Source organism: Antechinus flavipes, chromosome 2 (assembly GCF_016432865.1).
Source record: "Antechinus flavipes isolate AdamAnt ecotype Samford, QLD, Australia chromosome 2, AdamAnt_v2, whole genome shotgun sequence".
In the NCBI taxonomy this organism is placed as follows: domain Eukaryota; kingdom Metazoa; phylum Chordata; class Mammalia; order Dasyuromorphia; family Dasyuridae; genus Antechinus; species Antechinus flavipes.
Genome location: NC_067399.1, coordinates 674,683,451 through 674,827,629, shown reverse-complemented (window position 1 = coordinate 674,827,629; position 144,179 = coordinate 674,683,451). Strand labels below are relative to the sequence as shown.

The 144,179-nt window shown below is 37.8% G+C and overlaps 2 protein-coding genes and 1 long non-coding RNA gene across 7 annotated transcripts; 1 reads left to right on the top strand and 2 right to left on the bottom strand.

The window, feature by feature from the left end:
- Positions 1-32,780: 32,780 nt before the first annotated feature.
- LOC127552165 (lipase member K-like) lies at positions 32,781-53,443 on the bottom strand. 4 transcript variants are annotated; one of them, XM_051982658.1, is made up of 10 exons: positions 53,231-53,443; positions 50,509-50,624; positions 47,662-47,782; positions 46,568-46,766; positions 45,310-45,419; positions 44,012-44,148; positions 38,535-38,681; positions 35,317-35,388; positions 34,569-34,640; positions 32,781-33,200 (listed from the first exon to the last, which is right to left on the bottom strand). In XM_051982658.1, exons 1-10 carry the CDS (start codon positions 53,247-53,249, stop codon positions 32,796-32,798), a joined length of 1,398 nt encoding a protein of 465 aa, XP_051838618.1. In that variant the 5' UTR covers positions 53,250-53,443; the 3' UTR covers positions 32,781-32,795. The 4 variants fall into 4 exon arrangements, with proteins under 4 accessions (XP_051838618.1, XP_051838617.1, XP_051838615.1 ...); XM_051982657.1 differs by having other exon boundaries at positions 46,568-46,670; positions 47,668-47,782; XM_051982655.1 differs by having other exon boundaries at positions 47,666-47,782; positions 53,231-53,440.
- A 26,914-nt stretch (positions 53,444-80,357) lies between these two features.
- LOC127552163 (lipase member K-like) lies at positions 80,358-110,670 on the top strand. Its single transcript, XM_051982654.1, has 10 exons — positions 80,358-80,445; positions 90,960-91,078; positions 91,975-92,089; positions 93,457-93,658; positions 95,384-95,493; positions 98,642-98,778; positions 103,268-103,414; positions 105,273-105,344; positions 108,685-108,756; positions 110,430-110,670. The coding sequence occupies exons 2-10, from the start codon at positions 90,971-90,973 to the stop codon at positions 110,667-110,669; spliced, it is 1,203 nt and encodes a 400-aa protein (XP_051838614.1). The 5' UTR covers positions 80,358-80,445; positions 90,960-90,970; the 3' UTR covers position 110,670.
- Positions 95,501-143,275, bottom strand: LOC127552164 (uncharacterized). 2 transcript variants are annotated; one of them, XR_007951276.1, is made up of 3 exons: positions 143,226-143,275; positions 104,174-104,292; positions 95,501-96,017 (listed from the first exon to the last, which is right to left on the bottom strand). It is a non-coding gene; the product is annotated as an uncharacterized LOC127552164 (long non-coding RNA). The 2 variants fall into 2 exon arrangements; XR_007951278.1 differs by lacking the exon at positions 143,226-143,275 and adding an exon at positions 104,543-104,761.
- Positions 143,276-144,179: the final 904 nt, after the last annotated feature.

Genomic DNA, 144,179 nt, shown 5'->3' with positions numbered 1-144,179 from the left:
CTTTAGGATAAGATACAAATTATTCAGCTTTAAATTTAAAGCCCTTCTCAATCTGACTTGAATTTTAAAAAATTATTATATATCATTTTTGATCTCCATGAATTCTGTGTTTCAGTCTAACCATCTATTCACTAGGCTTCAAAAGATCATGGGTTCGATGTCATCAAATCTAGTCATTCTCTTTACAGAAGAAGGAACTGAGGCCCCAAGAAAGTGAGATGACTTGTCCAATAGCTCACTGCTTGCAAGTGTGTTACCTGGGAGCCAGACTTCGGGTACAGAACTCTCTTCACCAGATCATGCTTCCTCTATCCCTCAAGCTTGGAAAATCCTCCTTCCTCACTTGCATTTCTTCATTCACGTTTCAAACCATGTGCCACCTGGTACAGGCTGCCTTCCCTGATGCCCTTAATCATTAGTATTCTCTCTACCTTCTCAGACCATCACACATGTACTTACCTGTTTGTATACGCTCCAGCCTCCACATTCACCAGCATAAAATAAGCTTCTTGAGTGCTGGGACTGTTTGCTGGAGGTAGGGATGTTCTTATCCCCATCACTTAGCACAGCACTATGCATATAATAGCTATTTAATAAACACTTCTTATGTGGAAGTCAAATTCCAGAAAATTTTGTGGATGAAAAAGCATGAAACTTATCTTCTAGTCCCACATCTTTTCAAATAGAACTTAAAATGTTATATTGTACAAGGAAGAACAAAGAAACACTTGCAAGAGAGCTTTCATGTTCCGTATTCAACAACAGAAGAGGTTTAACATAATATTTTTTTCTTTTTTTTTAATAACTTTTTATTGACAGAACCCATGCCAGGGTAATTTTTTACAGCATTATCCCTTGCATTCACTTCTGTTCTGATTTTTTCCCCTCCCTCCCTCCACCCTCTCCCCCAGATGGCAAGCAGTCCTTTACATGTTAAATAGGTTACAGTATATCCTAGATACAATATATTAACATAATAATTTAAAAAAATTTCTTCCCCCCCCACATATCCCCACATAAATATAAGTCATGCTTTTAATTCTTTGGAAACCAAGGAAGATAATTTCATAATCTCAGTAAGACTCAACATATATCAGATCATGAGGGGAAATGGTTGTTTATAATATTTATGCTCAGAAGAGAAGAATTTTCATTAATGTTTAAAAACTAATTTCTTTGTCCATTATGCAATTCAACAAAAGCATTGACTCTCTGAAGCATCATGTCATTATTACAAACCATTATCATTCATGGGGTCACCCACTGTAATGGAGAATATTACCCTCTAATCCCTGTTTCTTTCTCTTTGATTCCTGCCAAGCCACTCATCGAGATGGGGAAGTTTAATAAAAAAGTGGGAACTGGAGAACTTTATCTTGCATTCTGAATTCTAAGAGGGCCCCCTCCACCCAGCAAAGGTTCTGGCAACGAGGCTGTCAAAGCTCTTTAGAAGGACTCCCCTTTTTGACTAACTAACTCAGAGGCAAGTCTCCTAGAAGCCAAGGAATCATAATTACCAGTTTCCCAAAGCTGGAGGTACCGACAGCTTCACACGATGAGATCTAGTCTTAGCGATGGCAGGACCAGGGATAGTGACAGAGCTTTTTGCTTTCTGAATAAAAGGAAGGGAAGCAGGAAAATGACCTCTTTATTTCAGCCAATGATCATCAGCGATATACATACATGTCTCACCGCTTGCTCAATGGGCCCACTTTAAGTGGGGTTAGTCCACTTCCGAAATCTTCCTGTCTTTGAATGCTTGCAAGGGGCAGATTCATATGGTGACTTTTTTTTTTCTCCTAGGCATGTGAAACTAGTAGCCAGAAATTCAAGTTGGAGCTTGTTCTCCATTACCGCCTCACCCACTGGCCCTGGCCAACTGAGTGTGCCCTTTGCTCATGGGATGATGTCACCTCTTTTTACATATGTTTTACAATGTAATTCTTCAATCCATTTCAATAAAATTACTATCCAACCCATAGGAGTTGCTCCAACATCCCATAATGTTTCCTTTGGTTCTTTCTGATGGATTTCTCCCATTTTAATAAAATAACCATCCAACCCTATAGGAGTTGCTCCAACATCCCATAAAGTTTCCTTTGGTTCTTTCTGGGTGGATTTCTCCCATTTTAATAAAATAACTATCCAACCCTATAGGAGTTGCTCCAACGTCCCATAATGTTTCCTTTGGTTCCTCCTGTGTGGCTTTCTCCCATTTTAATAAAATAGCTATCCAACCCTATAGGAGTTGCTCCAACATTCCATAATGTTTCCTTTGTTTCCTTCTGTGTGGCTTTCTCCCATTTCAATAAAAATAACTATCCAACCCTATAAGAGTTGCTCCAACATCCCATAATGTTTCATTTAGAGTTTGAATTATGATAGGGTTTGCTCAGAAGTAGAGAAGGGATGTAGGAAAAGCATTTGGCCAGGAGTCCATACTTTATAACTGTATGACCATCAATGATTCCTTATACTTCTGAGGCTCAAATTGGAGAGCACTATTAGCATTTGGGAAGAAGGCTTTTTGTATATATTGAATCACTCTAGAATGGACAAAAGACTTTTTGTAAATCTACTCTTTGTAAATATGTATACTCTATATGAAGAGTATAATCACTCTTGCTATGGAAATTTATCTTATGTGAAACCAGGAAGGGATGATTCTATCTATAATCACCAGGCAAGGGCAGCTAGATACTAGAGAGAATGGGGTCTGAAGTCAGAAAGACCTGAGTTCACATTCAGCCTCAGATACTTACTAGCTGAGTGACCCTGGGCAAGTCTCTTAACCCTATTGCCTCAGTTTTCTTTTCTGTAAAATGATCTGGAGAAAGAAATGGCAAATTCCTCCAGTATCTTTGTTAAGGAAATCTCAAATGAGGTCACAAGAGAGTTGGATGTAACTAAAACAACTGAGAAACACGATCGCGATGCAGATTGTCCTAAATTGTAGCTTCTTGATGTTTATTTTTACAAAGGTCATGATTGGCGTTCTTGGATGTGTCAAGACTATGGAGAGCACAAGATCCATCAGCTCTTAGTTTCCCAACAGTTTTTTAAACCATCAATATTAAAGTACATTTCCGTGAAAAACAGAAAAACTGAGGGGAATATCTGGGCACATGGGCAAAGGGAGGGATCATTTTTAAATGGTCATTTGTCTGTGTGGGAGTTATTAGGTCTGACACTTATAACTCAGGTGGAGCTGGCATTCCAAAACCGATGGCACATCAGCTATGCATTTGGGACATAGAAATGCTGCAAAGGAAAAGATAGTTTACTTCATACGACTTAGCTCTAGAAGCTGATTCATTTACTTTAACCCCCTCATTTCATTAAATTAATTTTCTTTATAATTTTAAAAAAATTTTCCCAATTACATGTTAAAACAAATTCTCAATATTTTTTTTGAAGTTTTGAATTCCAATTTCTGCTCCTCCTTCTTGTCTTTCCCCCTTGAGATGGCAAGCAACCTTACATTTATCTTTTCCTAATAGTCATTATTATATGACAGTTATTCCCATAAAAGAACAATAATATGTAGTACAGTAAGGTTTGCAAAGTGATTTATGTACATTATCTCGGTTTATCTCCATCACAGCTCTGTGAGGTAAGTGCTATCATTATCCCCATTTTATAGATGAAGCAATAAGCTCAGAAATGTTAAGTAACCCAGTGAGTAACTGACTGGCAGGTCCTCCTGCCTCCAGGTCAGCAACATTGATTGAGATCCCTGCCTCCCTGACTCTCATCTAACCCTTTCTCATTTAACCCTAAAATAGAACAAAATATTTAAGGAAATTCAAAGACAGTAAATATGTCTGACTAAATATGTCTGGAAAGCAGTGGTATCAGACTCCAATAGGAATGCAGTCACTGAACCATACATGTACAGCACTGCAGCTATATATTGACTTAGAAAACCACATGTTAACATTATCTATGCCTTATTATACTGTTGTTAATTTTCTTAAGTTATTCCCAAATTACATTTAAATGTGGCACCAGATGTACACATGAACTGGCCACCTCTGATGTAAGCCATATTTTATAGCTGTAGTTCCCCCACCTCCTTACTGAGAAAGGGGGATGAGATATCATCAATTTGCTAGGATAGAGATCGCTCATTATAATCAATCTGAATTCAACTGCCTTTAAGTGTTATTTATATTAGTCAAGTGTGTTATTTTCCTGGTTTAATTTAATTTCATTCAACATCCTTTTATACAAATCTTACTGTTTCTCACAACTATCCTTTCTTATTACAAAATAATAATTTATAAAGTTCCTATCCCACAGTTTGCTCATCAATTTCCCAATTGATGGGTACCATCATTGTGGCCAGGCTTTTTTTTTGCCACGACAATAATTGCTTCAGTGATCCTAATGGTATTTTGGCTTATAGAAGGCCTTAATTACTATATATTTTATGTCCTCGAGGTACATGATTTATGGTGGAATCTAAAGGAATACGAAAGGAATTGGACCTATGATTATTTCATTGATATGAGGAACTCCTAGATGAGGGGATTCTTTCTATCAAAGTAGACAATTTACAATCTTATGGGTGACTTCCCAACTTCTATCTTAGCTCCATTACCTTCCTTTGAGACTGAGATCAAATCCCATCTTTTCCAGGAGACTTTTATGGACCCCTGCCTTCTATTTGAGATTACTTTTCATTTATTCTATATCTAAGTTGAAGATAGATAATTATTGACATGTTGGCATCTCTTCTATTAGGAGATGACTCCCTGGGTGAGGTCTGGTGTTGTTGTGTTTCTTTGTATTTCCAGAACTTCAATGTGTGGAGGGAATATAATAAGCAGTCAAGAAATATTTGTTGATTGACTGCAGTCCTTGATTGCTTCTGCCTCTTGCTTATCTAATATTTCACTAATCTACTTTTCCATTTTTACAAAACCTACATCAAAGAAGTTTAATTATTAGTGCTTTATAATGCAGTTTAAATTTGCTAACAATTTACTCTCTTTATCTCATTCCTACTTTTTCTAACTGTTTTCCTTGAGATTGAAGACCTTTATTAACCTTGATGGTTGGATTATTTGGGGAGTGGAGTAATTCTATAAAGTAACTCTATAGAAGTTTAATTAATATATATTAATATGTAAATAAAGTAATATGATCATTTTTGCTATGTTTAAATATCCCAGTAATAAATAATGAATCTTTCTCCAATTATTTGTTGTCTTTTATTTCTGCCAAGAGTGTATTATGGTTGTATTTATGCAAGAACTAATCATTAGAAGATAGGCAAACTCCTTGATCCTTTACACATTTTGTAGCCATTTCTAATATGTTTTTCTATTTCTTTTTTAAATTATTGGTACTATATAGAAATGCTATTTTTAAATTTTATTTTTCATTCTCTTATTTTACTGATGCTATTAATCATTTCAGTGTCTTTGTTGTTATGAGAAGCTTTCTAAATAAATTGATTTGTTTTCTATGATATGGACAATTTTGTAACCTCTCTAAAAAAATGATGCTTTTAATTTTTCTCATGCTATAGGTAGAATTTATGACTCTGATAATGAATCAGGAGGGGGGATTCCCTTGCTTTTTCCCGTACTTTACAAGAAAGCCTCTTGGGTTTTACCATGATAGACGATACTAGCTCTTGGTTTTAGATATGCACTTTTGACCAAAAAATGTCTCTCCTGTGTCTTTTTTAGGATTTCTAAAAATACAAATGGATATATGTAAATCCTTTATAAAGCTGTGCTCCTTTTTTTCCTCTTGGAATCCTTTTTTTTTCTGTCAAAATTTAACTCGTCACCTTCTGAAAAAGACTTTTCCCTCTACCACAGATAAAGAACTCAAAATATCCCTTAATAAATCACACTGGAGCCAAACAGTCATAGACCCAAGTGCACACGATACTGAGCCCTAAAAACTTAAGAACAACAAGATGATCACAGGACAGACTGTCCTAAATGGAAGCATCTAGAAACGAAAGTAAATTAAACCAGGAGGATAACATACAGCAATGGGAGAAGGGAGGAGAATTTAAGACAACACTTTTCTCATAGATGTTGCCAAATGAAATACTAAAAAATGTGAAATAAGGGTTTTTTGGATGCAGAACCCTAAGAGAGGGGTCAAAAGGGGTGTGTGTGTGTGTGTGTGTGTGTGTGTGTGTGTGTGTGTGTGTTTCTTTAGAAGTAGATAAAATACATGTTATGATCCTATGGGCTACTGGAAATTTATGGAGGATACTTTCAGTAAACCTAAATAGGAATGACTTATACTTCAAGGCTTTTGTTCAGTAACTATTTCCTTCCTTCCCAGCAATTCTATCTATCTATCCGAGAGTCTACAGAAAATTAAATATAAAAGTACAATAGTAGGGTAATAACTTATTCTGGGACTATTTCTATCTGATTTCTGTTTGAAAAAAAAAGAATAGAGGAACTTGGTCATTGGTAATAATGCTAAAAGGATTTTGATGATAGTCTAATATTCTTGTGAAATCCTTTTCTCTCACTAAATCCAGCCCAATTTGTCCTGTCACTTTATAATCTCCCATAATATGTCTGTCCCTGCCCCTCACTGTGGTTTGGATTCTCCAAGAGAAGGCAAGCACAGTTGGACAGTGTAGATGGGCAATCTCCATCTTTCCCACAGTCCTACACAATCACCCGAAGACTTGTAGTGACACCATGTGGTTTGTACCATGATCAGATGATAAGCACAATTTGTAGCTGTTGAGCTGGCAAGCTCTTTCTCACAGGAGCCACACTAACTGAATAGCTCACAATAGTGAGGGGAAGTTATCTAGACCTTGATCTCCTGGTTTTCCTTACCATGGCTTCAAACCCCATTTTGCTGTCCCTCAAGCTCTAAGAGACTGTTTCCAAGAGGCACAATGCTTAGAAACATCCCCACCCCCTTTTAGAATTCAATTTTTTTTCAATTAAAAATGTAATGTTTGTTTTTCCCACTTACTAGTATTTTATTTTTTCTAGTCATATGTGAAGATAATTTTCAATATTAATTTTTACAAAATTTAGAATTGAAAATTTTTCTCCCTCTCCCCTTCCCTCCCTAAGACATTAAGCAATCTGATATAGATTATCCATGTACAATCATGTTAAACATGATTTAAACATGATGTTTAACATGCTTGTATAAACACATTTCCATGTTAGTCATGTTTTTCTGCTTGGTCTCACTTGTTCCACTAGAATGGCACTTTTGCCAGAGCAGGGCCTGGCTCTTTTTTGCTGTATCCTTGGCACTTAGCAGATTATTGAACATCCAAGGATACTTAATAAATCTTGTTGAATGGATGAGGGAGTGAGTGAATTAATGGATTTATGAATGAATGAGCTATCTTCAGCCACACCAGTGAGCCAAGGCAATGCCTATGAACTTCTACCCTTCCTGACTGCTTCCCAAACAAGACCCTCTCTCTTTTAGCTCTGGACTTTTTCTTTCTGGATATCCCCCCAGCTCACTGTTTTGGGCTATAGACACTCCCCGTAGTTACTGCCTCTCCTTCCAGGTCCTAGCACTCACCACATCTGGGCTGCCTGCTCCTCACCCCTAGCCAAAAGCAGAAGCTGCCGCTTCCTTTCTCAGAGGCCCTAAATAACCAGAGGAATTATACTCAATGGACACCTTTTCTAGACTCTATACTAGAACTAGAGATGGGGTAGAATTGCCCCCTCCCAGCCCTCCAGGGTTTCCTTTTTCTTAGAAAAGGGAAAGGAAAAAGTTTTGACACTTACATATTTCACTCTATCCATTAAAGATTTCATAGTTAATTTACTGAGGAAAAATCCACGAGCACAGTATGAAATACTCTTGTGGAAAATGAGCTTTTGGAGGGCAAAATACCCACATCTTTGGGGCTGGCCATGTGCTCAAGTCCTTTGTTCCACACAGTGGCTACCATGATGGCTTCCACATGGTAAAAGGGAGAGATGGGTTGGATACAATTAAGGGAGGAAATGTTTCCAACAAGAAGCACATTATAGAAGAAGTATTTCTATAGAAGCAAATCAAGTCTCCAAATACTCAAAAGGATGCTTTCTCTGGGAGAACTAAGACATAAGAATGGATAATTTGTAGCAGAAATTAATGACTTCTAAAAGAGGTCTGCAAATGACATGAGCTGAGGGGATGACATTGGCCAGTGGGCTTTACTCAAAGGATACCAAGAAACTCATTTATTTTATGTTAACACTGAAAATTCTGGTTTTAAAATGACATCATTCTGAGGACCATTTGGATCATTTGGATTCTACCTAGGATGCTAAGAAGTAACAGGGCCCCTCTCCTGGTTCCAGATGGTACAGCAGCTTAAATATAAAAGATTGCATCGGAATTTCCAATAGGGACTCTTAAGTGATGGAGGACCTGAAGGTTTTCAGTGTCTTGAGTTTTTGTGCCAGCATTCTAACAGGACAGGGAGATCATTTTTTTCCCTAGCTGGGCTGGCCCCAGATTTGCTTTCCTAGGTGGAGTTCACCAAATCACAGATCTGGAAAGAATGGAGAGTCTATCCAGTCCAACCTGCACTTGGATAAGAATGCCATCCTACAATTTATTCATAATATGTCATCCAGCATACTTGAAGACCCTCAGGAAGAGAGTCAAATACTAACTGAGGTAGATTGCTCTCAAGATAAGAAAAGTTTCCTTTGAATCAAACCAAAAACTTTTTTTTTACCATAATTTTTACCTTAATTTTTGTTTCTACCTTTGAGGTCAAGCAAAACACTTCTGATCTTTCTTCTTTGAGATACCCTTTCAAATAATTTTGAAGCGATTGTCATGTTCCTCCCTGAATCTTCTCAGTCTTCAATAAAGGCCACTGATCTTCATATACCATAAACTGAGGGCTCTCCATCGTTCTTGTTGCCAATTTTGGGGATATGCCAGCTTGTCAATAGTCAGCCTAAAATGAGATATATGTGAGTGAAGGCGATTCTCCAGAGGAGTAATAATACTTACAATTGATATTTACATAGTTTTTTTTTAAGTTTTACAAAGTCTTTTCTTCCCCAAAACTCTGAGGACTTAGCATAATACACTTAAAAATATTTGTTAATTGTTACCTTCTGAAGTTGGTAGCATAAGTAGGATTATCCCCATTTCCCAGATGAAGAAACTGAGGGTGAAAGGTGAAGCAATATCCCCAGGAGCAGTAAATATTAAGATCTGTGACTTAAACTCAGATCTTCTGAATGCAGTCTTGCATTTCCATTTTGTGCAGATGTGTTTACCCATATTTTGACTATAACATCTATGGATTTGTCTTTGAAAATAACTGAAGATTAAAGGAAATTTGATGAGGCAAAGAAGACAGGATTAAGTCTATCCAGATGATGTGAACTGATTGCTATCCTGTGTATGTCAAAAATGATGAAGTAGAAAAATAAATATGGAAATTTAGAGCTTGGGATTGAACATCCACTCAAGTACTTAATGTCTATGAGATCATGGGGAAATTGTTTTCCTTTTCTGGGTCTCATCTGTAGAACAAGTTTCTTGACAACCTTAAAGGAATGATCCTTCTTTCTATCTAAATGATTGAACTTGCAAGTCACTTTCCCTCTCGGGATCTGTTTCCACATCTATAAAATGAAATCAAGAGACTAGATGATCATTAAGGTCCCATTCCAGCTGAACACAGATGAAAAGTCCTAAAAATTTTTCCCCATTGTTTGATCTTTAGTCATTTAGATGCCTCTAACTTGAGTGAGAATTAGGGGACTAGACCTTAGGGATACGGAAAGTTTGGTCACTTCATTGGACAGTTCACAAATTTTCATCATATTGGCATTGCTATGCCTATTTAAAATGCTCTAAATTCTGAGCTGGGATTCCCCAATCATAAGCTTAGAACTTCTCAGAAAAAAGAATCGAGAATGAAAAAGAAAAAAACAAATTTATTTGAACATAGGGAATTTTTTTTCTCTAAATAAAGAGTACAGAGGACATTTATTAGTGTCAACCTAATGAAGCAGAACTTTGGGGCAGCAGAGTGCTCCAGGCTTCCTTCTGCTTTCTTTTCTACCTCTTTTCTTGCACTTCTCGACTTCATCAAGTTTTCTGATTTTAATAAGCACGTCTATGTGGACCATTCACAGATCTACACATGTAGGCCCAGTTTCTATCCTGAACTTCAATCTCACATCATCATTTTTCTACGGATGCTTGGGATTGAACATCCACTCAAGTACTTAATGTCTATGAGATCATGGGGAAATCGTTTTCCTTTTCTGGGTCTCATCTGTAGAACAAGTTTCTTGACAACCTTAAAGGAATGATCCTTCTTTCTATCTAAATGATTGAACTTGCAAGTCACTTTCCCTCTCGGGATCTGTTTCCACATCTATAAAATGAAATCAAGAGACTAGATGATCATTAAGGTCCCATTCCAGCTGAACACAGATGAAAAGTCCTAAAAATTTTTCCCCATTGTTTGATCTTTAGTCATTTAGATGCCTCTAACTTGAGTGAGAATTAGGGGACTAGACCTTAGGGATACGGAAAGTTTGGTCACTTCATTGGACAGTTCACAAATTTTCATCATATTGGCATTGCTATGCCTATTTAAAATGCTCTAAATTCTGAGCTGGGATTCCCCAATCATAAGCTTAGAACTTCTCAGAAAAAAGAATCGAGAATGAAAAAGAAAAAACAAATTTATTTGAACATAGGGAATTTTTTTTCTCTAAATAAAGAGTACAGAGGACATTTATTAGTGTCAACCTAATGAAGCAGAACTTTGGGGCAGCAGAGTGCTCCAGGCTTCCTTCTGCTTTCTTTTCTACCTCTTTTCTTGCACTTCTCGACTTCATCAAGTTTTCTGATTTTAATAAGCACGTCTATGTGGACCATTCACAGATCTACACATGTAGGCCCAGTTTCTATCCTGAACTTCAATCTCACATCATCATTTTTCTACGGATGCTTCAAATTGAATGTATCCAACCAACTTAGCATGTCCAAAACAGAACCCAGGTTTTTTGCCCAAATTCACACCTCCTTTAAACTTTGCTATTTCTGCTTCAAGAAACAACATTCTGTCATGTGGTTATACAACCTTGATCTTATTCCCATTCCTTCCTTTTATCTAATTAGTGGACAAATCCTAATCTTTTTACCTATTGCTCAATATCTTTGTATCTCTCTCTTCTGTGTAGTCATACAACTGCTATGTTAATTCAGATTCCATTTTCTCCTACCTAGACTATTGCAAGAACTTCCTTATTGGTCTTCTTACATTAAGTGTCTCCCTCCCAATCCATCCTGCATATAGCTTACAACCTGGTAGAGTGCTGGTCAGGAAGACTTGTCTTCATAAGTTCAAATCTAGCCTCAGACACTTATAAGATGTGTAACTCTGGGCAAGTCACCCTATTTGACTCAGTTTCCTCATCTGTAAAGTGAGCTGGAGAAAGAAATGGCAAATTACTTTGATATCTCTGCCAAGAACCACTTCTTTTTCTTCTTCTCCCCCGCCATCCCAGAAGCATGGAGAACTGGATATGATTGAACAATATTGAAGCCAGTACAACCTCAGGTTGTCTTCCATTTTAGAATGTAATCTCCTTGAAAGCAGAGATCATTTTATTTTTATCTTTGTGTCCCCAGTGTCTTCAACAGTACCTGACACATAGTAAGAACTTAACTAATCAATTATTTTTAATTATTTGATCAATGATTATTTACATGAAGGAATAAGAAAGCTGCCTATTTCTGGCATTTTAAAAATATGTTGTCAAATATCTAGAAAGAGAGAGAATGTTTTAATTCATCTGGCCAAATGAATTAAATATCTTGCCTTCTATTACCATGGCCTAAAAATTCTCTCCTTTTTCTCAAAAAGTTTTGTTCCTATGCTGAAGGAAACAAGAAATCCACTTCTCAATGACCACACAAGAGCAGGACTCATACTTCACTGGAACTCTTCTCAAAGTACATCCTCATCCCTTCCTCCTCCTCTCCTCCCAAAGATTGTCCCAAACATTTACTCCTTCTTTTCCTCATGCAGAAGGTGAGTAGGCAGGATGGTTTGATCTCTAATATTCCTTTCAGCTTTGAAAGATGTGATTCCTTTCTGTGCTTCCTTTCTCTGCCCATCTTCTCCCTAGAGTAGCCTTAGCCTTGATGTTTTGCCTTCCTTAAATCTTGCTGATGATATCTCACCATATTGTGACCTGATTTCTTTTTTATAAAATTGATTTATCGAACTAAATAAAAAAAAAAGAAAAGAAAAAACAGAATAGGAAAAAAGTCAGAAAAGGGAAATCAACCAAACAAAACATTGTCATGTTCTCAGAAGAACATCAGGGAAGATTTAAAGATAGAAAAATAAGTTTCCATTTCAAGAAAGCATATATAATGATAGAAGAAATTAGATTCATGAGTGTTCTGTTCTCTTCTGTAAACTTTTTACTTTATTCCTTTTTCCCCTTTCATTTTCCCCCCACCTCTCCCAAATAGGCTACAGTTAAGCACAGCTTATATACACACACACACACATTTATATATTCACATCATATATCTATATACACATATACATAGACCTACATGCATACCCGCATATACTCCAACACACATTTTTATAATATACACTTACCCATATGTAAATATGCATGTAAAACAATATTAATATGGCTGACATATAATGTAGATTTCTCTCTTGTATGTGTGTGTGTATATATATATATATATATATATATATATATATATATGAGAGAAAGAGAGAGAGAGAGAGAGAGAGAGAGAGAGAGAGAGAGAGAGAGAGTTCCCTACTTAACCAATTCCCGAGTAGATTTTCAGAACTATGAACCGCCCCTCCTCCTCCTCTAAAGCCTCTGAATAAGTTCTTTCTCTGCACTTCATTTGTATAACATAATTACTATTTTTACTTTTTCCTAGACAATATTGCTTTTTAGGAGCAGATGTTATTCTACTCTGCCCCAGTTTTTCTTTTGAGCTACCCAATTACTGATGTCAATCGTAAATATATGGTACACATTTCCATACAAACAATTTGTCCATATTAAGTTTTTTGACATTAATCTTTGATATTGGCTCTTATATGTTAAATTTTCAATTAAGTTCGGGTTTGGTTGAGACCATGTCCTGAAAATCTGCAAGTTAGTTCAATGTTCATTTTTTCTATTTAATATTATGGATAATTTTGCTAGATATGATGCTTTTGGCCATAGGCTTAGTTCTTTTGATTGCCAATATATATTATTCAAGGACCTGTGGGCTTTTATTATGGCTCTGCCAAGGTCTATCCAATTCTAATTGTAGCACCAGCACATTTGAATTGTTGTTTGTTTCTTGCAAATTTTTCTCTTTGTTGAGGGGGTTTCAAAATTTGATAATACTATTCTTATGTGTTTTCTACACAGGATCGTGAGGTGGCAATTGGTACATATTTTCTATTTCTACTTTCCCCTCCTGTTCTATTATTCCAGGACAATTTTCCTGATTATTTCTTCCATTATTGTATCAAGATTCTTTTTTTAGTCTCAGCTTTCAGGTAGAACAAGTATTCTCTTTTTGATCTGTTCTCCAAATCTGTTCTTTTTCTTATAAGATGTTTCATATCCTGTTCTAATTTTTCATTCTCTGTATTTTATTTTGTTGTTTCTTGGTCGCATAGGTTTACTAGCTTCCATTGCCCAAATATAATTTTGAAAAAGTTGTGGCTTTTAAGATTCTGCATGTCCTTTTCTAGTCGGTTAACTTTTCTCCCACAATCTTATTTTTCTTGGATAGTTTTTATTTTTAGTTTTCCCTTTATCTCTCTCACTTTATTTTTAAAGTCTTTTCTGGTTCTTCTATAAATTCTCTTTGGGCAAGGAGCCATTTAACATTACTCTTTGGGGTAGAAGAAGCTCTTTTTACGTCAGTGTCCTCTTCTGAAGATGAACCCTAGACCTCCCTATTCCCACAGTAAGTTTCTATGGTAGGGTTCTTTCTTCTTTGTTAATTCTTTTTTTAAATGAGAATTTATTAGTATAAACACATGGGTGCTCTGGTTTCTTCTCTCTCAGGGCCTTGTCTCTGCAACACAGCTGGGTCTAACATTCCTAGTCAGCTGAGGTTCCCTCAATCTTTCCAGACTCAGACCCCCAAATTTCCACACTGTCTGGGAAGTGAAAGTTCCTGTGGTTCTTGCTGATGCTCCAGTCAAACTCCACTGGCCCTATGGGGTGTTTCTGAGGAGCTAGCCAGGGGTGCTTGCATTTCACATGGGTCTTTCAGCCCAGGGTCTTTCTTCAGATCTTCTTGGATTGTAACAGGAGGACTCCCTGTTCTATCCCAAATATTCTTGATTTTTCATGAGTCTATTCACCCTGAGGTACAAATTTGTCCTGCTTTTTTGGGGAATCTGGAAGGCTTACAATTTATTGACCTCCTCTGCCATAATCCTCCCTTATGACCTGATTTCCATCACATTTATCCCTGCACAGAATGTTTCCTTGTAGGTTCTTAAGGACATATATGGTTCCTGATCCTCTCATATTTCCTCCATCCTGGTCCTCTAACTGTTCTTCAGCATCGAATACTAGGGACCAACTTCTCCTTTTGTTTTCTGTGTAATTCTGTGAGTTATCTTCAATCTCTCATCTCTATTACCTTCCCTCCTCTGCTTCCTTCATTAACTTCTCTTCAGCTCCCTAAATGAGAGAAAAGGGGAAGATTCCCAAAGTTCCTTCCTGGGACTACTTCTTATCTCCCTTTATATTCTCTCCCTTGGTGATTACTTCCACTAAAAGGATTGTACCTCTCATTACTCATGTGGATAATTCTTCCATATCTCTCTCCAGCCCCAGTCCCTTTAGTCAGAGTCTCAGAATCATGAGGGAGATATTTCATAGGATTACAAATTTAGGACTGGAAAAGAACTTAGAAGCTACCACATCCAACTTTCTCATCTTACAATGGAATAAATGGGCACAGAGGTGAAGTGACTGGACCACTGGGGTCATATGGCTGCTAGTAAGTATTTGAGGCAAGATTTGAACTCAGTCCAAGTCCAGCATTGTCCACTGTGCCACCAAACTGTCTAAAATTTTGGTTTCTTTTATCTCTCATCTTCCCCACCTGTCAGTTGATTTAGTGCATTATTTTACTTATACCATTCTTTTCAACTGTAGAATTATCTTGGCCTCCTCCAGGGGATCCTAAGTTCATCCTAATCAGTTACTTTTCCAGAATCATCGGCTTTCTCTTTATTTTCCATCCAGATTCTTCTATGCCATCTTTTACATTTTAGTGTGAGATGTGTGGGACCATTTGGTAAATGGAGGATCCCTGGATAATTACCTCCCCCCAAACCCTCAGTCTTTGACATTTTAAAACCCATTCCCTTTCCTATTAGATTCTTCCATGCATTAGGCTTCTGGAACAATAGCAGACATTCAAAGCCTGCCCCACAAAAACGAAGTTCTCATAGAGCTGATCCAGGTTCTATGTTTTATCTGTGACAAGAGAAACATGTTCTGAATAGATGTTTCTGCAGAGTTTTGAGATGCATAAATGTCCAGGTGACTCTGGGGATGGAAATAAATATAATATAATATACAAAATATGAAATTAATATAATCCCAGATCATATAACAAAAGAGGAGATTTGGGAAAGAAATAAACTTTGAGAGAGGAAAATACAATTGGCAGAAAAAATCCCCACCAGGATAAAATCAGCCTCAACCAGAGAACTGAGTGAGAAACGATTTTCAATCTTCTCTAACTTGATAAGTTGAGACCCAACACTCAGGCCCAGATGTGGGCCAGTTTTGCCTGACTCAATCCAGACCTCTGCCATGCTGCCTTTCTCTGGGCAATAAAGCATGTTTTACACAGAACCCTCTAGAAGATGGATTGTGGGTAGTTTTTACAACACTGGGCAGAAAAGAAGAACGTGTCCCATGCATGATCCATTTTTCACTTGCAGGTCTCGCTTTGTCATCCCAGCACTTGTCAAAGGCATTGCCACCTAGTAAGCTCTTTTTAAAGTGATGGAAAAGGAGAGGTGATGACAGCAGGAAGTCAGCAGGGGGTGCAAGTGACAACCTCAAAGGAGAGAGAAAAGGAGGGAAAAATCCACGAGAGGGCATGATATTCATGGAGCCCACAGCTCTGAGTCAACAGATCCCTTCTCTCATTTTCCAGGACTACTCTCCACCTCCACTTTCATCCTTGGGTTTTCTTCTTTTCCTTCCAGAAAATCTCAGCCAGACTTTGGAGTCCAGGAAAAGGACCGATCAGCTAATTCACTCTGAGATCTGGTGACAGGGACTGACAGCAGCTTTCGGAGCTGATGTCCTTCATCCAAAGGACTCTGATGGAACCGCTTTCTGAGGCATCTGAGTCCCTGGAGATACAATCTCCACTAACGCCATAGTTCAGTACCTCATTATGGCATCAGAGAAAGCCTGGTCTCTTTCTCAATAAACATTCATTGAGTGCCTACTGTGTGCACGGCACTGTGCTAAGTGATGGGGAGAAAGAGAAAGGCAAAATACGGTCCCTGCCCCCACAAAGGTCATAATCTAATGGGAGATTCAGCAAGCAAACAAATAAAAAAGTCCAGATGTATACAGAAGAAAGAGGAAATTACAGAGGGAAGGCACTGGAATTAAGGGGAGTTGAAAGAGTTTTCCTGTAGAAGGTAGGATTTTACTTGAGTTTTAAAGAAAATCAGGAGGAAAAGATAAAATGGGAGAGTATCTCAGACATGGAGACAAAGAGAGAAAATGCCCAGAGCTGAGATGGAACGTCTTGATCAAGGAGCAGCCAGGAGTCCAGTGTGACTGGATTGAAAAGTATACGTGAGATGGGAATGATAAGATATAACAAGACTAGACAGGCAGGACATTGGTTATGAACGGCCTTGAACACCAAACAAAAGATTTTGCATTTGCAAGATGATTCAAACCAGTTCCAATTGTTCAGCGATGAAGAGAGCCATCTATCCCCAGAGAGAGGACTATGGGAACTGAGTATGGTTCACAACAGAGCATTCTCACTCTTTCTGTTGTTGTTTGCTTGCATTTTATTTTGCTTCTCTTTTGTGTGTGTGTGGCACAAGAACTGTATAAGTATGTCTGCATATATTGGATTTAATATAGATTTCTACCATGTTTAACATGTATTGGACTACTTGCCATTTAGTGGGGGGTGTGAGGAAGGGAGGGAATATTGGAACACAAGGTTTTGCAAGGGCTACTGTTGAAGAATTGTCCATACATATGTTTTGAAAAATAAAAAGCTTTAATAAAAAAAAAGATTTTGCATTTGCTTGTGGAGGTATAGGGAGCTGCTGCAGTTTGTTGAACAGAGAGGTGAGATAATTAAAGGTGCACTTTAGAAGAATCCCTTTGGTAACTAAGTGTGAATGGAATGAACTGGGGGGAAAAGATACTTGTGGCCTCTGCATGCAGCCTGTAGGTGGTTAGAAGAGCTAAAGTGTGAGGAGATTAGAATTGGCATGAGGATGGCAGCAGGTATTGGAGAGGCAAGGAATAAGTAATATTTCATGCTACAAAGGTGAAGACAAAAGATTGAATCTGGAAGGTGAGAGATAAAGGAGCCTGAGGGATTGGGAAGGTGGTCACACTCTTTATTGTATTACGGAAGCTAGAGACAGGGGAAGTGCAAGAAGGAAAGAGAGAGCTTGGTTTTGGAGAAATTGAGTTTAAGATGTCTATGGGACTGTCAATAAAAAGTTATTAATAAATAAATAAATAGAAGATGTCTATGGGACATTAAATTCAAGATGTCTAATAGGGCAGTTGGAGAATCAAGACAGTAGATCAGTAGAGAGTTTAGAGACAAATGGGGAGATTTGGAATCATCAGCAGAGATGATCATTGAATCCACTGGGGTTGATGAGATCATCAAGTGAAATAGGATAGAGGGAAAGGAGAAGGGGACTCAGGATAAAATCCTGTGATAAGACACCCAGATGATCGAGCAAAGGAGATGGAGAAAATTGGTCAGAGAAGGAGGAAGAGAACCAGGAGAGAATAGTGTCCCAAAAACCTGGGAAGAAGAGGAAATCGAGGAGAAAGGTGTGAACAACAGTGAGGGTAAAGAAATCAAGAAGTTTGAATATTTAGAAAGGAGGATTTTATCACTGGTAATTTTGGAGATAATAATATGTTGAATTGAAGATGGATCATAGAGAGTTACAAAGAAATGAGAGGAGAGGCACTGGAGGCATTTATTGCATATGACCTTCTCAGGAAGTTTAGCTACAAAAAGCAGGAGAGCCAAGAATCAGAATGGACATAGAAAGATCAAGTGAGAATTTTTTTTAAGTTTGAGAGACATGAACTTGTTAGTAGCCAGTGAATGGGGAGCAAGTGGAAGGGGAGATTTTATAGATAAGCTTGAGGTTACATGGCAGAGGGGACAATCTGCAGGAGAATCAGGACAGAATGTGGTCACTTGTGTATGTAAAAGTGTTGGTAAGGAGCAAGACCACTTTATGTGATACTAGGGTAAAGGAGGATAGTGGTAAGAGGTACTTGAGTGATAGGAGATGAGGAAGAGGGGAGTTGAGAGAACTCACACTAAATGGCCTCAAATTTTTCTCTAAAATCATAAAACAACATTCTCAGCTGAAGAGGTGAGAAGAGGGGGGTTATGGGATGTTCCATTAGGCAGGTGAAGATTTGGAAGATCCGCTGTAGAGGGAAAGTGATCTGAAAAGGAAGCACAAGAGGATTGCTGTGTAGCAGTGAGACCTCAGTTAAGGTTGTGTAACACAAATTTGTAATGGACCCAGTCAGAAGTTGTGTAATTTTCTCCATTTTCTTTTAACAGCATTGTGAAAGTAATGGTGGGGGTGATCCAAGAGTGGCAAGGCAAGATTGAAGAAAGGAAAAAGGGGCTGGAGATCTAAGGAAGGTGGCAGTATAGAGTTGAATTGGCTCACCATGCAAACAAGATGGTGTGTGGGAAGTGGAAGACCCCTACCCAAAATAACTTCTCAGAGATCACTCAAAGTAGAAAGCAGAAAGACTGTTTATTGAATTCTCATGAGAATGAGTAGTCCCACCATGAGATAAGGGAAAGTGAAAGCTCGCAGTAGAAGGGCTGAAGAATTAGTAAAGATACACAGCTTGTATAGATTTTGTTATTAGAGATTACATCACAAGTAAGAGAGCTTTGAGGGAGGAAGGCATCCATTTGGTTGTTGCTATCCAGAAAGATTGGAATGGAAGGTTTCTGTTTCCCCAAAATAACCTGATTTCTAGGAAAATCAGGCCTTCAGGCTTTAAATAATCAAGCAGATAGTGTTTAAACTTAATAGTCTAAATATCGACAAATGTCAAATACTAATAAATGCCATCAGCTCAGGTTACGTAAATATAGTCTAGTAAATATGGGCCTGCACATATTGTACTTATGCAAGTCTCGGACACACAGAAATAATGAAAATAAAATACAGAAAAAGAATTCACACATTCCTGTAAGTTCTTCACTTATCTCTCTATTCCATACAATGGGGAGAAGATTGGCCAGTGCAGGGAATATATATTTGGAAAGAGCTAAAGAGTGGAAGTGTAATGTCTGAGCTAGCTCTCTGGAGGGCCTCAGGCTCAATCAGACTCAGGATCAGACAAGTCCTTGGTCTTTAGGAGGAGAAGTGAAGGAGGCAGGGGAGCTGCCATGTGGCTGGTCAAAGATGGATCCTGGACTCTAGAGTCTGGAGCCTGAAGTCTTCCCTGCTGAGCGAGCTGTGGCAGAGAGACTCTGACCCTCTCCCTCAGCCCTTCAATCCTTTGTTAAACTTTGCAGATAGAGAAATATAAGGAAGAAGTTCCTAGCAAGCAGAGTTATAGAAAATGGTCTGGGTCACCTAAGGAATTATGAAATCTCATCTCTGAGGTCATTAGCCAGGGCTGGATGCCATCTCTCAGGGGTGCTGCAGAAAAGACTTCTGCTTAGCAGAAATGGTATCAGAAAAACTTGAAATGTCCTTCCATCTCTAATAATCTGTTATTGATTGATATTGGACTGGAAGAATTCAGTCTGGATGGCCATCTCTTAGAGGTGCTGCAGAAAAGACTTCTGCTTAGCAGAAATGGTATCAGAAGAACTTGAAATGTCCTTCCATCTCTAATAATCTGTTATTGATTGATATCAGGCTGGAAAGGTTCAGAATTTGAAGCTGGTAACAGATTACTGACTAGCCTAACATTGACCCTGCTTTGGGACAGATTAGATCGAACTTCCAAAAAAGACTATTCTAAGCTGTACCTCCCAGATTGGTGTTAATTTTCTATTTTGCAGATCAGGGAATAATTGCCAACTGAGATTCCACATAATTATTCTTTTTTAATTTTTAAATTTTTATTAAAGTTTTTTATTTACAAAACATATCTATGGGTAATTTTTCAACAATGACCTTTGCAAAACTTTCTGTTTCAAATTTTTCCCTCCTTCCCTCCACTCCCTCCCCTAGAAGGTAGTCCAATACATTAAATATGTTAAAATATATATTAAATCCAATATATGTATACATACTTATACAGTTATCTTGCTGCATAAGAAAAATAGGATCTAGAAAGAAAAAAAAACATGAGAAGGAAAACAAAATGCAAGCAAACATCAACAGAAAGTGCCACACAATTATTGTTTTTTTTTTAATAACTTTTTATTGATAGAACTCATGCCAGGGTAATTTTTTTACAGCATTATTCCTTGCATTCACTTCTGTTCAGATTTTTCCCCTCCCTCCCTTCACCCCCTCCCCCAGATGGCAAGCAGTCCTTTACATGTTGAATAGGTTACAGTATATCCTGGATACAATATATGTGTGCAGAACCGAACAGTTTTCTTGTTGCACAGGGAGAATTGGAATCAGAAGGTATAAATAATCCGGGAAGAAAAACAAAAATGCAAGCGGTTTATATTCATTTCCCAGTGTTCTTTCTTTGGGTGTAGCTGCTTCTGCCCATCTTGCCACACAATTATTCTTAAGGATGGAGTTCAGGACTAAGGATCCCTTGTTCTCAGCCCAAAGCCACATGGAGACTGACCAAAGGGAAAAGAGATATTTGCTGGATAAGGCTCTCTTGATCTTCACATACCAATGGAAGTACCCTAGGAGTGGCCCTCATAAAACACTTGCAGCTATTTAGTTTTCTTGGCAATGAAGTCATATGATGAAATCAATTATGGCAGCAAGATTGCCTTTGGCCATTTCATCAATATGGCCAAAGAAAAAGAAAAATGAAGATGGATATGCACAGCAACTGTAATACCTGCTTTAAAATAAATGGATTTTTGCTGATAGTCACACTTCAATTCAGTATTTCAAGGAAACTTGATGTTAGTGGTGTCTACATTCTCTCCATTGATAAAAATCCCCTCACCCCTTATTCTTCCCATCATGATGATAGACCAACAAGGCTTTATGGAACACCGATCATTCATTACAGAGTGGCAGCAAGGGCTATTTTATTAGGATCATCATTGGTAATTTTCAGAAAGCACTTACCTTGACCAGTGGCTAACAGGTGAATATCAGTGTTCTCGGGGGGGGGGGCTTGCATTAGAGATCACCCCAATATATTCATCCTTTGGGATGATTTTGACAGCTAAAGAATTCCTATGACCAACATATAGTGGCCAAATGCCAAGTGATCAAACTTGAGCTTAGGTGAATTGGTTTGAAGAATGAATGCTTCTGAGAAGTAGGAATTTAGACCATATTTTTTGCAAAATCATGTCATTTTCAGAATTGGGATTTCCTCATATTTATCCTTGAAGCTTGCTGACAAAATGGGTCTGATGGCTGGATGCTCTCAAGACTGTGAACAATTGAGTTCTTTGCTTTTGAAAATCACATCTAGGGATCCCCCAACATCCTAGTGAGGGGAGCTCCGAACAGGTCTGTGGTTTCCTGCTTCCTGGGGAGGTGAGTGTCTATCAGGCACAATTCTTTGCCACAATTTCCAGACCATACATACTGACTCCCCTATGTATGCTATAGGCATTTACCCCATAGGAACTGCCCAGTGTTGTTGCTGGTATTGTTTCTACCATCATTGCCCTTCCCTTTTTCCTATTGAATTTTTCTCCACCTTTAAGACCCTTTACTCCATGGATGCTTAACACTTTTCTCCCAATTCATGTGAAAAATCCTTCCCCTTGAGGTCAGAGACCATCCACATGTCAGTGAAATCTATCATAAATGGATTGTAAATCCAACGTAAAGTATTTCTTCTGGTCCTGAAAGCCCAACATTCAACTGAATCTGTAGACAAGAATGCATGTGTTTAAGATAATGTGTTCCCTAGACTTGCCTATCCACACATCACAACTTGTACCTAACAGAAGACCAGACTGCTCTTGGGCATATTTAAAATCCACTTAAAGGCAGACAGGAATATTCCATGTTGCAAATATTACCACAGGCTGCCGAGCTACAAAACATATTGCATCCTAGCTAGTCTGCTCCTCTCATCTCTCTGGTCATGAGGAAAAAGAGCATTCCCTGCTCCTCCTTGTCATTTTTAGACTTTCACTCTATCCCGTCACTAAATGACCTTTTCTCCTTTGTGCTTGATACATCCAATTAAAATTCTGGCAACTTTTATCTGCCCACCCAGAACATTTGCTTCCTTCCCTAGCGGTTTCAATGCCTGGGTCACAGTTTTTCTCTCTGTCTCAAATCCTGTCCCCTAGTAAGGGGAAGTATATGATACATATAGATATAGACACTCCCTTACATAGTGTAACCTTAGTTCTTCCATCCCTTTGAGTCTCATGACCTACACCTCCATTCTACTTCAGTTTCATGTGGAGATGGCCAATCCTTGCTCTTGCTACCACCCACAAATCATGTCATCCTCACTCAATATCACACACCACATTTCCACGAATTTAGAAATTCTTCTATCTGATTCCAGTCTCTTATCATTCCATCTTTTTCTCTACCTTATTACCCCAATCCAGTTCTTCATCCTTGCTGTGACTCCCAATCCATCCACCCCTTATTTCTTTCCTACGCTATCACTTCAGCCCTGGCAAGCTTCTCTTGACCTTTGGGCAAGATTGACTAAACTCTAAATTATTATCTTAACCTGAATTCCTCACCCCATTTGCTCTATGGCCCATCAGTCTTTGCCAAAAGCCCGACTTTTGAGTTACTTGCACCACCTATTTTACTCCTATTTTACCCCAAAACAAAACTGCCAAAAATAACAAAAACAGGGTGACTCCAAATAAAGTTACCTGATCTATGAGACTTCCTCCCTACCCTAAAGTTCTCATTTCAAAGGAAGCATAAGGATGTCAATATTGAAATACTTTTCTTATGTCGTAAGTTAAAAATTCAAGGGGATGGCAGCCAAAACATTCTTTTTATAAAGAAGGAAATTTAGTCAATTGTCTCAGAGCCACAGAGACACTAAGTAGCAAGAGCAGAATACAAACCCAGGTCCTCTGATTGTTTATTTTTGATCGGCCCTGGGAAATTAACCTCTTTTCCTTATCTTTAAAATGGTCACAAAAGCAATTTTGTTCTCATGGGGTTGTTTTGAGGAACAAAAGAATAAAGCATGTTGGGGCAGCTAGTTGGTAGTGGATAGAGCACCAGCCCTGAAGTCAGGAGGACCTGAGTTCAAATATGGCCTCAGACACTTAACACTTTCTGTCTGTGTGACCTTGGGCAAGTCACTTAATCCAACTGCCCCAGGAAAAAAAAGCATGTAAAGTTCTTTACCGACCTTAAACCATCATAGAAATAGGAACCCTGATTATGTAAAGGTTTTCATCTTATCTAAAAATTCTAAGTTCCCAAATGATGAGTCACCAGTGTGATACTGCTGCTGAAAATGCCTCTGAGGAAATTCCCAGATTCATTAAAAGAGGTGTGACTTCTAGTGTTAGGAGATGAGGGTGCATTGTTCTCTAACCTGGTCGGATGACTGATCTAGAACATTGTGTCCCATGCTAGGATTCAAGATTTAGGAAGGACAAGGATGAATTGCAAGGTGGGGAAACACATCAGAAAAAAGCAACCAGAAAGGTGAAGAGCTTCAGGGTTTATCATTTGAATCAACAAATATTTATTAAGCCAAGAGTTGTATCTTTGGATACAAAGACAAAAAGGATCCATTCTGTAAGAATGGCTTGAAGGGAAAGGAGATGTTCAGCTTAGGGAAGAGAAAACTTAGAGGAAAAATGGCAGCCATCTAGAGGTATCTGAAGAGATACCACGAACAAGAAGGATTAGCTTCATTCTGCCTGGTCTGGAGACCTGAACTGGAGTGGTGAGTGGAAGGTGCAAGAGAGGAATTTCTAGAGCTGCTTTTCCAGTGGAAGGCTGCTTCTGCATGCAGTGAGCTCCTGAAGCAGAGGTGAAAAGGGCATTTTCCTTTACTTGACCTGGAGAAGTAATTTAGACCTATCTGATGAAGGTTAGATAGGTCTTCTCCCACTTAGAAACTCTAAACAAAAGATAGTGAACTAACTCTGATGACTCCAAAACTTCCAAAACCAAATCTGAGAAGGTTCAAAACAACCAGAATCTTGATTTGGTTAACAAAAAAGGATTAGAGACAGAGTTGTGAATGGATTCAATGCACCACCCATGAGGAAAACAGCATGATAAAAACTTATATGAAGGAATCATTGATCAGATACTGCTGCCTATCCCTGAAGCAATGATGCAGAGATAAATAACTGCAGATTTTATTTACATGCAAAATTCATTTCATCAGCATGAAAAGTGAGAAAATTCACAGCATCAGTTTCAGAACTCAGAGCCAAAATTTGTTTCCTGTCACATCTTTTCCTTATCATAGTGTCAGCAAGGAGCTTGAGCCAGGAATTCTCTTGCCACAGTCTCCACTTTGGTCAAAGATCACATATGTGCACCTTAACCACATTCTGATATATTTTATTCTCATGATGTCTTTATATAAATTTTTTGGTGGACATTTCCACAAAAATAAACAAGAATTGGGAAACATTAAAAACCACAATAAAACAAAGTTAATAAATCTCAATTATTTGTATTATTAGACAGAGTTTTCAAAACCTCATTAATGCAGCCTAACTCTGGATATCAATTTCACATGATCCAGTCAGACATACCTTCATGTTTAATCTTCTCTAGGTTTCCCAATACAATTTTTTGATTTTTGATTGTTCATTATTATTCTATTTATTTAAAAGGCACAATAGAAAAAAAGAAAAGGAAGACAAAAAACAAAACAGAACAGGGCATTGCCATGTTTCCAGAAAGGATTCAAAATATATAACAATAAATTACCCATACAATTCTAATTGTAGCTCCAGTATATTTGAATTGTTTTTTTTTTTCTTTTTTTTTTTTTCAAATTTTTTTTTTCTTTGATCTGGGAATTTTGAAATTTGGTAAAAATATTCCTATGTGTTTTTCACACATAGTGATTTGTGGATTTTTTTCTATTTCTACTTTTCCCTCATGTTCTATCATTTCAGGACAATTTTCTTGGATAATTTCTTGTATTATTGTATCAAGATTCTTTTTTTGATATGGCTTTCAGATAGTCCAAATTATTCTTAAGTTACTTTCTCTTTTTGATCTGCTCTCCAGATCTGTTGGTTTTCTTATAAGATGTTTCACATTTTGTTCTATTTTTTCAAAGAGGATGAAGTGTCTTGTTTAGAGTCACACAGCTAGTAAGAGGTCTTATTTAAATTCAGGAAGATAAGTCTTATTAATTGCAGGCCTGGTTTCTATCCATAGGCTAGAAGAAGAATCTAAACAAGGATTCATGAGAACCTCACTTTGTGAAATGAATCCTTTTATTTCTTGATATTTTTTCTCTATTTTCAGAAAGAGAGAAAAAACGAGGAAAGAAAGAAGGGAGAAAGGAGAGAGAGAGAGAGACTTGTGGCCCCTATTATTCTTGATATTTGTACCCCATTACAGTGTGCAGAGGTACTTGATGAGGGTAACAATAAAATACATTGTAAAACATTTGCAATTCTTTGGCCATAGTCATAGAAATTTGCTATGAAGGGACATAGTTGAACAAAATCAGCACTGTTCCTTCAGGCGTAAGACAAAAATTACAGAGTAACTTATAATAAGCATATAAAGGGAAAATTCCTACTTAGTGAAATTTGATTTCAGGTTAAAAGTCATGGATACCTTTGGGAACAGCCAATCATGCAACAGAGTTCCAGATTATTCATAGGGTATAATATCCAGACTCAGAATCATCCAGGTGGAAAATATTCCTGTTCAGAAAGGAAAAACATAGTAGGGAAATTGAGACAAAAGACTCCTGACACTTCCTGTCAACTTCCTTTGGAAGGCTTTTTCTCAACTTTCCCACTCATGTAATCCAGAGGCATTTCTCAGATTGCACTCCTTTCGAGCAGTTGTTTTTTCGTATAGTTGCAATAACAGTTAACAATAAATAGCAATAAATGAAAACATTGATTTTCAGTATGTTTCAAGCACAGACAAAACCTTTTCAAAAGTATTCAGTTCATCATTTGACTTTTCTAGTTTAAACACATCATAGTGTAAAAATCAATTAATAAAAATTAAGAAAGTAGTCATTTGAATTTTCACTTGTACAATGAATACATAATAATTCACTCAAATCCCACAACAACCTTGGCCACTGTAAGCCTTCAGCTTCACAGAAATCCATATTTTAAACTATTTCATATTGGTCATTACGGCAAGAAAAATCTTTAAAATTTTAAAATTAAAAATTAAAATTGTTAATACTAAGTTGGCTCAAAGATGTACCTCTAATACATGTGATTCTGGGTATAACTTAATAATTTTCACAATCAGTAGTCAAAACAAATTGTGTGTGTGTGCACACTCATGTGTGTATGTGTGCAGCTTAAGCAAATTTATAAGGTCCCAACATTGCCTTGACTGCCTCAGTGGAGGAAAGGATCTCATTTTTTCAACAAAGAAAGTTACTATTTTAGAATTTCACAGAATACTTTCAGCAACTTCTTGATAAGATTCTTCAACCTTGCCAAGGCTGTGACAATGCACAAAGAACTTTACAGATAATGAGAATTTACAAGGCTTTTTGTACTTTCTCCAAACATTAAGTAATGATTATTATTCATTTTAAGGCAAAATTTATCTCATTAAATACTTGATAGGTTTTTAACCATTATGATATGTCTTTAATAATTTAGTTTAAATTCATAATTTCACAGCATTCAAATCAAGAAAGTTCATTTTCTAATAAAATACTTGCATCACCATCTAAATGCATCACCATTACTTTTCAAATAAACTTCATTTCTTCTTCCAAAAATTGCAGTGCAAAGAAATTAAAAGCATAATAATCACATTAAATAGAATTATGGATGTACTACATGAAATGTGAACCAAAATATTGCTAATTAGATGACATTCTAAATTACTTTACATTAAAAATCATTATTTTCACATGTATTTTGGCAATAAAAAAAATCATCAGTTCTGTATCTCCACTCTTGGAGAAATCCACACATAATTCACATTGCACTCTTATTAAATTTCTCATCCACACAATCTCCATATTTCCTCCCATTTTCCTCTTATCTTACCTTCCTTAAACTTGTTTTTTGTCTTTTAACACCTCTTTTGATTAAAGTCCTCCAAACCCCAAAGCTGTACCTTTCTTTTAACATTCTGATCCAGCCCTTGACTTACTGTCACTACTTTCTCAATCCCCCTATTTCCCAATTATATTCCAATCTATCTATAAAACTAGCTTTCTTCACTCCACAGAATATATCTGTTGCAAATTCAAACACATTTTCTTACATAATACAAATTAATTGCAAAACTTTTCCTTCTGGGTTATTAAAAGCTTATAAATGCATAATCCATTTCAGTTCTTTCAGGTGGTTTTGCTTCTAATATTTCTAAACAATTACATTTGGTTAAATCATTCACAGAAGAAAATAGAGTAGTTAGAGAAAAATATTCCCACAAATTAAATTTTGCTTATTCTCAATTAGCTTCCTGACTTAAATAAGCCTCTGTTTTTCCAAGGTGGAGAGAAGAATTAAAAGTAGGTGGTTCTAAGGCACTTGCCTATTTAATAATTTCCTTCCTAATGAAAGTTCCATTAAAGCATTAGTGGAAGTCCTTGTTCATTGAGGAGGTAAGTTTAGCACCAGAATTATAATAACTATGACATCAGAGAGAGCTGGTTTAAGTATCAGGTTTCAGCAATTAATTTACTATATTTCAATTTCAAAAGATCTTCCCTAGAGTCAAGGATAATTCTATGTTGAACATTATGACATATTTCTTTTTAGAGTTTAACCAGATCAGAGTTCACATCTCAGGCGTTAGATACGACTAGGAATGATTGAGTTTCTGAATTTACTGGCAATTGCCACAAACTAGATGGCTAGAATTTACCCACTCACTCAGACCTAAGGGGTCCCATACTGATCACTGACTGACAATCAAGATTCATGTCAGATTAATATCATTAGTAGCAGAGATCCTTTCTGATCACTCAACAATTACATGGAGCAAAGAGGAAAGCCGCAACAGTACAAATTACAAATTGTACAATTTTTACAAATGAGACAACCAGCCAAATACATGAAACTCTACTTACTGTACATTTTATAGATTTGGCTGTAACTTTGCTGGTTAGTTATTTTATTTAATTGAATCATTCCCAAAAGTCTTTCTGGCCTCATATAGTGTGAAGGGGACCCTGGCTTTTAAAAGACCATTCCAGGAGAACAGCTCTTGCAGATCCACCCAAGCTGGAAAGGCTTCTCTAGGGTGAGCTTAATGTCCAACCTGAGGCTAAAACGGAGCTAAAGTCAAAGGAAGTTATCAGGGAAAGTTGGGAATTGGCTACTAGATCATCAATGTCTTGGTCATAGCAGCTCATGGAACTGTCCTCAATGATGAGAAGAGAGGCAGACCTCTGCAGTCTAATGTTAAAAAGACAGTTGCATCGATTATATTATTTCTTTTATTGTGTTTATGAATCATGTTTATCTCTTTGTGATTCCCTTTAAAGTTTTCTTGACAATGATTCACTATTTCCTTTTCCAGCTCATTTTGCAGATGAGGAAAATGAGGCAAACAGGATTAAGTGGCTTGCCCAGGGTCACACAGCAAGTAAACATCTGAGGCCATATTTGAACTTGGGAGTCAGGAAGACCTTGTAGTTTCTAGTGAGGCAACAGTCTAACATTCACACTAAATCCTTTCTTCTTCCCAGGAACATATAAAAACTTTCCGACTTATGGTGCTATGCTATTTAACCTTTCCTCAGAAGGGAAATACATTTGAGATGAATAGAAAGACAATCTTCCTTTGGAAAGCTCTGATGATCATAGTGATTTTTAATAGATTTATCATTTTTTCCTCATATTTTTCTCTTTGTAACTTCTATGTATTTCTCTTACTTTCCCCTCTGGGGACAAGCAGAGCAGAGTATAATTCTTCCTTGAGACTCTAGGGTTTATCTCTCATGTCCTATCCAGGACTTTTCTTCTCCAGGTTAAATTGTCATTTCTTTCAACTAAGGATTGATGTGTAGCATAGTTGTGGGTCCTTCAATCCAACTGCCCAAACTCTGCCAACTCCAGCTTATTGATTTCCTCTGGAAAGGTGGAGGCCCAAATGGAATACAACATTCTAGATGTTTTCTAGACTGCCCATAGTGTAGTTTTAAAGAACCTAACCTCCAAGCTCTCTGTATTAAGAAAGCAATGTGTAAAGCTTTAATTACCATGATCATTATCCTCATTATCCCCATTATCATCAATCAACAAGTAGTTATTAAATGTTTGTTATGTGCTCAGACATGCCAGATGTCAGACATACAAAGACAAAAATGAAAATTGGACACAGGAAAAAGCTTAGGAAATATGTAGAAGATAAATATAAAGTGATGTGATTGGGGGAACATGAGCATCTGAGAAAAAAAAGAAAACTGTCATGTAGAAGGTAGCCTTTGAGCTGAGTTTTGAAAGAAATGAGGAATACTTTCACTGGAAACGGTTTTGTTTTCTTTTAATTAATTTTCTATGTATTTTTAAACATTAGGCTCTAATGAAAGATATTTAATGCAAAGATCTGTTATACTGGAATTGATTTTTTTTCATTTAAAAAACCTTTTCAAATTCATAGGATAGAAATAATCCATTATCTCTCATACTGTCATCTCCTATCCTAGCATGTACTGCGGAGTGCCTGGAACCACAAAGGCTCCTTTACTGAGTTCAAATCTGGCCTCAGACACTTATTAGCTATGTGACCCTGGGCAAGTCACTTAACACTGCTTCAGTTCCTTATCTATAAAATAAAGACATACTGGAGAAGGTATTGGCAAACCACTCCAGTTATTTTTGCTAAGAAAAGCACATAGACTGGCTCCATGGGGTCATGTACAGTTGGGCCCCAGCACTATAACCCTATCCTTTTTTGGTTAGGATTGTTCCCCCAGGCATAGGTGGGAAAGACTTGTTTGATTCTGTGTTTTTAATATGAATCTGGAATATTTTTAAGAAGTGTTTTGAAGAAAAAAATTATATGAATAAGATCGATAGGGTAACAAAAAAAAAAAAAAAGGAATCACTGATGGCTCCAGATTTCTAGTGAGGCAACAGTCTAACATTCACACTAAATCCTTTCTTCTTCCCAGGAACATATAAAAACTTTCCGACTTATGGTGCTATGCTATTTAACCTTTCCTCAGAAGGGAAATACATTTGAGATGAATAGAAAGACAATCTTCCTTTGGAAAGCTCTGATGATCATAGTGATTTTTAATAGATTTATCATTTTTTCCTCATATTTTTCTCTTTGTAACTTCTATGTATTTCTCTTACTTTCCCCTCTGGGGACAAGCAGAGCAGAGTATAATTCTTCCTTGAGACTCTAGGGTTTATCTCTCATGTCCTATCCAGGACTTTTCTTCTCCAGGTTAAATTGTCATTTCTTTCAACTAAGGATTGATGTGTAGCATAGTTGTGGGTCCTTCAATCCAACTGTCCAAACTCTGCCAACTCCAGCTTATTGATTTCCTCTGGAAAGGTGGAGGCCCAAATGGAATACAACATTCTAGATGTTTTCTAGACTGCCCATAGTGTAGTTTTAAAGAACCTAACCTCCAAGCTCTCTGTATTAAGAAAGCAATGTGTAAAGCTTTAATTACCATGATCATTATCCTCATTATCCCCATTATCATCAATCAACAAGTAGTTATTAAATGTTTGTTATGTGCTCAGACATGCCAGATGTCAGACATACAAAGACAAAAATGAAAATTGGACACAGGAAAAAGCTTAGGAAATATGTAGAAGATAAATATAAAGTGATGTGATTGGGGGAACATAAGCATGAGCATCTGAGAAAAAAAAGAAAACTGTCATGTAGAAGGTAGCCTTTGAGCTGAGTTTTGAAAGAAATGAGGAATACTTTCACTGGAAACAGTCTTGTTTTCTTTTAATTAATTTTCTATGTATTTTTAAACATTAGGCTCTAATGAAAGATATTTAATGCAAAGATCTGTTATACTGGAATTGATTTTTTTCATTTAAAAAACTTTTTCAAATTCATAGGATAGAAATAATCCATTATCTCTCATACTGTCATCTATCCTAGCATGTACTGCAGAGTGCCTGGAACCACAAAGGCTCCTTTACCTGAGTTCAAATCTGGCCTCAGACACTTATTAGCTGTGTGACCCTGGGCAAGTCACTTAACACTGTTTGCTTCAGTTCCTTATCTATAAAATAAAGATATACTGGAGAAGGTATTGGCAAACCACTCCAGTTATTTTTGCTAAGAAAAGCACATAGACTGGCTCCATGGGGTCATGTACAGTTGGGCCCCAGCACTATAACCCTATCCTTTTTTGGTTAGGATTGTTCCCCCAGGCATAGGTGGGAAAGACTTGTTTGATTCTGTGTTTTTAATATGAATCTGGAATATTTTTAAGAAGTGTTTTGAAGAAAAAAATTATATGAATAAGATCGATAGGGTAACAAAAAAAAAAAAAAAGGAATCACTGATGGCTCCAGATTTTTAGTGTGAAAGACAAATTTATAGTTCCTCACCCCAAGTGGTGGGTTGTCGAGGGGCTACTTGGGCATACTTTGTGGAAGGTCTTGGAGTTAGAACTTCTGTCCTAGGCAGAAGCCAATTTATAACTCATTGTATTGCTAATACTAGTTCATATTCTCTCTGTATTGTCTTGTTTTCTTTCTTTCTTCACCCTTCTTCCCTTCTTTTTCTCCTCCTTCTTTTGTTTTTCTCCCCCTCTCTCTCCTCTTTCCTTCCTTCTTCTCTCTTCCTCCCTCTCTTCCCTCCTTACCTCTCTCTCTCTCTCTCTCTCTCTCTCTCTCTCTCTCTCTCTCTCTCTCTCTCTCTCTCTGTTTCTCTGTCTCTGTCTGTCTGTCTGTCTGTCTGTCTGTAATGCTATCCATATTACATGCCATAATGACCCCAGAGAGACAAACTCTACCCAGAGTTCCCTGTCTTTGAACACATGTGCTCTCAGACTTCTCTTGAAGTGCCTAAGATCCAAGCCCCCCATTAGGTCCCTTCTCTTTATGTTCCACCAATAAAGATACCTTAACTCCCATTAACCCTAGCCACTGCCTCTCCTTCTGGGCTTTAGCCCCTGCTGCAGCCAGGCTATCTTCTAGCTGCTCTTGGCTATAGACATCAGCTGCTGCCTCCTTCTTCAAGGCCCCAAGTAACTCCACAGAACTTAGAGCAATACATCCCTCTTCCCACTCAAATGAGACAATATTTGGGAAGATGTTCAGCCCAGCACCTGCTGTCCAGTGGTTGTTAACAAATGCTTTTTCCCCTTCCCGCCTCCCCAACAAGGATGGAATGGGAATGTACCAACCCAGGAGGAACATCCTTGTGTTTCCTCTCTCCCCACCCTGAAACCCCGGCCAGAAGCAAGGAAACCACAAGGTCTGTAATAGTTCATCTTTGTGTTTATCAAGTAAATAATTTCATAGAAGAATTCCTGAGGTGCGTCCAGGCCCAGCAGAAAATCTATGTGGTTGTAGTATGGGATCTTCCTGCGATATATGAGGTTGGGGAGTTGGGGGAGCAGATTTTCCACTTCTCTGGAGGAAACAAACCGGTCTTGTTCCCCATTCCATATGGCTATTGGTGTCTGGATGGCTCCCAAGTCATACAAGGGAGGGGTCTCCTGAGTACAATTAAAAGGGAAAAAAAAAAACCAATTACCTCCTTCAAGAACCATTGAGTGAGGCATCATGTGGCACTTTCAAGTAGACAAAGGATATTTGTGAGAACAACTTTGAAAGATAAATGGTGAAAATATTGTTGTCCCCATGTTCTGGATGAGATGCTAGAGGTACTTTGGTGACATGTAGATGGATCAGAAAGGAATGATTTCAAATCTACCCTCAGACACTCACAAGCTTTGGGACTCTGGGAAAGTCATTTAATTTCTGCCTGTCTCATTTTCCCAACTGCAAAATCAGTCGGAAAAGGTTATTGGGAGGTTCAATTGAAATAATCACAGATAGTATGTTCTTAATAAACGGTGGCTCTTTCCCCCCTACCTGAGGCCCAAAGACAGAAATCAATTACCCATTCATCTGTGTTCTCTTTTAAATGAGAGCACCACTCCCCCCAGTTAGAGAAATGGAAAAATGAATGGGTGGATAGATGGATGGAGAGCATGAACTTAGATCAAATGACTTGACATCTAGTTCTCTTTCCATCCTCTGGAAGTCCTGCCTTGCCTTATAATTTGACTATAAGCTCTCTTGATTGGTTGATTGAACAACAGAGGAAATCTGATGTGACTGGTAAGACTATTAGTCCAGGTGATGTGTCCTCCTTGGCTCACCAGGTGGCACAATGAGACAAGAGGACCTATGTTCAAATCCTGCCTCACACACTTAGCCTGCCTCAGATTTCTCATCATCTCATCTTGTCTTTAAATGGGGAATGACTATAGCACCTACCTGGCAAGGGTGCTGTGCAAAGCGTTTAGCAAATCCTGAAGCACTTTATAGGGTATAACTTTGTCATTATTATCAAAAGGTGCCATGCCATAGGGAAAATCAGGGAATCTCAAGACTTGGGTTTAAATAACAGGTCATCACTTACTACCCAGGCCTTGGTGGACAAGCCTCTTTCTCTCTCTAGGTCTCAGTTTCCTTATCTGTTAAAGCGTGCTGGGATTTTCTGAGTCCCTAGGTCTCTTCCAACTCTAAATCTATGTTTTTATGATCAAATTAACTGCCTTGTGATCGTCGGTAACTTATTGTTCTTTTCTGAACCTCAGTTTTCTTGTACATAAAAATGAAAATTTAGAATTAGATAATTTCTAAGGTCCCTTTCAGCTTTAATTGCTAAGATACAGTAAACAGCTGAAGAATATTGGGAATTACTTAATTCTACTTCCTGACATCAAGGCATTGAGATTTGTCTGAAATGGATCAGAGAACAGGCATTAGCTTTCCGGACACATGCAGTTTGGTCTTAAAGGCCTTTCCAGGGATTGGGTCTTTCATAATTCATCACCATATCTAAAGGAATATACCTGGTTAAAATGGGCCATATTTGCAGCTGGGCTCCCCCAATCATAAGCTTGGAACTTTGCAGAATAGAGAAGCTAGAATTGAAAGAGAAGGCAACATCTTATTGATAGACATGGAAATTCTTTCTGTCAATGACATTAAAAAATATAGAGCATCTCGGGGCAGCTGGGTGGTGCAGTGGAGAGAGCACCAGCCCTGAAGTCGGGAGGACATGAGTTCAAATGTAGTCTCAGACACTGACACTTCCTGGCTGTATGACCCTGGGTAAATCATTAATCCCAATTGCCTCAGGGGGAAAAAAAAAGGAATATAGAGCATCTCTTAAGACCTTAATCTGGACCTGCAAAGGCCATCTAGCCCAACCCTTTCACATGAGTAAACTGAGGCCCAGGAGAGTCAAGTGTTTGGTACCAATTGCTCCTATAGGAAGTACCAGAAAAAAATATAACCTTAGTTATACAGAATTCATATCAGAGCTCTCTGCTTCTATTCTACCTCCACAACCTGAAGAATCCAGTAATAAAGAAAAAATGCCAGAATGAAGCATTGAGCCATTCTATATCCATAGAGAGGTAGGCAGATGCTCCAGGCTGCTGAGACCCATTGCAGCCCGTGATGCAGGTGTGAGGGTCTATAGGCTGCCAAACAAGCACGTGAGGAGCTTCTTCTCAGTAATGGGCCCTCTTCTCACAGAGTCCTCAGGGACCAAGTACCTGACCTTGGTGCTAACAAAGATTTGGGGATTTTCACCTGTTTCCAGTGGATTATGTTCTGGACAGAAGTTCCAGCTGGATTCTGGGACAGATAGACATCCAGGCGGCTCTGGGAAAGAAAGAAGGTTGTGTCTCAATCTTTTAATTACAAAAAGGGACATTTTGGGAAAAGCGAACTTTAGGGGATGACGATTTTGGGGGGCAAATATTCCTTCTCTGGATGGATGCTATTTTCATTCATTTCTCTTAGTTCCAATCACAGCACTTAGAGTTTGGAGGGACTTTTGTCACTCATCTCACCCACTCCCTCACTTGACAGAGGAATACTGAGGCACAAAAGGGAAAACACCTTACTCAAAAACACCCAAGTTTTTACATCTTCCCCTTGCTTTCTCTGAGGCTGGACAGAGTCAGGAATAGGATGTGGCAGCATAGTGAAGGAGAAATGAAACTTTTGTAATATCCTTGTGGGGAAATGACTTGTGAACCATTCACATAGGAAACAGCTGCCAGGAGGCTTGGCCAAGCTTCTCTGAGATACCCATGAGTCCTCTGGGATTTACACAGTTTTTCCAGCTTGTCTCTCTAGGCTTTTGCACACACAGCCTATCCCCAAGGCTTGGAACGTATTCCCGCTCCACCTTTGCCTCATATAGGAACCCTGTCAGGTGTGGAGAGGAGTGCCCTAGATTCAGGAACAGTCTTGGTCCTGAGAGGAAGTAAGGAGGGCATCTGGAATCTGTTTCTTTCACAAGGATGATCTTACAATTTAGAACTAGAAGGGGCCTTGGAACAGACATGGTCTCTTCATTTTAGATGAAGAACAAGGGGAAGTGACTTAATTAACTGCCTTCTCTGGGATTCCACCTTGGGTGCATTTTCTAATTCCAACTACAGCTTTCTTTCCACCCATATCATGATCCAATGCCTTATTTATTTGTTTGTTTTTTGCTGAGGCAATTGGGGTTAATTGACTTGCCCAGAGTCACACAACTAGAAAGTGTTAAATGTCTGAGGCCAGATTTGAACTTGAGTCCTCCTGATTTCAGGGCTGGTGCTCTATCCACTACACCAACTAGCTGCCCCCAATGCCTCATTTTACAGATGGGGAAACTGAGTTCCCAAAATTTAAAGGACCAAACCTGAGAGATTCAGAGGGTTAGGGTTCAAACCTTATCTTCATATCAGCTACATCCCTTCTCCCCTCCCTATCTGCGGAGATCCCTGATTAATATTGACTCCTTCACCAAGAAAAAAAGAAATGAAGCATTTTGTTTTGAGCTCTCTATTCTCCCTAATACTAGATCTCCTCAGCATCAGCCCCCAATTCTCTTTTCCTCCTTTCCACTTTTGGGAAGAAGGGTATTTCCACTTGTGGCCCTGACACCATCCCCTTTTACTTTCTCTGCTTGTTGCTTTATCCTTTCACAGAATTTGAGATGCACAAGGGGATCATCTAGTCTGACCATTGGTTATTTTTAGGAATCTCTTATCTCTTTATCCTCTGGCTTCTCTGATGCTTAAAATCACACCCAAGACTTCCCCATTATTTAAAAAACAACAAACACTTTAACTTGACCTATGATGCCCTTACTTCCTCCTCATTTTCAGATGGGGTTCTAGGAGAAGCTCTCTACTTTCATTGAGTCCCCTTGCTCCCCTCCATCTCACTTCTCAGGCCCTCATGATCCAGTTTCTGAATCCACATTCAACTGAAACTACTCTCTCCAAGTTGATCATAGATCTCTCACTGACAAATCCAATACGGTTTCGTGATCCTCATCCTCCTTGATCTCTCTCCTATAGACTTAATACTTTGTCACATTTTGTTCCTAGTTCTCAGTCTTATTTCCAGGTCATCCTTGTTTTTGCTTCTTGGGCGTGGGAGTCCCTAGAACTCTATCCTGGGCCTCTTAACTCTCTAAGCTCCAGTGCTGAATTGACAGCTCCTAGTTAATCATCATGGGGGGAAGCGGGAAAGACTTATAATACATCAGGTTTGCAGAGTGCCTTAGAATTTAAGTATCCTTCCTCTCTAAGAGCTGCATCATTCAGCTCTCTTGATCCTAAAAACAACAATAATAACAACAAAAAACCCCTGTGAAGAAGCTAGTGAGGCTCTTATTATTCCCCCTTCACTGATGAACCTGCTGAGAGCCAGAAGGTTTAAGGGCCCATTCTCACACTTCCAACTCTCCAGATTTTCTGTGATAGACCCCAGAAACCACTTCACTTGGGACTTTAATTTCACCCCAGGCCTTCTCACTCTAGGAATACTTTTGCTCCTGTGGACTCTCCCTTTTTTTAGCTAGTTCATCCCAGAACCTCCATTTTGAGGAAGATACCCAAGCTAGCTATGCCTTTGTTCCTTTCCAGCTTGCTTTCCTTATTTTCTGCTAACCCCGCTTTTTTTTTTCCTTTCCCTTCTTTTAGCTTCCTCTCTTCTGTTGCCTTTCTCCATTAGAATGTGAACTTTTTGAGGCCAGGGACTATCCTTTTTTCTACTTGTATTTCTATTTCCAAAGCTCAGCAAAGTGCTAACAGTGATACAGTCAGCTAGTATTTATTAAGCACCTACTATGTGGCTCTGTGCTAAGTTCTGATGATACAAAGAAAGGAGCACACACACAAAGAGAGCATCCCTGCTCTCAAGGAAATCCCATTCTAATGAGGGAGACAAACATAATCTCTGCTTTACAAATCCTTATGGACTTGACTCATCCAAATTTATGCAACCGTTGAATGATGGAGCTGAGATTTGTATCCAACTCTTTAAGCTCTTAAATTATTCTCTTTTTTCATTCTACTTGCTACTTAAACTCTCTGTGGCTCTGTTACTTGGTCTGTGGAATAAATGAATTAGATTAGCTAAATTCCAAGGTTCCTGCTAGGTTTAAAATCCCATGACCTTGTTTCACAATTTTGAATTTTAAAGTTTTATAAATTTTCTTCTCTGCATTACTTTGATTCCTTGCATATTTCTCGTAACTCTTTTTTTTTATTTTGTTTTGTTTTTTATTTTATTTATTTTATTTATTATAGCTTTTTATTTCCCAGTAACTCTCGACAACAATTCTGGAAATGATCTCTCAAGGCACTCAGCCCCGGATGACACTGCTAATACTCTGTCCATTATAGCATACTGTGTCTTATAAGATGCTAGAAATAAAATAAAATGACAATAATATTAAGAAAGGTAGGAAGGAGATCAGGACAGCCCTTCTTCATTTTAAGAGAGAAAAAGTGAATACCTACCATGTTAATGTTTTCCCGATCATATCCATATACACGGAAGAGGAGGTCTGTGCAGAGAAAATTGAACCCTTTCTGATTGCACACTTGGCTGCTAAGGAATTGAGCAAAGGCAGACTTTGGAAACAGCTCCTTTCTACCAAAGATAACCTAGGAAAGGGAGATGAAACAAGATAAAAACACAACATTGGGACTATAGCATCCTTCAAGTGGGGGTGTCCTGAGCTGTCCCCGATTAGACAGGAAAGGTGCAAAATGGTTAAGTAAAACATGTTTAGACCATTTCTTTCTTCACCTTTTCATTCTTTTTCTTCCTTCTTGTCACCTATTTTCCAAGGCCCTCTCTCTTATTAGTCACTTTGGAAAATAATCAGAACAGCTAAGAACCACTGATATTGAGCTGGAAGGGATTTTGAGACAAAATTCCTCTTTTTATATATAAGGAAACTGAGGGGATCCTCAAAGAGGATAAGGGGTTTATCCAACATCTTATAGATAGTAATAGACCTGGGAGAAATTTATAGAATCATATGCTCATAGTTAGTTCTAAAGCTGAGACAGACCTTAATTAACCATTAGTCCAGTCTCTTTGTTTGACTGAAAAGGAAATTGAAGGCCAAAAAGAACAGTTCTCTGTCTAAGTCATACCTAGGACACAGCAATGTCATCTGAAGCTGGATACATTGAAATAGAGATTAGTTCTAGGACTTCTGTACCTAGAGAACTAAGCCGCAAGTGATGCTGAAGGAAATATCTCAGGAATAAAAGTCAAGATCCAGAAGGAGGTTAAAAGAACAAGCTACATGAGGATGAAGAAAGTGAATCCCAGAAAAGTAAAAAGCCTTTTCTGATCTGGAATTGACCTCAGGGACCCTCCAGTCCAACCCTTCTATTTTAAATGCATGGAAGCTGAGGCTGTCCAAATTATTATGCTAGTCATAGCTAGTGCTTTATTCACTGAAGGTAATCAGTGACTGATGATCAGGGACCATGATTGTACTGCGTGGAGGAAGAAAGAATTGGATCAGAGTCTTTCAGGTAGCCTATCATACCCAATAGATTGTGAATGAGGGGGTTATCTCATTCCATCCCATTCCATTCCCATTGTAGAATAACTATCTAGGATCAATTCTATATTTTGACCCAGGGATCAATTATGACTTCTTCATTTTACCTTAAAATAAGTGTTGTCCAATCAGTTAGAATACATATATATGGTAGCCATGGATCTTTAACAATGGTCAGGGGAGGAGAGACTATTACGTAACTCATTTATTCCAGATAAAGCATCAAACTGTTCTGCCTTCCCAGATTGTTCAGGAATACTAGGTGGATATCAGGAGGTTATGGGGAATAGGTCAGGTTGAGTTAAGCAAGTATAAGTCATGTCATATACTGGGTTCCAGAGTAAATAAATGAGCAGTCATTAGAGATGACTGAGAACCACAGACAGAAGATTCAAGAATTTCAAGTTGGAAAAAATGTCAAGGACTCTCAAAGTCCAACATGTATCTGAGCAAGACTCACGCTTAACATATCTAGTCTTGCATTGGAGATTCTCGGTGTTCTTCAACACAAGGATCTGCCCATTTAACCCTATTTATGATTTGGACAGCTCATATGCTCTAGTCAGAAAACATCTAGAATGTCCTATCAGTTGGAAATTCCAGCTTTCCAGAAGAAATTAATAATCTGGGGCTGCCAGAGACGGGGCAGTTAGTTTGAAGGACATCGAAATCATGTCCAATAGCCATTCATGATTGAAAGAAATGGCGATGTTTAACTTGGAGACAAAAAGTCCTGGATGGGACATGAAAAGCATCCTGTAATGTCTGAAGGAAGAAAATACATTTGCTCTGCTTCTCTTTAGAGGGGAAAGTAGGAGTAATAAGTAGAAGTTACAAATATAAGGAAAAAATAATAAATATTAAAAAATCACGATGATCATCAGAGCTTTCCAAAGGAAGGTTGTCTTTCTAATTCTCCCAAATGTGTTTCCCTGTTGAGGGTAACCCAAATAACATAGCACCGTGAAGAAAGGATTTAACTAGGATGTTGGAACATTGTCTCACTAGAAATTATAACTTTATTTCTTTCTAGGAGAGACTCCATTCCTAAGGATAGTGCTAGCGACCCTTTACATGGGCTTGGGGGATGAATGTGCAACTGGCCATACTATCTTAGGTTGTCTCCAGCATCATGAAATTCATTTCCATTGCACGGGAAGTACAAAAGTACAAAGGGAACCAAAAGTCTGGGTGACTACACTGGTCAGAAGTGGTATTCACTCCAGTGGAAGTGGCTCCATATTGACTTTTTACTGCCTATTGTCACTTGTCATCTTGTTTTGCCCCATTCTATTTGAAGGTGAGGGGAATAAGAAATAAAGGTAATGCTGTACTCAGTGACCATGGATATCTTGGGTATTTGCATTAGGAACTAGGATACTATTGAATCATATCAATGCAAGTCAAGACACGGTCTATATTCTGAGGTTCACTGAGAAAATTCCGAGTCCAAGTAAGGTAAGTCAAAGGGAGATAATTCAGGAATGCTACCTCTTAATTGAGCCAAGTTAATGTAAGCCCAGAACTTGGGGCACTGAGTCACAGATCACTAAGATGCCATCTCTTATTACGGTAGCTGAAAACAATGAGACCCACAGATGAAGAGGGAGTTACAACAACCCACATTTCTGAAGCCCAAGGGTATTGTAAAAAGGTCAATAGCTTTGCTGTCAGAGAAGAGCACCTGTGTTGGAATCAGGTCAGTGACTCACTTATCAGTTGGCTCAAGTGGCTTTGCCGTCTCACCCCTCACTTCTTGATTTCTAAGATGAGAATAAGTACACCTGTGCAGCTGCCTTGGGGTGTGGTGAGGAGGAGGAAAAGGCTTTGCAAATTATATGTATGTTATAGAAACAGAAGTTGAGATTGGGGCACTGAGCTAAAAAGACCCGCTGCTTGTCTCAGCAACCATTTGAATCTCTCTCCTGAGACTATGTAGAGAATGAAGTAAGGGGGGAAGTCTTGCTACTTCCACCAAGTATCTGGGTACATGCCCTCAACTGCCTCATCAAGCCCCACTGGACTTCAGTTGGGAAACTTCCAGACCCAAAAGCCCCATAACACATGTTAAATATAAGTAGTTTGTTTGAGTGGATGCCCATCAGTGGAGGAATGGCTGACTAAGTTGTGGTATATGAAAGCTATGGCATATTATTGTTCTCTAAAAATGATCAGCAGGATGATTTTAGAAAGGTCTGGAGAGACCTACATTATGCAAAGTGAAGTGAATAGAACCAAGAGAACATTGTGAGTAGCAACAACAAGATGATATAATGATCGATTCTGATGGACGAAGCTCTTTTCAACAATGAGCTGATTCGGGTCAATTTTAATAAGATTTGTGATGGAGAGGGCGATCTACACTCAGAGAGAGGACTGTGGGAACTGAATATGGATGATAACATAGTACTTTCATTTTTTGTTTGCTTTTTTTTGTTGTTTTTTTTTCATTTTTTTTCTTGTTGACCTGATTTTTCTTGTGCAGCATGATAAATGTGGAAATTTATATAGAAGAATTGCACATGTTTAATATGTATTGGATTGCTTCTGTCTAAGGGAGAGAGTGGGGGGAAGGGAGAAAGAAAAACTTGGAATACAAGGTTTTGCAAAGGTGAATGTTTAAAACTATCTTTGTATATATTTTGAAAATAGAAAGCAAAAAAGATGTAAAAAATAAAGATAGAAAAAAATTTAAAGAGAAAGCTATTATTTAAAAATAAATATAAATAGTTTTCCTTTTTTCTCATTGGCTATGTATGTGGGAAGTTAAGACACAAATGCTTAATTGAAAAAAAAATTAATTTAAAAACACAAAAAAGGAGCAGAGCATCTAAATGAAAATATTTCTTGGATTCTAACCTTGAATAAATTACATCTCAGTTCTGTCCTCTTTTGGAAAGGGGGAAAAGTTCTGGCTTTGCTCATAAGATATAAGTCTGGTGTTTTGGAAAGAACTGGAATGAAACTGGAGAATCTGGGCTCCAGTTCTAGTAGTACTCCTTACTAGCTCAGTGATCTTAAGCCAGTCCCCTCATCTCTTTAGGCCTTATTTGAAAAATGAGGTTTGACCAAAATGCTTATTACAACTAAACAAATTGGCATATAAGACTATAACAGAATATGACTATAGAATATTCATCATAAGAAATGATGTGGAGAGCAAGGGAACTATGCCCAAAGTGATATGAAACTGTACATACCCTTTGACCAAGCAATACCATGATTGGGTCTTGACCCCAAGAGAATCATTAAGGAGGGAAAAGAATCCACATGTGCAAAAATGTTTGTGGCAGCTCTTTTTGTCATAGCAAAGAATAGGAAAAGGAATAGATGTCCTTTAATTGGGGAATGGCTGAACAAGCGGTGGTGCATGAAGGTAATGGAATATTATTGTTATAAAAAATGATGAACAAGCTGATTATAGAAAAGCTTGGGAAGATTTACACAAACTGATGCTGAGCAAAATGAGAATAACCGGGAATACATTGTACATAATAACAAGAAGAATGTGCAATGATCAACTCTGAAAGGCTTGGTTTTTCCCGATGGTTCTGTGATCCACAGCAATCCCAATAGACTTTGGACAGAAAATGCCATCTTCATTCAGAAAAAGATCTAAGGTGATCAGCACATGCTATGTTCACTTCTTTTTCTCTGTTTTTTTTTTTTCTCTCCCATGGTTTTTCCCCTTTGATCTGATTTTCCCCTCCCAACATGATTCATAAAGCAATGTGCATTAAAAATAAACTTACAAAAGAAAAGAAATAATGAATGTGGAGAATTTGGAAAAGCATGGAAAGATCAATATGGACTGATACAGAGAAAAGCAAACAGCACCAGGAAAACAATATACATAGCAGCTGCAATCACTGGTAAGGATAGAAAAACTGTCAGAAAACTTAACATTGTGCCATTATAAGCTTATTATATATTATAATATAATAACACATAATTATCATTTAATATCATTATTATTATATAATAATTATTATAATCCGAGCTTAAACTTGGAAAAGAGATTTTCTTAAAAACTGCTTCCTTTCCTTTTTTTGTGGAAGTAGGGACCCAGGAAGGAAACTGGGAAAGTATAAAAGTTCTGTCTGGGACATAAAATAGATTCAGAAATTAAGCTGATAGAAAGACATATCCACATATAGACATACATCTCATTATGAGAGAGAGACAGAAACAGAGACAGAGACAGAGAGATTGGTAAGATTCTAAATCCATGTTCCTGTGATATTGGCGAGGAAAATTGGGACAAAGAACCTTTGCAAGAAACCGCTTGTGCTATGGAATCTGAAATCTATTGCTGACGGATTCTGAGACCCTGAGATTCTTCCCCTCTGCCCTGCATGATGTCAGTTAAGGTATTTATGTAGTTTATTTTTAATAACTCCAGGATTCACTTACCTTGAATAAGTATGTGGGGATAGACATCAGGGTTTTTAGGGGGCCCTTACTGTGTTGTACTGAGACCACTGGAGCCAAGGCAAAAAACATCTTAATTCTCTGAGCCAGTTTTGGATTGGTGGAGAGAGCTGCAAAAGCTGGATGAGAGCAAGCAATTCATTAATGGTAGTTCTCTTCCAATCATTTTACACTCACAGAGAACGAAAGTAAGAATGGTAGAGATGAGAATCCTAGAGTAGACGTTGGTGTTGCTGTTCAGTTCTGTCTGGCTCTTTCTTATCCCATTTGGGATTTTCTTGACAAGTTTACCATTTTCTTCTCCCACTCATTCTATAGATGAGGAAACTGAGACAAGCAGGTGAAGTGATTGGCCCAGAGTCACACAGCTAGTAAGCATCTGGGGAGAGATCTGATCTCACTAAGGTGATTCTTCCTGATTCCAGGTCTGGTGCTCTATCTACTGTGGTACCCCCTAACTGTCCATGAGCCAAATAGAACAAGTGTGGTCTCACCTTTCACATGATGGTCCTTCGACTATATGAGAGCAACTGTCAGGACTCCTCCTCCCTCGCTTGAGTTCTCTTTCCTCCTCAATTTTTTCCACTCCCCATGCACCCTGGGTATGGAAGCCCTTGCCCAACCTGACTTCCTTCTTTAAGCCGTTCCCAGCTTATTCATGTCCTTACAATGAGCCTGGCTCCCAGACCTGAATTCCAGGCTTATCTCCTTTCAATCCTTTCTTTGCATGGTTTTATCTGATTTAATTATCATCTCTGGAGAGATGAATCCTAAGTCTCTGTAATTTGTAACAAAGCCCCAACGATTCCACCCTGAACTTCCGTCCTTTGTCCTCAGCTGCGTACGAACCTTTTTTGTTTTGTTTTGTTTTGTTTTGCTGAGGCAATCAGAGCTGACTCGATCAAAGTTACACAGCTGGGAAGTATTAAGTATCAGACTTGAACTCAGATCTTCCTGACTTCAGGTCTGGTACTCTATCCACTACACCAGCTGGCTGCCCCCTACCATACCTTCTTAATTAGCTGCCCTTTAGCATGTCTAACTCAAAGTGTCCAAAATAGATCTCAGTGTCTTCCCATCCAAGTTCTTTCCCAAACTTGTCCATTCCCAATGAAGGTGCCCACCATCTTTCCAGTCAGTCCCTTCAATTTATAACTGTAGCATCATCCTCCCTCTCTTTTCCCCACATCTTTGGAATCTCCTTTCCCAGCATCCAGCACAGTCCCTGGCACATGTAAGGGCTTAATCCATACTTGTGATGCCCATTGATCTACACATACCGATGGTGGTGCCCTGGTCATGGCCCACATAATACAGTTTCTCCTGACCGGTTTTGTTCACAATGAAATTCAAAGTGGCCACCAGGTCATATTTAGCCATTTCATCAAAGCTGCAAAAGAAAGAAAAAGAGAGAAAAGAAACCGGACACTGACTATAGCTTCTATTTTATTTTTAAATGATAAGCATTTATGGACACGAGTCCAATGGGTGGATTTTCACTTCTTTCCTTTCACTCCCATTACCCCGGGTCTTAACTGACTGATTCCAAAAAAACTAAAAATCACTGCCTCATGGCCACTTTCTGAGGAGGAACATCGGTGAATGTGGCTGTGCTGGTTCTCAGACCACAATCAGACTTCTCCTGCAGTTCTTGCTGGCTTCAGGGATATTCTTCCAGAGCTTCTAAGAGTCAAGGTGACCTCCACACTATGATGAGACATTACAGATATCATCAGTGGAGGAGACACTGTCATTTTCTGAATGTCCACGTATGTGGACTACTTCATAGACCTCGAGCACTCAAGGAGCCTTTCTGAGCCCCTTCTGGATTGCACCTTCATGAGAGCAGGATCCACTTATTCATCTTGATTATCTGTCTAGTTCTTTTCAGTGTCTACCCAAGCAGGAACTTAATGAATGGTGGGTGGGATTAATGAAGCAAATAAGAACTTGTGCTTTTGAGAAATGGGAATGCAGGCCATAATTCAGACTCATTCGTGGAGCTTTCAAAGTAAGGATTTCCCCATTTATCACTGACACATCAAAAAAAAATTGGCCTTTACTTGGGCCATTCCTCCTCTAGGGATTACTAGCCAGTGCAGAGCCCATAGACCAATAACAATGGTTCTACCACCTGGGGAAGGGAGCCCTAAACAGGACAGAACCTCTTAGTTCATGGGGAAGGAAAAGAAAAGGGGCATCTATCAGGTATGTCTGTCTCTGTACTCATTTGCAGATCACATGTTTCAGGCTCTCTACGTGGGGTACTTGGGACTGCCTGTGGGATGAAACAGGCCAGGGTCCCTAAGTAGGAGATGCCCAGTGCTGTTGCTGATGCTAAGTTTCTGCCATTCTCCCTCTCCCCCTCTGTTCCTGTTGAATTGCGATCCATTTTTAAAACTCTACTCCAAAAAGTCTCTCTTAATGATCCGTAGCATTCATTATAATAATATTTTCCCCCTTAGGAAAGGAAAAAAAAATTCCACCTATTTAGGAAACCCAATGAAATCTCATTTTCAAACATCATCCCTTTTCTACCTGAAAGCCCAGAATTCTGGGGATTCCGGAGAGTAGCGCACATGTTTCCGGGACCAAGTATTCCCACGGCTGTTCCCCATCCACACGTCATAACCCGAGTCTGCCAAAAAAAAGGCGAGGCTGGAGTCCGGTGGATTTGTGACCCAGGTTTTGGCAGACACAAACATCCCATGCTGCAAATAGAAAATTGGCCTTGGAGCTGCAAAACGAAAGAGAGATCTATCTCGTAACCAAGTTCCAAAAGCACGTCCAAATCCCCTCTGACATCTGCTGCCTAAGGAAGTTTAAATAGCTAGATATTGTTACTCATCTCACAGATTTAATACGGGAAGGGACTTGGATGATCATATGGTCCCAGCCCATGTTTTCTAGATGAGGAATCACATAGCCAGTGAGGTCTAAGGTAGGATCTGAGCTTAGATCTTTATGGCTTCCAATCCCACTCCTTATCTGATGTGCCATATTGTCTCTAGATCCAATGATTTGCCCTGGTCACTGCAGTGGTCCCAGGAACCTCTCTTACCTTAACTCGGTGAAGAAGCTCTTCCTTGAATTACTCTGTCAGCATAAGACCAGCAGTAAGAACCAAAAGTCCCTTTCCTGCCTAAGCTCAGCTGGAATTATTAGTCATAATTTTCCAAGAATATCCCCCTCCCGCCCCAACTATTATGAATCTGCAACAGTCCCCAGTCTAGACTCCTTATTCTTTCTCCTCAATGCCTGGGATTTCTTGATCCAGATAAGGACCTCATACGAATCTGTGGACTTCACTGGCATTGTGCATCCAATTTCACCCAGGGTCAAGGGAACCTGCCCTATTTCTACCATTCTCCCTGATTTGCCCTTCATATTAAAAATGTCTCCTTAATATACTTGGCTCGCTCTACTGTCCTGTGTGTCTTATTTCTTTGTGTGAATTATTGATATTCTGAACCTTCCTAAAACTATATTGAGATGATTACATAATTAGTAAATGACATTTGACCATCTGCTCCTGCTCAAGTCCAGAGCTCTTCCTTCCCATCACATCCAAGCCACCTCCTCCCCCAGAATTCTAAGCCTTTGCTATCCTGAGTTTCCTGACATGGGGCCGCTTACCTTTTCTCTCAGAGTGTTCTTTCCCATAGGGATCCTATAAAGCCCAAGAATGAAGCCATCTTCTGTTACAACATCATATGCTTCACCAGGGTAGCCCCAGTAGGAAATAATCTGGCTCTGTGTGGAAGGAAGAAAAAGTCTTCACCTTGGCGCTACTGGCTGAACCTTCTTAAAGCAAGGGATCCTAAGCGTTCCGGGGCATACAGAGAAAGAAGCAGAAGCAAAAGAGAAAGATCCTGGGCCGGCCTTTGGAAAGAAGGAAGGGGCATTGTTGGATAAAGGACATGCAGAGAGAGTCTTTAAAGACAGAATGAGGAATAGGGGGTATGAAAGACAGCTTTCCAGAGGCCTTTTAATGGCTTCCAAAGTATTTTCTTCATAGCAGCATGAACAGAGCCATGAACAAGAAGGGGAAATATTATCCTCTCTTTACCCATTAGAGCGTTGAAACTCAGAAATGAGGCAATTGGCCCCAGGTCACAGAGGTAGTAATGAGCAGAGTTGGAATGAACTTATGTGCCTAGGAATAACTCACATTTCTCCCTCTCCAGAGGTCCTGGTTGTCCACAGCCATGTTGACATTGGATACCCAAACTAAAAATAACAAGCTTCAGAGCATTTATATGATCTCTATCTAAACTTCTAAACTTGGAAGAAGTTTATATCACTCTAAGCTTGGAATAAACCTTAGACAGGCCCTAATTTTTACAGAGAAGGAAACTGAGGTCTCAGTGGTGTTAAATGTCTTGCTCAGTATCCCCAAGGAATAAGCAGCAGAGCCTAATCAAGTTAAATAAAATCAATAAGCATTTATTAAGTGTCTACTTTGTGCCAAGCATTGCACTAGGTACAAGGTGGGGATACAGAAAAGACAAAAAGCAGTCCCAAATCTCAAAGAGCTCATATTTTAATAAGACAAACTGCAAACAATCACATGCAGACAAGATAAATATGGTATAAAGGGGAGGTAACATCAGAGGGAAGGTCCTAGTAATGCAAGATGGAGGGAGAATTGGGTAAAGCTTCTTACAGAAGGTGAAATGTGAGATAGAACTTGAAGGAAACTGGGAAAACCAGGAAGCAGAGAGAAGGGGGGAGGTCATCGTTACAGACATGAGAGACAAACGTGAAATCCCAGAGACAAGAAGTCCAGGGTCCTGTGGGAGGTGAAACACAGGCCAGTGTCACTGGCCAAAGAGTGCTTAGATGGGGAGGAGGGACTGAGGGAGCAGGCCTAAAGGGACCAAACTATGGAGGATTTTAGAAGTAAAAGAAATAATTTTATATTGGACCCTGAAGCTGAGAGGGATTTAGAGGAGTTCACAGAGTTCCCAAAAATCTTTAGAAAGATCAATTTGAAAGCTGAGTGAAGGATGGGAGAAGGCAAAGATTTGAAGAAGATAGACTTCCTGCTAGCTCTTGCAAGACCCCTGTACCAGAATGGGGGCCATATCAGAGAAGAAAGAGAGGTTTATCTGAGAAATGGTGGCCAAGATGAAATCAAGATTAAATATGGTGGAAGGGGAAGAATAAGAAGTGGAGGGTGATGTCTTGGAAGATAAAGATGCAGCAAAGAAGACAGAGAAGAATTAGTCATATAGGGAGGAGCAGACTTTAAAAAAAAAAAGGTTTCCCCAAAACAGAGATAGAAATTAAGAAAACTGTGACCAGCAGTGTTGTGAGCAGCAAATAAGTGGGGAATCAGGTTAGATTTGGCAATTAAGAAATCATTGAATGATGAGGTCAGAAAGTCAATCTACAGATAGCTAAGAAGAGTGAGAAGAAAGGAAGTGAAAGCAATCACTGTAGAGAGCTTCTCAAAAAGTTTAGCCACAAAAGAAGGAAAAGATATAGGAGCTCTGGAGATAGAAATCTCAGTTAGAGGATGGGATTGGAAGCCAGAATACAGATGGTTTTACAACAGAGTGGTGGCAAGCCAAGAAAGGCAACAATTGCAAATATCTTTTCTCAAGAAAGTCAGAATTGAACAAGAGGAGATCATGATGAAGAATGGAAGAATCACGTGAGGATTTTTTTTGAAATTGAGAAGACATAGGTGTGTGTGTAGGTAGCAGGAAACAAGTCAGTAGACAGGGAGAATTGAAGATTAATAAGAGAGATACAAAGCAAAGTGAGCAGAGCCAGAACAATTTATACAGTAACAAAAACATTGTGAAGACAATAAACTCTGAATTACTTAGGAACTTTAATCCACATAATGACCAACCACAATTCCAAAGGACTCATGATGAAATGTGGGATCCACCTCCAGATGATTAATGAACTCAAAGGGTAGATAAAACTATTTTCTTTGTTTTATTTTATTCCTTTCTCTCCTTCTTTCCTTTCCTTTTCTCTCTTCCTCTGTCCTTTCCTTCTTCCATCATCCATTCTTCTCTTTCTTTCTTTCTTTCTTTCTTTCTTCTCTTTCTTTCTTTCTTTCTTTCTTTCTTTCTTTCTTTCTTTTTTTCTTTCATTCTTTTTGACAAGACTGATTTGCTCTCTGTATGTAGCTGTGATATAGTGGAGATTATGGGGAATGCGTAAATTGAGGAACCTAGAGGTTTGGGTATTTGAAGGACTCTCTCTTTAAGAAAAAAAGAAAAAAAAATATATATATATATATATTTTCCATATATATGGAAGATCTGATTGAGGCACACGTTGGTGACAGAGTAGACAGTAGAGCAGAGGAAATGGAGTTTGACTCAGTTTCAGAATCACCTCAGCTCTCGGATGCCAACTTTGCTTCTCTTTTCACTGCACCCCACTACCAGGGTAGCTCTTTACACCACCCCAACCCACATAGTATTTCCCTTCACATTTTCATTAACATGACTTACAATGTTCATGCTAGCTTCTGGATTCTGCAGGGGTTTGCTGTTAATGTCACCATTAGCAGTTCTGAAAACAAGTGTCCAATAGACAGCTGCAAAAAGGCACCAAATTTCATGTCTGCCTGAAAGAGAAACAGGGATTGATTAGTGATTAACATTAAAGAAAATAAGCGTTTATATAATGCTTCCTTTCAGGTACTAAGCTAAAAGGCTTTGATCCTCACAGCAATCCTGTGAGATAGATGTTATCCCCATTTTGTAGTCGAGGAAACTAAGGTAAACAGAGGTTTACCTTGAATGGGGTCACATAGGTAGTGTCTGTGGTTTTATTTGAACTCAAGCCTTTCTGACTTTAGGACCAGCATTCTATTCACAACACCATCTAGCTGAATTAATTTGAAACATTTCTTAGTAGAAATAAAGCTAACATTTATAAAGTACTTCAGCTTGTAAGTTTTAGTTCTGAAGTATCTGAATGAAATGCTTTATAAAAAAATTCTGACAAAAGGTCAAGAATTAACTAAGTACTTTCTATTTCTTGTATATTTATTCCCACAGATACAGGAGGAGAACCAAACCAAAGAGGCCCTAATGGGGCTAGTTCTTCCCTGGGGATCTTTCACATTCATTTCAGAAGACAATGAGAGACATAAATATAACTAATAGTTGATTAAGAAGGCACAGGGACTGATATGGTTGGAATATATCTGGGCATAAATAACTAACAGGATATGGTTACAGAAAATTAGGTGATGGTTCTGTTTAGAGAAAGCAAAGTTTCTCATAAGAAGGACAATTTCCCATAGTCTTTCAGGATAACAATGCCAAGATTGACCTTCTAAAGTAGTATTGTGCTCTAAATAAGGAACAATAAAAAGAGAGGCCCAGAAGCATGGTTCCATTCATCACAGAGTCAGGCATAGCTACAGTGAACTTTGAAGGTTTAGAAGAAGGCACTTTCAGGCAATTAAGTCCACACCTTTTATTGACAGGGCATCTGCGTGACATAGCAGAAAGATATATGGTAGAATACCTGAAGAATTGAATTCTAGTTACTTAACTATAATATTTACCAGTAGGTGGATAAATAGTATAGTTAGCTTTATTTTTTTTAACAAGTGTGTATAATATTTCTTGATCCTACTCTGTCACTCAACCAATTAATCAATCAGCAATACCCAGGTACTCTGCCAAGCAATATGGATTTGGAAAAACAACAAAAACACACAAAAAGTAAAATACAGTAATATTGAAAAACTCAAACAAGATATATTTAGAAACTGGGGACAAAGCCAAGATGATGGAGAACAGGCAGCATCTCTAATATTCCTCTCTAAACAATTTTAAAATAATGCCTAAAATTGAATTTGTGGCAGAGCCCACAAACGGTCAGAGTGAGACATTTTTTCCTGTCTAAGACAGCTTAGGAGGTTGGCAGGACAGGTCTGTGACACCGACGAGGGTGATGGCCTGCAGTATAGCGTATGTGGCGGCAAAACTAGCAGCAGACCTTGGAGGTGGAAACAATGGCAACAGCAGCTTTGGGGAATTTGCTGATCAGGGACAGTAAGGGAGTCAGACAACTAGCTACAAAGAAATTATAGGGGACCTTTTGTTGGCCCTGGGGGCAAGAAGCTGTTGTACTGCCTATGTACAGTTCAGGGTCACAGTTCCAGTATGGAGAAGAACACTTGTGGTCTCTCACAAGGGAATTGGAGTCCCAGTCTCAGTTACAAGGCAGAAAAGAGGACTAACTCATACAGCTGCAGGGGCGCATAGGCCCTAGTCATAGTTCCAGGGGCAAGAGGAGAACTAGCACTTATGGCTGCAGGAGAGCATAATCCTCTTCTGATTAAAGACCAGAACTCAGGCCAAGAGAACAGTGACCACAGCTCTCCTTGGATCAAACACCAAGCACCAAAAGCATACATAACCTCAGAACTAGTTCTGAAAATAGCAGCATGAAATATCTGAAGTTTGGGACAGGACCTCCTTCATCCCAAGAGCACAATTCAAACTTAACAAAAAATTAAAAAAAAAAAAAAAAGGCTGGAAAAATGAGCAAATAACAACAAAAAGAACCTGACCATAAAAATCTGCTATGATAACATGGAAAATCAAGATGCAAAGTCAGAAGATATTGTGCAAGTATACATGCAAAGACATATATACAATACAGATATATAAAATTATTATATACATACATTATTTGTAATGGAGATAAGCTGAAAGCCTTTCTAATGACATCAGAAATGAAGCAAAGGTAAATAATTATCTTCAGCATTATTTGATGTTGTACTAAAAATGTTAGTTATAGCAAGAAAAAAGATATAAACAAATCAAGGAAGCATAGAATGTCAAATAAATGATTTGGGGAAGACTTTCTGACTGAACAAGTGATAGAGCATTACAGGAAGAAAATTGAAAAATTTTGTTTACATTAAATTAAAAAAATCTGCACAAACAAAACAGTCAAAAATGGAAGGAAAACAGGAAACTAAAGGGAAAAAAAACTTTTACAGGAAGTTTCTCTGATAAAAGTATCATTTCTCAAATACATAGAGAACTATGTCAAATTTATAAGAATATAATTAATACCCCATTTGATAAGTTGTCAAAGGATAAGAACATGAAGTTTCCAGATAAGGAACTCGAAAGTATCTCTAGTATATTGAAAATGCTCTAAATCCAAATTTTTTCACTAATTATTTAAATTAAGTTCTCTTACCTCTGGTAACTGGATCCATGAGGGTCAGTGGGTTGAGACAAAGCTCTTTTACCAGAAACAGAGTCCAAAATGCCACATTCTGAGATCAAATAAAGGGCATCACTCAAAGTTGTGTGATAAACTCTGTTGGTAACAACGTTTTATTAGAGGATTGTTTTTTTTTTTTTTTTTAAATTCAGATTTCTATTAGAACAATTGTTCAACAAGGATCCTCTCTATTCACCAACATGGCTGTCCAACACAATGAATCTGGTTCTTAAATAGTCCTTTGGAAAGCCTCATGGAATTACCTCACTTTCAGGGTCTACATTGTTGCAGTTTGGGAACAGAATGTTTATCTGAGGGAAAGGGAAAACAAATCAAAGCTACATTTGAGAATGTTTAATCAGAATGGTTTGGCTCCTACAACTTCAAGGACTTCCAGGCTGAAGAAACTACATCGAAAATTACAAAATTCAAACAAGAGCAGTTTTATGAGAAGGAATGAGCTAACTTCTATCTTATGTATGAAGAATGTCAGCATCATCTGCTGTCTTAGTATGCTCAAATTTGCACGTAGACCATTTGCTTTAATTACCAATAGAGACCTTGTAAATATAGAGGTTCAGTACAATTTAGCTATTCTAGTACACTGCTTCATCCCTCATCTCCTGTACTTTTGCACTTACTATTCTCCATCCTTTCAATACCTTTCTTCTTCATCTCCACTTCATAGAATCCTTGATTTCCATTAAGAATTAACTTGAGATTTATATTAAACTTCCTGCTCTTTCCTCACCCCTAGCTACTAGTATCTTTCCCCCTATGTTGTAAAATTTTCTGGGATCTGTTTGTGTTTTGTATATATTTCTACGTTTCTATGTCATGTCCTTAATTGAGACCAGCTCAAGGGTTAGAATGTAAGCTTCTGGAGGGCAGGGAGTAATTCCTTTTATATTCCAGGGGTCCTCAAACTTTTTAAATAGGGGGCCAGTTCACTGTCCCTCAGATTGTTGGAGGGATGGACTACAGTAAAAACAAAACTTTGTTTTGTGGGCCTTTAAATAAAGAAACTTCATAGCCCTGGGTGAGGGGGATAATCATCCTCAGCTGCCGCATCTGGTCCACGGCCGTAGTTTGAGGACCCTTGTATGCTAACTTGGTAGATACCAAACAAATGTCTAATGAGTGATCATAGATAAAGACCCTGAAGTCCAAAGAAGGACATTTACTTGATAAAGTTCATGGCATTTAGGCAGAAGTTGGAGGTAGGTCAGATTATTTCTAAAGCCATATATTCTGTTCTTATTGATTCTTTTGAGTATCAGCTTCTCTTCTCCAATCCCTAGCACACACAACTTCCTAACCTTGGCCCCTAGCTGCTCAGAGCTCTTTTTCTTGTCTACTCTTTCTGGTAATACCACAATCTAAAGCCTCTCCATTCTTCTAGTTCTTTTTCTTTTTCCATCAAAATTTACCACTCTGGACCACATTTCCTTGGTTCCTACAAAATGAATCTATGTAATCCTTCAGGGTTGGTTTTTTCCACTTCCAGATTGTAAATTTTTTAAAGTATTTTATTTTTCCCAATTACAGGTAAAAACATTTTTAAATATTTGTTTTAAAAACTTTGAGGTCCAGGTACATGCATAGTCACTCAAAACATTTCCATAATAATCATGTTGTAAAAAAGAATATAGATTAGCCCGAAAATTTTTTCAAGAAAAATAAAGAAAATATAAAAAGTATGTTTCTATCTGTATTCAGACATCATCAATTTTTTTGGGGGGAAGGGGTTGGATAGCATTTTTTTAAATCATTAAGACCTTCAAAGTTGTCCTGGATTATTGTATTGCTGAGAATACTTATATTATTCATAGATGAGCATCTTAGAATATTGCTGAACACAGTACATTTCATTTTGCATTAACTCATGGAAGTCTTTCCAGGTTTTTTCTGAGAGTGTCTTGCTCAGCATTTCTTATAGCACAATAGTATCCAGTTATAATCACATATCACAGTTTATTTAGTCATTCCCCTATTGATGGACATCCCCTCAATTTTCGATTTTTTGCCCCCAGAAAAGAGCTACTTAAAAAAAAAAATTATGTGTGTTGGTGGAATTGTGAATGCATCCATCCATTCTGGAGAGCAATTTAGAACTAGGCTCAAAAAGTTATCAAACTGTGCATACCCTTTGACCCAGCACTGTTACTACTGGGCTTATATCCCAAAGAAATCTTAAAGAAGGGAAAGGGGCCTATATGTGCCAAAATGTTTGTTGCAGCCCTGTTTGTAGTGGCCAGAAACTGGAAACTGAGTGGATGCCCATCAATTGGAGAATGGCTGAATAAATTGTGGTATATGAATAATATGGAATATTATTGTTCGACAAGAAATGACCAACATGATGATTTCAGAGAGGCCTGGAGAGACTTGCATGACTCAGCATGATGCTGAGGGAAGTGAGCAGGACCAGAAGATCATTATACATTATACAAGATACATTATACATACATTATACATATACAACAATACTATATGATGATCAATTCTGATGGACGTGGCCTTTTCCAGCAATGAGATGAACCAAATCAGCTCCAATAGAGCAGTAATGAACTGAACCAGTACACCCAGGGAAAGAATTCTGGGAGATGACTATGAACCACTACATAGAATTCCCAATCCCTCTATTTTTGTCCACCTACACTTTTGATTTCCTTCACAGGCTAATTGTTCACTATTTCAAAGTCCAACTCTTTTTATACAGCAAATTAACTGTTTGGACATGTATACTTATATTTTATTTAACTTATACTTTAACATATCTAACATGTATTGGTCAACCTGCTATCTGGGAGAGGGGGTGGGGGGAAGGAGGGAAAAAAGTTGGAACAAAAGGATTTGCAACTATCAATGCTGAAAAATTACCCATGCATATATCTTGTAAATAAAAAGCTATAATAAAAAAAAAATTGTGTGTGTGTGTGTGTGTGTGTGTGTGTGTGTGTGTGTGTGTATACTTTTCTTTTTTTTTTTATCCTTTTGGAATACACATCTAGTAGTAGTATTGCTAAGTCAGAAGGTAAGCATGGTTTTATAGGCCTTTGGGCATAGTTCCAAATTGCTCTACAAAGTGGTTGAATGATTTCACAACTCCGCCAACAATGCATTGCCTCATTTTCCCCACATTCCCTCCAACATTTGCCTCTTTTTTCTCTGCCCTATTAGCCAATCTAATATATTAATTTGCATTTTTCCAATCAATAATGAATTATAGCTTTTTTATAGGCTATAGGCAGCTATGATTACTTCATCTGAAAACTATTCTTAATTTTTGATCATTTGTCAATTTGTTAATGGCCTTTGTTTTTATAAATTTGGCTCAGTTCTCTATGTGTTTGAGAAATGAGGTCTTTATCAGAAAAACTTGATTCACAGATAGTAGATTTTAAAAAAATTAATAGAAGTTTGCAATGGCTTAAGCCAAAGGAAGACACAAGGTGAGAATTTTAGGACAGAGAAGGACATATTGGAGAACTATTTAGTGCTTCTTAATTTACTGCATCAAATTTTTTTTGAGTATTGTCGGTATTTTAGACCACCAATGACTACTAGTACATATCACTTTTTTTTGCTTTAAAAAAGTAAACATTGATTTTTACATTCATTTATAATCTGTCCCTCCCATTTCTTCCCCACCCCCTAAATAAAATCCTGAACACAAATATCTGTAGTCCACAAAGAAATACTTACATTGTTCGTGATTCAAAATGGAAGTCTTTCTTTGCATTTCAAACTTCTCTATCAAGAGGTGACTATGTTTCATATACACTCTCTTAGATTCATAATTTATCTCCGAATTTTTCATCATTAATTACATCACAATTAATGTATAAATCACTCTTCTCTTTCTGCTCATCTCTCTACAGAGAAGTCTTCTCTATTTCTTCTGAAAATGTCCATTTCATTCAAATGCAATAATATTTCATAACATTCCTCTATCATAACTTATTCCATTTACCAATTGGAACTAACTTCCAATTTTTGATTATTACAAAAAGAATTCCTCTAAAAATTAGTGCATATTATTCCTTTCCTTTTTATTTTACCTCTTTGGGTCATAAGGCTATCAATGTTATAGCTAGATCAAAAAGTATACACAGTTTAATAACTTTGAGCATATAATTCCAGATCCTTTCCAGAATGTCTGTACCAATTTACAACTCCATCAGACATGTATCATTGTGACTATTTTTCCACATCCTCGCCAATATTTCTCATTTTTCTTTTTTGTCATCTTTATCAGTCTGTGAGCTAAAAACTGAAGGTTGTTCTAATTGAAAATTTTCTAATTATTAGTGTATAAAATCAAATTACAGGATTGCAAAGAAAATAAATCATTTTGAAATTCAATTATTGATATTAAATAACAATAACATATGTTCACAGAGTCCAAGTCAAGGATACCTGTTTTAGAAGTCATGTTTATACATTTAAGTCATCTCAGAGGGAAGCTCTTGGTTCATTTCAGCTTATTCACATCACACCACTACTTTGATCAACATTTCAAGGGCACCTGCTCCACTGATGCAAATTGTGACTCTTCTATATCTTATTCAGTGAATAATTTTTATGATTTTCTGTGGCAGAAAAAAATTTTCTTATCTTCCAATGCACTTGATTATGAACCTTTTCATCCTCCTCCAGGCTGGTCCTTGGCCCACAGTCACCAGACTTGTTTTCAAAGCCTTCTTAGCTCAGAAGGATTTGTCAGAGCCTGTGTTTCCTGAGTAGAACTGCAAAGATGTCAGGATCATCTCCATGCTCCAAGGTGTTAAAGGTGATCTTTAATGGAGGCACTCCATGGCAAGGAGTCAAGGACACTTGTCCCACTGCTCTTGTACCTGAACTTGATAACGAATGACTCCAGCCCAGACATAACTCATCTAGGCCAACTAAACCCATTAAGCAACAGAAAGAATATTCTAGAGGGTGAAATTTCTAGTAAAACTTGTGACTAATGAGAAAGACTAGGGATTCTGCCCCTTTCCTTCCCCCAATAAGATACTTGATACTAGTTTTATAGGGTTAAGGTGAAATGAACTTAAACTTGAAAAGTTAAGTAGAACCAAAGAGAAAGGGAAGGGAAGCAGAGGGGGCAAAAGGAGAGGCAGCCATTGGAAGGGGAAAGATTAAACCTTTGGAAAAGTGGATGAGCCATACACTATGTGTAAATGAAAAGAATGTTTTAAGATCAGTTTTAGGAAATAAATGTGATTTCTACCATCCAGGAAAAAGGAAGGAAGGGAGTGAAATTGGAGCAGAGGAAAGAAAAAGAATGGGAATATAAAAAGGTGAGAGGCAACTAAGAGAGAGATAAATATGTCCAAATCTTTGCCATCACTTGGCAAATGAGGGTTTGGGTTTGCTTCCCAGAGGCTCCTTGGTTTCTCTAATGGTTCAAAATTTCAGACCATAATTTGGTCAAGCTACAATAACAATAATAATAATTTTTATACAACACTTTAGAATGATTATCTCATTTGAACCTGACAACAGTCAGGGGAGGTAATTGCTACTATTGTTCCCATTTTACAGATAAGGACAATGATGCAAACTGAAGTGAAGTGATTTGCCCAGGATCATCCAGCTAATAAGTATCCCAGACAAGATTCAAAGTCATGTCTTCGTGACACCGAGTCCAGGTTTTAGCTACCACACTACCCAACTCCAGGTAAACAACAACCAGAACTGTGGTCCCACAATCAGATCACAGCAGACTTTCCTACTCATTCATACTTTGGTACACTGTACAATATACTTGGATTCTCCAATCTGAATTTAGTTTAAACTCAAGACTCCCAGAGGTAGAGAACTTGAATGTTTCAAGAAACCTCAAGAATCACAAAGTATAAGTCAGAACAATGAGAATTCTAGCTCCAAATATCATTTGGGAATTGTGTATGTGATGAAGCAACTCTGTTTATGGTGGCAAAAGAACAAAGACCATTTTTCTGTCTTTTTGGCAAAGAGAAATGAATTGTTTCTTAATTTACTCTGTTGAGTTTTACAATTATTCACCTTTCTAAATTAACTAGAAGTCCATGCCCTCAGCCATTCCAGAGGGTGCATAGAATGTTTCTCTCTTCTTTCTGAAAAATAAGGTTGAATTTCTTTCTTTATGCATGACTCATTCTTGATTTCCTTCCACCTCTGGTCTATGTTGTCCAATTGATCCAGTTCTTCGGATTCAGGGCCACAATAAGCAATCTGTTTTTTTGTTTTGTTTTGTGGACTGTGGTGTTTTTCTTCTTTAAAATATAATGGTTGTCTCTGGGAGCAGGTTTCTTGGGGAGGTTTTCTGGAGGCAGATTTAGTTTCAGTTAAAAGTAATAATCACCCCAAATGCAGCCAGGTGTTAAAAGTTCTGATCTTTTATTGCTTCCTCCAAAATAGCCCGGTTAGTTTTTCTTAGAGGCCTATCTTTTTGCTTGGTTCTAAGAGCTCCCTCCGAATGTCTCCAAATCCAAAAGTTTGTCTTTCAGCTCCAGCCAGCCAAGTGGAAAATGGAATGAATCTCTCTTGCCTCTGAGAGAGGGCTTGTGGGCTTCCCAGAGTGCTCCTCTCCAACCCCTAGCAATGTTCTGAAGTAAAACCTCTGACTGGCTCCCTGAAGCTCTATTTATGCTCCTTCTCCAAGATTGGGATTGTGGGATACGAGAGAGTGGGGTTATGGGTTTCCTCCCAGAGTGCTCTCTGGCCCTAAGAGCTTCAAGGGAGGTGTGAATTCAGATATCTTATACTAAACCCTGAAATCTCCCAAACGTGTGAACTCCAATGAGTACTTAAATATATTAGTGAGCTAGAGGATTTGCTAAGTACCATGCTAAATTAACACTTTGTAAGGATTCCAACAGTGGACATCAGTGTCTCCAAGTCTTTCTAAAGAATGGGACCATCCAGAGGGAGCCCAGTGAATTGAATACCACAAGCTCATCTATGCAACTATGACTGCCAGATTTTGGTTCTATATTATCATCCTTCCAGTTAAGTGTGGGATTTCAATGAAGAGCAGAATGATCACATATACCTCTAAACCTACTCTAGGGCCTCTTAGTAGCTTATAGACAGCTGGTGGAATTCTCCCTGGGGCATCCATACAAGGAGCCATATATTAACACCTTGATGACCCTCTAGGTCCCAATATTGCTCTAGTTCTGGTAAGCAAAACCACATTTTACTGAGACCCAAGTGATTTCCTCTCCCCAGACCATAGATCAATTACAAATGGCCCCCCAATATTAGGGTCTATGGGGTTTTATACAAGAAAAAAAAAAGCTGGAAACTTGAACAAATGCATAAGCCTAGGATGAGCAGACTCCAGGAACCTTTGAATATCCACAATCATTAGCAGGACAAAGAAGGGTAAACCTGTGGAGTCAGTAATGTCGTTTACACATTCTTTCATCAGTAATTATGACTCTAGGTTCTTATTCCTCTTCCTTATTTTGGGAGAAGGGATCTAGTTAGACCAGCATTTGTCAACATATTTTCATTGTGTGAGGAAAATAAACCACCTATTAATATATAGCTCAAAAACTGACGTGATCATGTTTCATATATATTGGATTACTTGTTATCTAAGGAAGAGAAGGGGAAAAGAAGGAGAAAAAAATTGGAACTTAAGGTTTTGCAAGGGTGAACCTGGAAAGTAATTATACATGTTTTTTTCTTTTTAAATTAGTATTAATTAAATTAGCTTTTTATTTTCAAAATATATGCAAAAATAGTTTTCAACATTTATCCCTGCAAAACCTCATGCTCCAAACTTTGCTTCTTCCCATCCCCTGCCCCCCACAGAGAGCAAGCATCCAATATATGCTAAACATGTGCAATTCTTCTACATATATCCTCACACCTATCACCCTGCTCAAGAAAAATCAGTCTATCTCTTCTTTCCTATCAGTTATCATCATTCCCATTCTCTCTAAGTGGTGATGCTCTTCCTTCTGATTGTCTTTTGTCTAATATATATGCATGTTTTGAAAATAAAAAAACTTTAGGGACAGCTAGGTGGTGCAGTGGATAGAACACCAGTCCTGAAGTCAGGAGGACCTGAGTTCAAATCTGACCTTAGACACTTAATACTTCCCAAGTGGCAAGTCACTTACCCCAATTGCCTCAGCAAAAAAGGAAAAAAAGAAAAGAAAAGAAAAAGCTTTATTTTAAAAAAAATTGAAGTGATCCTGTGAAACTCCTCTCCTGGCTGCTTCTTGAAGAGGACATTCTATTTCCCTGGGATGCCCTTCCCATTTATCTCCACCTCCTGGTTTCCCTGACTTAAACTATCCTTCTATAGGATGCCTTTCCTAAACCCTCTTAATTCTAGTGCCTTCATTCTGTAGAGTCTTTTTCAATTATTCTATATACAGCTTGTTTGCAGGAAGTTGTACGCATGTTGTTCCATTCAACTGTGTGCTCTCTGAGGGCAGAAAATATCTTTGACTTTTGTCAATTAGCACATCATGGACTGAGAACTGGATTAGCAGGGCCACATCTTCTCATGTGCACAATATTTACTGTATTGTCATTAGCCCTGAACTCTAAGCTTTCCTGTATCTGGGCTCACTCAACCGCAGCCTCTCAGATATAGAATGCACTGGTACCACATACACTTAAGCAGGTTCCTGGCAGGTAGCTGGTCATCCTGCCATTGTTACTGATATACAGCCTATCACCTCTAGCAGAATGTGGACAGTGCATTTCTTTCTTTCTTTCTTTATTTTTTTAATTTTAATTTTATTAAAGATTTTTATTTACAACACCCTCTGTTCCAACTTTTCCCCTCCTTCCCTCCACCTCTTCCCCTAGCTGGCAGGTAGTCCCATACATGTTAAATATGTTAAAATACATATTAAATCCAATATATGTATACACATTTACATAGTTATCTTCCTGCACGAAAAAAATCGGATCAAGAAGGAAGAAAGAGAAAAACAGAGAAAGAAAACAAAATGCAAACAAACAACAACAGAGAGACTGAGAATGTTATGCTGTGGTTCACCCTCAGTCCCCACAGCCTCTCTCTGGGTGTAGATGGCTCTCTTCATCACTGAACAATTGGAACTGGTTTGAATCCTCTCATTGTTGTAGAGAATACGTGGACAGCATGTTTCATCATGAGTCTTCTGGAACTGTAGTTGGTCGCTGATTTGTTTAGAGTTCCCGAGTCTTTCAGAGTTTCTTTTTATAATGTTGTTTTTGTTGTACTCGCTGTTTTCCTGGTTCTGCTTTCTTCACTGAATTAATCCATAAGAGCTTTCCTGGATTTCTCTCAACCATTCTCAGCATCATTTCTTTCATCACAAAAATATTTCATCAAATTCATAAACCAGAACCTGTTCAGCCATTTCTCAGTTCATGGGCACCTCCTCATTGTTTGCTGATACCCACAAAAAGAACTGGTTTCCCCATTTTTGCTCACATGGCCCCTTTCTTCTGAGGGAGACCAGGCGAAGCTTTCTTAAAGAGTCTATGAGACGAGTAGGTCAGACTAGTCATGCATCCCTATTCTCAAAGATCTGCGGAGCCAGGAGATCAGCTCTGGGCCCAGGTTGTAGGAAGTTACATGATCTCTAGGCCTAGAGGTCTCTAAATGCCAGATCCTAGGTCAGCTTCAGGAAGTGATGTGACCCACAGGAAGCAGACAACATTGGTGACCACTGATCAATGATGGTTACTTATTTTTAGTTCATCCAATGAAAAGCCTTGGGTCTTCTGCTATTTAACCAGTTTGGTATTTCCTGCTTGCCAGGTGGGGCCCATCTTGGGAGCCGGGATGCCTCCCTGGTGTGCTGGACCCCTCCCTGCAGGGACTAAACAAATGCTCTCTCTTTGTATCTGAAGATTTCTCTGGTTAGTTAATTTGGGGAGGGGGGATCTAGCAGTAGTCTCCCTGGGTGAAAGGGTGTGCACAATTGGATAGGGGGCATAGCTCCAAACTGGCTTCCAGAACTGGTTCACATCACAGTTCCACTAAGAATGCTTTTTGTTCCTGTTTGCTCAAAGCTCTCCAACATTGGTCATTTTCCTACTTTGTCCAATCTTTCTAATCTGATGGGTATGAGGTGCAACCTCAGAGTTGCTTTCACTTGCATTTTTCCTGATTATTAGTGATTTAAAGCATTTTTCATCTGCTGAGAGGTTGGGTTTATTTCTATAATAATTTCCTATTTATATACTTTGATCATTTATCATATAATGAATGATTCTTATTATGAATATGAATCAATTTCCTTCATATTTTATCTGAGAAACTTGCTGAAAAGGTATTTCCCCCCATCCTTCTTCTTTTTTAATTTTAACTGCACTTGTTTTTGAAGGTGTAAAAACATTCCAATTTTATATAATTTAAGTTGACCATTTTATCTCTTTATCAGTGAACCTCTTTATCTCTTGTTTAATCATGCAATAATCTGATAGATAATTCCTTCTGTGTTCTTCTCATTTATTTATGCTATCACCCTTTATGTCCAAATCAGATAGCCATTTGGAGCTGCTCTTGGTATAGGGTGTGAGATACTAATCTATACTTAGTTTCATCCAGTTTTTCTTGAACAATGAATTCTTAGCTTGGAGAGAAGTAATTCATTTGGGCCCTACTCTATTCTGATTAATCAATATGATAGAATCATATATAAGGCCCTAGAGCTTGAGCTGCAGATGCTAAGTTCACTTGTTCAGGAAGTTGACTAAAGGCCCTTAGCTCTTGTTTTGCCTTGTGATCATGACCAAGCCCAGCATGGCAGGGATGGCAATGTGTGGGATGAGGTGCTAGATCCCCTTACTCAAACTGACTACTCAGAGGCATCTTCAGATACAAACAGGAAGCATTTATTTGACCCAAGCACACCAACTCAGCAAACTCAGAGCCTCTGAGCTCCAATCTTCCAGCATGATGTGTGGCCCCAAGCCAGAAACAGTGAATTGATTAAATAGCAAAAGACTTGGGTTCATTGGATGGATTGAAAAGGAAATAACCACTGGCCAAGGGTCAGCAATGCTGTCTACTTCCTGTGGGTCCCGCAACTTCCTGAAGCTTAGATCTAGGGTCTGAGCTCTCCTATCCAACAGCTCTCTGAGAAAAGGGATTACATGACTTCCTGATATTTAGGCCTAAAGTCTGACCTGCTCCATCTCATAGACTTTTTGAGAAATCTTCACTTGGTCCCATTCAACAACTACATGAAAAGTCTTCTCGAATCTTTTTGTATCTTTAGACCAATCACTTCTCCAATAACTGCAGATGACCACACTATTAGTACTTAGGTCACTGACTATGATAGCTTGTGCCGTTTCCTCCTGCCCAATTAAGGAGAAGCTTGTTCTTATGGGGAGATATTCCTTACTTCAAACAACTTGTGTCCGTCTTGATATATTGCTTATTTTTAGCTTGTGTAACACATTGTGTAAACACAATGGAATTATTCTGTATTTGGTATAATTATCCTGGAATGATTGGACTTCTAGTCCTATAAAAACAGGGCTATGGAAGGGGGAGTCATTTCACATCATGAGAAAAATCTGAGGTTTATTTCATTAGAGGGAACCATGGACCCTTTAATAAAGAGCCATTGGCTCAGAGTTCTGCCCCAGTGTCTTTTAATGTTGGTGGGATAATTTTAATTCCCACATCTCAATAGATGAGATTTCAGTTTATAAAAAAAAATATTTCTGCATATTGTGAATCTAGTCTGTTTGCTTGATCAATCCCTCAGGTCCAGAACTCTATCCATTGCTGCTCTCAATTGCGCCTGATGAAAACCTTCTGAAAGTGAAATGGACTTCTTGGGGAGATGGTGGATATTGGGATATCGAACAGATTGTGCTGATAATATTTTAGTGGGGAATCCTTTTGAAAATGTACTTTACAATAGAGATGTCCTGGAGTACCTTTTTCTTTTGTGATTTTCTTATTTTTGTTAAAATTTTACTTAGGAAGATAATTCTGGGGAGATAGAGAGATAGAAAAATAGACATCTGTCTCTCTCTTTATATAAAACTATCTATATGTATGTTTGTGTGTGTTTAGAATAGACTATATCCTGAAAATCATGAATGGAGTCTTATTATATTTTAATATTTATTTATTCTTAATATTCTTTCAAAGAGACAGAGTTCCTGGGTAATAGCTTGTAAACAATAAATTGACGGCCAGTGTTTTTTCCCAGTAACCAAAGATGCCCAAGGAGACTTTGGAATCACCTTCTCACAGAGAGTTTCCCTGACAAGTGAAACAAAACTCTGATTGGTAGAAATTTAATAATTGGAGAGTCTAAAAGTTTTCAGCTCTTACTGTTGAGAATCATCAATCATGAGACTTAGCAGCCTCCTGGCATTTGGGCAAGGGAAGTCATTTTTTGGCAGATCTCTCTGGTTACTTTTCTCCTTCTTGAACTGGGATGCCCTAAGCTCTAATGAAGAGGATGAAACCAGTTCCTGCTCTCAAGGAGTCCACAATCCAGTAGAGTAGGTGACATATAACAACTACGTACAAATAAGATGCAGGGATCCTCAAACGTTTTAAATAGGGGGCCAGTTCACTGTCCCTCAGACTGTTGGAGGGCCAGACTATAGTAAAAACAAAAACTATGTTTTGTGAGCTTTTAAATAAAGAAACTTCATAGCCCTGGGTGAGGGGGATAAACATCCTCAGCTGCCGCATCTGGCCCACAGGCCGTAGTTTGAGGACACCTGACAGGAAAAACTGAGGCAGTCTCAGAGAGAAGGTTCTTGCATGAAGGTGAATCAGGAAAAAAAATCTTTCTGAAAGTAGGATGTTAGCAGGGACTTGAAGGCAGCCAAAGGATGTTGGGAGATAGAGATGAAGAAGGGGAGTGGTCTAAGTATGGGAGAGAGCTTGGGCAAATATCCAAACAGGGGTTTGGGATTCTATTTACATTCTAAACAGAAATTAGATTATCTGGTTGGGTAGGTCCCACCCAGGTCCCAGCCCAAACCCAACCTAATTAATGAGATTATGCCTTGGAGGCTAGGAGTAATCTCACAGCTCAGCTATGCCTTTTAGAGATTGATTTGACCTTTTCAGGAACTAGGTTTTAACAGAAATAAGAGGAAAGAGTGGGCCACAAATTAATAATTAATTACTAATATAATAGTATAAAAATTAACTTCTGTCAAAAAGTGAAGTGCTTAGCAAACCTTAAAGTGTTGTTTTTTTTTAATGAATTATTTATTTTGGAATTCAGCCTGCAGAGGAAGTTGGATCATAAAGCTGATAAGCTTCTTCCCTGAGCTTCCATCAAATAAATCAATTGTTCGAGACTCATAAGGAGTGAAACCTGAAAAATCAAGGTCTGGCTATTCCCCACCATGATAAAATCACAATGAAGGCATCATATTGCCTTGATGGGCATGAGATGGTGGAAGTGGTAGTGAGCATGGAGAACTATACAATGGATAGAGGAAGTTTTGTTATTGTCATGATCCTATTTGGAATTTTCTTGGCAAAGATAGTGAATTTGTTTGCTAATTCTTCTACAACTCATTTTATAGATAAGAAAGCTCAGGCAAAAGAAGTTAGGATAGATTCATACTCAGGTGTTCCTAATTCTAGGCCTGGTACTCTATTCCATATATGCACTGCACTGCCTAGTTCAAATCCTTCCTCAGCCACTTGTGATTTTGCTAAGTCATCGGGATCAGTTTTCTCATTGTCAAAATAGTGCACTATTATTATTCCATCTTCCAGGCTTGTCAGGATCAAATGCGATGTTGTATGGAAAATGCAATGTAAATAAAAAGAAATCTCAAGTCATTTTTACTCACTCTCCAACCACAATCAATGTTGCATGAATTTGCATGAATTTTCATTAATCACAACAGTATAGAGCTATCTTTGAAAGGAAAGCAACATATTTATTCATGAGCTAAGTGGTATGTTAAGTTTAGGCTTAGGGTCAGGAAGGTTAAGATTAGGGTTAGGGTTAGAGTTGGAGGGTTATGTAAAGAAGGTTTGATTACTTATTGCAGACTGAATACTCCTTCTTACAGTCAGTCCATGTTATGAAAGTTGCCATGTTATGGAAGGCTTTACAAGTCCAACAGAGGGTTTATATTTGATCCTGGAGATAGTGAGGAGACAGTAGTGTTGATTGAAGAGGGGTGTGATGTGGTCAACTTTGCATTTTGGAAAGATCAATTGAAAGCAGTTTGGATGATGATTTAGAGTGGAGAGTGATTTCTGGCAAGAAGACCAATCAGTAGGCTCCTATTATACTCCAGGAATGATGTGACAAGAGCTTAGACCAGGATGGTGGTAATGTATACAGAGAGGGGAGGGTATATTTAAGAGGTACTATGAAGATAGATGTAAGACTGGCAGTCAGGAGAGCAGCTAGTGATGGGCAAATAAACCTGAATACCCTCTGCCTAGAGATCTCCAAATGAAATAGTATAGAGGGAGAGAAGAGGGCAAAGGAGAGAGTCTTGGGATACATTCATAATTATTAGGTAAAAAGATCTAGCAAGAAACTGAGAAGGGTTGTCAAATAGAAGAGAGGTGTGTGTGTAGAGGGGCATTTGTTAAGCATCTTTTATGTGCTAGGCACTTTTTTACAATTTTTTTAAATTTTACAAATATGATCTCATTTGATGCTCACAACAATGCTGGGTGATAAGTATTATTATTGTCCCCATTTTACAGATGAAAAAATGGAAGACACAGAGATTAAGCCCAGAACCTTTCCTTGGCCACTTCTTCATATGAAAGAGATATGAAGGAGGAGATGGGGGGGAAGGTATCTCAGTGATGGGAGATGAGGAGCAAGGAAGAAAAGGGAGCTCTTGGTGACTAGCCTCAATCTTTTTAGTGACGATTGTGTCTGGTTCTCAGCTTAGAGAGTGAAGTTGCGGAGTCCTGAAGGGTTGGAGAAAGAAAGAAAAGATTACAAGAAAAGGTTTACTCTCAGTGAGTCAATTAGGAAGGTATGAAAGACTTGTCCTTGCCAGATTGAGAGACTAGTTGAGGTTATATGATATATATTTATAGTGATCCACTCAGCATGGCCTACTGGTTTTCTCCATCTTCCTTCAGCAGCATGTGGGAAGGACTAAAAACAGTGGCTGATGGGGGTTATCCAGGGTTGTGACTTGGGAAGACAAGATCAATAAAAGAAGAAAAGGGGGAAGACATTCAAGAGAAGAGGACGGAGTAGGGTCAAATTGCTTCATCAAGAAGAGAGAGAAAGTGTAGCCAGTGTAAGGGTGATCGACTGGTTTAAAAAAAATTGAAGGATAGAGAAATTTGAAGTCATGATGAAAATGAAGAGTATATCTTAGGTTTATAAGACAAAGGGAAAATTAGGAACAGTGTAGACTGTGATCAGGTAAAGAGATATGTTCATGAACATGGAAATAATACATTTGTGGGTGATAGTGAGAAAAATGTTGTGGACATCTCTTGAGTAGTCAAGATGGGGTGGAGTGAAGGAATAGGTTATGGGATATGAGTAAATTGAGGAATTGAGAAATTAGGGTGTTTGAGGAAGTTTCGATTTCTATGTCAAGTTCTTTAGTATGAAGGTAAGTATTAGGGAGGAGTGAAAGACTATGAACCTGCCATTGAACTCATTGATTAAGGAAGCAAGCAAGAAAAGAAGGAAGGATGGAAGGGGAGGAGGGAAAAAGGAAAGGAAGAATGGAAAGAAAAGGAGGGGAAGGAGGGAGGGAGGAAAGGGGAGTGATAAGGAGAAAAGAAAAAAAGAAAAGCAGGAAGGAATGAAAGAAAGAAGGAAAGAAGGAAGAAAGGAAAGAAGAAAAGAAAGAAGGGAGGGAAGAAAGGAAAAAGGAAAGAAAGAAGAGAGGAAGAGAGAAAGGAAGAATAATGCCAGAGATATCTGTTGAACACAAACACCATAATCTTGGTTGAGTGATAGATAGAGATTGTCTGAACTTCAAAGGAAGAGAAGTAAATTTGTGGTGGTGACAGAGAGAGCATCTGGAAGTGACCATGGAGAGTAAGGCATATTCATGAATGGTGTTGCAGCCAGTACAGGCAAGATGGCCTGGGAGGAAGTATCATCAGGAGAGAGCCAGCCCTCAGTGTGAAAAGATGGAGAAGGTGGGAAACTCTTTGTGCCTTTGCATTGGCTCCTCTCCCCAAGCCTACATTGCACTTCTTCCTCACCTTTGCCATTGAGTATGCTCACTTGCTTTGAACACACAGCTCTAGTACCACTATACAAATATGGACACTGAGGCAGCCGAATAATGGATCTGGTCAGAGTACAAACAAGCTCAAATCCTATTTCCGATTCTTACTCTCGACTCTTTTGCCTCATTTTCCTCATTTGTAAAATGAGAGGGCTCTATCAAATGACCTTTGGTGTCTCCTCCACCTCTAGAATGAGAATCTGATGATTCTGCATACATGTTGCCTCCCCTAATAGAATATAAGTTTTTCATCGTCATTTGCACAGAGTAACCTCTTAATCTTTATTGATCCAATAGTCTTGGGATGTAAAGTGCCATCCACATTCAGAGAGAGAACTATGGAAACTGATTATGGATCAAAACATAGTATTTTTATCTTTTTGGTGTTGGTGGTTGTTTGCTTGTTTTATTTCCCTTTTTTATGTGTGCATTTCCCCTTTTTGATCTGATATTTTTGCAGTGTGACAAATATCGAAATCTGTTTAGAAGAATTATACGTATTTAACATACATCAGATTGCTTGCTGTCTTGTGGAAGGAGAAGGGAAGAGAGAGAAAAACTTGGAATACAAAGTTTTGCAAAGGTGAATATTGAAAACTATCTTAGCATATATTTGGAAAAATAAAATACTATTAAATTTGAAAAAATAAATATTGATTGAGGGGGTGTTGATTTCTTCTTTCTCCCATCTCAACTCCAGTACCATAGGTACAAGCAAAGCTGCTTTACGGTTATATAGGTAATTAATATTATAGAAACATTAATTCAAATTACACTTCTCAATGCACGCAATCAAACTATTAGTCACAGTGTAAAAAAAAAAATGAATTTTAGAGGTTCCAATAGGCTTCTTTCCAACTGGTTCCCTCTCCACCCAGCTAGAGACTGTACATTTCCAGCCAGGGTGATTGGTACAGCTCCAAAAGCTTCATCAACCAGTTGCCACCGCCTTCTAGTCAGCATGAATTTGCTTCTTAAGTTTAAAGTGTGAGAAATGCAAGAAGCAGCTCTGATCATGACATAGGAACAAACTGATGTCTGGGGTCTCAGGTAAGTTTTTGTACATAATTAAAGTAATTATAATTTGGTTGACAATTTGTTTTAAAACTACTGATAAAATTTTGATAGTATTTTTCTTGGATGATTTGTCTCTTATAGATGCTAATAAATAAATGGTGATTAACGTATTGTACTATAAATATCTCATTATTGAGAAAAAAAATTTTTAAAAAGACTTGCTCAAAACAATTACAAATTGAAGTCTTAAAACAAAATGGAATTAATTATATATGTCGTTATTTTATTATTAAATATCATCAAATTATTTTATCTTATTATCATGAAATCATCAATTATACTGAACTAACAAATCCTTTTATTTTATTAAGATTTAGAAACATTATTCTCACTTCAGTCTTTATGTTTGCAGAAATCCATTCCCTCTTATGTGAAAACCATGATCAAGTTTATGAATTTCTGGCCAAGGTTGATTTACCAAGAGTATTAAGACAGCAGCTTTTCAGGATGATTTTGACTTGGGGAAACTGTAAAAAGCTGCTGTAAAGCTATTTCTTTTCCCAGAGCTGTTGAATATCCTGATTTCTCTTGTTCTGATTTGAAGTTTGGTACAGATGAACAACTTGACTTTAAGCCCTGTCCTATCAAGTCCCAAATTTGACTTTGGGTCATTGACGCTCAATTTAGGGAATCAGTTTATTACCAATACAGAGACAATAGATAAAACAAGCTATCAGACAGGAAACATTGGGAATAACATTTTTTTGGTAAGTTCAGTTGATATTTTGATTTTAAGTTGCAAACATTTCCAGATTGCCCTCACTCTATTAGTTTACTTGTAATACAATAAAACAATTAAGCAAAACTAACAATAGTGACTTCATCTAAAAGTACATGAAGAATGCTTCCCCTACTCTTATCCCCACACCAAACTCAATATTTTAAAGTTTTTGTTTTAATTAATAGAAATCTATTTTCTCTCCCTCCCACACCACACGCTACTGAAAAAGAAAGAAAAGAAAAAGAAATTCCTCTTTTACAAATCTGCCAAGTCAGGAGAAACAAATGTCCTCATTGACTATATACAAAGATATTTGTTTCATTCGTTCCCCAATCCATCACCTCTGTCAGGAGGTGGAGAACAAGTTTCATCATCAGACTGCTGGAATCAGGGATGTTCATTGTATTGGTCATGGTTTGTACAACTTTCAGTGTGGTTTGTCTCTACAATATGTTTGTTATTGTAGAATTGTGGAATAATTTTTTTTTAATTTGAAATTAGCTCTATCTGGGGACCAAGAGATATCTCACTGCCCTAGGGATCCTGAAGAAATAAAGCTGTGTCTGGACAAGCTCCCTATCTTGCCCTGTTTCTGCTTTCTCACTACATGTGCCAGATTGTATATGCCAGGAAATCTCTACTTACACAACCCCTAACCTCTCTCTGTATCTCCAATTTCACATCTCTGACAGCCTACTGGGCCAGTAGAATCAGGTGTATTATAAACACCCTAAATTCAACATTGTGAGTCCCCAGCTGAAATCTTTGTCTTTCCTACAAATCTCTCCACCAACCTTTCCTGTTACTGGAAAGGGCACCATCATCTTCCCAGTCCCTCAAGCTCACAAATTAGGAATCATTCTGGACACTGGACTCTGCCACCCTACCCTCTCCCAACCCCATCCCAATCTGTTGTCAAAGCTTTCCAATTTCATCTCAGCAACAGAAATAGAATTTTCTCTCTTCCAACACAGGACTGCTACCCTGGTGCACACCTCATGTCTTAACTATTGCAATAGCCTTAATGGGATGGGGTGAGGGTGGGAGTGCTGGTTCTTCCAGTCTCCCCTCACCGATTCAGCTACCTAAGTGACTTTCCTAAATCATATCACCTACTCCATCCTCCCCTCCCCCTAATAAACTTACTGTTCGCTGCTCAGTAAGACAACATTGTCACTGATCACCTCCAGGATCAATGTCAAAACTCTCTGACAGCCAAAGCCCTACATAACCTGGCCCCTTCACTACTTTTCCAGACACCTTAACCTCTCCCTCTACTCCATCATCATTATTCACTGGGTGGCCCAAAAACAGTGGATTCTTTTCTGTTTTTTTACAGCAGACTCTCCTCCTGTCTCTGGCCATTAGCATTGTCCATTATTTCTATTCTTGGATAGTCTTCCTCACTCAGCTCTGCCCCCTGACTTCCCAAGCTTTCTTTAAAGTCCAATAATATCCTACCTTCTGCAAGAAGCTTTTTCCAGTCGTTTTTGGGGGTTATGATTTTTTTTCCCTAATTGCATGTAAAAACAATTAACTTTTTTTTTAATTTTGAATTCTATATTCTTCTGCCCTCCTCTCCCCCATCATGAATTCTACTGCTTTCCCTTTGTTGAAAATTTCCAATTAAGCCTGCATGTAGCTTCTTTTCCTACATTCTTCCCAATTATACCGGGAGATCTTTGAAAACAGGCTTGTTGACTGTTTTTGAGTTCTGGCATATAGTAGGTACTTGATAAATGTTTGTTCACTTTACATGGAATAAACAACATGGCTCATACATAAATATGTTGCTTTCTTTTTAAAGTCATATCTATGCTGTGATTGATACAATATAAATTCATGTGACATGGATTATGGTGGGGAGTAAAGGAAGGTGACTTGAAATTCTTATTACAGCTAAAATTTATGTAGCATTTTACATGCAACATCTCATTTGATCCTCATAACTATTTATTTTCTCCATACCCTCAGTGCTAGTACAGGATTGGTACACAGTAATTGTTTAAAAAGTGTCTATTTTTTATTTATTTAATATTTTATTTTTCATTAGTTACATGTAAAACATTTTTAATTTGTTTTCAAAGCTTTAAGTTCTAGATTCTCTCCTTTCTTTTTTCCTCCCTTCATTAAGAAGTCACATGTGAAGTTATTCAAAACCTTTCCATAAAAATCATGTTGTGAAAGAAAACATAAATTTCCATTCCCCCCCCCCAAAGATACTTAAAGACAACTAAAATTTTAAAGATATATTTCAGTCTGTACTCAGACAAAATGAGTTCTTTCTCTGGGTACAGATAGCATTTTTCATTATAAGTCCTTCAGAATTGTTTTAGATCAATGTATTGCTGGGAACAACAAAATCATCCACCACTGATCATTTTAAAATGTTGCTGTTACTTTGTACACAATACATTTCACTTTGCATGAGTTTATGGAAGTGTTTTCAAGTTTTTCTGAAAGCATCCTGCTTATCATTTTCTTTTAATATTTCTCTTGAGTCTTGTATTTGAAAGAAAAATGTTCCATTCAACTCTGCTCTTTTCATCACAAATGCTTGAAAGTCCCTTATTTCATCAAATAGCCCCTTTTTCCCCTGAAGGATTATACTCTGTTTTATTGGACAGGTGATTCCTAGTTGTAATCCTACCTTCATTGTTTTCCAGAGTATCATATTCCATGCCCTCTAATCCTTTTAAAAGCTTATAAATCTTGTGTTATACTGACTGTGGCTCCACTATAATTGAATTATTTCTCTTTGAATGCTTAGAATATTTTCTCCTTGACCTAGCATTTTTGGAATTTGTCTACAACATTTCTGGGAGTTTTCATTTTGAGATCTCTTTTAGGAGGTGACCTGTGGATCTTTTCAATGTCTATTTTACCATATAGTTCTAGAATATCAGGAGAGTTTTCCTTGGTAATTTCTTGAAAGATGATGGCTAGATTCTTTTTTTTTTCTTTTATCATGACTGTTAGATAATCCAATAATTTTAAATATGTTTCTACTGGGTGTGTTTTCCTAGTCAGTTGTTTTTCCAATGAGATATTTTACATTGTTTTCATTTTTTTTAAATTATTTTTTTGGTTTTATTTGTTTTTTTAATTTCTCATCATTACTAGTTTCTATTTTCTTAATTTTAATTTTTAAGAAATTATATTCCCAGCAACCTTTTGTAGGTCCTTCTCCATTTAACTAATTTTGCTTTTTAAAGCATTTTTCTTCTTTTTGTCTTTTTGTATTTCCTTTTGCCCTACTCTCATTTCTCTTCCCAAATTTCCTAACTTGATTTTCAAAATCCCTTTTGAATTTTCTTCTTATTTTTCTTGGAGTCTTTAGATATAGAAACTTTGATTTCAATATCTTCTTCTGAATGTGTGTTTTGATCTTCTTTATCATCACAGTAACTTTCTGTGATCAGAATATTTTCCCAGCCTGCTACTTGACATTAACTATTTGTTTAAGTAGGGTTCTATTTCTAGGATGGAGGATGCTATGTTCCAAGCTTCAGGGGTTTTGTGCAGCTATTTTCAAAACTTCTATGAGCTGCAAGTTTTCAGTTCTTCCAAGGTGGTATGATCAAAGAAGAAGTGTTTTTTACTACTCTCTTAGTCTATTCTCTGGTCTATGAATGACAACAAGTATTCTTTTCTAGCCTGAAATCATGAGGAGGGTCCCTGCTCCACTGTGGCTATAAATTCTAGTGTACTAGCACTCCTCCTCATCCTGGGACTGTGAGAAAGGACTGTGACCTAGATCTGAGTGTGGACAAAATAACAGAATGCTGAATCAGTGCTAGCAAAGAGATCTTAGAAATCTCCTTCCAACAAACTATTTGACAACCTTACCATCTATGTGCTGAGACATCCAAAAGAACTACTTCTGATTCAGAGTCTCCCAAAGCCTGTTCCTACTTTGCTGGGGCCAGAGTTGTATTGGTGCAGCCTTTACTGGACTATATTCCATTCTCACCCTAGTGAAACTAACCTTTCTTGTCAACCTTGCAAGCCTTCATTGGCATCTATGGACTGAGAGGTCTAGAAACCATCACTGCTGTCACTGATTGTTTTCTTGAAGCTTGCTCCTGGTTTGCTGGGCACTGGGGTGAGCTGACATAGGCTGCTCTGGACTCTGCTCCACTCTCACCATGGTGCAACAGACTTTTCCTGTTGACCTTCGAAGTTGTCTTGAGCTGAAAAATTGCTTCATATATCTTTTTGCATGATCTGATGCCCTAGAATTTGTCTAGACTCGGGTCCTCAAACTTTTTAAATAGAGGGCCAGTTCACTGTCCCTCAGACTGTTGGAGGGCAGACTACAGTAAAAAAACAAAAAGTTTGTTTTGTGGGCCTTGAAATAAAGAAACTTCATAGCCCTAGGTGAGGGGGATAAACATCCTCAACTGCTGCATCTGGCCTGCGGGCCCTAGTTTGAGGACCCCTGGGAGTCATTATTTCAAGGTATTTGGAGGGGTTTGGGGGAAAGCTTGGGCAAGTTCCTGCCTTTACTGTGCTATTTTAGCTCCACCTCTTAGAAGTGTTTATTAACTGAATAACTCTGATTCACTGTGTGCAGTAGAGATTAGGATTTTTTTTTTCAACTAGGCAAAAGAAGCCATTCTCTGTTTCTTTTTTTCCTGAGGCAATTGGGGTTAAGTGATTTGCCCAGGGTTACACAGCTAGGAAGTGTTGTGTCTGAGACCAGATTTGACTTCAAGGCTGGTGCTCTACCCATGGCACTACCTAGCTGCTCCTCTGTTTCATTTCTTACCCAGCCTTAATCACCTCTAGGTCCTTGCCTCAGTCAGACAGAGACTTGTTAAAGCCCTAGGCTTAAAAAGGCCAAATTCTCCTCCCCCACTCTCCTCCCCCCCCCCCCCAATCTCTAGTCTTGCTAATCCATCTCTTACTTTTGGATCCAGATGGCTTTGGAGGAGAAAGTGAGACCTTGCACAACCCTCCCTCCCTCAAATGCAATTCACTTGCAAATCATGGACTCACCTCCCTGATGTCATGGTCCACTGAGAACAAAGGACAAACAAGAACAAGTAAGGACTGCATTTTGCTCCCACTTCCATGATTAAGATCAGATCATTCAATCATGATTGAACAATCTAAAAGGAGAAGCAGTAGGGCACATGGCTGGAAAATAACCATCAGTGTCAGGAAGACCTGGGTTCAGGTTCCAATTCTAACATACGCTATCATCCTGGGCAGGCTGCTTTTCTATCTAATGCTTTAGGCAACTCACGGTAATTTGCAGAGAAGGTGTCAACATGAATTGGTTATGGCAGCTTATTCACTGGGAGAATCCCATGCCAGAGGCTTGTCTGCATGCAGCTTTCAGGAAGCATTGATAGGATCTCTGGAATCTTGCCCACCCTTCTCCACAGCAGATTGTAATCCCTGCCTTGAGGGAATCAGAGGAAGGGCCATAAATTTCAGTGTCCTCTTCTTCAGTCTCAGAGAGGATCCCAGACCCAAAGTTCCCCAGTCTGTGTCACCCCACTACTACCCTGCCTATTGCTGGGCCGGGGCAGGGATGGTGATGGTTTGGTACAAAACCTATTTCTCTGCCCGTTAGCTTACTCCTTTTCACCAGACATTGGCTACACAAAAGCATAACACAAATAGAAAATACTGAATAACCCCACTCTGTCCAAGCAAACAGAAGCAGATGTTCTACATGCTGGAAAATACCAAAAAATATGGAGGAGTAAATGAAGATTTCGGCTTTACCAAGAAAAGCCTGGAGAAGCTCCCTGAAATCTTTAGGGTGGCCACATGGAATCAGGGGCATGTGGAAGCAGTTAGGTGGTGGTGCTGAACTGAGATCAGGAATACATGAATTGAAATTCATCTTTAGCCTCAGATACTCATTAGCTTTGTACCCATGGGTCTGAAAATTCAGTAAGTCAGAGTGCTGTCTGCCTCAGTTTCCTCATATGTAAAGTAAGGCAAATAGTAGCACCTACCTACCATCCAGGGTACCATCAGGAACCAACTAGGAAGTTAGGGAATCTTCTGGATGAGAAGACCACAGCCTCAGTGTTGCGGTGGCTTCTAAGAGGCCCTTCATTACCTTATTCCATGACAAGTCTTCAGTTTTAACTTTGATCAGATTTTGTCACATACAAGAAATGAGAACCATCAAAGAACAAGAGGGCAGCCATCCCTGTGGGTCTCTTCCTATCTTCCCTCAGAATATTTGGTGAAGAAGAGTTGGAGCAGGGTTTCTGTGAGGATAAAATGAAATAATATTTGTAAAGTGATTTGAATAAATTAGCATTCTATATAAAAGCTAGTCATTTTTCTTGATTAAAGCTTTTTCTTTTCTTTTTCTTTTTTATTATTATTTTTATTATAATATTTACATATTATTTACTATAATATTTACAAAACATATGCATGGGTAGTTTTTCAACACTGACCCTTGCAAAACCTTGTGTTCCAACTTTTCCCCTCCTTTCCTCACCCGGTAGCCCAATATATGTTAAATAGATTAAAGTATATGTTAAATACAATGTATGTATACATATTTATACATATACATATACATTTATACAAGTATACAGTTACCTGTTAAAAAAAACCTGAGAAGGAAAACAAAAATGCAAAAGTGAACTGATGCTAAGTGAAATGAGCAGAACCAGGAGATCATTATATACCTCAACAACGATATTGTTTGAGAATGTATTCTGATGGAAGTGGATCTCTTCAATAAAGAGAGCTAATTCAGTTTCAATTGATCAAGGATGGACAGAAGCAGCTACATCCAAAGAAAGAACACTGGGAAATGAATATAAACTGCTTGCATTTTTGTTTTTCTTCCCAGGTTATTTTTACCTTCTGAATCCAATTGTCCCTGTGCAACAAGAGAACTGTTCGGTTCTGCACACCTATATTGTATCTAGGATATACTGTAATCTATTTAACATGTAAAGGACTGCTTGCCATCTGAGGGAGAGGGTGGAGGGAGAGAGGGGAAAAATTGGAACAGAAATGAGTGCAAGGGATAATGCTGTAAAAAATTACCCTGGCATGGGTTCTGTCAATAAAAAGTTATTTTTTAAAAAATGCAAAAGCTTTTTATTTTTAAGACATATGCATAGATAATTTTCAACATTCACCTTTGCAAAACCTTGTGTTCCAATTTTTTTTCTTCCTCCCACCCCTTTCCTTAAATAGCAAGTAATCCAATATATGTTAAACATGCACAATTCTTTTATACATATTTCCACAATTATCTTGCTTCACAAGAAAAATTGGATCAAAAAGGGGGAAAAAATGAGAAAGAAAACAAAATGCAAACAAACAACAAAAAGAGTGAGAATGCTATATTGTGGTCCACACTCAATTCCCACAGTACTCTGTCTGGATCTTTCTGTCACAAGACTATTGGAACTTATGCTGGTCATTATTGCTGTTGAATATGGCTCAAAAGATCAGATATGACCAAGTTGCCACAAAATATAAATGCCAAAAGAGGGGCTTAAATTTGATCCTAGGGGGAATTAGATACCTGCTGGAATGAGTTAGATATGGAGGATCACTTCACTAGGAGAAAGGGTCAAGTGATGGAGTCAAACTGAAAAATGGCTCCCATCTGGCCATGTTTTAAAAGGAGAGGAAAGACGATCTCTCCTATCTCTTGTCCCACTTGTGGACACTGTAGGGGAGAAGGGTAAGAGATGTGAAGACAAGATCTACTAGAGATATTGTGTTTGTGAAACCAACAAAATGGAGCAACTGATTGGGCAAGTGACTTGGCCAGGGTTATACAGCCAGAATCTGTGAAAGAGCAGCTGTAAATCCAGATCTTCCCAACCCTGACCTACCTCTGTGTTTACACCACCACTTATCTCTATCCATTGCACCCTGATGGCTCACCAGATTAAATTAAACTGTAATAACAATAGCTTGTATGAACATAGTGGGAAAAAAAAAAAACACTTTCTCTACAACAGTAGCACAAGGATTTTTTTCAGTCATTTCAGCTGTGCCTGACTTTCCATGACATAATTTAGGGTTTTCTTGCCAGAGCTATTGGTGTAGTTTGCTATTTCCTTCTCCAGTTTATTTGACAGATGGGAAAAACTGAAGCAAACAAGATTAAATGACTTGCCTAAAGTCACATAGCTACTAAGTGTCTTGAGGTCAGATATGAACTCAGGAAGATGAGTTTTCCTGATTCAAAGCCCAGTGCTCTATTTATTGTATCATCATTCCTATTTCACAAGTGAGTAAACTGAGGCATCCAAAGAGGTGGCTTAATGTGCCCATGTTCACCCCCCCCGGGGGGGGGGGGAGTGTGTAAGTTCCAGAGCTGAGATAAAAACCTAACTCTGCTGCTCCAACTCTTCTTTACCAAATACTCTGAGGGAAGTTAGGAAGAGACCCACAGGGATGGCTGCTCTCTTGTTCTTTGATGGTTCTCATTTCTTGTATGTGACAAAATCTGATCAAGGTTAAAACTGAGGACTTGTCATGGAATAAGGGAATGAAGGGCCTCTTAGAAGCCACCCCAAACACTGAGGTTGTGGTCTTCTCATCCAGAAGATTCCCTAACTTCCTAGTTGGTTCCTGATTGTCCTTTGTAGTCAATGACACTATTCAGAGTATAGTCTGGGCATGTGGTATGGTTACCTTCTCCTTTGTGCATTTAAAAAAAAGATGAAGTTGGCAATGAAGTACCCTTAGGGCTGTCGAAACCATGAGTCAGTAAAAGCTGGTTGGGAAACATCTGGGGCTGCACCACCTTCTATGGGATGGGCAGAAGGTCCTGCCAAGTCACTCACCTCCTGGCAGCTGACTTCTTCCAAGATGTCATAGGGCCCCATCTACAGAGCCTACTGAGGGACCTCTTGGAATACTCAGTAATTGGTGGTTGTCACCACAGGGCATTTATTGATCCATTCCTCTAAGTGTTCTAGTAAGCTAGGGAGGACCCAAATATGTATGGTTGCTTAACAGACATCATGTCTGAATTCCAGCCAGCTGGATGGTGACTCTCACCATCCCATTGGCCACTCCCCAAAGGAGGAAATGGAGTGTGGGCTTGCCCTGAATGCTTATTTTGTCCAATCCCTCTCCTCTAGCAGAAAGCTGTCAGTGCACCCGTAGAGTGGACTTTGATATCTGAACCTCAGCAAGACTGGCTAGTGGGGACCTATCCTGAGCAAAACTGGCTCCAGCTGTGCTTGTAAGAAGGCATTTTTCTATCTAGAAGTTCATAAGATTATTTGGGATTTATCTGAAAAGGGATGTTCTTTTTTTATTATTATTATTTTCAAAAAAGGCTTTTAATAATAACTTTTTTTAAGTCCATAAATATTCATTTCAGAATTGCCTATTGACAAGGATAGCTCATGGCAGGATCAGGTGTTAGCCCATGGGCTCATCTGTTCATAACCTAGGGGCAGCTGGGCCTGGGAAGTGAGAGGCCAGTGAGGTCCCTTCTCAGAGACTGCTCCATGCTATTCTTCTCTTCTGCTTCTTTAAGGTGTGTTGTTGGCAAGGTGGAGGGTGGAGAGGTGCCTGCCCAAAGACTGCTCTATTTCCACTAGAAATTCAGCACCTCGCTGACAAGTGGTGTGTGACATGAGCAAGGATGTGACAGAATGGGGCCATATGGGAAGAATTATATCTGAGAGAGGATAATGAGTGACAGAAAGCTTTCCCCCCAGGGAAGCATTGCTTGTTCTTTTGTCTTGAGATGCATCGAATCTGATTTGTCAATATTTTCTTTATCCCATTTAGTGTGTGTGTGTATGTGTGTGCGCGTGAGCGTGTGTGCGCACATGGGCACTCATATGTAGGTCAGGATGGTTCAGTACAAAGGAAATTTGGCCTTGAGGCAGAAGACCTGGGTTCAAATTCCAAATCTGATATTTATTACCCATGTGACCTCATAGAGGTCATTTGCCATTTCTAGGATTCCTATAAAATGATGTCGTTAGAGTAAATGGCCTCTGGAGAAACAATTCATTCCATGATTCTAGAATCTCACAGACCCTTTCAAAAGAAATGCAAAATGTGGAAAGATAGAATGAAGGGACACTGGGGGATAGGGGTTCTTTGTTCAAGATACTTGCATCATATATTAACTCTCAATTGTTTTTGAGGAAATTGTCTTTCCAATGGAAGACAAAATTTTAGAATTTTAGAAATAAAATAAATGACATTTTAAATATCTTTTAAAATTTAATATGTATTTTATTTAAATTGAAGTTTTATTACATATATGTTTAATGTATATAAATTATGTTTATATGTTTATTTACACATTTTGTTTAAAATTTAAATACATTTAAAAATTCTTCCTTGCATGTACAAACTTTAAAACATGCACTATCGTATATATCGTACTCCAAGTTTATGTATGTGTGTAAATGTATATTTGTGTGTGTGGGTGTGTGTGTGTGTGGCTGTGTGTGTGTGTGTGTGTGTGTGTAAAGAGCACTGAATCTGGGACTGAAACACTTGGGTTTGAATTCTCTCCTTCTATCCAGTAGCTTTGTGATCCTGGATGAGTCACTTTCTCTTTATAGCTCTTGGATAACAGATCTATGAAATAAGAGTACTAGACTAGAGCAGAGAACCTTCACTTGAGGTCCAGAGACCCAAGGGCACAAATAGATATTAGGAACCTGTAAACATGTCTGAAGAAAAAGTTATATCTTTTAAAAAAAAAACTTAACTTTTGATTTCCTTTGTAATCATTTGTATTCTATTTCAGGCACTTAAAATATTATTGTTATAATATAATTATAATATTAAAATATTCTAAGCTTCACTAGATTACCACATGGGGTTCATAACAAAAAAATTTAGGGATCTCTAGATTATTTCTAATGGTCCTTGCAGCTCTTAATTCTCTTAGGATCCTATAGTTTTTCAGCCATATTTGGAGTAGACCATGAATTTAAAAAAAAAAAAAACAGTTAATGCCAAACATTTCTTCTTTCATATTTGTCCTGATTTGGGACAACTCTTTTATTGAGCAATCAACTGATGATTGCTTGTTGCCAGTGGCAGACAGAAGGGAAATCAAGATGCAGTTCCAGTTTTGTGTCTGGTGCAGAAATGAGTTGGTTAACCCCCAATGTCCACTTTTCATTTTCTCTTCTATTCTGTCTCCTTATTCTTTCTTTCCTGACTTGAATCAGAGGACTAGTGGTCTTTCATTGTATCTCCAATTATTAGGATCTCCTATATTAGGACATAGTCACTTTCACTCAGTTTTAAGATGAAAATATCAGGGTAAAGAGGTTGGAATCATCAAAGTGGATAAAATAATGGTTCACTAATTTAGCTAAGTACAATTTAGGTGGAAGAGTGAATAGAGCATCAAGCCTGGATACAGGAGGGTCTGAGTTCAAATCTTGCCAGATTTACTAACTGTGTGACTCTGGGTAAGTCACATAATCCTATTTGCCTCAGTTTCCTCACCTGTATAATGATCCAGAGAAAGAAATGGCAAACCACTTTCTTCGCCAAGAACAACACAAATGGGGTCCCAAAGAGTTGGATATGACTGAAAATGATTCAATAATCAATCAACTCATAAGATTATTGTGTGAATCAAATGGGATTATACATTTAAAGTGCCTTGCAAACCTTTAAGTGTTATATAAATGCTGGTTAGAATTGTTGCTGCTGTTGTTAATCGTTATATCTCTCACCATTTTGGATTTCCTTTATCCTGCTCTTATCTTGGTGCAACCCATGGCCCACATGCAGAATTAACCCTCCCCCTCTTCAAGTCAGATCTTGCTCTCAGATGCTTGGAGATATATGGAAATTCAGCTGCTCAACCACAGCTGTTTGTTGGCATCTCAACTTGTTTCTGTTTACTCCCCATAGTTTCTCTGCTGCTGTCAATGATCGTAGGTAGAAATTAGACACAGCCAAGAATGTGGAAGCAGACGGATGACACATTCCTTGTGCATCCTGGGATCAGAAATGGGGCTTGAAGGAGACTTCAGACGCCATTGGGTCAAAACTCTTAATTTTACAGATTTTTACACTGAGGGCCAGGAAAATTAAATTACTTGCCCAAAGTTACACAGATCAAAGGCCGTAAACTTAGAGCTGGAGAAGACCTCAAAGGTCTAGAAATGATGAGCTTAGAGCTTGGAAGGAACCTTAAAGATCAACTTATCCTTTCATAGATGAGCCACAGAAACCTTGAGAAGTCAGATCTCCTGCCCAATATCACAGAGATGAGTGGTAGAACTGGGATTTGTATCCAGGTTCTTTGCTCAAATCTAAAACTTTGTGTGCAAAGCCCTCTTTTTATAGTGAAGAAAATGGAGGCCAAGAGAAAATTGAAAAGCAAAATATGAGTGCAAGTCTTCTGAGACCAGATTCAATGCTGTCTCCATTATACCATGCTGTGGCTTTAGAGATTGACTCTGAGACTGCTGCCCACCATAGAATCAATCACCACAGATCACTGAAAGAGGGAGCACAGTATTCAGAGCATGCTTCTCTATGTATCAGAAATGGAGCTTCTCTGCTTTCCATCAACTATGCCTCAAATCCCTTCGTTATTATTGATAGTGGAGATAAGGGGACTGTAGGATCCTGGACTATCTAAACAGGTACCAAAAGGGAGAGCAGAATAGAAGAGCAGAATAGAAGAGTGGAAAGGGACTTGTGAGGTAAAGCTGAAGCAGAATTTCCTCCCTAATACCCTTTACCATTGCTAAAGGACCCCAGACAGGAGAACCTTCTACCAGTGAAGGCTTTAGTAGAGTTTGTAGAATTAAATAGGAATCTATTCCTTTTTGAGAATCATTCTTATTTAATATTTTTTCCCAGTTACACTTAAAACAATTTCTTTACACATTTTTTTAAACTTCTGTGTCATGTCGTGAGAGAAATCATGTATCTCTCACTCTAATTAAAAAAAAACTCTCAAGAAAAATAAAGTCAAAGAGTAAGAAAGGAAAAGAGAGACAGAGAGGAAAAGAGAGACAGAGACAAACAGAGAGACAGAAACACATGCAGAGAGACACAGAGATAGACAGAAAATACTTCAATTTGTATTCAGATACAATTTTCATGATAAGTGCTTCAGAGTAGTCATGGATCATGGTGCTACTGAGAATAGGAAAGTCATTTAAAGCTGGCCATCCCAGAGCATTGTTTATTACTTTGTATACAGTACCTTTCACTTTGCTTGAGTTCATGGAGGACTTTACAGATTTTTCTGAAAGCATCTTGCTCATCATTTCCCACATAATAACAATATTCCATCACAATCACACGCCACAATTCATTCAGCCATTTCCTAATTTATGGACATCCCCTCAACTTAGAAAGCTCTTCTTAACATGACATTCCTAACATAGGTTTGTATGTGTTTTAATGCTTAAATGGGAGTTTTTTGTTTTTTTAATAAGAACAGATTCAAACAGATTCATTAATCCTGTTTCCAAAGTTAACTATTCTCTAGTCAAGGAAGCTAGGTCAATGATGAGTTGTTGTTGTTGTTTTTTTAATCAAATTTTATTCTTCTAATTAGATCTACTGTCTCAATCAACCACATTTATTGTTTATTATATGCCAGACACTGTACTGAACACTGGGAATACAAAGAAATGTTAAAAACAAAATAATCTCTGTTCTCAAGAAGCACAGTCTAATGGAAAACCAAGATGGAAACAATTATACAAACAAGTTAGGGAGAAGATAGATTGGATATAAGTCCAGAGGAGAGGGGAGAGAAAAGGAGGTCAGCCAAAGTTTCTTATAGAAGATAGAATCGAAGCTGAGACTTGGAAGAAGCCAAGGATCTGGAAGCAGAGATGATGAGAGAGAGTCCCCCAGACTTGGGGATGGCCAGGAGCCACTCTTGAAGTCAGGAGATGGAGTATCTTGTTTGAAGAACAGTAAGGAAGCCATGTGGAATTGTCTTCGTATATTGTCTTTATGAGAATAGCTAGATCATCCATAGTTGAATGTTATATTGTTGCTATTACTGTTCTGTTCACTTCACTTTGCATCAGTTTGTGTCTTTCTAAGTTTTTCTGAGAATATCCTACTAATCATTTCTTACAACACAATAATATTTCATCACAATCATATGCCACAATTTGTCCAGCCATTCCCAATTGAAGAGCATCTTCTCAATTTCTAATTCTTTTAGACCATGAAAAGAACTGCTAGAAATATTTTTGTAAATACAGGTCCTTTCCCTTTTTGTATCTCTTTGGGATACAGACCTAGTAAAATAGTCTGGGATCAAAGGTTATACATTTTTATAGTCCTTTGGGCATAGTTTCATGTAACTCTGCAGAATGAATGGATAGTTCACAACTCCATCAGCAGTACATTAGTATCCCAATTTCCCCACGTCCCCTTGTCATTTTCCTTTTCTGTTATATTAACAAATCTGATACGTATGAAGCAGTACCTCAAAATTGTTTCAATTTAAATTTCTTCAATCAATAGAACATTTTTCATATAATTACATATAGTTTTTATTTCTTTATAGGAAAACTGCCCATAATTTTTGGCTATTTATCAATTAAAGTATAATTTATATTCGTATAAGTTTGACCCAGTTCTCTCTATATATTTGATAAATGAGGTCTTTTTTTAGAGAACCTCATAATAAAACATTTTTTTACAATTATATTTGATAATTGTATATTTGTCTCCATCCTAATTTTTCTTGTTTATCCTTCTCTCTCTTCTTTCATCCTGTTCCTCCTCAAAAGTGTTTTACTTCTGTCCACCATCTACCACAATCTGCCCTCCTTTCTATCAGTCCTACCCTGTTCTCATCTTTCCTTTCCTTTCTCTTTCCCTGTAGGGTAAGATAGATTTTTATATTCAACTGTTATTTCCTTTTTGAGCCAATTCCAATGTATTGTCTGCTATCACCATCCCTAATGCCCTTTACCATGAAAACTCTTTTGTGTCTCTTTTATGTGAGATAATTTGTCCCATTCTAAATTTCCCTTTCCTCCTGTCTCAGTGCATCCCTTTTTCTTTTTTAACCCCTTGTTTTTATTGTTTTTAGATTTTATCCCATCATAGTCAACTTTTCCCATGCTTTCTATGTAGAATCCTCCTAATAATGAAAAAGTTCTTAAGAGTTTTAAGTATCATCTTGCCATATAGGAATCTTTTCTAGAGTTTTGTAATTCAAAATCTTTGTTGTTGCTATTTAGCTCTGGCCTTTTCACCCAGGAATGCTTAAATTCTCTATTTCATTACATAACTATTTTTTAATTCTGAAAGACTGTACTGAATTCTTCTAGAATTTCTACAATTCTTGATTGTAAGCTTCTTTTTTTTGCTCTCCAGAATATAATATTCCAAGCTTCTCAATCCTTTAATGTAGAAGCTTCTAAATCTTGTGTGATCCTGCTGTGGTTACATGATATTTGCATTGTTACTGACTGCTTACAATATTTTCTCTTTGACCTGGAAGCTCTGGAATTTTGTTGTAGTATTCCTGGGAGATTTCATTTGGGGACTTACTTAGGAGATATAAATGAAAGATTCTTTCAATTTCTATTTTTCTCTCTTGTTGTAAGATATAAGAGCAATTTTCCCAGACAATTTTTTTTGAAAGATGATGTCTAGACATTTTTTTAATCACAATCTTCAGATAGTCCAATAATTCTTAAATTATACTTCTTGATTTAATTTTCTGGGTCAATTGCTTTTTGCAATGAGCTTTTTCATATTTTCTTGAATTTTTTTTATTGTTTTGATTTTGTTTATTATTTCTTGCTGTCTCATGGAGTCGTTAGATTTTGCTTGCTCAATTCTAATTTTCATGGAATTATTTTCTTCAGTAATCTTTTGCATTTTCTTTTCCATTTGGACAATTCTGCTTTTTGAGAATTCTGCTCCTACATGAATTTTTGTATGTTGTTTTACATTTGGCCAATTCTATAGCATTACTCTCATTTCTATTTAAAATTTTCTTCTATCTTTTATTTGATTTTTTAAAAAAAATTTTTTTGGCCCTTCCAGGAATTCTTTTAATGTCTTAGACCAATTCACATTTTTCTTTGAGACTTAATCAGACCTTTACTTCAGAGAGATCACTTTGGCATCTGAGTGTAGGTGAGATTATAGAGAAAAGAGACTGTAGCCTAGAAAATCAACTAAGAGGTTATTACAATATTTCTAGTTAAGAAATGACATAGGCTTTAGCTAGCGTGATGATATGTGAGTGGAGAGAAGGGACCCTATAGGAGAAACAAAATAGAAAAAAGGGAAGAAAATTGTAATGTTCTGATTTGCTTTCTGGAGGTCTTTGGACCAGCCTTCGTCTCAGTTGAGTAATCACCATGATAATAGCCAGAGATGAAGTCCAAAAATCTTTATTATCTCCTTCACAGTCTCTCTCCTTGCATGGGGCTTTCTGGAAGCCCCTCAGTGAGGGAATGCAGGAGGACAGGCCAGCCTCTATGAGGCTGATGAAGATAGAATGTCTCTCCTTGGCTCTGAGACCTTGAGCTCCAGCCTCCAGTCCTCTATCTTCTCTGAGTCTGACTTTGAGTTCCCCTCTAGGTCTGACTCTGACCTCTTAAATACTCTATTACAATGACATCAATTCATCATACTGAGTATAAGCCAATCATTATATCACTAGGGAACCATTATTTGTTGTATGCTTAAATCAATCATACTGAACTTAGAGAACTATTAATTACCATGCTAAACTAGATAACCATTGTCTTATCAATTCCACTGAGTTAACTTTGTAAGAATCCTTGTTTCAAGTACAGAGTTCTGGCCCATTACAGGAAATAAATATTTATTTAATGTTTATTAGGGGCCAGGCTACACACACACACACACACATACACACACACACACACACACACACACACATACACACAAATCACAAATATTATCTTATCTGATCCTCACATCCCTGTGAGGTAGATAACATCATCACCCCATTTTACAACTGAAGAAAGTGAAACAGATAAAGGTTATATTACTTGCCCAGGGTGATACAGCTGAGAAGTATTTAACTTCCTTACTCCAAGCTTAATCCACTGTCTATATTCAGTGACTTGGAGAGATCTTCCTAATATCTCTTGCATTCACTTCCTTAAATGGCTGAAACTAGAGAAGAAATAGAGGTGAAAACAAGAGATATTAGAAAAACAAAATTAACAGAAGTTCTCAATAGAGACTTGCTCAAGACTATATAGATCATTAACATTAGAAGTATAATTCAAACCCAAATCCAACTCTCTTTCCTCTTGGCCATATCTATCCTTGGAAAGGACTCAAGACTAACTTTACAATGTTACTAGGGGATTATTCACCAATTCCAAGAACTTGGTCAAGTCCATAGCCCTTTCTGAGACTCAGTATTCTTACTTCAGGCAGAAACATCCCTGAATCTCATCAAAACCTTATGAGCTAGAGAGAATAAAGACTCTCATTCCCTTCTAAGAAGTGGAAAAACTGAGACACTGAGATATTAAATAACTGTTCAAGGCCACAGAGCAACTGGCAAAGCTAGAAGTAGAACACACGTTTTCTGGGAGACAATGGTATAGAGGATGAAACATTGTCCTTTAACTGAAGAAGACTTGAATTCAAATCCTGCTAAACAATTGTATTACCCTGAGCAACTCATTTAACAGCTCTCAGCTTTCATTTCATTATTTGTAAAATGAAAAGAACAAGAGTGTTTATCTTTCAATACAATTTGTAAAATGTTTTGAGAACACTAAAGCTCCATGTAAGTGTTTTCTATAATTACATTTAATAATAGTATCCCCATTTCAGGTGTCTATCGGCTAGAGTCACAGTCTTCTGTGATGTAAGGAGTTTGGGATCAGTGATCTACTAAGTCTCTTCCAGTTTTGAAATTTAATCCACTGGTGGATCTCTGTTTGGTCTTTTGTTTGGAAACAATGTTTTGTGAAGGATTTCAATCAGAACATTCAGTACTAATTCCAGCTTTTTGGACCCCAGGGCTCTAAGCATTGCATATCCTTATATATACAGATTTCTTCTCTTCTCTTTGTTCACTTTGAACTATACAGATCTACCCCGAGGCAGCTGTAGAATAGGCATTTCAGAGGCTCAAGGGCCAAAGACTTCAACTCACACTTGATCCAGAAGCCCCTCTTCATTAGCAAATGGGTATCCAGTTCTAACTGGAAGGAGACCCCCACTATATTCCCAAGTAGTCCACTTTGGGGTGAATGAAAAGGAATTTATTAAGCTCTTCCTAAACTTGTCCAAAGGTCAAATTACTTGGAAGTGTTCACTTTCCCTAATCATAAATTGTCTTATTTGTAAATGCCATTCCCCCTTTGCTCCTAGGCTTGCCAGTAAGGCCCAGCAGAAGAGGTCTTGTCCACCTATGTGTTAGCCTTTCTTTTATTAAAAAAAACAAAAACAAAAACAAAAACTAGTTAATGGAATAAAGCAAGCATTTCCATAACATGGTACAATAAAAAAGAAGAGTGCACTTGAAACTTCAATCTTCTCTTCACAACTTGCTATTCCTTTCAAATATACAGCAAAACTATTCTGCACATATCTTTTTTTCCCTCCCTTCCCCCTCTGTCCTAGAGATGTGTTAGTCATCCAAAGATGCTTAGTGCAGGCCCTGGGCTACTCCTGGGGGCGTTTTATACACCTCGATAAGACCCTGTTCCCATATTGGAAATTGGCAGAAAACTTGAATGTGTATTGCTTTATAAAAGTTTTCCCAGTTTAGAACCTGAGGATTTTTTCCAAGATTATAGGAATTGGAAATGGCCTGAGAAATTATCTAGTCAAATCCCAAGATTTTGTCAATCAGTAAGTCAATCCACCAGCATTTATTAAGTATCTACTATGGACCAGGAGAAGCATGATGGATTTTTTTTTAATTCAACATTAATTCAAATGTGAGAGACCACATGTACATGGGTACATATCATAGATACAAAGTGATTGTGATGTAGCTTAGGAAGATAGACCCTTCTTCATAAGGAAGATGCTGCTTGACCAAAGTTTTGACGAGGGAATTAAGGGCTAGCCTGGGGAAGTGATTTGCCCAAGATCCCACATGTGGTGGGGCATAATCCATCACAGACAGAAGAGCCCCACAGGTTGCTGTAACAGCCTTGGTTTTCTAGATGACTTTCCCTAGACTCAACAACCCACCAAACTAGATCTTCCCATAGATCTGAGATGAGCCTCAGTAGATTGGGAACAAAATTAGGTATAGTTGAGTTATAAATAGCAGAGGCAGGATTTGAACCCAAGTTTTCTGGATTTCTACTCCCGCTGCTGTATCCATTTGCTCATATTTTTAATCTAACGATGTTGCTTACAGGATAGATGTTTTGAAGTGTGTGTGTGTGTGTGTGTGTGTGTGTGTGCGCGCGCTTTGAAACACATTCATGAAATGGATTTAATAATGAATGCAAACCAATTGTAGCCCTTTCTTCCATCATTTTTAATCTTATATTTTAAACACACTCACACTCTTACACATACACACACATACACACTTTGTAATATTTTGGCTTTCATACCTTTCATATCCATACCATTGTTCTTCATCCATATCTCTATGGCTTCGAGCCCCATCAGCAGCTAAGACTCATCAAGAGCCACATTATTAGGGTTGGAGTAGCCATAAAAGAAACTGTAGTTTGGAGAAGAGTCCCTTGGTTTCCCCTGGATCATTCATTTTCTTTTTTGTTTGTTTGTTTGTTTCAGACAGATTCCAAATGTGGAGCCTTCCAGTCCTTGCTTTTTGGATGCTCCTTACTGGAACACACAATGGTGACAGCTTGAAAAACAGAGTCCCCAAGAATCCAGAAGCTAAAATGAATCTTGTAAGCCATGCTCCTGGGGAATGTCCATTAGCCTGCACAGAATCTGGGCTGCTGTGAAGACAACGAGTTTCCCGGGGAGGGGGTGTGGATCCACAATTTGAAACTCATTAAGTGAGACCCTGAATATCACCATAACTGTGAATGATTAGAACCTAAGACAGGCTAGGGAATGACCTTGATCTTAGGACGTGATTTCATTCCAGATCTGACATTCATCGTGATCTTGGACAAGCTATTACATTTGACCAGATACCTTATCTATTTTTGTTGTTAAGTCATTTTCAGTTGTGTGTGACTATCCGTGACCCCATTTGGGTTTTCTTGGCAATGATACTGGAGTGGTTGGCCATTTTCTTCTCCATATCATTTTACAGAAAAAGAAACATGATTAAGTGATTTGCCCAAGGTCACACAGCTAGTAAGTGTTCAAGGCCAGATTTGAACTCAGAAAGATAATCCTCCAGGCCCAGTACTCAATCCACTGTAGCATCCCCTAGCTGCCCTTTTCTGTAAAGAGTATTATTCATTCTACTTGGTCCTTATAAGCATAAGAGATATTCTTACTTTCTTAGGTATGATATCTTATTATCTTAGATACCTAAGATAATTGTCTTATGTATCATCTGTTATTCCTCTCCTAGGACCTTCAAGTCTCTAAAAATGCCCTCCTGGAGTATCTTTTTCTCTTCTCTCATCCAGTACTACTCTCCCTCTTCCCTTGTTTCTTGTATCTCCAGTGAACAAAGAACACCTGACGCTCATAGTTGCACACTCATGTTCCATATAGAATCCATAAAGGATGAACCTATGTTGCTATCAACACTGACAGGCATCCATGGGTTGAACTAGGTGGGCACAGTCCACCAGACCAATAAAAATGTCTTCTTTCCATGTAGAGCCAGATTATTTCTTACTGGGGCTACTCCAATGAACGATACGATGTCGTGACCCAAGATGGTTATATTCTGGACCTTTATAGGATTCCTCGTGGGAAAGGGTGTTTTGGAACAGGTAAGAGCAGAAGGAAGTACTTGAAAGGAAGTCTGTAGGGGAATCACTCAGGGATTTATGCTGGGCCTGGTGCTAAATGCATCAGTGACTTGAATGAAAGTACAAAGAAAGCTACTTTGGCAGTAAGAGCACTAACATGTTGACTAAGAAAGTCAAAATCCAAAAAGGTCTTGACGAGCTAGCACTTTGTGCTAACCAAATGAAATAAACCAAGATAAATATAAAGTCCTATTTGGATTCAACACAACATTTCTGTATAGTATGATCAATGTGGAAATATGTTTAGAAGAAATGCTAATATTTAACACATATTGGATTACTTGTTTCTAGGGGAGGAAGAGGGAGCAGGAAAGGAGAAAATTTTGAAACATGAGGTTATGAAAGGGTGAATATTAAAACTATCTTTGCATGTATTTTGAAAAATAAAAGCTATTATTATTTTTTAAAATCCATTTCAAAGGTGAAGATGAGAAGGCTATGGGTGTACTGAAGTCCATTTATAAAAGTATCAGATTGCAACCCCAACCTAATATGTTGACGTATGATCTAATGGTCAAAAACCAATTCGTCTGTTAAGCTGAATTCAAGAGAGAGGCAGAAGGTCCAGGACTAGTGGATAGAGGGTGTTAGACCTGATATTCGTTGCCCTGGCAATGCCATATCTAGAAACTAGGTCCTGATCTAGATATTAGATAGCTCATTTAAGACATTGAGAACCTGAGAGCACTAGGAAGAGGGGAATTGGGATAAGGAAGAAACCTCAAATTTACATGGGACTAATTAAAGGAACTTGGCAATGGGTAAGAGAAGGTGTTGGGGAGACATGACAGCTGGGCTCAAATAGGAAAAGGGAAGGAGAGAGTTGATTTGTGCTGTTTAGTCCTCAAGGGAAGAATGGGGAGCAATGGGTGGAGACAAATTTGGGTTCTAGGTCAGAGAAATTTCCCAATGTGAAGTGCTGTCTAAAAGTGGAATGGTCTTGGAAGGGAATGGATTCCTTTCTCACTTGAGATCTTCAAGCAAAAACTAACAGCCTACCTTGAATGAATAAATGCAAAGGTATTCAATAAGGATCTACTCTGTGAGGTGACACTGGTCCCAGAGACAGAAAAAACTAGATGGAGGTGGTGACTAAGTAAGGGGTTTGGGTTTGAGGAATCACAAGGATGGTGAATGGAACCATAATGGTTGATTGTCACATCCTTCCCAGAAGCAGTGGTAGTGTTAGTTGAATTACTGTTTCTAGAACAAGAGATAGAAGATGGATGGTGATTGTGAGAGGGATTCCTGAGGAATCATTTTTGAGGAGGTCCTTGGAGTTGAACTGGAACTTGGTCAGGTGATTCTGTTCCTCTTCTTTTGCACAGCTCCCCATCGCCCCATCGTGTATTTGCAACATGGTTTGTCTGCCTCTGCTTTTAATTGGATTGGCAACCTACCCTCAAACAGCCTGGCCTATATTCTGGCAGATGCTGGCTGCGACGTGTGGATGGGGAACAGCCGGGGGAGCACCTGGTCTCGGAGACACGTGTCCTTGTCTCCCAACTCAGAAGAGTTCTGGGCTTTCAGGTAACAAGGCATAACTCCCGGTCTTTGATTTTCCTCCAAGGATGGCCATCTTCTGGTCGCACTCCTTTCCCGTGAAAGAATGTTTCCCAAATACCTGGAGTCCTGTGAGACAACTGTAGATTTGGAGGTTGGGTCTAAGCCTGGCTTCTGATACTCAGATGTGATCTTAGATTAGTCATTTCTGTAAAAACATGGAATCTATATGTGTGTGTGTGTGTGTGTGTGTGTGTGTGTAACACACACACATACATATATATTCTTTAAAGCCTTTTCTAGTTCTTATTTACATAAACTCTACTCCCTTATTGAAATCAGAAAACAAAGAAATCGTTACTCTCCTTTTGTCATCCTAGATTCTCACTATTAGCATCTGATTCTCACTATTAGCATCTGGGAGTCTCAGGCTCTACAACAAAAGGCTCTGAAGGATGAGGAGTTAGCAAAGACTTTACTGGTTAAGGGATCACTGGTAGCTGTGGAGAGTTTCAATTGAGTGATGAGGTCACTGATACACAAACACACACACACACACACACACACACACACACACACTCTTCTTCTCTAGGATGAACTTAAGATTCATGGATTGAGAAGTAAGCAATGGGGTCAAGAAATGGAGCTGAACACAGGCAATCTTTTTTGGTGCTTTGACTGGGAAGGGGGAAAAGAAGTAAGACTGTGAGTTGAGGAAATGGTAGGGTCAGGTGAATACCTGGGGAGGAGAAAGAGCAGAGGTAGGATACACACACACACACACACACACACACACACACACACACACACACACACATACACACAGGCTAGCCACAGATTCTTTTTTTTTCCTGAGGCAATTGGGGTTAAGCCACTTGCCCAGAGTCACACAGCTAGGAAGTGTTAAGTGTCTGAGACCAGAGTTGAATTCAGATCCTCCTGATTTCAGGGCCAGAGCTCTATCCATTGTGCCATCTAGCTGCCCCAAGCCACAGATTCTTAAAAGATCTGCCAGAATTTAGTTTATGCTAGGGCTTCCCTTCCCTATTAGGCCACATGGCCAAATAATTCATCACATGTAAGGGAGCAAATGAGTATATCAGGAGGTGAGCACAGGGACCCTCTTCCTGGACTCCTTCCTCCCACCGCACAGAGTTCCATGTCCTATTGAAGGCTTAGCCTCACTGGGAGATGCAGCTTTTTCTGGAAGTCCTGGAGCTGGGCTCCCCAACAGAACAATTCACATGCTAATCATCTCCAAAGGAAAAGCACCAAACACTTTGTGTTTGGATCAATTTTGCCAGTGATTTTGGGCTCTCAAAGACAGGAACAGGGGAGAATGAGGAGAACATCTGCCCTCCAAGGAGCAACTTCACTGGGCTGAGGGCCTCCTCATCAGATAGCTGGTTCTCAAAAGTTTAGAGTTATGTCAACCATCTCCTAAGAACAGAGAATCTGTTTCTGTGGAAAGAGCTCATAGGCTCACAGTGATGTGAGTCTGTCTGTAAATATTCGTTGGTTGTTGTAGTTGTTGTTGTTGTTTTCTGAGGCAGTTAGGGTTAAGTGACTTGTCCAGGGTCACACAATCAGTAAGTGTTGAGTGTCTCAGGTTGGATTTGAATTCAGGTCCTCCTGACTCCAGGGCTAGTGCTTTATCCACTGCACCATCCAGATGCCCCCATCTTCATTGTTTAAAAGTAGACATCATAGCCAGAATGCATATCTAATTTCATTTCTCTCTTTATTTGGCAGTTTTGATGAAATGGCTAACTATGACCTCCCTGCCACAATTGATTTTATTGTGAAGAAAACCAGGCAGAAGGAACTGTATTTCCTGGGCCATTCCCAGGGTACCACCATTGGTACGTGCAAGGTGATGGGGGTGGGAGGGCATTGTGTGGCAACCAGACTGTCTCCTCTCTGGGCAATCTCCTGTGTGGGATTTGGGTTGGACATGGGGAACCATTAGGGCTAGTGGTACTGGATAGAATTCCAAAAAATAAGTTAAGGAGTCCCAGCTGGAACCTGCTCCAGCATCTGATGTAGAAACTGTAGACTAAGCATAAAGCATTTGCAATCAGTTCAGAAGATGCACATTCTAAATGTATTAAGGACAATGGGTGGGGCAGTTACCCACCCACTCACACTTACTTTTGAACCTGGTGCTTTCGATGTGCACACATTGAGCCTGTCAACATCAACTCTCCAAATTAAACATTAATTAAACAAGAATAATCATAGCATGGCAGGGATTCAGCAATACTGGGACTGTCATCCTGAATGTTGGTGGTCTTTGTTGAGGTGCAGCGTGCCTCACGGTGCTGGCTCCCTTTGGAGGAGTTCTTGGTATTCCTGCTGGTGAAGCCTTTTCTTGGTTGCTCTCAGGCTGTGGAAGGAGAGGTTAAGTCTTTTTCATAAAGCACAGAATTATATTCTTTAATGAAAAAAGTAGCCCTGAGCTTAGATTTTGAATAGGAATATCAGTGACAGTCCTTAAGACTGAGACCTGAAAAACTTTTCAGATCTCTCTACTCTGAAAGCATTCTTCTCAATCCACAAGATGTTAAGAGCCTACTATGTGTTGGACATTATGCTAAGTGCTGGGGTTACATAGAAAGGCAACAGACAGTTTTGGATCCTGAAAGAGACAACATGCAAAATAAATAAATAAATAAACCCCAATCCAACAACTATGTATAGTAAAGCTATAGACAGGATAAAATGGAAATAATAAATAGAGGAAAAGCATTATTATTAAGTGCAAAAAGAGAGAACTTGAAGGAAGCTGGGAAGCCTACATGAGGAAGGAGAAAGATCTAAGCATGGGGGACAGTCAGCACAAAGGCTTGACTTGTCAGGCTAGAGAGGACACTAAGAGAAATATAGACAAGTCCAACCAGCTCTTCATACAGCAGGAGATTTCTGGTTTCTCCAATAAGCTCCCAGCAGCTTCCAAGCTCTCCTCCAATCAGAACAGTTCCCAGATTCCATATGTTGGTCCACAGTAGATTCTCAAATTGTAGATGATGGAAAAAAAAAATGCAGATAACCCAGTGAGCTCTTCATACAGCAGGAGATTTCTGGTTTCTCTGATAAGCTCCCAGCAGCTTCCAAGCTCTCCTCCAATCAGAAAAGTTCCCAGATTCCAGATATTGGTCCACAGTAGATTCTCAAATTGTAAATGGTGGAAAAAAAAAAAAAAAAGCAGACAACCCAGTGAGCTTTTCATACAGCAGGAGGTTTCTACTTTCTCCAATTAACTTCAAGCAAGTGCTATAGAGACTGGCTTTATATCTAGATCTCTGCCAGAGACAAGCACTCTTATCTTCTGGTTCTCTTTCTCTTTGCTTCTTTCTGGTCTATACAGATCACCGTTATCTCTTTTTCTTCTCATTTTTCTGATTCCTTCTCAACTGGCTTGTGAGAACTTGAGTCAGAGCTTCCTCGTGAATTGTAATTCATCTCCAACTTAGATTGAGTCCATAGTCCTACTTGTTACAATGCTAACCAACAATCTACAAGTTGTTCACATTCCCCAACTAGTTTTATAACTTATAGTTTCTAAAATCTTTCAAAACACTGAAAACAGACTCATGTGAACTAGTGACTGGGAAAATGCATTATTGTCTATCTGGACCTCAGTCAGTACTTTTTCCTTGAACAGCTGTCAAACAGGTCTTCTCATTATATTTATCTAAATATCTCTTGGGTCCTCAGAACTGGGTCAAAACGTCATGCTCACACCAATGTCCTTTTTCTTCCCTTTAAGCAAACAAGAGGACTGGTTAGGAAAAAGGACTGGTTGAAGGCATTTGGAGTGTTGACTTTGAAGATGAGAATTAGGAAGTACAGGATGGTTGTCAGTCAGCCAGTCAACAAGTATTTATTGAAGGCCTTTTGTATGGCAAATGATGCTAAATGCACGGGATTCAAAGAAAGTAATATTGGAAGAGCTGTCACATGGAAGGGGATTAGATTTATTCTTCTTTGTCCTGGAAGAGAAACTCACAGAAAGACAGACTTTGGTTTGATATAAGGCAATTCTTCCTAAAATTGTGAACTCCCCAATGGGCTTCATTGAGCCACGGGGACTCCCCCTCACTAGAGTTCTTCAAATAAAAGGTCACGTGACTACTTGTCAGATATAAAACAGAAAGAATTCTTATTCATATATAGATTGGATAAGGGGACCTCTGAGATCCCTTCTACCTCTGAGGTACCTACAAGAGCCATATCAGATTAACTATTCTTTACCATGTAGACTCTCACCAATTTCTCCTGGGCTCAACATATCTGGGATTGTCTCAGTGTAACTAATAATTTTGTAAGTTGATCCCTTTCCCTAAGCCAAATTGGGGCCATTTCCCTAATATGATAGACCTTTATTTTAACAGATGGAGCTAATTAAACATTTTATCACGTTGAAGCAATTTTAATAATTTAAAAAAATTGTTTGAACCTGATAAAATTGGTTCCTAAAATGTTGATTTCAAAGCCATAAATTAGCAGTGATGGGTCTGCAGCCTCAGAGTATGCTCTTTCTCACCAGGGTAGACTTGGAAATGGTCCTTGATTCTAGATCATTTAAGCATTTACAGGGCTCAAGTCACAGCTAATTAAACCTTTTCACTGTCTTGGAATTATATCTTTTTTAAAGTTCAGATTATCCAATAGACTCTTGGACAAATCTTCCATTTCTTCTTGAATCTCTTTTCAAGGGATTTACTATGGATAGATCACAAGTAATCTTTGAACTTAGTTGTGAAAAATTGCATCTTTCTTTCAACATAACTGGTCTCCTTTGTCATCCTATGTATTCTATTTTATGTATTTAAAAACGATTCTAGAAGAGGTTCCTAGGCTTCACAAGGTGGCCAAATAAAATGCTATATTTTTTTCCTCTCTTTATGATTCTCACCCCTACTACCTTTGAGTTTGCCCTCTAAACTACAGGATGGATTTAACCTTAACCAAGAACAGCCCAGCAATGAGTCTCTTGTTCTATTCCAGCTTTCATATCATTCTCTACCAATCCAAAGCTGGCTCAGAGAATCAAGATGTTTTTTGGCTTGGCTCCTGTTGTGTCAGTAAAGCATATTAAAGGTCCTCCGAAAAAACTGTTCCCCTTCTTGGAGTCACTAGTAAAGGTACGTGATTCCCAGATCCAAAATCAATAATGGCCCAAGGTGCAAAAACCATATTTGATACCAAATAGGCAGGAAATGGTGATTCAAGAAGTACTCACCAATCCTTGAAGGTTCCCACATTGCCTGCTTCCTCAACCACATTACTCCCTGCAAGCCAAGGAAAGCCTTGCTTTCCAAGGTTCTCCAAACCAGATTTCCTGCATATGCTGTAGGATCATTGATGTGGAATTGGCAAGAATTTGGAGTCTCCTAAGAACTAGGAGACTCCAAACTAAGAAATCCTTGGATACTTCTTGGAGTCTCTTCTTTTGCTGGTGAGGACATTGACTCAGAGAGAAGTGACCTGTCCCAGGTCACTCAGGTCCCAAAGTCTAGTTTTGGGTTCTTTTCCCCAAATCCAAGTTTATTTCTTATCAATAGACTGATCACTTATTTAATCAATCATTTATTAAGTATTCTGTTAAGGCTTTCTGTTACTTAGGCACTAAAATAAGCCTTAGAGAATACAAAGACAAACGTGAAATAGAATCTACCCTCAAGGAGCTTCCATTCTTCTGGAGAAACAACTATCATTCTGGGTGACTTTAATGCCAGCATAGGACCAGACTATCAGACATGGCAGGAAGCTCTTGAGAGGAATGAAGTTGGAAACAGCAACAGCAACTGTCATTTTACTGCTAAAGATTATGCATCTCCTAACCTCATCACCACCACTGTCTTCATTTACCTAAATGCAATACCCTTGAAGCAATCATTGACATTTAATAGACTATGTGATTGTAAGAAGAAGAGATTGACAGGATATGACTGTTGAAATAATGTGTGGAATGAGTAATAGACCAATCAAAGCATTCTTTCCAAGCTAAATATTCCCATCCAATAAAAGTGGCGTCTGCAAGGCAAGAAGACTATCAGAAGACTTAATGTCAACAGATTAGCTTCTCCAAATAGTTTGTTATTAATGTGGAGAGAAAGTTGAGACAAAAGACATTTGGAAACAGTGGAACCAAATAAGAGTGGGAGGATTTCAGAGATTTGGCATAACACAGCACTTCCTCATTTGGATCAGAACAAGACAAAGAATGATTTCTCCATGTGGTTTACCAGCAGGATAGAACATCCATCTGTAATAGTCACTACAAAGGCAAACGAGAAACAGCTCTTACCTCAAGATGCTTGTCTTTCCTCAGAAATGATGAGATTCTCTATCAAACTTTGCCTTCTCTGAGTCTGTCCACTGGAATCAGAGTCAAAGCAGAACTTAGGGACCCTCTAGATCAATTCTATTATGTTACAACAGAAGAAACAGAGGCCCAGAGAAGGAAATGACTTGTTCAAGATGATACCCATTTAGTACTTAGAAGAGCTGAAAATGATATATTTGTTCTTACATAGTATGAGCTTAATGAATGCTCATGTGGCCCATATTTTTTGGCTCCCATCTGGAATGCTTTCCCTTGTGTTATCTTTCTAGCATGAGCCTTGAAGCATTCTTGGCTCCTGATTGTCTGGGTTGCATTTTACCATATTCCTTGTCCAGATCCTCCACTTCCAGCAGCCATTCTGGTTCTGATTGTTGGACAACTAGGAGGCTGACAGTCTTGTAGACTTTGCCAAAAAGAAGCAACAGAAAGACCTGGCTATGTTGAGCTTGAAGAAGAAGAAAAGACATGGGGACGATATAAAATATTCGAAGAGAACCGAAGCACTGTCATCTGGAAGGAGAATTCCATGAGTTCCCCTTGATCCTGAGGACAGGGCTAGAAAAAAGGGTTGCAAAGAAATAAATTCCAGATCCTTAATAATAGACCCATATTTCTAATGGAATGGGCTGCTTCAGGAAATGATGAAGTCCATGTTCCCTGGAGGCCTTCCAGCAAAGCCCAGATACTCACTTCATGACAGATGCTACAGAGGAGATTCTTGGTGAGGTACTACTGGTTGGACTAGACACCTCTGAGATCCCTCCCTGCTCTGAGGGCTGGGATTCCATGACTGAACCCAATGTACTGAGTCTTTCTTATCTGTCTCCCTAGATCCTGACCCATTTATCCTAACCTTGTTGACCATAGCTCCCTAGATCCTGTCCTACTCCAAGCTTTGGCCTTTGATAACTCCCTGGTCTGTATAGCAATGCTAGTAAGAGCAAAATATTTCTTTGCCTCATCCAGGGCTCTTGATCTAATCTTTATTACTTATGCCCTAATATGGCAAACTTGCATCCCTTTAGCCATAAACAAAGTGCTCCACTGACCACTATATGAATGGAATCTGGGTGTATCACCCAAACGATGAAGGAAACTATCAATCCCTGGACGGAGCTTGTCTCAGGCAGCTAGTGAATGACTCCAAGTACACACAGAATAACACAAGATTCACTCCACATTGGGGTTACAACCTCAGTTGGATCTCAGGGTCCAACTCAAACCCCCTTTTCTCTTACCCAGTGCTTTCATTCATGAGTATCATTAGACCCTCATCCATTCTGTTCATTGTGGATTTTGAAGAACTTGGGGCACAAGAGTCAAGAGGGCCCCATAGTTAAAATGCATATCAATGGTTAGACCAACCCCCCCCAAAAAAAGGAAAAAAAACCTGTACAAGGTTTGGGGGAAGTATTTTGCATAAATGTTGTTTTATGATATGATATGATATGCTATGATTATGGTTGTTGTCCTTCATGCTCAAAGAGGATCAAAATTACATCAGTATATCAAGTGTCCCACGGTGGCTATTCATACAAGTCCAAGTTTGGAAGGCTCCACCACAGGTTGGACACAAAGTCCACATGAACATTTGGAGTGGAGAGATCTCTAAATTTTCTCATGTCATGTTTCTTTTGAGCTACTGCATTCTCCTTTACTCATAGAACACAACACCTTCTCTGATGAGGGCTCATCATGCGGGGCGGTCCTATGCCATTGTCTCCCAAGTCTCACATTGACTCCAAAGTTCTTCAGAGAGACCTTGAGAGTGTCCCTGTATCACTAATTCTGACCTCTGTGTGAGTACCTACTTCATGTGAATTCTCTGTAATCTTGTAGGTCAATCTTCGACATTTGAACAACATGGTCATCCCCTCAGAGTTACACTCTCTGCAGTAGGGTTTAATTGCTTAATAGTTCAGCTCAAGAAAAGATCTCAGAATCCAGCATCGTATCTTGCCAGGAAATCTTCAGAATCTTCTTCAGACAATTCAAAAGGAAGATATTCAGTCTCTTGGTATGGTGCTGGTTTCAGAAGGTTATTCAGGTTTCATAACCATATAATGATGAAGTCAACACAACAGCTGGCTATACCTTGAGTGTGATAGGCAGCCTAATATCTCTGTTCTCCCATTGGAGCCTCCTGATCACTGAACTAGCTCCGGCAATGTGTGTGTCAACTTTGTCAGATATATAGACCTGCCCGGAAAGTATACTGACAAGGTAAGGATGAACTTGCTCCATATCTGCTCCAGAAATTTCACTGACTCTCTGTTGCATCTACAACCAAAGATAAACTTCTCTTTGGTATTTAAAGCCTTTTACAATCTTCCTCCAGCCTTACGGCTGTTACTAGCTCTTTGACCTTCGGGAAGTCACTCAAGCTCTGTCTGCTTTGGTTGTAATTGTGAATAGCAACAATAATAGTCCGTACCTCACAGAATTGTAAAGATCAGCAAAAATAATATTTGTAAGGCACTTAGCAGAGTGCCTAGAATGTTTACAACAGCATTTAATAAATGCTTATTTTCTCCCTTTTCCCACCATTACCCTGCCTTCTATATTTTTTCTGACAAGTTTCTGACATGTTGATGTTCCTTTTATACCTACCTATGTGACTTTGCCAAGGTGTCCCCCTACTTGGAACGCTCTCCCTCTTCATCTCCACCCAAAGGTGTATAGGTAAAAATTTAGCAACCTCCTGGGGGAAATGATACCCATGACACACTTTTAAGCTTAATCCAAATTGTTACTATTTTCTCTCGTGTCACAATCAACAAAACAATAAATTGGACCCCAATTTGTAGTGTTTGCTGATTTCCAAGGTGCTCCAAAATTTCCAAATGCTCAGACTAAAAATTTAACAATTGGCTCTCCAGAGAGGTTCTGCCCCTGTCTTTCAAGGCTTCTTTCCCTCAAGAATCAGCTTCACTGATCTCCCAGTTGTTAGGATTTCTCCCACCTCCAAAGCATTCTTCCTATATTTTGCATTTATTTCTGTGGGTATATGCTATTCCATCCCACCTCCACCAGAAGGTACATCCCTTGATGGTGTAGACCATGCTGAAGGCTGTGACATATTGAGCAAGTCACTAAATCTCTTTGAGCCTCAGTTTCTTTATCTGTAAATTAAAGGGGTTGTACTCAATAGCTACTAAGATTGCTTTTCGTTCTGAATCTTAATCCTGTGATCCTCAATGCTGGGCACAGTGCCAGGCACACAGTAAGTGCATAAATGTTTTTCATATGGATTGAAATTTTATCATTTATCATTCCTTTGGCAGGTCCTGTTTCACAATAAAGATGTTTTTTCACAAAACAAGTTCAATCAATTCCTTACAAACAAAATATGCAACCTCCAGATTTTTTACTGGCTGTGTAAAAGCATATTCCTTTCTACATATGGAGGTAACCCGAGGAACTTAAATGAGGTATGTGGAGGCGCCTTCCCCTGGGGGAGGGTTGAGGAACAAGTTCTTCTCCTTAACTATACAAGAATGATATGGAAATGATATTCAGGGATAATGTTCTTCTCTTTATTATGATGTATCCAGTAATAATAATAATAATAAGTAACAACAACAAAACTGTTTTCATGAATGTGGGGACAGCTCTCAACTTATTAGACAACCTTCATAGATTACAAGCTCATGAGTTCAGAGATTCAAAGTTTGAAGGGACCTTGGAGGTCACCTAGTTTAAGCTCTTCAATTTACAGATAAGTAAATTGAGGCCCAGGGAAACAAACTGTCTTGTCTAATATCACATGTAGGCTCATAAATTTAGAGATTGAAGGAACCATAGAGGTGCCCTTAATACATTTTGTTCATTTTACAGTTGAGGAAACTGTAGAGATTTTACTTGCTCAAAGTCATTCAGGTAACTGTCTTCAGGTGGTGAAGAACTTCATAACTTTGTGGATAAGCTTTTGGTGATGAGACCCTACCCATTGACCAGGGATAATAGTCCTTGGTTGACATTCTCTCTCTCTCCCCAAACCTGGTCCTCTGCGTCTCCCCCATTTATGATCATGGACTTTCCATTTTGGAAGAGACCTCAAAATGTTTGGGATCATTCCACACCTGAACAAGTATCCCCTCAACTATATACCCAACAAATGCCCTTCTATCCTCTGCCTGGGGATATCCAGCAAGGAGAAACCCATTCCGAATGGAGCTAGTCCATCTCACCTGGGAACAGCTATTTTTCAGGGATGTTTGTCTCATTTCAGTTCCAGCTTGATTGTGCAGTTTCCAGAAGAAGCTTTCAGATGATCAGCTTCTGATGTACTCTTGTTACCACAAGATCCCTAGGAAAATAGAATTAATCCTTAGAGACAGATTTCAGGGAAGTTTTGCTATGCTAAAGTTGGATAAATAAAGGAGAAAGAGTCTGAGGGAGAGACCAATTTGCTGCTAAATTGGGAAAGCTCCATCCCACGTCCCCACCTTCCTCAGTGGAATTGTCAGAAACTTCACCTTTCCCTTTCATTCCTGTGGAATAAGGGGAGATCCCTCACTGACAGAGAAATAGCCAGGTGTGGGCAAGCTCACAGGCACCTGCATATAAATGGGCATAATAAGCCTTCTCCCAGGAACAGCAAGCTGAACTTTGTTGAAGAGCTGGAGAGTAAGACTCAGGATCAGAACCTGTGAGGAATGCCAAAGTTTAGTTTCATGGTACCCCCTGCTGGCCTCCTGCTGACAACACTTTTCAACCTCCAAACTCTACATTTAGAATTTTATGAATCCCTGCTCTGAGATTTGGGGCAAGTCATTTTGTCCCAGAGAGCCTTAGTTTCCTCATCTGTAAGTGAAAGCATTGGATTGGTTTAGAAGTGTTTGACCGGAGATCCATAAGTTTAAAAAATATATATTTTTGAAAATTGTATTTTGATATATGATTGGTTTCCTTTTTAATTGCACATGTTTTATTTTGTTTATTTTAAAACTTTACTTAGAGAAGCCAATAGAATTCACTAGACTGCTCAAGGAATCCATGAAACAAGAAAGGTTTGAAGAAGCCTTGAATTTAATGATCTCTAAAGGCTCCTCTAAATAATCATGAGCCTGTGAATCTCATCTTGATAACTTATTATTTGTGGGTCTTGGACAAGTCATTTCCCATCTCTATGCCTCAGTTTACTTCTCTGTAAAATGAAGACCTTGGGTAAGATGGCTCCTCCTGGTTCTATGATTAAACCCTTACATTAGAACTACTTCTTTCAGTAAGTAAAGTTTGTTGGCAATGTATAATCAAATGAGGTAAAGATACGTCTTTCTTTTCCAGAGTCGCTTGGATGTCTATATGGCCAATTATCCTGCAGGAACATCCGTGCAGAATTTGATCCATTGGTCACAGGTACTGATACCAAAGTGCTTATTCCAGAGACCTTCAGGCCCCTCCTCTTACCCTAGCATCCTCAAAGAGCCTTAATGAGGAAGAGCTGACATTTCTGTAGGGAGATTCCCAGCCCCATGACACCTGAAAAAGCTCTGATCTCAAATGAAAATTTAAGGAGCTCTGTGTTCAAATTTTGACTCCTATTCTCGTTAATAATGTGTTATGTTGTACAATCATTTAAATTCAGTTTATTCATCCATAAAATGGGGATAATCAGGATAATGGAACTAACTTCGGGTTTTCTTAATAAATATGTCATTAGACCTTTAGAAAACCTCTCTGAGTTTGCTTCTTCAGCCATAAAATGGTAGTTATAATAATTATATTACCCATCTTATAAAAGCCTCAAAAAGAAAGGGATAACACTATATTAATATTAGCCAATTCTAGTGTGATCTCTCCCTTTCCGGATTTGGGAGGAGGTAGAAGCTACAGAAAACATATGATAACATTTCCCTCTTCTCAGTAAGGAGGTGGGAGCCTATGGAAGCAGAATATTGCATAGAATGTCAGACAGGGGAACATTTGACCAATTGATTCTGCTGGTCTGTTTTTCTTTTTGCAAAAGGAAATTGAATGTTGGAGATTGTATCAGCAAAGGTAGCATTTAAAAACCCTCACAACTTTCTTTTTTTAAGTGAGAAAGTTCATTTCTTAAGGGCCTGGAGATACAAAGTATTTACCAGTAATCACCAGGCACATTTGAGGCATTAGGCACACAAAAGCAGAAACTCAATAGGGCCTGCCCTCAGGGAGGTTGCATTCTAAAAGAAACAATGTCTATACTGGATCAACAAGTATATATGTCAAAGTACATTGTATCAGCAAATATATGTCAAAGTACATTATATCAGAATATATATATACAGAGTAATTTGGAGAGGAGCTAGTCTGAAGAATGGAGGATCAAAGAAGGGCTTATAGTTGGAGGTGGCCCTGGAGCTGGGCTCCTTCAAGACAGTGGGAGAAGAAGGGTGGAGAACATTCCCAAAAGAGCAACTAACCAGGTGAGACTCGTTTATTAAGATACCAAAATGGGGGACAAAGTTAATGAGCTCTTTTGGATGCATTGAGTTTGAGATGCCTCCAGAACAACAGGTTCTAGATATTCAAGAAGCAGTTGGAATTGCATAATGGTAGATCAACAATGAGACTACAACAACAGAGACTACAGATATTAAGATCTAGGGACCATTTATATGGAGATGATAATTGAACCAAAAAAAAAAAAAAAAAAGCTGATGAGATCACCAGATGAGATAGTTTAGACTACAATTAAATGAGAAAAAAATGAAAATGAGGGATGAATCCAGGACATGGTGTTGAGAAATGACCATGGTTAATGATTAGTGGGCATGAGATGGATGAGATCCAGTGAAGAAAACTGAGGAGAATTTGGCAGAAGAACCAGCAGAAAGCAGTATCAGGGGAAAACAAATGAGAAGAGAATATTTAGGAGAGATAGTACATTGAACGCCTTTGATACAAAGACATGAATTTGGGAAGAGAGAAAGCCAGTGAACCAAGTACCAATCTGAAAAAAGCAGATAATGACCATTAGAATCTAAGTTTGGACAGTGGAACTTCAAGGGAGGAAAGTGACTTCAATCAGATTTTAAAAGTAGAACATCTGACTCTCTGACTTTGGAACTAGTATGACCTGTAACATGAGAGAAGATGCACTAGTGCTGAAGATAGCCAGAATTGCAATGCCATCCACAGTATGCTAGTGTCTGAGAGTAACAGAAGACAGTGTGAATATGACAAGAAAAAAATCCTCCATCTAAGTTAATGGAAAATTTGTTTATTATGGAAATAGACGTTCCAGATAGTAAAGGGAAAGGGCTGTAGAATATTGGAGTAAGCTAATGAATGGGTAGAATTGAAGTAGACGGGAGTGAAAGAATGGTCAATGGTGGGAGAGGGGTTTTCTCCCTGACATTAGGAGATACATGCACACCCACAAATATGGCTGTATATGTTTATGTCTGTACATATACTAGAGGATATGATTCTGGTGGGAACAGTGGTATAATGAAAAATCTAACATGCATTCATTGTCCTTGGCCTAGTGGTCTCTCAGCTATGACACAGGCTTCATGACTAAAGAGCCTCATATATTTTTTTTCCCAATTATCTGGGGTTGGATCCTTTGTTTTGAATTTTTTTAATTTTTAAAAACAAATTCAAACTGGGAAAAGAAAAAAAGAAAAAAATTGTCATATATATATAGCAGAACATAAAAGAGATTCAAAATATAAAGTAACAAATTTGCATTTCAAGAAAGCTTATATAATAAATACTTGTGTCCACAGCTATCCATCTTTTCATCCCTTCCTTGCAGATTTTCTTTTGTTTCTGCTATGCACTTTTTATTTTATTGTTTTTTCTCTTTTCCTTTTCTACTTCTCCCAAGAAGACTACAATTAACCACAGATATAAATATATATCTTTATAATATAAATAAATATATAAATATACATGCATACATACATATACATATACACACATATACATGCAAACACATGCATTTACATAGATAATTGTAAGCATACACCTATCCACACATATATATTTATATATAGACTACAGAATTCTTGTTTGGCCTCTGTTTCTCTGAAAGTGGATCACCACTTCCTCAATAAGTCTTAATCTTTCCATATTTTTCTAACTCCACCAACTCATTTCCTATGCTACAACAATTTCCAATCTTAGAGTGTCTAGTTATTTTAAATAGTCTAATGTAATATTGATGAATATGGCTGGTATAGTGTAGTTTCCCTATTTTTCTCTTTTGACTAAATCTATTTTAACTTTAATTTTGTCTGAGATCGTGGTTACTATCCCTGTTTTTTTTTTTTTTTTTTTTTTACATAGTAAATTTTACTCCTGGTCTTTATTTTATGTTTGTATATCTCTTGTGTTTGTGTATCTCTTATTTTCCATCCCTCTTGATTCCTATGCTTAAAGATTCTACAACCAATCTTTATGATTTGTGGAGCTGGAATTTCCATGCTTCCAAAATGTTAGGGGATGAGGTCTAGGCTTGTGATTTCATTGACAAAAAAGAACTCACTGAAGAAAGTCCTTCTCCCCATATAGATATCTACCTTCTGAGTAGTTTATGTCTAATTTAAAGAGCTATTGGGAGTTATAGAAAAAGTGTGTGCCAGAGACAGGACTTTAACTCACTTTTTTGGGGGGAGGAGAGGCTTGAAGACCAACTATCCACCCATTGTGTAACACTGCCTCTTTTCTGTGCGTGTGAATCAGAGAATTCTTTTTCTCTTTATTTCAGCTTATCATTTCTGGCCAATTTCAAGCATATGACTGGAAGGATCCACTTCTGAATATAGAGCATTATAATCAGGTATGTGCCATCAAACATGGTTAGATTTGTGAGACTATCTACAATCAAACAACATGGTTTTTTTTGGTACCCTGACTGATTCATTTCAGACCAATACCATTGAATAGAAAAAAGCCCACTTGCAGTTTACTTGAGTTGCCTATGTAATCATAGGATTTAGAAATAAAAGGTACCCTGGGGATCATCTAGTCTAATTTTTCCCCTTCCTATAAAACGTCCAGGAGTGACAATAATTTGTCCATGGTCACACAGCTAAAAATGAATACAGCCAAGAATAAACTTATATCTTAAGATTTAAAAACTATTTCTTTCCATCCATGAGGTCTCTCTATGACACAATGGATTGAGCCATAGTAGCTGGACAGCTTAAATCTATCTTAAAAACCCATCAAGCTTCCTGAGATTTTATGAGATTAAAAAAAAAAAAAGAATAGTCAAAAGATAGGCAGAAAATGGAAGAAGTTGCTCTTAAAATCAAAAGAGCAGAGATCAAGTGCCAGCTCCTGCACTCCCTAATTAACCATGTAGAAAAATGACTCCAGCTGTGAGGCTCAGTTTTTTCATCAGTAAAAGGGATATAGTAATTCTGGAACTCCTTATCTCTCAGGGTTGTTATGGGAAAAAAAAAACATGTTGGTAAACCTTAAATTATGTCGTGGCTCCAAGTTGGTAAGCATTACCAGTTTCAAAAGGACTTGCCCTGCAAGGATCACATTCAATTCTGGGCCTAACACCGAGGGGGGTGGGGGGAGGACCATGAAAAGCAGAAGTCAAGGTTCAGTTGGGCCATTAGGACACCTTGAGGCTTTGCCACAGGTGGGATTGGCTAAAGGAACTGGGGAAAAGAGAGCATGGGCATGTGGAGACATGATAGTGTCCTATATTTCTAAAGCTGTTACATGAAAGAGAGATTAACTTTTCAACTTGGCACCAGAAAGCAAAACAAAGAAGAAAAGGTGGAAAAGCTGGTGATAGAGAGAGGGGAAGTAGTGGGCAGGAGTGTTTCCCAGCAACAAGGATGATGGCCTACCTCAGGAAGTGGTGGGCTACCTGTCACTGAAGGGATTCAAGCAGATGGTTGATGATTACATAGTGAGAATACGGCAAAGGTGATTCATGGTCCTGTGTCATTTGCATTAGAAGGGGCCTTCCTTTTTGATGATTCTTACCTTTAGCTGGAAAAGCAATTAAAGGGGCAGAAAAATTTATAAAAGGAAGATTGTTTCCCTGCCTCAAATTAGGATATAGTCATGAAAAAGGGCACTGCCTGAGGGACATACACTAGCATTTCAGAAATACTACTTTCTGACACTAAGTTCCAACCATGGTTGAGTATCCCTGATGGGAAACTGGTCTCCATTTCAACTACTGGTTATCAGGAATGAGCAATTTACCCAACTTGTGTTAAAGTCAATTTCTGGTGCCCCGGTGGTAATACCCAGAGGGCAACTCCTGCTCTTCAGCTCTTGCTGGAATGATGGTTCTCACATTTTCTATAAGTACCATGTGTGCTGTTAACATGCTGTATGTGCACTTATTCCCACCAAAGCCATAATCTTTCTCACAAAGATGATATAACCCTTGCAACATTAAAATTGATTTTTTTTCTCAGAAAGAGTTTTCCTACCTTGTAGTTTGCTGAGCTTAAATTTGCCTCTTTTAATTGCATTCAGGTCATTCCTCCTTTGTACAATGTGACACTGATGACAGTACCAACCATGCTGTGGAGTGGGGGAGAAGATTTGGTGGCTGACCCCTTAGATGTGGACAGTTTGCTCCCCAATATCTCTAACCTCATTTACCACAAGAGGATTCCCTACTATAATCACATGGACTTTTGTATGGGAATGGATGCACCTCAACAAGTTTTCTATGAACTGATTAATGCAATAAAGAAAAATATACAAACTTAAATATTTTGTAGTCTTCTATTCTCCTCTCCTCTCCTCTCCCTCCTCTCTTCTTTATCTTCTCCTCTCCTCTCCTCTTTTTCTTCTCCTCTCTTCTCCTTTCCTCTCCTCCCCTCTTCTCTCCTTTCTTCTCCTCCCTTCTTTCTTCTCTTCTCCTCCTCTCCTCCCCTCTCCTCCCCTCTCTTTATTTTCTCTTCTCCTTTCCTCTCCTTCCTTCTCTTTTCCCTTCCTCTCTCTCTCTTCTTTCTACTCCTGCCTCTGTCTCCCTTTCTCTCAGTTGAATCACAACTGAATTGGAAGAGGAGGGGGATTTACAGATGAATTGGGGTATGTGGGAACACTTGCTCTCCAGTTCTTCTATTTGGGAGGGCCCAGGGAAATGACAGTGATTGTTTTTAAGATGTTATTGAAAAGCATTGCTAATTAGTGTGGAAGAAAATCTTAGGACTCTCCATGTGTTTGTGTCCAGATACCTATGTACCTTCATATAAACACACATAAGCATACATGTATATGTACATCAGAAACAACTGTTTAGAGGAATATGCAAAGAGGACTTTCCTCATCTAACTGAACTTCTCTCTTCCCAAAGTTTATATAATTTCAGAAAAGAATACAAACTTTTGCCAAGCCAAAGCCTTTAAGCTATAAAGTCCTGGATAGAGTTTTGTGATCCAAAAGTTGGAAGGTTCACTTTGAAAAATATTTATCTATTAGGTTCAGGGGATCTCAAACTCTCCCCAAATTTGTCTTGTAAGAAGAAAGACAGATGAGACTTATGATTAATTAGACATTAGAAAGCAAAAACATTGGGGCATTTGAGGTGTTTTCCTTCGGATGGATGAGTTTGGGGAACCAAGGACTTTGACCAAGGGTGTTAAATTAATACTATATAATTATTAGGGGGTGGTGTTTAGTAGGCTCCTATAGTCACTAGAGGACTCATATGTAGATGCCTCACAGCCTCCAGAATTTTTATCTTAGGAACTTTTACCTCACAAACTTTCATCTAAGGAAGAGCAGACAGTTAAATGGAAGATTGAAGGACCCCTACTGTTTCTGAAAGCTTGACCTAGCAATGATAATCAGGAATGATTCTGGGATGTGACTATGGGCAAGAGGGAGCAAATACATGCCCTGTGACTGTGTGGCTGCAGGGAGCAAGAACATTTTGGAGAGAGTGTGATTAGGAGCCAAAACTCCGGTTTAGGGGAGAAGAAGCGTCCCTGAGGTTGGACAGAATCCAGAAAATAACAGTAAGGAGGACTTGTGACAACATTAGCCACAATGTGTAATTAAAACCTAATTATAATAATAAGCTGCTAAAAACAAAATAAAACAAAGGAGAAAGAGGAAAAGGAGGAGGAGGAGGAGGAGAAGGAAAAGGAGAAGAGTGAAGAAGAAGAAGAATGAAGAAAAACAACTTAAATATTTTCTAAATATATTCAGGATTTCACAAGACCTCTCAACTTCTACACTCTAGGGCCACTACCGTCTGGTGTGGGCTCTCATCTCCCTCAGTCTTTAGCCTCCTTACAACTCCCTTATTTCTGTTGCTGAATCTCCTCTGCCATCTTCACAGTCATCAAGTTTCCCAATCCAACTTATATTCAATTCTTCCCTTACCTTTCATTGTAAGTTTATTTGTGAATTTCATTTCAAATGAAATTCATTCACAGTTGCCAAGTCCCATACTACTGAAGCCTCCTAAATCTGTATTAAATTCAATTATGTGATGGTAATGATTAGGACTCAGAATTTTTAGTTGTCCTTCCCCTTGTGTTGAATTATTTAATAAGAGAAGTTTTAATCGAGCACATATGTGCCAGACACTGTACAAAGTAAGCATTGCCTTCGAATGTACTCTTTTATTGTTTATTTTCATTTACTCTTGGTAAAAATGAATTTGATAAATAGTAAAATAGTACATAAGAAAAAAATGATTGTGTCTCAGGACATTTTATTTCAAAAAGCAAAAGAGCTGAGGCTGCATTCAAAAATAACTTACCCAGCAAAACTGAGTATAATTACAGAAGGAAAAAAAATGGATCTTTGATGAACTGAAAGACATTCGGGTATTTGTAACAAAAAGACCAGAACTTAGTGGAAAATTCAATATAAAAGATCCAGAAGAAATAAAAAGAAAATATTTAAAACCATTAGCCTGTGAAGGAAATCCAAAATGCTGGCAGGCAAAAATATAGGATTGGGAATTCAATGTAATGGTTCTTAGTCATCTCCCAGAATTCTTTCACTAGGCATAGCTGGTTCAATTCATTACTGCTCCATTGGAACTGATTTGCTTCATCTCATTGCTGAAGATGGCCAGGTCCATCAGAATTGAATACTAAACTTATATGAACTAAATACTATGGCATCTAATTTTTAAAAGTTAAATGAATTACATATTGAGATAGATGGCAGTATTATAGTACTGGAGTTTAATCTTCCCCTTTCAGAATAAATCAACTCCCCAAAATAATTAAGATAGAAGTGAGGAATTGAAGAGAATTTTAAATAAGCTAGATAGGATAGATATCTGGAGAGAATTGAATGGAAATAGAAAGAAATATACCTTTTTCTCAGCTGTTCTTGATACATTAACAAAGATTGACCATATAGTAATACATAAACTTTTAAAGTTAAAAACAGAACTATTAAAATATTCTTTTCAGGTTACAATGCAATAAAAATTATATTTAATAAGTGACCTTGGAAACATAGATGAAAAACTCATTGAAGATTTGAAATCCTAATCTAAAGAGCAAGTAGATTGAAGAACAAATCATAGAAACAATAAACAACCTATATATTAAAACCTATAGGATATAGCAAAAGCAGTGATTAGAGGAAAATGTATATCTCTAATTGCTTACATCAGTAAAATAGAGAATGGGTAGACTAATTAATTGTATATGCAAATAAAAAGACTAGAAAAAAAATTTAAAATCCTCAACAAATACTAAATTGAAATCTAAAAATTAAGCATGAAATCAATAAAACTGAGTGTAAAAAGAGCCAACTGAATTGATAAATAAAACTAGAAGTTGGTTTTATGAAAAAAGCAAATAAAATAAACAATTAGTTAATTTGATTTTTTAAAAGAGTAGGAAACCAAATTACTAATATAAAAATGAATAGGGTAAATATTAAATTAACCAATTAATTGATTAAATTAACACAATTATAAGAGTTATTTTGCCCAATTAAATGTCATTAAATTAGTTTAAGTGAAATGAAAGAATATTTACAAAAATACACATTTCCCCAATGAGCTGAAGAGGAAAAAAGAATATCTAACTAGTTCTATCATATCATTTTTCTTCCTTCCTCTCTGGGCTCCCCCATTTCCAAGACAGCAAGCAATCTGATATAAATTATGCATGTGCAATCCTTTTAAAACTTATTTCCATATTTATCATGTTGTGCAAGAAAAACCAGAGCAAAGTGGTTTTAAAAAATGGAAAGAAAAAGCAACCAAACAAAAATGTTGAAATTACTGTTTTGATCCACATTCATCTCCATAGTTCTTTCTCTCTGGATGTACTTGGCATTTTCTACCCCAAATCTATTGGAACTGAATAGATCTATTTTAGAAAAAAGAAACTAAACAAACTACTATATGAGCTTCCTAAGAGGAAGGGAGGAATACCAGGACCAGATGGATTTATAAGTGAATTCTATCAAATATTTAAAGATTACCTAATTCCAATATTAAGTTATTTGAAATATCAGGCAAAGAAGGGATCCTACAAATGAATGAATGAATATAACACTAATATCTAAATGAGGAAGAGTAAAAACTGAAAGAAAATTATAGATCAATGTTCTTAATGAGTATGGATGCGTAAATCCCAAGTAAAATAGTAGCTAAAAGTTTAGAACAATGTGATAATAAAGATTCTACATTATGACCAAGTGGGACTAACACCAGGAATGCAGGCATGGTTTAACGTAAGGAAAACTATTAACATTATTAATTGTTTCAATAATAAAAGTTTTAAAAACATGATTTTCGTCAATAGATGTAGAAATAGCTTTTGATAAAAATACAACATTTATTTCTATTAAAAATACTTGAAAATGGGGCAGCTAGATGGTGCAGTGGACAGAGTACCAGCCCTGAAGTCAGGATGACCTGAGTTCAAATCTAGTCTCAAACACTTAATACTTCCCAGCTATGTGACCCTGGGCAAGTCACTTAACCCCAATTGACTCAGCAAAACAAACAAACAAAACAAAACACTTGAAAACATAGATATAAATGGATTTTCTCTTAAAGTAGTTTTTTTTAAAAAGCATTTATATAAAATCATTAGTAAGCAATATTTATAATAGGAATAAACAAGTAGTCTACCTTGTAACATCAGTATTGGAGATCTTAGCAATAGGAATAAAAGAAGAAAAAGAAATAGAAGGAACCAGAATAGGCAATGAGATAATAAAACTACATCTTTTGGCAATTGATATTATAATCAACATGGATAATCCTACTCAATTAAAAAATAGTTGAAACAATAATTTTAGCAAAGTTGTATGATATAAAGTAAATCGACATAAATTGGAAGCATTTCTATATATCATATACAAAACCCTGTAAGAAGAGAGAGCAAAAGATACTGCATCTAAAATAACCTGAGTCAGTACAAAATAACTGGTAATACATCTGTCAAAAGAAACCTGTGAATTACATATTACAAAATTATAAAAAGTGTTTTTATACAAATAAAATCAGATTTAAGTAATTGAAGAAATATTAATTATTTATTGGTAGACAGGGTCGATATAATAAATATGACACTTTATCTACATTAATTTATAAATTCAACATTATCCTAATTAAATTACCAAATAATTATTTTACTGAAATATAAAAATAATTTGAAAGAATAATAGATCAAGAATATCAAGGAACAAATGGGGAAAAATGTAAAGGAAGAAAAATTAGTCATATTAGCTCTTAAACTATATTATAAGGCAGTAATTATCAAAACTAACTAACTATTGGCTAAGAAATAGAAAGGCAAATCTATGGATAATTCTACTTTACATACAATTTACAGCAGTAAACAAATATACTAATCTTATTTTTGACAAGCATAAAGATATGGGAATAAAAATTCATTATTTAGCAAAAAAAAATTAAAGGAAAAATTGGAAAGCAGTATGGCAAAAACTGGGCATAGACCTATTTCTTACATTGTTTCTCAAGATAAGGTCAAAATGGACAAATGACTTAGATAAAGAAAGATATTGCAAAAAAAAATTGAAAAGAATAAGAAACATTACTTATTAGACTTAAAGAGAGGTAAAAAATTTATGAATTAAAAAGAGAGGAAATATTGGCATTAAATGGATCGTTTTGATTACATTAAATTTAAATCTTTAAAAGTAAACAAATATAACCAAGATCAAAAGGAAAGCTGAAAATTAGGATGGATTTTATAGACAGTTTTTCAGATAAAGGTTTCATATATAAAAATCTTTTATCAAATCTAAAAGAATATGAGCCATCCTCAGTTCATAATTGGTCAAAGGCTATGACTTTTCCAATGAATAAATCAAAATGATTTGTAGTCATGTGAACAAATACTCTAGATCATTGGAAAATGCAAATTAAACCAACTTTGAGATATCATTTCACACTTACCAGATTGGCTAAAATAATTGAAGGGGAAAGGGAGAAATGTTGCAGAGGATAAAGAAAAATTGGACAACTAATTCTTGTTGGTAGAATTGTGAACTGATCCAACCATTTTGAAGAGCAATTTGGAATTATACCCCAAAAAGTGATTAAACTACTTATACCCTTTGATTCAGTCATACCACTACTAAGTCTGTTTCAAAGATGATCGGGAAAAGATTAACAAAAACTACATGTTCTAAAATGTTTAAAGCAGCTCTTTGTAAAAGAAAAGAACTGGAATTTCAGGGATGCCTAATAGGTGGAGGATGTTTGAATAAGCTGTAGTATGTTATTGAAGTAGAATACTATTGTGCTATAAGAATTGGTGAACTCAGTAAAGTTAGAAAACTATGGGAAACCTTCATGAAATAATGAATGTATTTAATAAAAATAGTGCTTTAAAAATGACTTTGAGTGAATGTCATTTTAATTATTATAATTACTCAAATTAATAGTAAAGGATATATGAAGAAAGATGCTGTCTTTATCCAGAGAAAGAACAAATAAATAGAATCTCTCTGTGTGTGTATGTGAATATACGCATTTTTGTGTAAAGGTAGTCATCTCCAGGGTGGGGAAAGGGGGAGAAAAAAGGGAACAAAGAAAAAAAATTACATGGTAATTATATGACACATTTAAAAGGAATAGTAAGTTGTATATAATATATATGCAGTTTCATGTGCAATCATTTTTTTATATTATACTATGTTATGAAAATGTTTGTTTTATTCCATAAATTAAAAAATAAAACAAAATTTTATAAAGAAAATGAAAAACAAACAAACTAAAAACAAAACAAAACCAGCAAGTACTGTCAAATAGATCTTCTGTTGTTAGCACTGCCAACTTCCTGATCAGCGTCTTCTCCAGAATATCTTGTCACCCTGTCAAATTCAGTATGTCCAAAACAAAACTTCTTATTGTCCTTCCAAACCTCTGTAAGGACACTACCCTCATCCCAAACACCCAGCTTCCTAACTTGATCTGTTTCATCTACCTTTCAACATTAATTGTCTTCAATTGACTTGGATTGTACATGTTGAATGAAATCTCTCAGGCACCACATCTCTGCTTGCTACCTTAATTTAATTGTTCTGGGTAAAAAGAAAACTTTACCAGTAACCCTGACTCAAAAGGTCTTAGGAAGTCTTCAGGTTTTTAAAACAGAGAAGTGACCTGATCAGATAGCTATTTAAAACTTGGTCTGGTTGTAACTTGAAGGGTAGAATGATGGAGAGAGGCTGTAGGGAGCCAGCTACTATAATTATTCAAGTAAAAAAGAGATAAAGCATTGACTTGGGTGGAGTGTACAAGATAATGAAGAATTGGGGATGAGTCCAGGAAGCATTTAAAATGAAAAAAAAAAAAAAAAGACTTTTTGATAGATGAATAGAGGAGATACAGGCAAAGATGACAAGTTTTTTTTTGTTTTTTTTTTTCAAGTAAAGCTTTTTATTTACAAAGCATATGCATGGGTTTTTCCATGCATTTTTTCCAACATTGATTCTTGCAAAACCTTTTGTTTCAAAATTTCCCCTCCTTCCCTACCACTCCCTCTTCTAGCTGGCAAATAGTCCAATACACGTTAAATAATAATAATAATAAATAATAATAATAATAATAATAATAATAACCTTTTGAAATACATGTTAGATCTAATATATGTATACATATTTATACAGTTATCTTGTTGCACAAGAAAAAATCAGATCAAGAAGGAAGAAAAAGAAAAACTGAGAAAGAAAACAAAATGCAAGCAAATAAAAACAGAGTGAGAATGCTATGTTGTGTTCCACACTCTGTTCCCATGGTTTTCTCTCTTTGTGTATATGGCTCTCTTCGTCATTAAACAAGTGGAACTGGTTTGAATTATCTCATTGTTGATGAAAACCACTCCCATCAGAACTGATCGTTGTATAGTCTTCTTGTTGCCATGTACAATGATCTCCTGGTTCTGCTCATTTCATTCAGCATCAGTTCATATAAGTCTCTCCAGGTCTCTCTGAAATCATCCTGCTGGTCATTTCTTACAGAACAATTTCTTACAGGGCTCTAACTCATTCAGCCATTCTCCAACTGATGGGCATTCACTCAGTTTCCAGTTTCTGACCACTACAAAGAGGGCTGCTACAAACATTTTTGCACATGTGGGTCCCTTTCTCTCTTTTATAATTGTTTGGGAGCCCAGTAAAAACACTGCTGGATCAAAAGTTATGCACAGTTTGGTAACCTTTTGAGCATAGTTCCAAAATGCTGTCCAGAATGGTTGGATCCATTCACAACTCCACCAACAATGTATCAGTGTCCCAGTTTTCCCACATCCCCTCCAACATTCATCATTATCTTTTCCTGTCATCTTAGCCAATTTGACAGATGTATAGTGGTATCTCAGAGTAGATGACACATTTTTAAGCCTTTGATAGATGTTAGGGAGTTGAAGACAAGAAGATAGTTGTTTTTGGGGGGAGAGAAGGGCAGGATTTATGTGAAGGAATAATATCCAAATGGAGCCACTGGAGATCTCTAACATTATACCTTGGAGGTAAGATTAAAGATCAGAGGTATATATAGAGGTTTAAGAGACATAAAGGAGACATAAACATCATCAAAAGACGATCAGTGTGGAATATTATTGTGCTGTAAGAAGTGATGAGCAGGATGGTGTCAGAAAAACATGGGAAGATTTATATAAATTGTTGCAAAGTGAAGTGAGCAGAAGCAGGAGAACATTGTACACAATAACAACAAAATTGGAATGATGATTAACTGTGAAAGACTTAGCTGCTCTAATCAGAATAATGATCCAATACACTTCCAAAGGATGCATGATGATAAATATTCTTCACCTTCACAGAGAGAATTGAGTGCAGATTGAAGCATACTGGGTTTTATTTTTTTTTTTTACCTTATTTTCCTTGCTTGTGTGTGTGTGTGTGTGTGTGTGTGTGTGTGTGTGCTTTATTTTGCAACAAGTCTAACATGAAAATATATTTTGATGATTTCACATATGTAATCAATACTTTGTTGCTTGCTTTCTTAGAACTTCCTTATTTTCATAGCCTGGAATGAGAAGGGAAACAATAGGTAAGCCTGTAGCCTGCACATGATTATCATTTTTCAGCCAAAAAGGAAGGTATTTTTAGCTAAACTATTATATCTAGCAATGAATGGTTAAAGAATTTCTTAAAGAAGAGATCTAACCTAAGACCCTGAATTATGGTGACATTGTTTTTGTTTTTAGTATCCCAATAACTACATTTCATTATATAATGAGTTTTCCTTGTGTTTTCCAATATATTTTATTTAATGCATTTTAAACATGATTCTGAGTAGAGGTTCACAAGCTTTACCTACCTATGGCATGCAAGACACAAATAAGGTCAAAACCTCCTGCATCAGAGAAAAACATGAGATGAAAAAGGTCATTTGGTGTATTCCATTTCAATTAAACAAGCTCTTAGTTACCAAAGGCTGCATGTGCTAAACATAAAAATGAGCCAAGCTTCAAGGAGCCCAGTCTACTGGGAGGACACAGATAAATGAATCTGTTAATCTTGAAGGGAGAGAGTGTAAAGCCTGGGGGATGGGGACAGAGAAGGCTTCTCAGAGGATGTGACAGTGAGCAGCCTTTGAGGGGTGACAGTTTCTGACAGGCAGAGATGACAAAGGGAGGCTCTTCAAGTTATATATATATATATATGTAGCGGATGAAATTTGAAGCTTAGGAAGAAATGTGACCGGAGCGCAGAGTACAGACAGGGGAAGAATGTGAAATGAGGTTAGAAGTGACAATGGGGGCAGATGTGGAGATGCTGGTGTTCCAGTTGGCTGAGGAAATTGTCTGCTCATAGTGATGGGGAATCATCATTGATGGTCCTGGGGTCTTGTTGCTTTGTTATCATACCATACCAGTGAAACACAGTTTAATATATGGAAAATGTACGCATCCCAGAGACTCTGGAAGAAACACCTGTGGCAGGTAAAAGATGGTTGTCAAAGAGGGGAAGCTAGAAGGAAACTGAGCTGGGCCCAATGCTACTGAGAAGGTCATTAGGTAAGGCTCTTTTGCCCTGCAGGTCTATTAAATCCTGGGATATCATAGTAAAAATATGCTTTTTCACCTGTAGAATGCCTACCTACCCCTCCCAAAGTTATAGTTTTGAGCAAGAGTTAGGATTTCAACTAGGGTCTTCTGACTCCTAGATCAGCACACTTCTCTCTGTGCCACAGAGTATGCACACATCTAGTAAGTATCTGAGGCCATATTTGAACTCATCTTTCTTGCCAATATAAAAAGGGCTGCCAGAAACATTTTTGCACATCTGGGTTCCTTTCCCTCTTTTAAGATCTCTTTGGGATATAAGCTCAATAGAAACACTGCTGGATCAAAGGGTAGGCACAGTTTGATAATTAGGTTTGATCCTAGGTTCTATCTTTTATCCTAGCTGCCCTGATGAGATGGGTAGGATGAGATTTGAGGCTGGGGACAGCAGGATCCATGACCCATGGATAGGAGAGTCCCCGAGAACTCTTTTCATGTAAGGATGGGACAAACTTTTTACAAATGTGAAGCTCAAAATATGTAGGGATGAGTTGGGGAAGAGGAACCCACATTTTAAAAATTTTTTGATTTAAGTTCTTTTGGTTGTATCCACATATGATGAAAATTATATTTACACAAATTTGGTCAAGGACCTTGTGGCTACAGATTTAGGTGACAACGAATTTCTCCAAATGATTGTTTGTGTCGAATGCTTTGTCACCAATAAAATTGGCAAAATCAATTTGAAACATTTTTAGACATTTTAATTTATTTATTTAATATTTTCCCCAGTTACATTTAAAACAAATATATATATATATATATATATATATATATATATATATAATTATTATTATTTTGGATTCCAGGTGTTCTCCTTTATCTCTCCATCCTCAGTTCCCATTAAGAAACCACATGTAAAAGTTATACATTTCCATAAAAGTCATAATGTGAAAGAAAACATAGATTTCCCATCCTAATTTAAAAAAAAAAGACAAAAAAAAAAAAAAGCAAAGAACGAGAGAGAGAATGGGAAGGAGAGAGAGGATACTTTAATCTGTATTCAGATACAATCAGTTTCTACTTTAGGTATGGATAGGATTTTACATCATAAGTCCTTCAAAGTAGTCATGGATCATTGTACTGCTGAGAATAATGAAGATACTTATAGCTGGTCATCCCAGAACATTGCTATTACTCTGGATACAATACATTTCACTTTGTGTGGAGTTCATGGAAAAGTTTCCAGGTTTTTTCCTGAGAGCATCCTGCTCATCATTTCCCATAGAACAATAATATTCCATTACAAACACATACCACATTTTATTCAGCCATTTCCCAATTAAAAGGCATTTCCTCAGTTTTCTTTTTTTTTGCCCTTGGAAGAGAGCTATATAAATATATTTTATACATATAGGTCATTTTCCTTTTAAAAAATTCTCTTTTGGTAAGAGTGGTATTGCTAGATCAAACACTATGCATGAATTTATAGCACTTTTGGCATAGATCATATCTTTTGATCTTTTATCATTTGGAGCATGGCTCTTTTTTTTTTTTTTTTTATAAATTTGACTCAGTTCCCTTTTTGTTTAAGAATGAGGCCTTTTCAAAAAGTTTTTTTAAAATACAATTACTATTGCTAACTATTCCCTCCCATTTAGTTTATCTCTCTTTTCATCCTGTCTATTATCAAAAGTGTTTTGCTCTCTTCCCCATTATGTCCTCTGTTTTATCACCCTTTCCCATTCCCCATATTCCATTCCCTTCCTATTTTTCTGCAGAGTAAGATGGGTTTTTATTTTCATATTGAGTGTGTATTTCTTCTTTGACCCAATTCTGATGAGAGTAAGGTTCAATCAATAACACCCTTTCCTCTGCCTCTAACCCTTCAGTGTAAAAGCTTTTTGTTGCCTCTTTTTTATGGCAATAATTTATACCATTCTACTTCTCCTTTCTCCTTTCCCCCAGTTTATTCCTCTCTCACCCCTTAATTTCATTGTTTTTTTTTTAGATATTATCCCTTCATATTCAGTTCATACCTATGCCCTCTATATATATATATGCCTTCTAATTGACATAATAATGAAAAAGTTCTAATGAATTATAGGTATCATCCTCCCATGTAGGAATGTAAACAGATAAACCTAATTAAGACCCTTATGATATCACTTTCCAGATTACCTCCTTATGCTTCTCCTGAGTCCTGCATTTAAAAATTAAATTTTCCATTCAGCTCTGGTCTTTTCTTCATGAATGCTTGAAAATCCTCTATTTCATTGAATGTTGACTTTTCCTCTGAAGTTTTTCCTACTCAGTTTTTCTGGGTAGGTGATTCTTGTTTGTAATCCTAGCTCTACTGCTCTCTGGAATATCATATTCCAAGTCCTCTGGTCCTTTAATGTAAAAGCTACTAAATCTTGTGTTATTCTGAGTGTACCTCTACTATACTTGAATTGTTTCTTTCTATGTGTTGCAATATTTTCTCCTTGACCTGGGAGTTATCGAATTTGACAATAATATTACTGGGAGTTTTCATCTTGGGAATCTCTTTCAGAAAGGGATTGGTGGATTCTTTCAATTTCTGTTTTACTGCTGCTGATCCAGAGGTCCCTAGACCCATTTGTGCTTTCTTGGGGTGGGGCTTGGGTGGGGCCTGAGTTGAGATGGCACAAGAACTCCAAGCTGGATTCCTACCCTGGTGTCATAGACTCTTAATGCTGATCTTCTAAGTTGTCTTTGGCTGGAAAATGTTCTACTCCATCTTTTGGGGTGTTGTGATGCTCTAACATTTGTTTAGAGTCATTACTTAAAGGAATTTGGAGCTATTTAGGGGAGACATTGGGCAAATTCCTGCCCTTACTCCCTCTTCTAAAAATAAATCCCAAAGAAACATACCCTGAAAACAGAACAACTGCTCTAGAGAGGACTGGAGAGATCATTTGCTCTGAGTCTTATTCTGTGGGAGATAGACCCTGTAACTCCAAGGGGCAGGAATCTTGCTACTTAGTGGTGAATTTGTCACTCACCCATTCCAATCGCCATCTATTAAATGCAGTCCTCAGTCTCACTCTCCTCCAAAGTCAAGACAAAAGATAAGATGACTGGTGATAGTCTGGGATGACTTTGGTATCTTTGATACTGTATATACAAGAGTAAATAACAACATTCAAAGTACCTCCATGGAGCCAAGAGTCCATTAAAGTATTTCTTATAGTTTTGGTGTAGTGTAGACAGATAATGCTAAAGGTGTGGGCATCTGCATGACTTCTTGGAGCTACCCAAGAGAAGGATCCTGTGATGATGGGGGAAACTATACTGGGGAGTTGAAGAACAAGCCCATTTCCTTTGGTCCAAACTAGTTTTTTGCTCTCTTTTGTTGCCTGTTGATACAGTGGCTGCATTTCATTGTTTCTGAAGTCAGAACTAGGTTCAAATCCCATATTAGATGTTTACAATCTGTGAGACACAATTCTCTTAGCCTCTTTTAAGGGAATTGAGTTTCTTATCTGTAAAATGACCAGATGTATCTGATTGGACCAGATGGGCTCCAAGACCCTTTCTAGATTTGTGATCCTATCATCCCATAAAACACAGCACCAGCAGGCTATACTGTTTGCAAACCCAGCAATCCCAAAGGCCCCTTGACAGACATAATTCAATTAGATGGGATTGAAACATTTGAATGTTATTATTTCCTCCACCCTGTGTGACTCAGAGTAAGGCACTAAACTGCTCTGAGCCTCAGCTTTCTTAATTAAAAATTGAGAATGGTGGGCTAAAGTCCCTTCTATCTCTGATACCATCATGTGACTTGGGTAAGAGCTTCCTCTCCCTGGCCTTTACTTTCCTTAGCTACACTATGAGGGGAGTGGAGAGACTAAATGATCCCCAAGGTAATTTTCAAGCTGAAATCTATGGTCTCACAATCAAGATTCAATCTACATTGGCCCATTGGTCTTGCGTAGTCATCTTAATGTTGCACAATGAACTGAATAACTCCCATCTCCCTCAATCATTCCCTTCTGCCCTGATGGCATAAATAAGTCTTTCTAGACTTCGCTGACAATTTAATTCAATTCAAATGACTTCCACGAACACTTATTACATGTCTGTCATGTTTCAGGCACTATGTCAGATGCTGGATAGTCAAAGATTCCCGAGACAGTATTTCATGTATGAGGGACACATAATAATGAGATGTTCAGCTACTATCAAAGCCCAATCGGCAAGTGAATAATGCTGACCATGGAATATTTCTTTCTTCTTTGAGGAAGAGAGAAGGCTGCTAAGCATCATGCTCTCTGACATTGAGTTTCTGAATTTTATCTTGCTATGTAATATTAGCTAACTTTGTGCTCCCAGACATTGAGCTCACCCACTAGGCACGTAGGCATCTGGCAGATTAGCTAATTTTTCTTGTTATTTCTGAGAAATCTCCAAGTCGAACTTCTTTTGAGTAAAGATATGATTGGATTGTGAGCTTGCCCTGACACTCATTATTGAAAGACTATTTCATCAACTCCCACTTTCAAACTTTCACAAGGCTTTCATCTTAACCTCTGAAAATCATAAATTTTGGCCCAAGGCATTATAAGAATTAAAGAGGATTGATTTTCTTAAGAAGTGCTGGAAATGATTATTAAAATGATCCAAAGATTAACATTTTAAGTGAAAAAAAGATAAAGTTGCCTTCAAAAATAAAGTTCATTTACTGCTCCCAAGGAGAGAGGTCAAGTTTAAATTGGTTTAAGCCAATCTGAACAAATATGAAGCCCTTCCTAATTCTATAACCCTAAAAAAATGCAATAATCTGAAAAACAGGTGCTATTAGTATATGGGACACATCACATAATTACTCAATGCCCAGGGGGCTGGGTTTGTGGACAGCTCTGCCAGTTAGTGAATATTTTCAGTAAGAGCAAATGGTACAGTCTGGTCTTTGAAGAAGATACCCCTCACCTGCAAATAAGGATTTATTTGCTGTAACGTAGCTACCCCTTAAACATAGGTCCACTCATGGGTAGTCCAACAACCTGAAACTTTCAGATGTAAGTAGTTCAACTGTAGCTCTTGCTGATTGCAATTTTACATTCTATATTCTATATCTTGTCTGTGTCTTTTTTAAAATTTAAAAAATTCTATATCTTTTAAAAAAATTTTAAACATAGTTACCAGCCCCAAATCATCAACATTCAAAAGTACAAGTGACGCTCTTTAAACCATTAATTTCATTATCTGAAGGTTGGAAAAATTTCTATTAGCTTTTATGTTATAATTGGATGTAATCATCATCTCAGCAATTAAGGTCCTTTTTCTAATGGTGGAAGGAAATCAAAATATAGTCACCCTCTCATTTTCCTTCTACTCTATCCCATCCATTCAGTATGTCCTCTCTGAAATCTTAGGCAAGGTTATACCCAATGTATACATTCTCTATAATTTTTCATTGACAAATGCAAAGATTTAAAGAGAGTGCTGGGGCTTTGTTCTAGTTCTGTTGTTTTCAGTCCAATCTGATTCTTTATGACCCCATTTGGAGTTTTCCTGTCAGAGACACTGGAATGGTTTGCCATTTCCTTCTCCAGCTCATTTTACAGGTGAGGAAACTGAAGTAAATGGAGGTAAGATTAAGTGATTTGCCCAGGGTTACAGGCCTAGTCAAGTCTTCCTGACTCCAAGGCACGCACTCTACTGGCTACTCACCTTACCTGCAACCAATTGACAAATGAAGCCATAACTGCTCTCTTCTTCAAGGATTCTTCTTCTGTAGTGATTGACCTTAGTAGATCATTTAAACTCTCTTTGTTTCTTCTTGTGACTAAAGGATTGGAATCAATGACCAACAAAGTCCCTTCCAGCTGTAAATCTTTAAACTCCCATGATTACCCCCTTCACACACAATCAACACACAATTGTTAGATGACCTCAATGTAGGGAAAGAGGGAAGAAAAAGCGTATATGGCACCACCTAGTGGCCTCTAGTGTAAGTGGAACCTCCAAGCATTTAGACCAACAAAGGGAGGAATCATTAGTCCAGCAATATGTAAATTTATCAGAAAATTAGAGAAGGGAGGCAAGGTCAAGGGTCAAAGATAAGATCCCACCTCCCAACTTGCAATCAAATGATTTCACATGCTACAGAATACACTGCTTTCTCAGGTGCAATGCCTATTTACCTGGTGGTTGTATCAGAAAGAAATCAATTTGAAAGGAGACTGTCCCTTTATGTAGCACCTTGGGAAGTTAGGTGGCTCAGTGGATAGAGTGCTAGGCCTGGAGCCAGGAAGATTCATCTTTCTGATTTCAAATCAGCCTCTAACACTTAATAGCTGTATGACCCTGAACAAGTCACTTCACCTTGTTTGCATCCCCTTTCTCATCTGTAAAAGAAGCTGGAGAAGAAAATGGGAAAGTATTCCAGTATTTGTGCCAAAAACAAAAACAAAAACAAAACAAAACAAAAAAAAAAACCAAATGGGGTCATAAAGAATCAGATTGAACTGAAAAAAAAAAAAAAGAAAACCTTAAAAAAAAAAAAAACCTGCAAGAGACAATGTTAAATATGGTGTAATAGAAACAGATTTAAGGTTAGATTCCTAATTTTCTAACCCTAAAAAGAGAAACAGGTGCTATTAGTATTCTCCCCATTTTATAAATGAGGAAAATGAGGATGAGAGGTTAAGGCATAAAGATAAAAACAGTAGTATTTATGCAGCATTTAAAAGTTTATAAAGCACTTATACAGACATAGATTTTGAGCTAGCATTTGTTTGATACTTAAAAATGCTTTTCATAGCTTTTCTCATTTGATCCTCATAGCTGCCATTATTATTCCCATTTTTAATATAAGGTAACTGAAGCTGAAAGCCCTAAAATTACTTATCTAGAATCACACAGGTGTTATCTAGGTAGGATTTTAAATCAAGTTTTCTTACTCCAAGGCCAGAATCTGATCCATTGAGCACCCAGTGCTACTTAAATGAAGAGAGAGCACCTTCTTCCTCAGGGCCGGTGAAATCAGGAAGATCCTGTCAGTGATCAGCAGCCCACTTCTCAATCCAGGACCCTTAGAGAAATATTCCTGTGTTGGTTGGTATTAGGTGGGACAGAACTGAGTTAGTCTACCTGCTCTCCTCCCCCATTCATACAGCTAGACTATATCAAGAGTTAAAGAGGGCATCGCCAAGAATTGTATGTGGAGTTGGGAGCCACAGACACAACTACAAGCATATTGCTTTTTGTTTTTTAATTAATTTATTAATTTAATATTTCCCCCCAGTTACATTCAAAATGGTTTTTTTAAACATTTCTTTTTAAGATTTTTGAGTTCTAGGTTCTCTCTCTTATCCCCACCCACATATGAAGTTATGCAAAACATTTCCATAAAAGTCAAGTTGTGAAGGAAAACAGATCTCCCATTCTAATGAAAATAAAAGCCCTCAAGAGAAATTAAGTTAAAAAGAGAGAAAGAGAGAGAGAAAGAGCTAATACGTCAGTCTGTATTCAGATGCAATGAGTTCCTTCTCAGGGTATGGATAGGATTTTTCTTCAGAAATCCTTCAGAATAATTGTGGATGATTGTACTACTGAGAATAGCAAAATCATTTACAGCTGGTTATTCAGAATATTGCTATTAATTTATATACAATATATTTCACTTTGTCCATGGAGGACTTTCCAGGTTTTTTTTTTTTCCTGAGAGCATCTTGCTCATAATTTTCCAGAGAACAATAATATTATTACCAATGTATACCACAGTTTACTGAGCCATTTCCCATGCCCTAATTGGGCAACTCTTCAATTTCTAAATTTTTTTATCCTGAGAAGAGACTGCTATGAATATTCTTTTATACATGTAGGTCATTTCCCTTTTTCTTCTGTTTTTCCCCCCTAATCTCTTTTGGTATCCATGCCCAGTAATATGGCTTCCAGGCTCTTTTTTTTTTATCATGACTTACAGGTAGACCAATAATTTTTATAAGTTATGTCTCCTACATCTATTTTCCAGGTCAGTTGTTTTTCCAATGAGGTATTTCACATTTTTTTTCTATTTTTTTATTTTGATCTCTCAAAGTCATTAGCTTCCATTTGCTAAATTCTATTTTTTAAGGAATTATTTTCCTCAATGAGCTTTTGTACTTCCTTTCTCAATTGGCCAATTTTGCTTTTTTAAGGCATTCTTCTCCTCATTAGCTTTTTTGTATTTGTTTCTGCACTTCTCTCAATTCTTCCCTTAATTTTTCCTCTATCTCAAAGCTCTTCCATGGCCTGAGCCCAATTTTTACTTTTCTTGGAATACCTTGGAGTTCAAGGTTTGTTATCATCTGGTGTGTTTTGATCTTCCTTGTCACCATAATAACTTTTAATGGTCAGAAACTTTTTTTGTTTTCTGCTCATTTTTCTAGCCTATTACTCTGCTTTTAACTCTTTGTTAAAGTAGGGCACTTTTTTTCCCCCAGGGTAGAGCATGTACTGTCTTAAGCTTCAGGAGTTTTGTGCAGCTATTTTCAGAAATTCTTGTAGGAATCTAACCACAAATACTCTTTTATGCCCTGGAGCTGTTAGATGTGTCCTTGCCCCACAATAGCTGTGAGATCAAGTTAGCTAGCTGGGGCTGGGGCTCCACTGACTGGAAAAATGTCCAAGTTCTTCTTGGAGTCCCCAGGCTAAGAGGTCCAGAAGCCTCCAGCACTGGTGCTGCAGATTCTGAGATCCCCCTTCACTGATGCTGGGGTTCTTGCTGGAGCTGGGGCCAGAGCCAGCCTTGCACTGTATTTGTACTCTGGGTTCCCACTCTGGTTCCACAGACCTTTTCTGCTGGGCTTCCAGCTCCTGTTTTATGTCTCTGAGTTGAGACATCTGGAAGCCACCAGTCTTGCTACTGATTCAGAGGTTGAACCGGGGTGGAGCTGGGTCCAGGACTGTGCCAGCATGCCCTGGACCAGGACTGCATGCCTACCTTGGCATCACAGATATTTTTCTGCTGAGTTTCTAAGTTGCCTTCAACTGGAAAATATTTTGGGGGTGTTCTGGTGCTCTAAAATTTGTTTACAGTTATTATATAAAGGAACTTGGAGCAGTTTGGGGGAGATATTGGGCAAGTTCCTGCCCAACTCCACCATCTTGGCTTCGCCTCCAACAGAAGGTATTGTCAAAGGAAACCAAGCTTCCTCCCCCCATTAGGAGAAATTTAGAAAACACTTTCAAATGATCTTAGTTGAAAGCCTAATTCCTTTTCTTTAGACTTAGATATTAGCCATTAAGAACAGAAGCAAAGGTTCAAGAAAATGAATTAAAGATAGTAAGTAGCCATAGGACAATAGCTGAGTCTTTACCCACTTCTCCTTCCCCCTTGCCCACCAAACTATAATTAAAGTATTAGTGAGGGAGGAGACCCCTAACTCCAAAGTCATTCCATGAAAATGATAACAATAACACTTCTATAATACCTACTTTATAATACTTTAAAATTATTATCTCACTCAGTCACTAGAAGATGCTATAGATATTGTCTCTAGGGGCACCATTAATACAGAAAATTAGAAAGCCACCTTCCTTGGGGAGTATCCCCAATGCAGAATAGGAGGTTTCTAGAAGTGGCTCTCTGTAATGGGCTGAGGCTTGAGTTGATGCACTGAGGTCCCAAGCATGTGAGGCTAAATAGTAATTGGACCATGCTATATTAATATATATGCTTTAGTATATATTCCAGTTACTATTTAGCCTCACATGCTTGGGACCTCAGTGCATCAACTCAAGCCTCAGCCCATTACAGAGAGCCACTTCTTCCCTCTTTAAAAGATGAGCAACTACTTGTTGGAGATTGCAAAAAAAAAAAAAAAGAAAAGAAAAAGAAAAAGATTCTTTTTCTTGAATTAGATATTCCTGAGCTTTCTCTCACTTCTCAAATTTTGTTATCCCATTATAGAGAACCCAACTTCCAAAAGGTAGAAACATTTTGCAATGATCTGATAGAAGGCGTGATGTTCATGTTTCTTCCTCAGCCATAGGATTGCTGCTTAAGTGCTCAGAACTAGCCAGAATCCCTCCCTCCAGGAAGAAAAGATAAGCAGAATAGAGAAAAGTCTCCTCACTGGTCCAGGTAATCTGAGAAAAAAAGAGAAATATTCTTCTCTACTTGTAACCTCAACTACATTCCCTGAGTTTTTTTATTTTGGCAGGGGAGCTTTTGTCTTATCTTGTCCAGGCTTGGACATCCATGCTACTTCTTGGACCTCTCCACCCTTCACCTCACTCACCGAACCCTTTCCAACTTCCACTTGTGTGTTATTTCCCCCCATTAGAATACAAATCTTTTGAGAGTAGATGATAGCTTTTTTGCTTTTATTCATACCCTCAGTACTTGGAGAGGTACTAGACATATAGTAAACATGTAATAAAATACTCTTTCTACTCATCTATGTATATGAAAGAAATGTGAAAGAAATTAAAAAAAGAAAAAGATTCTTTTTCTTGAATTAGATATTCCTGAGCTTTCTCTCACTTCTCAAATTTTGTTATCCCATTATAGAGAACCCAACTTCCAAAAGGTAGAAACATTTTGCAATGATCTGATAGAAGGCGTGATGTTCATGTTCCTTCCTCAGCCATAGGATTGCTGCTTAAGTGCTCAGAACTAGCCAGAATCCCTCCCTCCAGGAAGAAAAGATAAGCAGAATAGAAAAAGTCTCCTCACTGGTCCAGGTAATCTGAGAAAAAAAGAGAAATATTCTTCTCTACTTGTAACCTCAACTCCATTCCCTGAGTTTTTTTATTTTGGCAGGGGAGCTTTTGTCTTATCTTGTCCAGGCTTGGACATCCATGCTACTTCTTGGACCTCTCCACCCTTCACCTCACTCACTGAACCCTTTCCAACTTCCACTTGTGTGTTATTTCCCCCCATTAGAATACAAATCTTTTGAGAGTAGATGATAGCTTTTTTGCTTTTATTCATACCCTCAGTACTTGGAGAGGTACTAGACATATAGTAAACACGTAATAAAATACTCTTTCTATTCATCTATGTATATGAAAGAAATTTAAAAAAGAAAAAGAAAAAAGAAAGATTTTGAAGATGCATATGGGAGTCCTAACTTGGGTCAAAAGATTATATTGTGGAAAATTATGAAGTGGTACCTCAGAATTGTTTGAATTTGCTTTTTTCTGATTGTTACTGATTTAGATCACCTTTATATGAGTATAGCTAGCTTTGAGTTCTTCTAGAAACTGGCTGTTCATGTCCTTTGATCAATTATAAATTTAAGAATTGCTCTTATATAACTTTATTTGAGAAATGAAACATTTATTAGACAAAATTGCTGTAAAATATTCCCTCAGTTTTCTGCTATTCTAATTTTGGCTGCATTGGTTTCATTTGTGTAAAAACTTTTAAAATTTCATATGATCAAAATCATTGATTTTACTTTCCATGGTCTTTTCTCTCTCTCTCTCTCTCTCTCTCTCTCTCTCTCTCTCTCTCTCTCTCTCTCTCTCTCTCTCTCATGGATGAAGGGGGAAGGAAACTGTTCCCTTTATTAAAGCTGTGTTCCCTTTAAGATTATCACTAAACTGTGTTCCTTTTAAAATTAAATTGTGTCCCCTTTTTGATGTGAGAGATCAAGATCTCCCAGGCTCCAAGGAGTCTAGAGACAAGGCCCACCTTCCCAGGATGAGAGGAACAACACTATTCAAGGGCAAATCAACTTCCATTGATCTTTTTGAAATTCTAAATTCTTATTCAGTTGAGAAATTCTGGTCTGATCAGCACAGGCTGTCCCAGCCCCCCCCCCAAGATACCCATATAAAAAGCTTCCTTCAGCTGAATTCCTTGCAGAGGGCCAAGCAATTTGCTAGGATCCTGCCTGATGAGCATTCTCAGCATAAGATTCCATTTCCCTAATAGGGCTCTGCCATTATAGAAGTTAGTCTCTTAGCAAACTGGTTTCTATCCAAAAAAAAAAATTTCATTTTGCAATTAATAATTTGGGAATAAGTGAATTCTTTCACTTTAAACTTGCTGCTGACAAAAAGGGGATTTTTAATAACTGTCTTATTGCCACTAACCTCATCATCACCAGGAATTGAGGGATACAAACCTTATCATATATATATATATATATATATATATATAATCTCCATCTCTGTCTCTTTCTCTCCTCTCTGTCTCTATCCCTCTATCTCTATCTCTGTCTCTTTCTCTCCTCTCTGTCTCTATCCCTCTATCTCTATCTCCCTCTGTCTATCTCTCTTTCTCCGTATCTCTCTCTGTGTCTCTCTGTCTCTGTCTCTCTCTATCTTTCTTCATCCAAAGATCTACAGGTAAATTTTACCATTCTCTTCCAATGTGTTTATGGTATCATCCTATATGTCTAAATCATGTACCCATTTTGACCTTAGTTTAGTATATGATATGAGATGTGGGTCAATCTTTACTTTCTACCAGCCTTCTTTTTAGTTTTCCCAACAATTTCTGTCAACCAATGTTCTTGTCCCCAAAGCTTGGTTTTTTTAGCTTTATGAAATACTAGATTACTTGGGATCATTTCCCTTTGTATATTGTGTATCTAATTTTTTGCACTGATTTACTACTCTATTTCTTTATCAGAAACAGATTGTTTTGATGATCACCATTTTGTTCTATACGTTGGATCTAGTACCACTAGACTACTTTCCTTCCTTCCTATTTTTTTTCATTTACTGATTCCCTTGATATTTTTGATCCTTTGTTCTTCCAAATGAATTTTAACATTTTTTCTAACTCTATAGAACAATTCTTTGGTTGTGTCACTGGTATGATACTGAATAAACAAATCAATTGAAGTAGAATTGTCATTTTTATTATATTGTCTCAGCTTACCACGAGCAATTAGCATTTCTCCACTTGTTTTCTCATGCACTTTCTACAATATTCAGAATCATCTTGAATAAGATTCTGACTCTGACCTGAGTTTCAATTGATAAATGACGGACAAAAGCAGCTACACCCAAAGAAAGAACACTGGGAAACGAATGTGAACTATCTGCATTTTTGTTTTTCTTCCCGGGTTATTTATACCTTCTGAATCCAATTCTCCCTATGCAACAAGAGAACTGTTCAGTTCTGCAAACATATATTGTATCTAGGATATACTGCAACATATCCAACATATAAAGGACTGCTTGCCATCTAGGGGAGGGGGTGGAGGGAGGGAGGGAAAAAAAATCGGAACAGAAACGAGTGTCAATATAAAGTAATTATTAAATAAAAATTTAAAAAAATGTAATGGAAATATCTAAAAAAAAAAAAAAAAAAAAGAATGCACCAATTCGCCAATTAATTAGAGTGAAAATAAAATCTGGAAACAGTCTAAAAAAAAAAAAAAAAAAAAAAAGATTCTGACTCTGACTTGAACTAGTGTCACCTTCACTTCCAGGCAATTAAGCCTGAACTAATTTCACTTTTCTCTCTTCCCAATCTCTACCTTTCAACACTCCTCTCCTCTCCTTTTGAATCTCTTACTCCTTATCCTATTGCTGCTCATGTCTTACTCCTCCCCAGTGAATTCTGTTACACTCTCCATAGTAACTGTTGAAAACTGTTTCTTTTCTCCTGAAGGCTTCTACACTACCACTTTCCCTAAATCTCACAGAGGAGGTTTTCCAGTTAACGCTCCATTAGAACTGGGGCTTCAGACACAAAACAAATACCTGATGTATGATTCTTTTTTAGCATCTTTAAACCATCTTATACACTCATAATAGCCAAGATTTTCAAATGAAAATTTGCCATTATAGTAAATATTATTATTACCCTTATTATCTGTTTTATAACTAAATATACCTCATTAAATATTTAACAGCTTTCAAATATCTAATTTTTATCACCTCCTTTAAAAGTCCAATTCCTGTGTGACACTACTCAGGTTAAAGTTTATTTTGTCTAAGAGCATTTCTGTTTTACAATGGTCTCTCCAATTTCACAATATAAATTTAAAAATATAATACAATTGAGAAATGCAAAAGCAGTACAAACAATAAATTTCAAATGACATAATTACATTTCCAAATAATCATATATAAAAATGATTGATCTTATAACCTTTGGTATTGTGAAACTATTTTGAAATGATCAAAGAGGGAGCAATTACATTCAATTAGAGAAATAATAGTAATGTCGTGTTTAGCGAATGCCAATCACTGTATAAGGCACTTTACAATAATTTGGAGCTTAGCACAGTAGCCATTATTAATTTTCCTCTTTACAAATCAGAAAACTGAGGCAAAAGGGAGAAAATAACTTGTTATAAATTACATAGATGCAATTGGAACACTCAAGGGTGAGCTTACCAAGGGCGGAAGTTGGCTAGGTTCCCCACCTTGGATTGCCATGCGAGGCACTACCAGGGGGCACCTGGATTCTGCCAGCAGCCTCAGCCCCTGCTGAGATCGGGGTCCATCCTAGAGAAATTGACTGGGCCTTGGGAATATGTGGCCGAGGGCACCGTCCATAGGTTTGGGTGACTGGTGCTGGGATTGCCCTTTGGTGAAAGTCCCAGGGCTCAGAGAATTCTGATCATGAATTCTGACCCCCCCCTTCATGCCCCACATGCCCCAACAGTTGCAGGTGCTGGAGCTGAGGAGCTGCAGGGCAGGCTGTATGGAGCCAGTGCAGTTGAGATACCCATTTATTACCAGAATTCAAGTTTCCCAACAGTTCTCCAGAATTATCTTTTCTTAATCTGATATGAGATGAGAAAATTTAAGAGAGACAAAGGGGCTATAAGGGTTTTGTTACCAATCCCAAAACTTAGAGACCATGACTCCAGGGAAGAGAAGTGGGGATCCTGAGTGATTGGGGCTGTGGGGAAAGTCAGTCAAGACTTTCTAGGCTTTCCCTTTTTCAGCATCCTTATTTAAAGGGGACCATATTTTCCTTTCCCATGGTATGGAAGGGGATTCAAGGACAAAATAGGAAATGAAGGAAGGATTAACAAAAGGTTGCTATATTTTTTTCCCTTCACTCTCTTCATCCTGGGTCTGATACAGACCACAATCTCCTGGTAACAAAAGCAAAAAGCAGCATGTATGTGGCTATCCAGAACGCTACAGAAAATTCCAGTTGGGGAGTATTAATTTATGATAGTGGTATTATAATGAACCCCTTCACCTCATAATTTCATTGAAAAGACAGTTTCTGCTGTTACTGGGCAGGAATCAAATTAGGGGAAATCTTTTCTATAGTTTTATGGTCACCATTCTATATGGACAAGACATAGATGGGTCTTTGTTGTGTCTAGCAATTGTTGCTGACACAGTTATTGCTAACAACATTGCTACCCCCATCAAGAGATGGCTAGAGTGCTGGACCTGGAATCAGGATGACTTAATTTCTTTTTTTTTTTATAAATAAAGCTTTTTATTTTCAAAATATATACATGGATAAGTTTTCTTTTATTTATTTATTTATTTTTGATTTATTTATTTTTAAAAATTTTTTAAATTTATTTTAAATTTTTTTCTTTTTTTTTCTTTTATAATAACTTTTTATTGACAGAATCCATGCCAGGGTAATTTTTTTCCAACATTATCCCTTGCACTCGCTTCTGTTCCAATTTTTCTCCTCCCTCCCTCCACCCCCTCCCCTAGATGGCAAGCAGTCATATATATGTTAAATATGTTGCAGTATAATGGATAAGTTTTCAACATTGACCCTTGCAAAACTTGTGTTACAAATTTTCCTCTCCTTCCCCATACTCCTTCCCTAGATGGCAAGTAATCCAACATATGTTATATATGTTAAAAATATGTGTTAAATCCAATATATGTAAACATATTTATATAATTATCTTGCTGCACAAGAAAAATCAGATCAAAAAGGAAAGAACATGAAGAAGAAAACAAAATGTAAGTGAACAACAAAAAAAGTGAGAATGCTATGCTGTGATCCACATTCAGTTCCCAAAGGCCTGTTTCTGGGTACAAATGGCTCTCTTCATCACAAGACCATTGGAAATGGTCTGAATCATCTCATTGTTGAAGAGAGCCATGTCCATCAGAATTGATCATTGTATAATCTTGTTGTTGTCATGTACACTGATCTCCTGGTTCTGCTCATTTCACTTAGCATCAGTTCATGTAAGCCTCTCCAGGCCTTTCTGAAATCATCCTGCTGGTCATTTCTTACAGAACAATAATATTCTATAGCATTCATATACCATAATTTATTCAGCCATCTCCAATTGATGGGCATCCACTCAGTTTCCAATTTCTTGCCACTACAAAAAGGGCTGCCACAAACACTTTTGCACATGTGGGTCCCTTTCCCTCCTTTAAGATCTCTTTGGGATATAAGACCAGTAGTAACACTGCTGGGTCAAAGGGTGTGCACAGTTTGATAGCCCTTTGAACATAGTTCCAAATTGCTCCCCAGAATGGCTGGATCCATTCACAACTCCACCAATGTATTAGTGTCCCAGTTTTCCCACATCTCCAAGACAAGGAGGAAAGTTAATTCTGAACTAACCATTGTAACACCAATTAAAGTGGGCTAAGTTCCAAAATAATTTAGTAAAGAGCCAGGAGCAAAAAGATAAGTTTATAGGAAAAAGTTAGAGAGATCAAGTGCTTCATGTCACTGACATGCTAATTTTATGGCTTAGAGATAGAATCAAGGAGTAGTCTTAGAGGTGATGTTAAGTAGTGCTAGCTAAGAGTATACCCCAACTTCAAGGGGTGCTCCCCTTCTTCTGAATAATTGTGAGTTCCACTGAGAAACTTGTCTTCCATATGCTCTCCCACTCTATTTCATATTTACCATTTTTAGTGTCTATTGTATCCCTTCATTTTGTCTGTTAACCTCTTCCCTAAATAAATCTACCTTTTGCCAAAGAGAATGACCCTTGTGAATTCTTCACATGACCGAACCCCAACTTTTAGTGCCTACCATCATCTGGTATCTACATTACCCACATAAGATATGATGTGGACTTACTCTCTTCTCTTGTCAGGAAAAAACCCAACCAGCTATTATCAGGCACAACTGAGTCCCAGATTTGGTGACAGAGTGATTGTGAGGATGGAACTCTTTATCCACCTCCGGATATCTTGAAACAACCTTTAAGATATTGATTAGCATATCTTTAGACAGCTCTGGGATCTTGCCTGCCAGTTTCCATATTCTACCCATAAACCATATTCCATCTAATTCCCCCTTGATCCCTCCTCTGAGCTACCAAATTCTTCCCTGGTCCTGAGAAACCCCCTATGTTGTATTTTTCCTATAAAGTATCTGCTCATAATGAAAATCTTTGCTAAGTCCTTTTCAGGATTAAGCCCACAATGAGATACTCTCTCTCTCCCTCACAGTGCCATCCCTTTGATGGTGTCTTTCTTCTTATCCTAACTAAATCTGGTTTGTCTGGTCATGGATCTAACCTGCCAGTCAATGATATGTGGGATAGACATGAGAACTGACTCCTGCCGTAGTTTGGGGCTACAGTTCCAGGAAAACACCCCTTTGCTTGTACTCTTGCTTAATCCTGAACTAACCATTTTGTAATCTATAGTCCTGCTCTTGTGCCCTGAGGGTGGATTAAATCAGGGACAGTTAGGGCCCAAGATGTGATAAAGTTGTTTTAAGGGGAAAAAACCTTTCTCTGTTGCCTGTCCTTTGCCTCGCTTCACTAGATCTTGGTGAAGGCAACTTCCCTTTCCTGCAGGAATTGAATAAACTGCTTTGTGCTCTGGCTCTGGGAAATGTCTATTTGAATTATCCTGGGTTAGCAGTTGCTGTCCTGTAATGCCAGAGAAACTGAGGCAAGATAGAGATTAGAGAGCTTTTTTTTTTTAATATTTTATTAATTAGAGAGTATGATTGACCGGACAGGACTCTCATCTCAAAGTATCCAGCGACAAATGTGAGGATCCCAGGTTTTTTATAGGACTCTTGAAACAAAGAAAGAAAAGAGTGAGAAGTTTTCAGGGCCATAAATTTGGTTCTAGCAGGAGGGGGATAACTAGGGAGCCTAGAGTCAGAATGTCTGAATAAACAGAAGTAAAAATGTCAGTGAGGTATCCAAGATAGTCTTATCTTTTGAAATATTTAGAGAGGGTAGTGCCATAAATTCTTGAGGACAGAAGGAGTTAGGAGCCAGAAAGTCTGAATTCCCCTTTATCTTGAGTCTTACAATAACAATTTATAACTTTAGAGCAGTGTCCTTCAGTCTTAATGAACTGGAGGGGGGTTTTGCGACTAAGGGGACTGAGGCAGAACAATTTAGGGAAACTCAGTCAGGACAATTAGGGAAACTAATGCAGAGAAACTGAGGTAGAACAGTTCAAGGAGACTGGCATAACAGTCCCACATAATGGCACACCCAGTCATATAGTCCATTAATGGATTCTTCCAAATTTCTTTCCTAGGTAAAGCATTCCTAACTCAATTTCACAGTTGGCCCTCCTCGTGCCAGTTTTATCACTTCATTTTGTGTGAAAACTCTTCTCCTTTGTACAAACAAAACAAATGCAAACAAGATTAGAAGGGAAACAATAAACTGGAAAAACATTTTTACAATCAAAGGTTCTGATAAAGGCCTCATTTCCAAAATATATAGAGAATTGACTCTAATCTATAAGAAATCAAACCATTCTCCAATTGATAAATGGTCAAAGGATATGAACAGACAATTCTCAGACGAAGAAATTGAAACTATTTATAGACATATGAAAATATGCTCCAAATCATTATTAATCAGAGAAATGCAAATTAAGACAACTCTGAGATACCACTACACACCTGTCAGATTGGCTAGAATGACAGGGAAAGATAATGGGGAATGTTGGAGGGGATGTGGGAAAACAGGGATACTGATACACTGTTGGTGGAATTGTGAACACATCCAGCCATTGTGTAGAGCAATTTGGAACTATGCTCAAAAAGTTATCAAACTGTGCATACCCTTTGATCCCGCAGTGTTTCTACTGGGCTTATACCCCAAAGAGATACTAAAGAAAGGAAAGGGACCTGTATGTGCCAAAATGTTTGTGGCAGCCCTGTTTGTAGTGGCTAGAAGCTGGAAAATGAAAGGATGTCCATCAATTGGAGAATGGTTGAGTAAATTGTGGTATATGAATGTTATGGAATATTATTGTTCTGTAAGGAATGACCAACAGGATGAATACAGAGAGGACTGGCGAGACTTACATGAACTGATGCTAAGTGAAATGAGCATAACCAGGAAATCATTATATACCTCAACAACGATACTGTTTGAGGATGTATTCTGATGGAAGTGGATCTCTTCGATAAAGAGAGCCTTAATTGATTAAAGATGGACAGGAGCAGCTACACCCAGAGAAAGAACACTGGGAAATGAATATAAACTGCTTGCGTTTTTGTTTTTCTTCCCAGGTTATTTATACCTTCTGAATTTAATTCTCCCTGTGCAACAAGAAAACTGTTCGGTTCTGCACACATATACTGTATCTAGGATATACTGCAACCCATTCAACATGTAAAGGACTGCTTGCCATCTGGGGGAAGGGGTGGAGGAAGGGAGGGGAAAAATCGGAACAGAAGTGAATGCAAGGGATAATGCTGTAAAAAATTACCCTGGCATGCGTTCTATCAATAAAAAGTTATTTAAAAAAAGAAAAAGAAAAAGAAAACTCTTCTCCTGCTATCTTTCTGCAAAGAGAATGGCCATTGTGAATTTATCACATGTTTATTTTGAACTAGGAATTGCTACCCTGACCTCATTAGATAGATGGATGGATGGCTAGATGGAATCAAAAGAAATTTAAGACAAAAAGGAAGGAGAAAACAGCCTGAGCACATCCCATATCCACCAAGGTAAATCTCCTTAAAGAACAGCTGCAATAGAGGAAGATAATTAGGTTCACAATGTTGAGGAGATAGACAACCCATCAAAATCAGGGTCCCTCCCAGTCGACATCATGGGTTTGGTGAAAGAATTCACACACACACACAATTTGTCTCCAAATTAAGGGGCAAAGACTTATTATGCTGCTTGATAGCAGGCTAAAGTTCCAAAGGAGGTTAGCAAAGAGGCAGAAGCTAGAAGAAATCATACTGCTTGATAGCAGACTAATTAATTCAAGAGGACTCTAGCAGAGTCAAAATCAAGGAGATAATTGTGACAATTGAGGCTGGCTACAATTCCAAGGGAATCTAGAGAAGAATCAAAATCAAGAAGATAATTTGATGGGAAAGAGAAATAAAGATATAGTAATATTATGGATTAGACGTACAATTGAGGAGTGATAGGGGTAGGTTAGTTCCCATCATTCAGTTCTACAGCTTACTGATCAACAGAATCAATATTGAATTATTGCTATTGGCCAGATTGTTTGTGGCTTTCAATTCCAGGTAGCCTCAAGACTACTTGGGCAGCCAGCCACTTCCAAGTCCATTAGCCTTAGGATTTCTCAAGGCCTTGCTCCTTTCTTCAACAATAGACACATTAAAAGGGAGGGGAAAAAATCATTAACACAATGTCTTCAGATGTCTAACTTACAGATTCAAAGTTTGTTTGTTTTTCAGTACATCAAAGTCGTCATGACCCCATTTAGGTTTTTCTTGGCAAAGAGACTGGAGAAGTTTGCCATTTCCTTCTCCATATCATTTTACAGATGAGGAAAGTGAGGTAAACAAAGTTAGCTTACTCATGTGTGGCACAGCATCAACCACAAAAACAATCAGACTCTCAGAATGAGAAAAATCAAAAAGGGGTTTATTAGGATCTTGTGAGAAAGGGCATCTTCCATCTGACAAGGTGTTTGTTAGTAAAAGGGAGTGTGAAGCACTATTAAATTAAATAGAGTAAATAGAACAGAAGCCCTTTCCTTCCATTGTTTGGATGAATCCAAGCTTATACCCTAAACCTGGAAATCTATCCCAGAAACAAAAGAATACAAGTCAATAATAATAAACTCTTAATTTAAATTTCCTTAGAGAACTGTTACACAAGCAGATATCCTCTGATAAGAAAATTCAAAGCCATCAATACTTTTAAAAGAAGTACTTAAATGCTAATTAAGAGGTAGTGGGAAATAGGAGGAGACAAACACCTGCAACTTTTTTAGCTATAGCTCTATTATTACAAGGTTTCAAGTCACAATTAAGGTATAGTTTAAGGCTATATTCCCATGAGAATTTTTTCATTTCAGTTAATTCCACATATCTTACATCTCAGTTTCCCCACTGGTGTCATTTCATTAAAATCTAACCTAAATATTTTGAGCCAGGCTCCTTCCCTCCAGAGGGACACCTCCTTAATACCTTCTTCTTTATCTTTAGAAATACTGCACATCTTTCAGATACAATTTGTTCTGCAATTACACATATACCTATATGCCAAATTCTTACTTTTACTTCTTTGTTCAAGGAAGAAAGCAAGACAAAATTTTAAGATTAATATTCTAAATAGATTTGGACTAAATTTCACAAAATTTATACCACATATCCAGCTGGATTGACAAAATGTTAAAGCATGGCTCATACAAATTTTACAAATTGCCTAATATACAATTTAGCAAGCAACATAGTAATTTAAATATATTTTATCTAATTAGGAGATACAAACATGTCACCTCTTTAGGTTAGTAACCACAGAACTGAAATTTTTAGCTTAAAATCAAATCAGACAGATTTAAATTTCTAAAAGCAATACTTCCATATCAATGCACACATTTCAAAAATCTCATATCAGAATAAACAAATTCACAATTTTAGCATGCACTAGTAATTATTAATTATCTCATACAATTTCAGAATCAGAATTCCAATTTAATCATAAACCCAACTCTAAAATTTAAGGTGGCAGAAAACTGTTCTTTCAAGTCCATCCACAGAGCTTTAATAAAATGATGAACTTTAAAATCAAAGAAATTTGGACGCAGGTACTCCAGTGACTAATTTATCCTCCATGCCACAAATGCGGAGAGGAGGAGTGCCTCCATGTCAGAGATAGTAGGGCACCAGCACAAATCCCCGAAGAATTCAGGCCAGGTGGGGACGCCACCCTAGTCAAGATAGATTCCACAAAGCTGAGAAGCTTGGAAAATCCCAGAAAGGGCAGGTGTTTTTTTTTTTTTTCCTTTCTGCAGTTTTTTTTTGGTTTTTTTTTTTTCTATAAGCCTCAAGTTCTGGTCCTCAGAAGGTTTTTAGTCATGTGAATTAGGCCTATTTAAACATACAATATACTCGCTCAATTTAGTTGATAGTGACAAGCAACTTAAAACTTAGTCTCAAAAACCCCAGAATCTGCTAAAATGTTTTAATAGTTCTGTAACTTTAACTATTTCTATAGACTCAAATTGGCCAGTTCTATCTAGGGCTATAGAAATGTCAGGGTTTTTTTTTTTTTCTTTTTGGTGAGACAATTAAAACTTTTTCCGATTTCAGAACTAGTCCTTCCTCTTTCTAGCTAAAAACTATTTGCATAAGTCCAATTATGTACAAAACAAGCACTTTTAAAATGCCAAACAGCCAGATCTTTCCCTTTGTAATGTGGCTGACTGAAACACAGAAAAACACACACACACACACTGCTTTTCTAAATCAATCAAGTTCCTATTCTTGGCCCCATCTTGGAGTGGAAGCAAGGAGGGGAATTCAGGGGCCAAAGCCTTAGGAGCCAGCAGACAGATATTGAAAGCTCCTTTGAATTTATACCCAATGCTTGGAGCCTTTTCTCTGAGTAAAATAATCACCTGTCCAAACAAAACAACAGTATTTCTCTATCCATTTTGGCACTTCATCCCAATTTTTCCTAAAGAGTTATCTTCCCCCAGCCTGACCTTTTTCCCATTGTTTGGGGGAGTCAGAACTTACCTTCTGATCAGGAAAATGTAACCCAGAAACAAAAGAATAAATTGACTTTAAATGAGGTACTTAAATGCTAATTAAGAGGCGTGAGAAACAGGACCGAAACAAACACCTGCAACTTTTTTTTTTTTTTTTTTTTTTTTGCTATAGCTCTACTTATTATTATAAAGTCTCAAGTCACAATTAAGGTATAATTTAAGGCTATATTCCCATGAGAGTGTCTTCACTCAGTTACTTCCACCCACCTAGTTAGTAAATGTCTGGGGCTGGATTTGAATTCAGAAAGATGGATCTTATTGACTATAAGCCAAACACTCCTAGAACTAGAGTTCTAAAGGGAAGGAGGTAAATTTGAGCTTAATTGGAGACTTGGTAGGAGAACCTATGATATATGGTTCTAGAAGAAAATACTGTTTTCCAAAAGAGTAAAATAAGTAAAAGGCCAAGAGAATGAGGGGGGTGGGGGGGGGTAGTGTTGTAATCTTTGTGTTCAGGCCTTCTGGCCTAAGGCAAGGATTAATTAATGATTTAAAGCTCAAGCCTAGCATCTATCATCTCCGATACCTTAGAAGACCACTCACTTAACTAATTTAGGCTTCAATTTTCTCATGTTTAAAAAAGGTAAAGAAGTTTGGAAGTCCCCAAAAAATACAAAAAAATTTCTGATCCCTATTTTTGGGAGAATCTCATATAAACTGGACTTGAAAGGGAAGGGAGCTTTTTAAGATGAGACTGTCATTATTAAATGTACCCTAGTTTCAGGTTGGTCCTAAAGGAAATTTGCCTCACTCAACCTTTGTTCTACTAGACTACCAAGGTAATAAAATTTATCCTCACTGGGGTGAGGGGAAGACAAAGGAGATTGGAAGAAAATGTACCCTAGTTTCAGGCTGGTCCTAAAGGCCAGTCCTAATAAATGAGATAAATAAAAATAATAAAAGACTACTTAAACAATTAAAA

Excerpts from the sequence above, each read along its gene's own strand:
- LOC127552163 (XM_051982654.1), top strand. The coding sequence starts at position 90,971 with ATGTGGAGCCTTCCAGTCCTTGCTTTTTGGATGCTCCTTACTGGAACA. Across the intron at positions 103,415-105,272 it reads ACCCGAGGAACTTAAATGAG|AGTCGCTTGGATGTCTATAT; the intron begins GTATGTGGAGGC and ends TTTCTTTTCCAG. Across the intron at positions 108,757-110,429 it reads ATATAGAGCATTATAATCAG|GTCATTCCTCCTTTGTACAA; the intron begins GTATGTGCCATC and ends AATTGCATTCAG.
- LOC127552165 (XM_051982658.1), bottom strand. Across the intron at positions 44,149-45,309 it reads TGACCAGGGCACCACCATCG|CTTTTGCAGCTCTCTCCACC; the intron begins GTATGTGTAGAT and ends GCTCTCATCCAG. Across the intron at positions 35,389-38,534 it reads ATCGGGAAAACATTAACATG|AGCCGCCTGGATGTCTATCT; the intron begins GTAGGTATTCAC and ends TTTCTTTCCCAG.